This window comes from Scyliorhinus canicula, chromosome 15, assembly GCF_902713615.1.
Source record: "Scyliorhinus canicula chromosome 15, sScyCan1.1, whole genome shotgun sequence".
Taxonomy (NCBI): Eukaryota; Metazoa; Chordata; class Chondrichthyes; order Carcharhiniformes; family Scyliorhinidae; genus Scyliorhinus; species Scyliorhinus canicula.
Window position 1 is genome coordinate 66723446 of NC_052160.1, and position 144179 is coordinate 66867624.

The 144179-nt window shown below is 48.2% G+C and overlaps 2 protein-coding genes and 1 long non-coding RNA gene across 4 annotated transcripts; 1 reads left to right on the top strand and 2 right to left on the bottom strand.

Moving 5' to 3' along the window:
- Window positions 1-17135: 17135 nt before the first annotated feature.
- On the bottom strand, window positions 17136-26111 carry LOC119978818 (gastrin/cholecystokinin type B receptor-like). Its single transcript, XM_038820701.1, has one exon. It carries the CDS (start codon window positions 25194-25196, stop codon window positions 23847-23849), a length of 1350 nt encoding a protein of 449 aa, XP_038676629.1. The 5' UTR covers window positions 25197-26111; the 3' UTR covers window positions 17136-23846.
- A 1405-nt stretch (window positions 26112-27516) lies between these two features.
- LOC119978623 lies at window positions 27517-53303 on the top strand. Of its 2 annotated transcripts, XR_005463511.1 has the most exons (4): window positions 27517-27774; window positions 30316-30519; window positions 44115-44204; window positions 53176-53284. It is a non-coding gene; the product is annotated as an uncharacterized LOC119978623 (long non-coding RNA). The 2 variants fall into 2 exon arrangements; XR_005463510.1 differs by lacking the exon at window positions 44115-44204 and having other exon boundaries at window positions 53176-53303.
- A 3112-nt stretch (window positions 53304-56415) lies between these two features.
- Window positions 56416-92326, bottom strand: grifin (galectin-related inter-fiber protein). Its single transcript, XM_038820403.1, has 4 exons — window positions 92168-92326; window positions 82474-82553; window positions 62120-62282; window positions 56416-56988 (listed from the first exon to the last, which is right to left on the bottom strand). The coding sequence occupies exons 1-4, from the start codon at window positions 92189-92191 to the stop codon at window positions 56824-56826; spliced, it is 432 nt and encodes a 143-aa protein (XP_038676331.1). The 5' UTR covers window positions 92192-92326; the 3' UTR covers window positions 56416-56823.
- Between the last annotated feature and the right edge of the window lie 51853 nt (window positions 92327-144179).

The following is a 144179-nucleotide window of genomic DNA, read 5'->3' on the forward strand; positions in this document are numbered from 1 at the left end:
AATTGCATTGAGAAGGTTGGCCAATCAACTTTTATTCCCAAACTGGATTTACTTAAAGGTTACTTAAAGGTTATCCGAAAGGGAGAGGGAGATTTCAACTTTTGTGACTCCAGATGGTATATATCAATTCAAAGCTATGCCATTTGGCATGAAAAACGCCCCAGCCACATTTCAACGTTTAACAAACATAGTTGTTTCAGGATTACCCAATTGTGCGGTATACATCGACGATCCAGTATTCTTTAGTCAGACATGGAAAGAACATTTAAAGCATCTGATGGAGTTATTCAATCGGCTTCTGGAGGCAGGTTTGGTGGTAAACCGAGCCAAAAGTGAATTTGGAAAAGCCCAATTCACTTTCCTTGGCCATACAATCGGACGGGGTCGAATGGTCCCATGGGATGTGAAAACAAAAATTATTGGGGGATTTTCCAATACACTCGACACAAAGGGAAATAATGTGATTTCTTGGCATGAGTGGATTTTACTGGAAATTTGTGCTGAATTTTAGCAGTGTGGTCGCTCCACTGACGGACTCGCTAAAGAAGCGTAACAAATTCCAGTGTACAGCGGAGTGTGAACATGCATTTGACTGCCTGAATGCCGTGTTAACCAATGCTCCTGGGTTGGAGAATTACAAGCAGCTCTGTGATCGGATTGAACTAAATTATCTGACCTTAAAGAGAAATGCCGAGGCGTAGAGAAATGGGTGGATCGTGCAGAGACCTTCTTGTCCAAAGAGACTGTCAATCAAGAGGGATTCCAGTTGCAGGAAGGAGAACTAAAATGGACTATGTTATTATAAACGTTTGCATGATTTGTTTGTTAAACAAACGTATATTTACTGTCAATGTTGTTTAAAGAAAAGTGTAAAGGTGAAAAATGAGACCATCTTAAAGGTGATGGTTTATTTATTTTTCTTGCGGGGAGGTGTCATGGGAATGTCACTTTCAAAAATGTTTGTCTTCTCAAGTGGCTGCAGTGATGTCATTGTGTGGGTGGAGCTTGGCTCTGCTCTGCTTTTTACGTTCCCTTTGAGCTGGAAGCTATTTTTGGCTCTGAGGTTTTGTTTCATTTTTCAGTTGGGGAGCTGCATTCAAACCAAGGAGTTGTTCTCTCTCTCACTCTGCCTATTAAAGAATGTCTCCAGATCACTTGATGGCTTCAAAGTAATACCTGTTTCTGAAAGGAATGCAAACCTACAATCTTTGTTAAAAAGGGTTTTTGACTGATGGATGTTGCTAGGAAAGTTATTATGGGTTACCTGTAGACTATTGCATCTGTGGGGAGTATCAGTGTTGGTAGTTGATAAGATGTTTACTGTGTGTTTATAAAATGTTAACTGGATTCATAGAATAAACATTGTTTATGTTTAAACATACTTTAGATCTCTGTTGCATCACACCTGTAAAGTTGGCCCTTGTGCTCCCCATAACCAAACTCTATGAATAATTGTGGGTCATGTGCACTCCATGATATACTTTGGTGTTCTCTAAACCCTGGTCCATAATAATTTCATGTCGATGTAAATGCGCAATGCGATTGTCTCCTCCCCCGCCATTTCCTCAACATGGCAACGTCATTTGTATTCATTACCACATCATTATCAGACCCCTATGCCTGAATCATCTCCCCATCAGACATCGGTGTGACGACAGAATGGCATAAAACCCGACTGGTCTCCCAAGGTGTGCACGTGGCGAGCAGACTCCTGGGGGAGCTCAGGTGAATGCATTGCTCAGGAGGCTGAGAGATATACCCAGGGGGTGGTGCCAGGCACGTCAAGGAGTTACTAAGTTGCTGGTGGGGCGGGCGAATCAGAGGGAACCCTGCTGTGTCATGGAACCTGCCCCTTGATGTTCTTTTTTCCAAGTCCTGCAGTATATGCCATTGCTGTCGGCGGCTTAATCGCTACATTTCCTGCCCACTATTGGCCTTTGCCGATTTCTGGGAAAATTATAAAATCATGCCCATTGTTTTACTACATGCCTCTGGCAACGTATATATGCATATGTTGCCGGGCCCTGCAGAGTTGGTGGCACGGCCTGGTGAACTCCGCACAGACCCACAAACAAAATAGCTGCAGGCATGACTCCTCAGAGAAATGAGGGGTGGTCCAACCATGTTCAACTCTAAGCAGATGGTGAGCCAAGCAACAAAGACTCCAACTCATGCATCATATGTTTGGGATGAAAAGTCGTAATTTCCAGAGGCAGTGAAGTCGAACGTTCAGACATTGGAGGAGTCTCTCCATAAGATCAGTGGCTCCCCATTCTTGGCATGTGAACGTATGGTTTCCTCCACAGAGAAAATGGCAAAGCTCATGGAGAGATATATGGGGTTGGATTCTTCATCAGCCAACGCCGTAATCGGGAAAGACGATTGGGCGGAGAATCGGTCGGGAGGCCAAAATTGTGGCTGGCGCCAGGCGGCCACCAAAATGCCATGCCCCGGTGCCTCAATAGCGGTGTTAATGAGATCCACTTTGCACATACAGTAAACACTGTTGGCATTTCATTAGCAGTCCTGACCCTGTATTCTCTGGGGCCTTTGCGATGCTCCGCCTCCACCCGGAGGAATTACCGGCGAGTCTTACTTGTGGATTTAAAAATGAGGAACTAGGCGTCATGGCCGATGAGGGAGAGAGAGGAGGCAGGACATGCAGGGGCGTGACCATGGGCTGCTGGTCCTGCCGTTGGCGGTATGGTTGTGGGGTGGGGGAAGAGTATGGCAGGCCTGGGGGGAGGGAGGGGTGAGAGCAGTGTGGGATGATGGGAGATGACCGGGCGATGGGCCACGGGCTCGGGATGATGCCTCACGGACCAGGGCATCCAGGTCCGGACCGCCATTGCTGTGGCCTGCAAGGCAGCCATCTTGCTTCGCACTCCACTGACCGCCCTCCAAAGCCTGTGGTTGCACAGGATGACACCGGCCGCATGGGTGCCTTCACCCCACTACCTCCGCAAACCACCCCCACCAAGGTGACAGTCGCCCTGAACCTTTACGCCATGGGTCCTTCCAGGTAGCTGTCTGGGACCTCACAGACCTCTGTGCACAGGTGCATCCGCTTTGTCACAGAGGTCCTATATGCCTGGGCAGCACAATATATTGAATTCAATGTGGACTGAACCCACCAGAATGCCCGGGCAGCAGGGTTCACCATAACTGACAAGATGGCCCAGGTCCAGGGGGTCGGCGACGAGATACATGTTGCCCTACGAGTACCTGCAGATGACAGGCCGCTCTACACAAACCAAAAGGAGTTCCACTCAATGAACGTGTAGCTTGTGTGTGACCATCAGCTGCACATCATGCAAGTCTGCGCCTATACCCGGGCAGTGTGCACGATGCCTTCATCCTGGCACACTCAGTGTTTCCTGGCATATTGAAGGCGCACCCCCGGCTGATGAGTTGGCTCCTGGGTGACAGGGGTTATCCGGTATGGTCGTAGCTGACGACGCCTATCAGGAGGCCACAGACGGACGCGGAGACGCCTTACAATGATGCCCATGCTTTGAGCAGGGGCATGAATCAAGCACTGCTTCGGCATCCTGAAGATGCGGTTCAGGTGTCTGGACCCCTCTGGAGGGGCCCTCCAGTGTAACGATAGGATGGTCTCCCACATTATGGTGGCCTGCTGCATCCTCCATGCCATTGCACAGCAGAGGGGCGACGTTCTGCAGGACTCGTCCGATGAAGAAGATGCGGGGGAGGGAGAGGCTGGGCAGGACATGGGGCCCAGGCAGGCACAGGTGACCGCACAAAGTGTGTGCCAGGGCAGATCTGTATGGAATGCGCTAATCGCCTCCAGGTTCGCCAACTAGGGGACCTGGCCAACGGCACGGACAGCCCGTTCCACCCCCACAACCCCTCCGCCAACCACCCCTTACCGTGAACACCCTCCCTATGCCACCCCCACCCCCCACCCCCGAAATCCCCTCCATGATTCCTACCTGCCTCACTATCGTGTGTGGGCCGTGGATTGGCAGGAACAGCGGGCCTGGCCCATTGGGATGGAGGATGATGACAACCCGTTCTGCAACGAGCTCTGGGGCTCCACATCCTTTGACAATGTCTAACTCTTGCCCACTGTAGCACTTTCTCCCATCCACCTGGGTGATCCCTGCATGCGAGCTGGCCATTCCATCATACGGTTCCATTGATTCCCTTGGGGAGGTGGAGGTGGGGATGGTGATGATGGTGGTGGGGGGGGGGGGGGTAGGCGGGGGTGTATGGAGCGGAGAGGGATGGGACTGGGGCACCAGAGCGGTGAGAGCTGGCTGAACTGGGGTCCCTGGCCCCAAGCCCACTCCCAACGTCAGACCAACGGCCCCCTCACACTCCCTCTGCAGCCAGCCTAGCCCCATCCTCCCCTCACACCCTTCTGACAAAGCACCAAGGCAGGTTGAAACGTTGTGTTGATTGTGCAACGGTGGACACATATGCACAGGTTTGTGCTTATTTTTCTCGTGCTAATTCAAACATGACAAGATTTACTAACTTCAATTTCACGACTTTCCAGGTCGAGATTTGAGCTCACAGCCTCCACTATGGTCATTGCTATACTATCCAATTCCATTTTCTGTTTGCTAAATTATTAAGTACTGCTCTAAAATTAAGTCATTACCAGCTCATCACACCTTTATTGATGCAGTCTTTCGAATTTTAAATGGTGCAATTGTTCTCCGTATGAGGGCTCTCCACTGCATCGATCTTCGTCAAAAAGTATTGGGGATATTTTGACATAACAACAATTTGCTCCATATTGTTTGATCATTTTTACCATTCCTGAAGTACCCAAAGATAAACGATTTCTAAATTTGTGAGGCATGTCGACATAGGTCTCAAATGGACAGTTAGCAAACATCTCTTAACAGTGGCAGATAGATTTGGATGCAAACTCAAGATTGACAGCGTCTGACTTATTGGGTTGGCAGCACTATAATTCCATAGCTCTCCCACTTGGAGATGTTTTTTGTGAAACGCTTTATTTCAACAACTTGCTGAGCTAGTTCTGAAGTGTTGTGAATCTGTTGGGCACACTAATTCAGACTATTATTTAGCACTGGACATCTACTTAAGTATCAATCTCAGTTGCAAAGGCATATATAGCAGGGACTGGCACAGGCAGAATGCTTTCCAATAAGCTGGAATGGACAATATATCATTATTATCCAGGCAATCCTTTATTTACAGGTAAAATACCAGCATATGAATAAAAGAGAAATCTCAGAGAGGAACAGATTATGGGACAAGGGAGAACCATCTCCAATGCATGAGTAGTGAATATAAAGATGACGGGCGGGATACTCCGGTCGACAATGCCAAAATGGCGTTCGCCGATCGACCGGAGAATCAACGTTCGCGCCAGAACCGGGGTGGCGCCGCTTTCGCGATGCTCCGCCCCCTTCAAAGCAGTGTATTCCCGCACGCCGTATCGACAGCCTCAGGACGTTGCCTGAGGCCCACCCCGACCCGCTGAGTTCCCAATGGCATGGGTCTCTCATTTGTTGGGAACTCGGCCTGGTGGCTGCAGACTTAGTCCAGTGCCGCCACAGTCGGGGGAGAGCCGATTTGCGGGCAGGGGGGACACTGGCAGGGGCTGGAGGCACAGTTGGGGGGTAGTCCAGGGGCACTTTGGCTGCAGGCCGCCACCATACGCATGCGCGGTCACGGACTCGGCAATTCTCTGGCTGTATCGGCAACTAGAGCCGGGTGCTCTACGCTAGCCCCCCCCCCCCCCCCCCCCCCCCCACCATCGGTGGCCGTTTTGCACCAAATTTTCGTTTGTAAAAAGCCACCATTTGTAAAAGGCTGGTGTCAGGACACAGCCTGAGAATTGGAGAATCCAGCCCCATTGTCAACGTACATTAACGTTACATGGTCTTTGCATCTTAAAACGGAAACAAACTTATCGTAAAAATGCACTTTCTCACACCATATTCATGAAGGCCCTGCCTTCTCAACATTTCCCCTTGCCTAAAGTGTGGTGATCCTCAGGTTAAACCACCATCTCAAAGGGGAAAGCAGCCTATGGTCATCTGGGCTATGGTGACTTTACCTTACCGAATGAACACAAATGGTATTTATTAATAAGAATTATTTGGCAGCCTCATGCCTGTAGCTAGCTCCCAACATATCTCTTGCCTAAGAGGACTCCACCCCCTGGGGTGAATTTCCACTCTGAGCCCCAATTGGTCCTGCAAGCCAGATGACCCTTACTCTGCTGTGCTGCCCTTAAAGTGACAATCACCACGTCCCTCCCTCTTTAACTCCTTTATACAATCTTTAGTAACTAAGTTACTCAATCCTAAAGACTAACTAAACATTATATACATGAGTTAGATGCTTATACAGTGAGCCTTTGAGGGTTCTTCCTGTTTCTTGTAGAGTAGCGTAATTCTGTTGTGCGAGATGCTTCCACATGACCGACACTAACAGGAACTGCAAAACGGATACCTCTTCTGGCACAGGAAGCTCATTACTACTTGCTACTTTTTGTAAGGAACCCTCTTGTGAATCCTCGTCAGACTCTTGTTTCCCATTTAATTCCTGTTCTTTCGACTGTTATCCTTCTTGCACCTGGGCATTGTGGGCATCACGGTAGCATAGTGGCTAGTACTGTGGCTTCACAGCACCAGGGTCCCAGATTCGATTCCCCGCTTGGTCACTGTCTGTGTGGAGTCTGCACGTTCTCCCCGTGTCTGCGTGGGTTTCCTCCGGGTGCTCCGGTTTCCTCCCATGGTCTAAAGACATGCAGGGTAGGTGGATTGGTCATGATAAATTGCCCCTAGAGACCAAAAAGGTTAGGAGGGGTTATTGGGTTATGGGGATAGGGTGTAAGTGAGGGCTTATGTGGGTCGGGCAGACACGATGGGCCGAATAACCTCCTTCTGCACTATATGTTCTATGTTGTTGGGGCCTACCCCTTTAATTAAAAAAAAACAAAAGCAGGGGCGGCATGTGGCGCAGTGATTAGCACTGCTGCCTACGGCGCTGAGGACCCAGGTTCAAATCCCATCAATGGGTCACTGTCCGTGTGGAGTTTGCACATTCTCCTTGTGTCTGTGTGTTTCGCCCCACAATCTAAAGATGTGCAAAGATTGGCCACACCAAATTGTCCGTTAATTGGAAAAAAAATAATTGGGTGCTCTAAATTTAAAAAAAACAATAGTAGGATGTGTTATGACATCAGCAATTACCCATTTTGACTGGCTTGGACAGCAGTCAATCAGTTCTCCCAGAATTCCAGGATAACCCCTGTTGTCAATTGTGATTGGTGGAACCATTCAGAAGCTGGCTCTCAGGTTTCAGTTTTGTTTTTGAGGACAAGGCTGAGGAAGGCTTTAAGTTCTCTCTCCCCCCATTGGAAACCCCCGTTGGAGGCTCTGTTTCCTCTTCAGCTGAGCTGATAGCCATTCTCTGCGTGACTGTTTGTCCAAGTTCATTTTCAGTTGGATCAGGAACTGGAGAATACAAGCTCTGACCTTTCTGATCTTAAAGGTCTCTGTCTGAAGGGACAGGTTTAAAACACTCTCTCTATGCAGCCAGGTGTGTGAAAGTTTTACTTCTGATTAAAAGGCTGGGGTTTTTTTTCTCAACAGTTGGCTTGTGTTTAAAGACCTTTCTCTCTGCAGTCAGTTCAAAATGTGGTCGGTTCCAGTCCAGCGCCACCTATAGGAAGAGGGGCTGTTTAAAAATCTGTTTGAAATCCTCAGGTGAAGGTTTCTAATCTTATCTTGGTGAGTCTGAAGGCCAGTCTGCTGGAGGCAATACCCCTGAAAGTGACTCCCAGAGAGAATTCTACATCCTGCATGTTCTAATTTAAGTCAAACATTTAAGTCAAACATCATTTTCATTTTTCAGAAGATCCAAACCAACTATAAGGACTGTCACCTCAGTGGCAAAGGTTCATCCCAGTACATTTTAAACTTCTGCTATTTTTAACCTTCCCTTCATGCTCAACCTGTGTCTTTCTTATGTATGTCTGGGTGGAGGGTGGGATGGGGTTTGGGGAATAGTTAGACTAGTATACCATTGTTCTATTATTTCTATTGCATGTTTATCTCTTCTCTTATTATAAATAAACAGTTTTTAAAAGTGTTTTACTTACAAATCTGGTGCCGGTAAGTTATTAGAGCAGTCAAGGGTCAAATAGCTCAGGAAAATATATGAATTATTGGTTAATTCACACTTATGTTGGGTCTCCGGGGTCTGTGGGGCTGGAATTGACCACGCACTCACGCAATTCCCATGGGTAGACATGTCATGCTGCAGGTGAGAGTTACTGCCTAGCGTTCCAACCAGACCATGAGGCTTGGACATCTTGCCTGAACACCAATGCTTCAACACCACAGAGGCAGAAGCCGACATCCAAACATCCAAGCACTGGGCCTCAGCACTGGGGCCATTCCTGCAACCAGAAGGTGGATGTGTGCACTGGAAAGGGAACCAGTGCCCAGTCCAGGTAACATTACCAGCGGGAGTCTGGGGTACAGGGTCTGGAGTCCAGTGCCAGTGGCTGGGGACTCATGTGCAGGGCATGTGGGATGACACCCTGAGGGATGGCAACGGATAGATCATAGAACATTACAGCGCAGTATGGGCCCTTCGGCCCTCGATGTTGCGCCGACCCATGACCCGTAAGGGGGTTGGAGGTGGGAGCCATGGGGGGCCTGGTGGAGGGGAAGGAGTGAATTGACGGACAAAGCCTCATCCAAATAGGCTTCCCTTGTCCTCCAGTCACGCCAGGCACTTGCTGATGCCTGTCGTCCTCTGACCCCCCTCCCCACACCCCCCTCTGCTCCCACAGGTCCTTCCTGGTGTTGTCCTGCAGACCCTCCAGTCTGGCCCCTCCTCATCCTCTTCCTCAGTTGGAGACGCATGTCCCTCCTCCTCCACCTCCAGCACATTGCCCCGCTGCTGTACCAGATTGTGGAGGGCACAGCAAGCCACCACAAAGTGTGAGACCCTCTGGTGGGTGTACTGCAGTGCACCACCAGGGTGGTCTAGGCATCGGAACCGCATTTTCAGCAGCCCGATGCAGCGCTCAGTGACAGCACAAGTGGCAATGGGTCTCCACCTCAGTCTCCGGTCTCCGTACTGGCGCATCGGCCATAGGCCTCAGCAGGTACCTCTTATCCCCCAAGAGCCAACCCTTCATCCAGCAGTGGTCCTTGAAGACACTGGGATCTCTGAACATCCCATGATGTAGCTGTCATGCACACTCCCTGGGAAGCATGCACACCCATGCATGATCCGGAGGTAGGGGTCGCACACGAGTTGAACATTCAGGGATTGGAACCTCTTCCTGTTAATGAAGGGTGCACGCAGGGCGCCACACATGCTATTACCCCCGGACCTGGAGCATCCCGGCAATTGCGGAGATGACGTTTAACCTGCGGTGACGTGCCAGTTACATGCAGCATTCACCACACCAGCAACAAAAGCATCAGCAATCTGTGAAAGGATTTCTTCAACGGCATCAGCAGATGGTCCATTTGGAACAATATCATGTACAGGTCGCGCAGCGTCTTCTTGCCTCAAACCGGATTGCTTTCTGGACTCGTATGTCCCTTGGAGCCCAGTGTTCCAGGAACCAGGTATCTGAGAAAGAATTTTCCTTCTTTCCGGCTACAAAAAAGGAAGGAAACAGCAACAGCAGCCTCCAGGCATTTTCAGCCACCAGCGGAAGCAAGCAGCAAAGACACCCTGCAGAAGCGAAGTCCTCTCACAACTGACAATGCCAATTTCTTATTAGCAAAAGCCTTCAGCTGTGCATCCAGAGGCTGCTCACAGTCAGAGGGAGTTGAAAAGATCTTCCCCAAGCTTTTTCTCTTCCTTTAAGATGCTCCTTAAACCCTGCAGTCATTCAACTGCTGGAGTGGCTGAAGGAGCAGTAACCTCAGGAAGATCAACAGTGGGGAGGTTCCACCGATGTATCCATGGCAGAGTTGGTGGTTGAAGTCAGCATGAGATGCGTTGTTTGTTGGGCGCCAAGGTTGTGATGTCACATTAAGAAAATCGCTGCGACTGCATGATGTGAAGGCACAGACCCAGTCTCCACCCAGTGAAGTAAGAAGTTCATTGACCTCTCAAAAGTGGCCGGGATAAGTGAAGACAATGTTAACCATTACACAATGCTGGTCAATTTAATGGCCTCTTACCTTGAAAGGACAGGGCCGTGTGATCAATCACTGCATTAATATCATATTTAGCATTTCAGGCAGCATCTAAGGATGCCGCAGTTACGACTAACGTTTAAATTTACCTGTTTTAACGTTCCTGACTGGTCAGCAGGCTTCACCCAAGGTTCACAAACTGATTTATCAGATTTGTTTCACATAGCTTCCCACCTCTACAGAATTGGCAACCTCAGGGAAAATTGTTCTCGGAAAAGTCACTTAAATCGCAAACCCAACATCACTTTAAGTGGACTCCTCGTCACAACCTGCCACACTTCTCACCGGAGGGAAATTGGCAGGATTGGGAAGTATAACATTGCGGTCCCACACGCCTTCCGTTTGGGTCCTCCTGACACGGGTTTGCTCAGCATCAGGGGGTGAACATTCAGACATAATTGCTTGAACCACGGATCACGGGACAGAAAGATGGCAAAATCCCAATCATGGGACATTAGTTCCTAAAGTGAATATATGGCAAAAGGTTAAAAATTTCATTCTGAAAAATAGTTGTTGATGATCCTTAAACTTCAAAACATAATTCTTGCAGTTTTTTTGCCATTTTATACGTACCGTTTTATGACATTCTCTGACTGGGAATAGTTGGTTAAAGTTGACTGTTAGGAAAGTGCTCATAAACCCTCACGGAAAACCATTCATTCAGGCCGGAGTTGCTATTTAAAGGCACAATCACTGACCGGCAGGCTAACTGATTGGATTGGAAGATTGAGAATTTTAACCTTTAAAATGTTAAGTTAATTTTTTTTCATTGAGTGTAAGGGCCTGAAATTTGGGTTGTACCCAAATTTGAAATATATTCTCTGCATATGAGACTCGGCCGTAGTCGCACTAAGTCAAGAAATTTACTGTCGTGAATATTTGGATTTCTGGCTGAATTTTTTTAAAAATCTGTGAAATATTTTCCAGTTAACTAGAGGCCAGTTTTCTTTTTTAACTTCAGAATACACAGTGGGAAGCAGGAGTCAGACCTTTTTTTTTTATAAATTTAGATTACCCAATTATTTTTTCCAATTAAGGGGCAATTTAGCGTGGCCAATCCACCTACTCTGCACATTTTTGGGTTGTGGGGGGGCGAAACCCACACAGACACGGGAGAATGTGCAAACTCCACACGGACAGTGACCCAGAGCCGGGATCGAACCTGGGACCTCAGTGCCGTGAGGCGGTTGTGCTAACCACTAGGCCACCGTGCTGCCCTCAGGAGTCAGACCTAAACGGCCAAATGCGCTTTTAATCTAGAATAGAGAACAAGGCTCCCCAATGATCTGGTGGGTAAATGCACCATGTAATAGTATGATTCTGTAAAAACCAGAAGGACCCAGGTTTCCAATGTTCCCTCGTTTTATTTTTTAGAAGCATCCATGAGTTATGTCTTCATCTCACAGAAACGGAAAAACAACAGTTGCTGAGTCAATGATAAGCTGAGGGGTATTTTGCTGAAATGCTGAGCTAGGTTTCTAATGGTATAAAGCTTAAAAACCCCACAAATTACAAAAAGGGACTCTTGCATTTTACTTGTAAGCCAAACGGATAAATAATTAATTCAATTAAATTTAAGAAGGTTAGTGTAAGAAGGTGGGCTTATCAATAAAGAGCTTTATTTGTAAATGTTGTACCTTTCAAGGTAAGGGGCGTTACAATTGGAAAATGGAACATTTTTTCACTTCAGGCATCCGATGTCATCATTACATGAATAAAATGTTTTCATAGAATTTCATAGAATTTACAGTGCATAAGGAGGCCATTCAGCCCATCGAGTCTGCACCGGCTCTTGGAAAGAGCACCCTACCCAAGGTCAACAACTCCACCCTATCCCCATAACCCAGTAACCCCACCCAACACTAAGGGCAATTTTGGACACTAAGGGCAATTTATCATGGCTAATCCGCGTAACCTGCGCATCTTTGGACTGTGGGAGGAAACCGGAGCACCCGGAGGAAACCCACGCACACACGGGGTGGATGTGCAGACTCCACACAGACAGTGACCCAAGCCGGAATCGAACCTGGGACCCTGGAGCTGTGAAGCGATTGTGCTATCCACAATGCTACCCTGCTGCCCTTTTGATTGAATAGTGTTTGTCAGGTGACTAAGGAATATTAATTAAACGCTCATGATATCTGGCTAGTGTGCGCAACTGTAAAAATAATGTTGCAAGATCCTTGTGGTTCAGCATTTATTAATGACAGTGTTCCCACCACCTTCTATGAGTAACTTCTAGAACATGCTATCATCAATCTCCGAGATTGTCTCTCCTTCATATTTACTGATGGATCAAGATTCTGTCTCCTGAGCCTGTTCCACCATTCTGTTATATCATAGCCAATCTGTACTCCATTTCCCATCTTTCTTACCTGACAAAAATCCATTAATCTCAGTCTTGAAAGTTTATATTAACCCAGCATCCACAACCGTCTGGGGAAAGAGTTACAGATTTCCACTACCCTTCATATAAAGCGATACTTTGTAATTTCACTCCAAAATGAACTAGCTCTAAATATAGGATTATGTTCCACTTTATTCTGAATTCCACTCGAGGAAGTAATTCCTCTTTACCTATCCATGTCCATTGATCATTTAAAGGACCTTGATCCGATCAATCATAACCTTCTAAACTCGAGGGAATGCAATATGAGTTTGTTGGTGCTTGTAATTTAACTGTCTGATCCCAGGGTGAATCGGCACTGTAGCTCATCTAAGGTCAATATAACCTTCCTCCGATGCAGGTCAGAATTCTCCGGCCATTGGGATTCTCTGTTTCCACTGGAGGCGCACATGCGCCCGTGAGTTTCCCAGCAGTGTGGCATAGCTTCAATAGGAAATCCCATTGACAAACGATGGGAAGAAAGAATCCCACCGCCTGCGGGCGGTGTGCGCTGAGAAACCCGTAGCTGGGGCCCCTGTTTTAAACTTATTTATTGCTGGTAGCCACTGAAGAATCATAGGCTGAGCAGGCCTGGATCCTTCCATAAGGATGGATGGCACGGTAGCACAGTAGTTAGCACTGTTACTTCACAGGGCCAGGTCCCAGGTTTGATTCACAACTTGGGACACTGTCTTTAAAGATGTGCAGGTTAGGTAGTTTGGCCTTAGGTAAATTGCCGTTAATGTCCAAAAAGGTTAGGTTGGGTTACTGGGTTACGAGGATAGGGTGGAGGTGTGGGCTTAGGTAGGGTGCTCTTTCCAAGGGCCGGTGCAGATTCGATGGGCTGAATGGTCTCCTTCTGCACTGTAAATTCTTTGTAATTTTTTGTGATATGTTTTGTAAGGAAGTCCATTAGTCATTATGTGACTAATTTTCAGAAACTAAGGAAGGTAACATTTTAATAGACAGCCGACTGCATACCAACAAAAGACCTTGGCCAGAATGCTCTGACCTGGCCGAGGACTGGGATTTTCCAGTCCCACTGCAGTGAATGGAGTTTTGGCTGAAGGCCAAATTCTCCGTTCTCACTGGCAGTGGTGGCAGGGTGGACGAGATTTGGAAAACCCTGTCCCAAATGATTTAAGACCATTGTGCAGAATGAAGAGGCGCAAGTGTTATAGTTACCGCACCCCTACCCCCATCTCACACCCATACCGCATTCCAATACCCAGTACTGGGACCTACCTTGCGGGTTTTGTGCATGAAGGTGCCTAGCATTCCACTGAGGCCTGGGGACACAGTTTCAGTCGAGTCTCTTGGATCAGACATGCTCTAGTCACCCGAAAATTGTCACAGCCCAAATCTACCCCTTCATCACTGTAGCAAACAAATGGATTCTGTAAGATTACAAAATTCGCTGATCTAAGTCGGAAGCAATTTTATTTGATATAATTAAGATATCAACATGTGTTCTTTGTAAGATTTCTCTAAGAATAAGGGAGCTGTGAAGAATATAAAATAAGTTTATGGCTGGAATTCTCCGACTGTTGGGATTCTCTTTTCCCGCTGACCGTGCAGCCCAGCAGGTTTTCCAACGGCATAGGGTAGCTTCAATTGGAAACCCCATTGAAAAACGGCGGGAAGATAGAATCCCACTGCCAGTGAACAGCAACTGCCGATAAATATGTGGCTGGGGGACGAGAGAATGCTGCCCTATGTGGCTGTGACAATGCTGTCTTCCACTGTAGAACCAGAAGGTAATGGACAATCCTTAAGAGACATTGTCTGCTTTTTCAAATGGACGTAAATATTCCCCTGGCACCTCTATAGAAAATAAGCAGGACATTCTCCCGGTATTCCGGGTGACATTCATCTCTCAACCAACAGCACTAAAACAGATTATCAGGGCAGTCATCTCATTGCTGTTTTGTGAGACTTTGCTGACACAGGTAATTGAAACTGTACTTCAAAAAATAATTCATCAACTGTCAAGTACTTTGGCAAGTCCTGAGTACATGAAAACGACTATATAAATACAGCTCCTCACACTCAATAAACATATGGCAACTGGGGTGAATGCACTATGAGGTCATCCTGGCTGCACTCATTAAAACATTTGCCTGGTAAATCTGTGGTAATTACCAACATTTGCAAATGCAAGATAATTAGATTTAGTGCATTTAGAAATGCAATTGGCAATGGCAGGCAGCCATTGTGTTTCAAGCATTGTTTTAAGCTGCGTTGTCATTAAACCTTTTCCTGAAATATTTAAGACACATGGATTTGAGGCAGATATTGACCTGAAAGCGATCTTGACCACATATAAATGCTGTGCCCACAGCAGCAGGTCAGAAGCTGGGAATTCAAGGAGAGTAACTGATTTCCTGATCCCCCAAAGCCTGCCCACCATCTACAAGGCGAAGGTCAGGAAAGTAATCCTGATAATGTTAATAATCTTCACTTGTCTGAATGAGCACCAGCTGCATTAAAACTGAACAAACTCAACACCATCCGGACAAAAACAAAACTGCCCCGCTTCTTCAGCATTCCATCCACCACCTTAAACATTCACTTCCTCCACCATTGGCACACCGTGTATACCATCTACAAGACGTCCTGCGGCAACACACCAAGTCTCCTTTGCCAACACCTTCCAAACCCGCGACTACGATAGCAAACACAAGAGAACACCAATACCTGTAGATTTTCCTCGAAACCACAGAACCTGCTCTCCAACCCCCCCCCCCCCCCCCCCACCACCAATACCCCCGCCTGCCGACTTGGAACAATGGCCGGAATTCTCCATCCATTCACACCGTCAGGATTCTCCGGTCCGGCTGCAATGAACGGAGTTTTGGTTGAGCGCCAAATTCTCCATTCTCGCTGACAGTGGTGGTAGGGCAACACAGATCGGAAGATCAGAAGATCCCGGCTTCTGTCATCATTCCTTCCACTGTCGCTGTGTAAAGAAACCTGAGAATCCCTTCACGAACATCATATAGACTAGGCAGGATTTGGACTAATGGGGAGGGACAATAAATGCTGGCCTTGCCAGCAACTTCCATATCGCCACAAAAGAGGAAAGACGAGTTGAGCTTCCAACTATTGACCAATACCAATTCATGAGGCTCAGGAGTCTTTTCACTATAGCCAACATGCTGTCATGGATGATTTCTGGTTGGGCACAACTGTTGTGGAAATGATGGAAGTATTGCTGATGCTACAATAATAATTACCAAGTTCATGGTCAGCAAATTCTTCTAACAGATCACTGTTTCATATCCCGAATCTGTCCTTCCCCTGTTCACACTCTGATGTTGTCAGATAGTTGCTGACAAAATAAACGTTCCACTCACAAGAACTGCTGCAGCTTTCATAATATGGCGAAAACCTCTTTATGTCCCAGCACTATTTTACCCAGCTTCAATTATGACCTATAATCCAAATCAATATTTAATGTGCTGAATTATTGATTGCTCACCAGAGTCAACTCCACCACATAGTAATTGGTTAAATTCATTTGCCAATGTGAGCTTGGCTGAGGGAGCAATCCCTGTTCTTGAACTGGTAGGTTTGAGCTACACCCAATATTCACCCCTAGCCTTATTTACACGTGCCTGGCAAGCTGCAGTCTCCTGTTAAATGGTCTTACACATCTCGCCGCTGTTTCAGGCTCAGGATCGAGGCTCTGTCCTTTTCTACCTTTACCAATGTGGCGACTGGGGGGTCTGGTGTGGAATGATATGTTTTCTGTGACATTTAGCAAGATGGACTTAAATGCTGCCTGATCAGAAAATACTGGATAGCAAATGCCGGGTGAATTTTCAGAGCACTTAAACAGCCTCAAACTGTCTACCTTTCCTCAAACATCTGGCTTGCGTATGTGTAACTGGTGCATTGTACTGAAAGAGCTGCGCTAAAGTGTATCTTTGAAGTCTTTTCTAGCTGCTGTTCTTCTCTCCTCATCTCACCTGAAGGCACCCTGGAATAAAGAACAAAGAAAAGTACAGTATAGATATAGGCCCTTCGGCCCTACAAGCCTGCGCTGACCATGCTGCCCATCTAATCTAAAACATCACTCATAAGGCTTTAATTTGCGTGTGAGTTCGACAGATTTTCTAATAGAGACACAACAGCCAAGTGTGACCAATTCCAGGAGACCACACACGCACACACACACTGACAATGGGTATCACTGAATGACAATCACAAGCTACAAGTTTGCTTGATTTTCCCTCTGTAACTTGAGTACCTGTGGCATCTCTACTGTCGCTCTGGCTGAACTATCATATTCAGTAAACAGCAGGGCCTAACCCTGAGGCTTTCCTGGTTTCTATATCCCAGATATGTGATGGATGGATTTGCTGAACCACTTTAATTTCCATCAAAATGCTTATTCAATTATTAGAAGTTATAACATTTTATGACGATATTCTTTTCCAAAAGCTCAGAATACTACATATCGTTCTTTAAGCCCAAAGGTTTAAAAATGACATATAAATAAAAATTTGGACATACAAAGTATTGTGTTTTATATTATATTAATAAAAGGAAATATTGGATTCATGTTAAACACAGAAATAATTTAAACTTTATTTCCACATGACTTACAGACATTGAATGGTACATTGCAATAAACCTTTCTGAAATTGACAGGTTCCATCTGTACAAATCTTCAAATTCAAAATGTAGAACATCACCCAGGTAGTTATGATATTGGCTTAGCATTCTGCGAATATTGAACAAAGTCTTACGGAAACAATGATATTATTTGTGAAGCCATAACAAGTGCTATACATATTCCAGAATTTCTTGCCTATGAGCCTATGAGCTGTGCAAGAAATTACACTGTCCATCAATATCGACACACACAAGATTTTGAGAGAGTGAGAGAAAGTAGTGTTATGACTCTGTAATGGAAACCATTCATTTTACTGTCTTCCTGGACACAACTATACTTCAATTATTTATTATTTCATATCCAACATGCGATCATTTTGGATGGTAAGATACAGATGTAGAGAAACAGTGTTCACTGTATGTTTATTAACACTGATTCCTAAATCTGCAATGTTAATAAATCAATATTCAAGACGATATGTACATGGCACCGTGCATTGGATGAACAAGACTCGAGAATAATCATTAATGTTGCAAACAATACTTGTGGTATAAAAGCATACATATCATTACTGTCCTTTCACTCAACAGTGAGATGTTTGTAGCTTAAAGCATCAAAGGTGCCCATGAGTTATACTATTTTTACCCATAAGAACAGTGGATTACGATGTGGAACAGACTCAATAGGCCAAATGGCCTACTTCTGCTCCTATATCTTATGCGCTTAATTGCCATCATTGGAAGCACCTTCCTACATGACAGATCTTGTTGAAGCGTAGAACACGAGACAAGGCATATTAATGCATGCAGTGCCTGTGCTGCTAATATTGCAGTCACAGATACAGCCCAATATAAAACTGTGACACGTTTATTCTAGAAATGCAAAGTAGCATTATTATCCATTAATATTGATACCTCTGATAATACAATTTGCCACATGTGGATAAATAACAGGGTCAAGTATAATAAAATGATATGTATGGTAAATTCTGGTACTGATTTAGATTGTTGCTAACTATCCATTGTTTCCATTCTAGTACTTTACCTTGTAAATATTTGCAATTTAAAAAAAAATCTAGTTTTGGTAATTACTTTATTATATTTCAGGTTGGTAGCTGCAGGCTACTGCACCCCTCACTAATCTAAGTAAAAGAAATGCCAGTCATTTGTGACACCTACACTCAGTTGTACAACCATCTACTATGGATAGACAATCGAAATAGCTGAATCTGTTTTCACCAAAATGGCAGGCAGAGTCTTATCCCATTTCAGAATAATCATGAGATGGGACTATTGCTGGATCTCACACCCATGGTTGAATCCTGCCTGTCAGAACATTCCAGAAATGGCCAATTAAGAACATAAGAACTAGGAGTAGGAATAGGCCATCTGGCCCCTCGAGCCTGCTCCGCCATTCAATGAGATCATGGTTGATCTTTTGTGGACTCAGCTCCACTTTCCTGCCTGAACACCATAACCCTTAATCCCTTTATTCTTCAAAAAAACTATCTATCTTTATCTGCCATCTCCGGTGGCAGTATCCAATGAAAGACAGCTTGCAGGTTTCTGAGTCTTCAGGCCCAATCAGAGAGCCTGAAGCCATGGAGGGATGGGAATCTCACCATCAGAGGTGGGCGTTATAACTGGAGGAGGGGAATACAAGGGCATCTCCATCTTGTGCTACCTCCTGAAAGGTCTCAATTTTAAACAAATATTCTGCGGCCACTGCTACCTGGTGACACTTCTGGATAGAAAGTCCATCTACTGAAGGGCTTGTGGCCACAGTAGTTGCCCTCTGATCTCTGCTAATTCAATTCAAGATTAGGGGACAAAAACAAACAGGCTTTGAGGGTCCTGCCTGGCCTGCCTCTGGCAAGCCGCCTCCAAGTATCTGCCGTCCTTTGACTCAGTTATTGGTGGGGGAGCCAACCATTACCAGGAAGATTGTCCCAATTTTAGAATTTCCTCCCAGATCCACCTTCAAGGTGCCTTTACAGGATTGGGAAAATGCTGCTCTTCATGTTCATTTGCCTCATATAGTGTCGCCTCATTCCTTTCCAAAGATGTGCGGGTTAGGTGGATTGGCCATGCTAAAAATTGCCCCTTCGTTGTCCAAAGATGTGTAGGTTAGGTGGGATTTTGGGGTTGTGGGGATAGAGCTGAGGAGTGGGCCTAGGTAGGGTGCTCTTTCAGAAGGCCAGCGCAGATTTGAAAGGCCGATTAGCCTCCCTCTGCACTGCATGGATTCTATAGGGATTATATACACCTAATGTATTTTACCAACCAATTATGTAAGTCCACTTTACAAATGATCAAAATCACAACCACCTGCAGTTTCTATGAACTTACTTTTACATAATTTGAGGAATATTTAAGGGCTAAATTGCTGTAACATATTGTTGTTAATTTGCTTAAGCAGTTTCTGTGCAAATTCAAAATCTGCAACTAAATTAGTGCCCAAAACTATGGTATTTATAATCTTGAGGAAATCACAATCACCCATGATTAAACATTTCAGATTTGACATTAAGTTGGTCACTGATTATATCGAAGGATGTGTGGATATAAAAATATTCAGTGGGTCTTTAAGTGCTGAATTGTTGCCAATATGTTGAAATACAATTCCAGTTTTTTTTGTTTGTGGTTAACTGAACTGAGACACTGGGGAAAGAAATTTCAGCCAACTGCTCCAGATTGGAGAGGGTTACGGCGTTTCATTGTGCTTGTCTTCATTTGACTATTTCAGACCTGAACAAAGATTGCAAAAAAACAGCTGGAACTTATTTCCCTGTGGTAAATTTCTTTTCTTATGCAGAAATGAACAAAATGCACTTATTTCTATTTTAAAGTTAGAGTACCCAATTCTTTTTTTTTCAATTAAGGGGCAATTTTGAGTGGCCAATTCACCTAACCTGCAGATCTTTGGGTTGTGGGGGTGAGACCACGCAGACATGGGGAAAATGTGCAAACTCCACACGGTCAGTGACCCAGGGCCGGGATCAAACCTGGGTCCTCAGTGCCGTGAGGCAGCTGTGCTAACCACTGCGCCACCGTGTTTCCCCCATTTATTTCCATTTTAGACGTGGTGAGGCATCCATGGCTTAGCAACAACTGAAACAAACTTCCAGGGGGCAAAATGTATTTAGCATATTTGTTGTCAACGATGGAATGGAGTTGTTCTATGGAGCTTGAATCTATATTGGCTAGAATTCTCCAGCCATTGGGATCCTCTGTTTACGCTGGCAGCGCACCCACGGGTTTCCCGGTGGCGTGGGATGACTTCAATGGAAAATTCCATTGACAAGCAGCGGGAGTATAGAATCCCACTGCCAGCGAACGGCGTGCCGCTGAGAGACACAGAGGGCCTGGAAAATCCAACCCTTAGTTTCAAGTTGGTTAAGCCACACAATGTGCTAGTGTCACATAATCAGTTATATAATGCAATTAATAAAACACTGCTATTTGTGTAATAGGATTCAATTGGAAAATAAAATGATGTCTCGAACTTGAGTCTATCATGCAATCATAGAATCCCTGCACTGCAGAAGGAGGCCACTTGGCCCATCGAGTCTGCACTGATCCTCTGAAAGGCACCCTATTTAGGATCAGGCTCCCACGCTATCCCTGTTACCCAGTAACCCCACCTAACCCTTTGGACACTGACGGGTAATTGATCATAGCCAATCCACATGCACATCTTTGGACAGTGTCCATGATGAAAATCAAATGAACTGATGAGTTCATGGGATCTGTACTTAATAACTGCTGGGGATGGAGAGATCATTTGCACAACATTGCATTTATTAATTGAAAGCTAACCCTAACAGCTACAACTGAAATTATGTTCATACTTTCCAGGTAGGTTGCTTTTGTTGATGATGAAGTTTTCAAAATAGAGTCACCTTGTTCTAGCATCTTCTCTCCTGGATGGCTGTAAAGAGAATGAGTGTCTATTGTACAGAAACAGAAAAAAACCCAATTTCTTTAAGCGATTGCTTAAAAATTGCACTAGATTGTCACAACTTCTGGAGGTCGCATTTACCATTCGGAACATCAGTTATGATTTCGATTCACCTTCTGCAATCTTGTGTCAACTCTGAACATATCAACACAGGAGAACAAGCCAACAACAGCTTGTCTGAGAACTGTCTGCCTTTATCACACACATGATTTTAAGATTGAGTGTTGACCATAAAGTAATAAGCCAAAAATGCCCTCAAGGGGAGCTCAGCACAAATTAAGTTTATGACAGAGCAGAACTGCCATTTATTAACATGATTGTTCTTGTTTATTATACTTATTCACAAATTGCTGATAGCTTTGATGGATTTGCCTTCATTTGCAATTGTTGATAGGAATTTCTAGTTGCCATTGCAGCCATGCAGCTTTATCTGGGTACTGTGGCATTGGAAACATTTGCATGAAATGCTATCAATCAATCAATCTTTAAATTTCCATAGGGATAGTAAATGTGCATCAAAATCAGGTGGCTGAACCTCTTGTCTAACAAAGGCACCCTAGAGTTCCTGTTAGGTCAAGACACAGACATAGGACCAATAAAAATGTTAGGGTGGGTTGGTAATGGTTGCGAATCCATTTTGTATTTCAGATTTTCTTTTCAAAACTAGAGTACGGATCGAGATAACAAATATAGTTAGTTCCGTCAATGACTAGCATTTCCAAACTAGTTTCACATGGACAAAAAAAGCCTCTCTTTGTGTAACTGTTGCACACTTGTGTATCATCTCTCTCCATCCTGTATGTACAATTTTCTCCATCTGGTGTATGTCTCTCCATCTTTCTGCAGCATTTAACTACTTTTCTTCCCTTACTCTCTTTCTTCCATCCAAATAGCTCTGAAATTTTGTTTTGCGTGCTTCTTTACACCTGTTATCTCAGATTATTTCTCAGTCTTTCTATAAGTCTACCCGCTGTGTCTCATTATTTTGTGCATCTCCCTTCTCACTGTGTGTGCTTGTGATATAATATGTGTCTTGTTGTGTATCTGCCTTTTTCAAAAAGACCTAATATTATATCTGTCATAATTTCAGTTGTGGCTGCTAGGCTTAGCTCAGCTGAAGTGTGATATGACTCACTTATCCCAATTTTAGGGACAAATAAGAATAAGCTTTATTACTGTCACAAGTAGACTTACACTAACACTGCAATGAAGTTACTGTGAAACAGTACAAGGGCAAAGAAGCGAAACATAGAATTATCTGACCAGAGTACAAATTTTCACCTTCACCCCATGGAGAGTTATTTTGCACAGTGGATTGACTACCCATTGTAGAATCCACCCAAGAGAATGGAACAAATGCTTCTACAAGAGACAGGTAATTTGTTCTGTCAGATTATCACTGAGGAGTTGAAGACAAAACCTTACTCCTATCTTTGTTCCCTTTAAAGATGTTTCCACTAATGGCTTATTGGTAGAGGCACAATTCAAGGAGATGTATGGACCCAATGATCACTGGGACAGTTGGGCATAACATACAGCAGTGCTTCAAGATTAGAGATAGAAAAGTTCATCCAAGCTCCACTATACAGTGCCGATAGTCGAACTTTAATGAACATTGAAGGAAATCAGGCTTTGGATCAGCTATGAGCCCCATTCATCCCCAGGTCAACATCATTCAGTGTTAGATTCACTCATGGAGATGGGTCACCCAGACAAGGTGCTAAATTGAGTCTGGCACCCATAGATCCAAACCCCATATCAATCTTCAGGAGTGGAGAGCACAAATTAAATAAGTTATTTATTATAAAATGAAAATGGCTACTTTCTAGAGGACATTTAGTGATTTGAGAGCAACTGAAATTAATAATGTGCTCTAAATGAAAGCTGACAGACCAGTATACTAGACATGATAAGCAAAATATCATAAAGCATTTACTGTAAAATAATAAACATGAGCATTTTTGACGTAGATAAAATAGATGTGTATCACCAGGATGGTCATGATATCTGAATTCAACTGCATGTTAATATTGATTCTACTTGCTATGTTGTTGAGGTCTCAATATGAAGTATTCTTACTAAATACAGTATATGTTTTTGCAATACCAATTGAAGAAGGCTGCACGATGCTAGATTCAGTTCCGTACTGAGTTTTTTGATCACAGCTGGTACAGTTACAAGGGAGCAACAATTGATTCCAGTGTCCAAGGGTTCTAGAAGAACAATTAGGTAATGTTCCCATCCTGGTGACTGTGCAGCGTCCTAAGCTGGCAAGCATGTGTGTCAGACAAAAACAATATTAGGCTTGAATGTGGACTTCCCCATGGTTGAATAACATACCTACATAATTTTCTAGACTAACAAGTGGTCACTTGAGAGGAGAACTCAAAGGTGTTCCAGTATTTATGCAAACATGGTCTGGCAGGTCAGTAAGAAATTTACACAAAATGATATGCACAGGTAAGAAATTTACACCATTCATTATGGAAGGTCTCGGGTTGTCCAAGTTATGAATGATAGATTTACACATGTCACAATCTTTGGCTTTATATAACTCTTATTAGTTACATAGAGAGTACTAACAAAGCCATTTATTCTCACCCAGGTTGGTTTCAGGGGTATTGTTACACTGGGAATGATAGTGGTGAATTAATTAGTGACAAAGTGTTAACTCAATAGAAACAGCATTCTACAAGTTCTATGTGGCCTCTTTGTTGTTCCTGGTGTTGTCTTCATCAGTTACAGCAGTAGGTTTTGGGACAGGGTGGCATGTACTCAAGGATGTCTCACAAATCCCAGAAGGTGAACAACAATCCTTAAATTTTTCCTCCTTTGACTCAATGAAATTGAATTCTTTTGTGGAATTCTGACAAGATTCTCTGTAGGAAAGAAGTTTGGGTAGGGATGACCTTGTGGAGCCTTCAGACATGGAATAGTTAAAGAGAGAGACAAGGGTTCTTCTATATTTGTTCTTTATTTCCTTGGCTGATCTGTACAGGTCTCCAACAAAGCAATAGCAAATTGGGTTGAGGGAAGAATTGGTGAGACCAAGCCACTGAGCAAATGGTCTAAAGTGCATGATCCACTCTGAAGATGTATCATCATCCCTTGAGGCATCTTCAGTATTGAAATCTAGCCAGATGTCCACCACGTAGACGGGTAACCACGAAAGGGCGAACAGAATCACCAGAGCCACCACCATTTTGGCAATCTTCTTGCGAATTTTCAGCCTTGAAGATGGAAGGGATTGACTCCTGGAGTCACACTCTTTGAAGTGACTGGATGTGCTCCAAAGTTTGTGCCAAGTGAGAAAGCAAATCACTAGATTAAATGACACAGGCAAACCATAGAGAGAGCAGAAGAGGAGAAAATTGTAGGCCTGTTTCAACCTGACTTGGGACCAGACTTCACTGCAGAAGGGAACCCCGAATGTAGGGTCAATCACTTCCAATTTGTTCATGAAAATAAGAGGCAGACAGATACCAGATGACAATAACCACACGACGAAGATGGTCCAAAATATTTTTCTCCAGGTGAAGAATGATCTGGCATTCAAAGGGTTGTGGACATTATAATACCTGTTAACACTTATAACGGTGATACTGAGGACACTGGCCGAGACAGACACAGCTTGGGTGAATGGAGCTGCTCTGCACATGAAGTCACCATAAATCCAAGCTTTGTAGATTTGGTAACCCAGGGTTGTGGGCATGCACACACAGACCACCATCAGATCACAGACAGCAAGGTTGATCAGCAAACTGCGAGTGGCACTCACCCCAGTCATCCTGTTATTCCGTTTGCTGGTCAGTACTTTGATTGACATAATGTTCCCAACGAAGCCAACAGCGAAAGATATGCTGTACATGACCGTCAGGGCGATGGTGGACGGCTCTCGGATGGTCAACAGGATATTCTCCAGGTTGCCCAGGTCTTCATGCAAGAAAGCGTCCGGGAGGTAGAGGGAAAGATTGTTCTTCATTAAATGTTCGGCCAAGGGGAAGTTGGAGGAGGGAAGACCCAGCGATGAATTCATCTTCTTCAGCATGATTCCCAGGTAAACTCCACTCGCACTCAAGTCCACAGCATGGTCACATCACAGGTGATTGGAGATATCTTCCAGCATTGAAACGTCTGCCTACTCGGACGCTCTTTGAAACCTCATTTCCCGCTGACTGTGCGGATGCAAACTCCCTCTGATCCTGCCCGGCAGAGCAGAGCTGAGCAAGTGCTGAAAGAACAGCGCCCCAGTCTCAATCCTCAGGACAACTTGAACCTTCTTCACTAGCTCCCAATCAGCACACTGCAGCCTCCCCCGGCTGCAAAGTTGACAGTGCTTTCTTCATTTGAGTCACACCAGGAGGAGCCCAACATTCATGTCAGTTCTGTATCCTCAGTGTTCTAACACACTTGGTGCCTTCGTCTTTAACACTGTTCACTGAGAGATTACAAGACGTGAGTGTTTGTCTCCTGTTTCGCTCTTCTCCATACCCAGCTTCCCATGAATATCATTCCCTCCAACAATATGAAATCCAGCCCCTCGCCACTTAGCTGCACTAAATTAACACTACACTGTCTGAAGCTCGTCTTTTCATCACTTCTGTTCCACCTTTTCACCGCATGTTTATCATTTTCCCTTTTTCTGCCTTTATTTCATGTCTCGCTCTCTCTCTTGCCTTATCCAATGCAGTCTCTACCTTTCCAGTTGTTTGCCCCTCTTCCTATTCGCTCCAGTCTACTTCTGACTCGCGTCTATTTCTTTCCGCGACTCTTCTATCTGATTTGCCTTTCCGTCTCTCCTTCCTAATCCGATCTATGTTCTCTCCCCTTTATCCATTCCTCATCTCGGCAATAGAAGGGTGATTAAAATCTTGGGAGGAACCGATTCTTGCTCCGAACAAAGTCAAAGGATTCAGCCTCGATTCCCGTTTGCAGAGAGAGATAGAGAGAGATAGTGAGATAGAGACAGAGAGAGAGAGAGACAGAGAGACAGAGAGAGAGGCAGAGAGAGAGATAAAGAGAGGCAGAGAGGCAGAGAGAGATATAGAGACAGAGAGAGAGATAGAGAAACAGAGAGAGACAGAGATAGAGAGATAGAGAGACAGACAGAGAGAGAGAGACAATGAGAGAGATAGAGAGAGACAGAGAGAGATAGAGACGGAGAGAGAGAGATAGAGAGAGAGACAGAGAGAGACAAAGAGATAGAGAGAGACAGAGAGGCAGAGAGAGAGAGAGAGAGACAGAGAGACAGAGAGAGAGAGAGAAAGATAGAGGGAGAAACAGAGCGAGAGAGAGAAAGGGAGACAGAGACAGAGAGATAGAGAGAGAGAGACAGCGAGAGACAGAGAGACAGTGAGACAGAGAGAGATAGAGACAGAGAGATAGAGAGAGAGAGACAGAGAGACAGTGAGACAGAGAGAGATAGACAGAGAGATAGAGAGACAGAGAGAGAGAGAGAGACAGAGAGAGACAGAGAGATAGTGAGAGACAGAGAGGCAGTGAGACAGAGAGATAGAGACAGAGAGAGAGAGAGAGAGAGACAGAGACAGAGAGAGACAGAGAGAGAGACAGAGAGAGAGACAGAGAGAGACAAAGAGATAGAGAGAGACAGAGAGGCAGAGATAGAGAGAGATAGAGAGAGAGACAGAGCGAGAGAGAGAGCAAGGGAGACAGAGAGACAGAGATAGAGAGAGACACAGGGTGACAGAGAGACAGAGATAGAGAGACACACAGGGAGAAACAGAGAGGGGGAGACAGAGAGACGGAGACCGGGAGACAGAGAAAAAGAGAGGCAGAGAGACAGAGACAGAGAGAGAAAGACACAGGGAGGCAGAGAGAAAGAGAAACAGGGAGACAGAGAGAGAGAGACAGAGACACACACAGAGATAAACAGGGAGACACAGAGAGAGAGAAACAGGAAGACAGAGAGAGAAAGACACAGGGAGGCAGAGAGAAAGAGAAACAGGGAGACAGAGAGAGAGAGACAGACACACACAGAGATAAACAGGGAGACACAGAGAGAGAGAAACAGGAAGACAGAGAGAGAGAGACACAGAGAGAGAAACAGGGAGAAGAGAGAAAAACAGGGAGACAGAGAGAGAGACAGAGAGAGAGAGAAACAGGGAGACAGAGAGAGAGAGAGAAACAGGAAGACAGAGAGACAGAGAGAGAGAGAAACAGGGAGACAGAGAGAGAAACAGGGAGACAGAGAGAGAGAGAAACAGGGAGACAGAGAGAGAGAGAGTGTAACAGGGAGACAGAGAGAGAGTGTAACAGGGAGACAGAGAGAGAGAGAGAAACAGGGAGACAGAGAGAGAAACAGGGAGACAGAGAGAGAGAGAGAGAAACAGGGAGACAGAGAGAGAGAGACAGAGAGAGAGAGGGGGAAACAGGGAGCCAGAGAGAAACAGGGAGACAGAGAGACAAGGAGGTGACTCCTTCAGCCTTAAGTCATTTGTCACGGCCCTTTCAGGACCAACTGCCGCTAATCCGCATCAAAAGTCACCACAGCCACCCTGCAGCAACAGAATCTGGAAGTAGCAATCGTGAAATCCGAAACTTTTCCCCCAGGAGGAATCCTGACTGCTGGGAGCTGTCTCTGACCGCAGCCAGCGATTTAGTGGGAGGTAGGGGTGTGTGTGTGTGTGTGTGTGTGCGGTGGCGGGGGAGGATATAAATTAATCTTCGAACTCAACTGCTGTCCTGCACACTTCCTCTCCAGTGGTGCACACTCCGCCAGCCAGAGTTATTGGACCTGGAGAATGGTGAAGGAACAGCGATGGCTCGTCCCTGTTTAATCATGTATTCCAAACACCACCCAAAGGTAAAGTGTCAGCGGCGTCTCAGTGGGTTTGCTGCACCCCTGTCCGTGTTAGAACCCCCTGCAGCTGAAATCCCACTCCGAAGACTGGAGCCCAGATTTCTGACACTGTTTGGAAACTGCATCATCAGAGGCTGGCATTGGAAAGTGTTCCAGCTTGTCCTGACCAAAACCTAGCTACCCCTTTGCCAACATCACTAAAATTGATCTTCTGGTAATTGATTGCATTGTTGGTTGTGGGAGCTCGCTGTGTTGGAAATTGCTTTCTTACATTAGAACCGTGAATGCAATTCCAAAGCATCTCATTGATTGTAAATCCCTTTGGGAGGTAGGTGAGGCCCTGTCGTGCGTTTTTTAAATGCAAAAAAGATTTATTACTTCACAAACTGGGGGGAGTTTTAAAAATAAATGTTTTTCAGCATCATAGACAGCGGCTGCTGGGATGAGAATTGGTGAAATCCATTAGCGTCGCCACAGATACTGCCTGACCTGCTGAGTATTCCCAACACTTTCTCTTTTCCCAATCAATGCCTATTGATTGGAATGAATGGAAGTCGCCACAGTCCCTGAGGACAATAGGGAGAGCTGTTTGGTGGTGATTTAACCTGAGGGTCACCACACCTCATGTTAAGGGCAAGGTTGAGAAGGCGGTGCTTTCATGAATAACCTCAACCGGTATGTAAATTGAACCCATGCTTTTGGCATCGCTCCCCATCACAAATCAGCCATCCAGCCCACTAAGCTAAACCAACCTCCACAGTAACAGTGACCAATGCGTTACATCTGGCTAGTCAGAGGCTGTATCACAATTAGCTACCAACATGGCCAGTCCCTTTAAGACAGCTCCTGACACAACCTGACAGAGTCCATCTCTGGTAGCTCTGGGGCAGCACGGTAGCATTGTGGATAGCACAATTGCTTCACAGCTCCAGGGTCCCAGGTTCGATTCCGGCTTGGGTAACTGTCTGTGTGGAGTCTGCACATCCTCCCCGTGTGTGCGTGGGTTTCCTCCGGGTACTCCGGTTTCCTCCCACAGTCCAAAGATGTGCAGGTTAGGTGGATTGGCCATGCTAAATTGCCCTTAGTGTTGGGTGGGGTTACTGGGTTATGGGGATGGGGTGGAGGTGTTGATTGGGTAGGGTGCTCTTTCCAAGAGCCAGTGCAGACCTGATGGGCCGAATGGCCTCCTTCTGCACTGTAAATTCTATGATAATCTGATGATAGCTGTTAAGTCCAGATCAATACATTCTTTTAAAATTTCAGGCTCAGAACGCAAAATGGACTGCCTTCCTGTCGGGTTTAAGGTGGCTTTAATGCATAACAAAGTGTGACATGGAGGGTACGAGTCCCACAGCCTGGTGGATGATAAGAAATGTTTTTATGTCCATCGCTGACTGCTCAGACATCCCAGGTGAACTGTGCAGTGAGAAACAACTGTAATGTGAACCTAACATGAGAGACCTTCTGCTTAATGAGCACAAAGTGAATAACCTTTAAAATCAGGTTGAAAAGAGGCAGTGATATCAATGGAAGTGAAAATTGGCTAGCATGTGAAGGAGTTGACTTAACTGCTTTTGCCTCCCACTTGATAGTGAAAATGTTAATTCACCACCATGTATTTGCTAATTCACATTTGAAACAGTGATAAGAGATGTCCATAGGGGCTGGTTTAGCTCACAAGGCTAAATCGCTGACTTTTAAAGTAGACCAAGCAGGCCAGCAGCACGGTTTGATTCCTGTACCAGCCTCCCCGGACAGGCGCCGGAATGTGGCGACTAGGGGCTTTTCACAGTAACTTCATTGAAGCCTACTCGTGACTATAAGCCATTTTCATTTTCATTTCATTTTTTCATAGATCGATCTCTGTTTCTATAGAAAAAGTCTCTCGTGGTTTTTCTATAAATCGTCTGCTTGAAGTAAATGCTCCATAAATGTTATCCTGAAAACCATTGATGTTAACTCGGAAATATAAACAAAGGAATAGACTGTCACCCCCGAGCTGACTTTGGGCAGCTGGCCAGGGGAATGTGCCAACCAGCTGTCTGACAGAATGCCCAGTCTATTCAGAGGGTATAGTCTCTAGAGCGAGGCATTAGAACATTAGAACAGTACAGCACAGAACAGGCCCTTCGGCCCTTGATGTTGTGCCGAGCAATGATCACCCTGCTCAAACCCACGTATCCACCCTATACCCGTAACCCAACAAGTTGGAGCTGTGAAGCATTTATGCTAACCACCATGCTACCGTGCTGCCCATTTTGGAGGCAACATTTGACCATCCCAGGGCATCAATTGAATACACAAAAACAGAGCATTGAATAATAATAATAACCTTTTCTTGTCACAGGCGTCCAACTTGAAATCACAACTATTGACTGGAGTAGGATAAACTGAGGCTTATGTCTGGCTTTAACCTAAAGACTAAAGACTGAACTCCCAAAGAAGAGAAGAAGGCTGTGAGGAGATTTGATGGAGGTATCGACAATCACGAGGACTACAGGGCAGATGGGGAGAAACTGTTCCCACTCATGAAAGGATCAAGAATGAGCAGGTACTGATTTAAACTAATTGGTAAAAGAGGCAAAAACAATAGGAGAGAAATAAAATTGCATTGTGAGGGGTTAGGGTTTGGAATGTGCTGCCTGAGAGTGGTGTGGAGGCAGGTTCAATTGAAGTATTCAGAAGGGAATTAGATTGTTATCTGAAAAGGAAGAATTTGCAGGATTACAGTCAAAAGGCGGGAGACTAATACTTGGGAAATTACTCATTCAGAGAGCTGGTGCAGACATGATGGAACGAATGGCCTCCTGCCTGGGATTCTGTGAAAAGCCTGTCACAGCTCAATGGTGCTGCTTGCCTATACATACATGGTAAGAAGTCTTACAACACCAGGTTAAAGTCTAACAGGTTTCTTTGGAATCACTAGCTTTTGGAGCGTAGCTCCTTCATCAGGTGAGTGAAGAGGTAGGTGGCACAAACACGGCATATAAAGACAAAGCCGATGATGCAAGATAATATTTTAAATATGCGTTTTTGCAGGTAATTAAGTCTTAAGCATGTCCTCTTCGCTACATTGGTGGGTGAAATTACAAATCAAATGACTCAACTTCTTTTAAATTCTGACAAGCAACCATAGCTCAGTCAATAGCACTTTTACTCCTGAATCACAGCGCTGAGGGTTCAAGTCCCACTTGCAGAGAATTCAAACACAAAAATCAAGGTTGATACTCTTCCGATGCAATATTGAACTGGGGTCCTATTTGCTAGGGGCTGGTTTAGCCCAGTGGGCTAAACTTATAACCAAGTTCCGCACACATGACTGCGGCCTCAACCGGGACCTGGGATTCATGTCGCATTACATTCATCCCCCACCATCTGGCCTGGGTTTGCAAAATCCTACCAACTGTCCTGGCTTGAGACAATTCACACCTCTTTAACCTGGGGTTACCCTTATTTCTGGATCTGTAACAACTTAATTACCTGCTAATGCTCACATTCTAAGCATTGTCTGGCATCTTTGAATTTGTCTATATATATATGTTTCTGGAACAAACCTCTTCATTCACCTGAGGAAGGAGTAGGGCTCCAAAAGCTTGTGTTTGAAACAAACCTGTTGGACTTTAACCTGGTGTTGTAAGTCTTCTTACTGTGCTCACCCCAGTCCAATGCCGGTATCTCCACATCACAACAATCCGGAGCCAGCTATTACTGCCAAAATAAAGCAAGCCCATCGGTCGAGCAGGTTATTTTTGTAAACCACAGTATTTTTCCTTCTTGGTCTTACAAAATCGCCGAATTGCGGGTAGCTTGAGAATGGCGAGGTTGGGAAGCTGGGTTCAAGAATTCGAAAGCTATAGAATTGGAGGTGGATGGCTGGGTACGTTCTTTCTGTCCGTGATTTAGAAATGTTTGATCATTATTGTGAAATTCTGTGAATAGAAGAGATGAATCATAACCTGCTCCGTTCACCCTGCCTCTGCAAAATGCTTGCAGCCAAATTCGAACATGCAAATTAGGAGCAGGAGTAGGCCACTCAGCCCCTCGGGCCTGCTCCACCAATCAATACTATCATGGCTGATCTGTTTGTAACCTCGGCTTCGCATTCCCGTCTACCCCCGAATACCTTTCATACCTTACCCCCCTCACCCCCCCCCCAACCCCCCCCCCCCCCCCCCCACACACACACCCCCCCTTAACTATCAGGAATCTATGCACCTCTGCCTTAAAAATATTCAAATACTCTGCTTCCACTGCTTTTTGAGGAAGAGAGTTCCAAAGACTATCAGCCCCCTGAGAGAAAAAGATTCTCCTCATCTGTCTTAACTGGGTGACCCCTTATTTTTAAGCAGTGACTCCCTAGTTCTAGATTCTCCCACAAGAAGAAATACCCTTTCCACGTCCACCATGTCAGCACACAAAATTAGAAAGTTCTGGAAAAACCTAACAGATCAGAAAGCATCTGCAGAGTGAGAACAATTTTCTGTCTCCCCATACGCTGCCAAGGTTTTCCAGAATTTCCTGTTTTGTATTTCAGATTTCCAGCCAAAGCAGTATTTTGCTTTTATTGCAACATAATGCGCTGCATTCTTTGAGAACATGATGCAAACAAAAACAAATAACATCTGAGAGATAACAGGGGCAGCACGGTAGCATGGTGGTTAGCATAAATGCTTCACAGCTCCAGGGTCCCAGGTTCGATTCCCGGCTGGGTCACTGTCTGTGTGGAGTCTGCACGTCCTCCCCGTGTGTGCGTGGGTTTCCTCCGGGTACTCCGGTTTCCTCCCATAGTCCAAAGATGTGCAGGTTAGGTGGATTGGCCATGCTAAATTGCCCGTAGTGTCCGAAAAGGTGAGGGGGGGGGGTTGTTGGGTTACGAGTATAGGGTGGATACGTGGGTTTGAGTAGGGTGATCATTGCTCGGCACAACATCGAGGGCCGAAGGGCCTGTTCTGTGCTGTACTGTTCTATGTTCTATGTTCTAGTGTGGGTTTTTTAACAAGGTTTCTTTTTCTCAGCATTTTTACAATCATACTTGGAATAAAACTTCTGAGTTGATGATATGGTTTGAAATGACAGTCCTTTTGTGTGTCTGCGCGTGCTGGGACCAGAGGGATGCTGATGTGGTGCTTTCATTCTCAGCTCAGACACTGCGGCTGGAGTTGATCAAGTGTGGGCTTGGAGCACAGTTAATGACTATCTGTTTGAAGAGCAATAACATGAGACTGAACAATGGGGGGAAACCAAACCGCTGCAGTCATGAGCAAAGGACATTTTGGCAAGATTAAAATCATGGAAAATAAAGGAGAAGAGGAAAACATAATCCTTTAGGATCGTAGGAAGAAACAGTTTTTAAAATCCAAATGCTTTTGAAACTGGAAGGCAAAGAAAGACATGTAGAAGACTGTGAGAAAAAGCATTCTCCTTATGTCTGTCTTAAATAGTCCAAATGCTTGCAAATTGGTTGATGGAAATGGAAGAAAGAATGTAAAGCGCGATTCAGCGACTCCGTTACGCCCCACGCGGATCTGTGCGCACCCCAAATCGGGGGCAAGGTTCTCCAGTTTGGAGACCAAGTCCCCACGCCGGCGTGAAAATGGTGGTCTGTTAGGCCAGGGAAAATGGCACCAAAAGGTCACCGATTCCCCATTTTGATGGGGGCTAGAAGGGAGCCGGCGGAGAGTTCGCAGCTTTAGCTGCCAATACGGGCCCCCAGCACATCCAGTTCAGTGGCCACGCATGTGCACGGCGGCAGCCTGCAGCGGCCGCGCCGTGCTGTATGGCAGACTCAGGCCGTGGACCTGGACCGCCAAAGTAGTGCCCCCTCCGACCTCTCGCCCCGGGCCACCTGCCCACATTGCCCCCAGCCTCCAATGAAACCTCCCCCGCCCGCCGATCGGCCGTCCCCTGACTGTGGCAGCGTTGGACTGAGTCTGTAGCCACCATGCGAGGATCCCCGATGGTGTGAGCAGACGTAACCCACGCCGTTGAAAATTCGACCGGTCTGCAATGGAGCATCACGGGGTGGGCCTCAGGCAATGGCCTGAGGCGGTGATTTTCAGCGAGCGGAGAATAGAAAAACAGGCACCGCTCCTGATTTTGGCGCTAAAACGGATTCTCCACTGTCACCAAACGCAATTTCGGCGCCGGGGAGCGGAGAATGCAGTCCTGGGCTCTGAGACCTCGAGCGAGTCACCCGATCAAACCGCCCACCACGATCTGGATCTTGCCCCTCCTGGGAACCACTGTAGCCATTGAGAAACACCCCACTAAACGCTCTCTACAGCAGACTTTAACTTGACTCCGCTGAAGCGTGTCCGTAAATTAACGAGAATCACAGGTTTTGGGGAGAGCAGAGTAAGCAATCTATTGGATCATAACCAAGTCCTGTCCCATGGTTGGGAAGCTGTAATGCAGATATTATGTATGAGAAGTCTGCATCATTCAGTATTGAATTATTTATACCTCATGTCAGTTATGTCATACATTGTTTCAGTAAATTTTCTTATATGCAACGATAGGTAGCCCCTGTTATAGTTAAGCTGGAATGGGACTGCAGAAAAGATCAGAAAGCACACCTTGGTCCTTGGATTAAATCAAAACACCAGGAAAGAACTTGTAGTAATAATGCTGACGGATTGTATCTGCGCCCTGAAATAAAAAATGATTGTATTTGCCACACATTTGGTTTCCTACTGGGGGGGAGAGGTATAACATTTTGGGAACCATGCATATTGTAAGGTAAATTCACCGATATTGTACTCCCAACAGAGAGCGATAGCCACAGGGACATCAGTCAGAGCTTGAGTGTTGCAGTCCGTTTCAGAAACCATGCTGTCTTGGAATATAGCTGCGAGGTAGATCACGGGGTTACACAGACACATCAGAATTGAAGACCGTTGCTGTATTTCGCAGTTTTAATATAATTTTTTAAAAATCCATTCATGGATGTGGGCACTGCTGGCTGGGCCAGTACTTTTTACCCAACCCTATGGGCATTTAAGAATCAACCACATTGCCGTGGATCTGGCGTCACATGTAGGCCGGACCAGATGTGTTTTTACAACACTCGACAATGGTTCTCCTTAGACTTTTAATTCCAGATTTTTTTTTTATTGCAGCGGTTTTGATCCGGTACTAGCCGTACGGGAGATCCGTGACGCATGCAGAAAATCGGGGAATATGATTCTCTCTGGAGAGATTGCGTTTCCCGATTTTCCACGCCCCTTGCCAGAGACAGAAGGGTGTGAACTTCATTTGAATAGAGTTTAATACATTTAAATATTATCACTGGGTCCCTCACCATAAAATTTCCCCCTCACTGAATAATCATACCTTGCCGATGCCACATCATGTTGGTCAGGTTTCCAACAGGTTTGGTCAAACTAGAGTCTGTCATGGGGATCCCTCCGGAGACAGAGTTTAGCCCCCAGGGTGGAGGGGCTTTTGCCCATGGAGCGCCAAGGGGAGTCCCTAGTGGGAGCCCCATTCGGGGGGGGGGGGCTTCATTTAATAATAAGAATGATCTTTATTAGTGTCACAGGTAGGCTTACATTAACACTGCAATGATGTTACTGTGAAAATCCCCTGGTCGCTACATTCCGGCGCCTGTTCGGGTACACAGAGGGAGATTTCAGAATGTCCAATTCACCTAACAGTGCAGACTCCGCACAGACAGTGACCCAAGCTAGGAATCGGACCCGGGGCCCTGGTGCTGTGAAGCAACAGTGCTCACCACTGTGCTACCTTGCTGGCCTACGTGTGGTGCGGAAGGTGAGGATCAGACACCGAGTGGGGATGGGGTGCAGTCAATACTTCCGTGGTGGTGGGGATGGCGGCAATGATTGTCAGGGCGGGGATTGGAACCTGGGGCCTGGTAAGTTGCGGTTCTAATTGGGACGCCCTTCAAAGAAGGAGCTGTTTTTGACTCTAATTATACGCTGGCTCTAGCAGGCCCTGCCCTACCAGAGTGATGGGAGAGACCCCTCCTTTGATGGCCTAAATTACACCCACTCATTTTTCTTTCTTTGAAGAGACCCACGACCTGGAGAGAAAATTGGCATGTGCAACTGGAGGGCTACCGTTTTCAGTCTGAGCCTGACCCTTTGCCAAATTCTGGTAGAATTCAAATTTCACCATCTGCTGTGGTGGGATTCGAGCCTGGGACCCTAGAGCATACCCTGGGTCTCTGGATTATGAGTCCAGTGACAATACCACTACGCCACTGCCTCCCCACATGATGGGTTTTATATTTTCACTTTACAATAATTTAGTGAGATGCTTACCAAACTGTGTGCCTTCTTCTATCCAACAGAAAATCAATGCAAGTGTTCCATTGATTTTCATTCCCACCTCTATCCCTGAGCTCAGATGTTTAGTTTTTAAAATTTGCAATTTTCCCATTATATTTATCGTGAGACTTCATTAACTCAGATGGCTCTCGCAAAGCAGTTTGAAGTCTTTGAAGCCGAGTTTATCTTTTTGCTTCACTTTTCTCCCTGCTAATTTTTCCCATCCACTCCTCTCTGAAAACGCTGGGGTGGAAATTTGCCTTGGGTGGTAAAACAAATAGAACAGTAACTCAGTTTGTGCTTCGGCCAGTTTTCAATTTTCTTTACAGTCAATTAAAAGAGACTCACATTTGTCTTTCCTGATTTGTACTGACGCCCAATATGAATTTATACCCCGTTGTTTCTTTGTAAGGTTCCTCAGGCAGCAATTCCCCTCTGCACCCTGCTGAAGGATTCATGCCTGAGTATTAACGGTGGGTGGATTCTTCCCACAAATGCACAGAATGTTGACTCAGGCGAGGAAACCGGTGTGAAACTCTCAGGCAGCACAGTCAGCTTTTCTCGCCGTATTGAACAACATCAATTTTAAAAGAGGAAGCGAGGTGGGTGGGCTGCGGGGCAGGGAAGGTCTCAAACTGATATCTCACTGGTGCAAATATCCAGGGCGGGATTCTCTCACCCCGGGACTGGGCCGGAGAATCGCCGGGATCGGCGCGAATCGCGCCACGCCATCCCGACGCTGGTCCGGAGAGCGGAGAACCGGCGCCATTCGCGTTGATGCGGTCGGCGCGGCGCCGGTCGGGGGCCGCTCTACGGGGCCCCACCGGCAATTCTCGGTCTGGGATGGGCCGAGTGGCCATGCTAAAAAAAACGAGTCCCGCTGGCGCCGTTCACACCAGCGGGACTTTCGACGTGGATGCATCTGCGGGTGGCCTGATGGGGGGGTCTAACCCCGGGGGGGGGGGGGGGGGGGGGGGGGGGGGTGGCCTGGCCCGCAATCGGGGCCTACTGACCGGCGGGCTGGCCTCTCGGACTGGGGGCCTCTTTTGTTCCACGCCGGCCCCTGTAGTCCTATGCCATGTTGCATCGGGGCCGGTGTGGGGAAGGGGGCACATGCGTGGTAATCGCGCCAGTCCCACTGCGCATGTGCGTGTTGGCTTCTTGTACAGGTCACACCTGCCCCAGAAGAGATCCCAGTGGTCCAGAAATCTGAAACCCTCCCTCCTACACCATGTGTTTAGCTGCATTATCCTCCTATTTCTAGCCTCTCTGGCACGTGGCACAGGGAGTAATCTTGAGATTGCAACCCTAGAGGTCCTGCTTTTTAGCTTTTTGCCTAACTCCCTGAACGCCTCCTGCAGGATCTCATCCATCTTCTTACCTATGTCATCAGTACCATGACAGCAGCGGATAACCCCTGTGCATAATGTGCATCTTGTAGTCGCACACCAGCTGCACTTCATCGAGTGGAACCTCATTTGGTTTGTGAAGTCCGCCCCCTCATGCTTCGGTGCTCGTGGGGGGGTTGGGGGGGGGGGGGGGGTTGGGGGTGGGCATGTGTCCCATTGATCACCCCTTGAACCTGGGGCACCCTGACGATGACGGCGAACCCCACAGCTGGGTTTCCTGCTCGGCTCGGTCCACATTGAAATTGATATATTGTGCCGAGCAGGCATACAGACCTCTGTGATGGCGCAGATGCACCTGTGCAGCGAGGTCTGTGAGATCACAGACAGGTCCACACTCGGCGCCTGGAAGGACTCCGTGGCGGAAATGTTCAGGACGACTGTCACCTTGACAGCCACCAGGAGCGGGTGTCCTCCCCCATACCCTCCCAGTTCCAGCTGCGTCATAATCCAGCAGATATGCTGCATGGACCTCCTTCTCAGCTGCCATTTTCAATGGCATGCCAGGTCCGACTGGTACCTAAATGAGAGGTGTTGCCGGTACACATGAGGCCTCATGCAGCGCCTCTTTTGCACCTCCTCCTTGGCCTGTTGGGTGGCCGGCTCTCCATCCTCACTAGCTGGCTCCTGTTCCTCTGGAGCACGCTCCGCTGCTGCAGGGTCCTCCTAGAGCAGCTCCTGCTTGTACAGCCTCAGTGCTGCGGCTGGGAGGATGGCAACCATTCCTGGCTGGGTTCCAAAATCCACTGTCTGTTAAAGGAAGGCATGTTAGCATGGTGCATACCCCCGTGCCCAACCGGACTACATGGTGGCCCCGGCCTGCACTGCAGCTCCTGCCCCATATGTCCCCTTCTCCCCCCCCCCCCCCCCATCTTCCCCCATCCCCACATCCGCCCCCATCCCCACACCCATCACTGGCACTCAGCCCTTGCACCGCACCCCTGGCCCTGTGGGTGCCCGGCACCGTGGGGGCCTCTGGCTCTGGCACCTATCCCTGTTGCAGGGGTACTAATGGCTGGCGCTACAAATGTGCCATCCAGCATCCTCCTGTAGGGGCTACCTTGGGTATTTACTTGGGTGCATCAAGTGATGCACCGCCAGCAGGTGGCGCTCGACTAGGGGGTGGGGAGGGTTGGTGGGATGGAGGTGGTGTGGAGGGAGTGGTTGGGGTTGGGGGTGTGTACCCATATTACGGGCCATGGTGCGTGGTCAGTGGGGTGCGCAGCAAAAAAAAAACCCCTACACCATGGCCTAACCCCTGGTCACCCCTCGCTACCGGTCCCTCCCCCCGGCCCTGGCAGACGCCCCCACCCCAGCCAGCGCTGCTAGCGACAGGACTGGCAGTCCACAGTCACACCTCTTGGAACATGGTCTATCTCCGCTCTCCCACTCAGCAGCCACTGCACCTGGTTCCTTCTGGTGGAGGCGAAGCATCGCGGGGGCCCTGGAGAAATGCAGGACGGGCCCGTTACTGATATGCCAATGGCATTTACTGTACATGCAGTGTAGGATGCTTTCACACTGCTGGTGAGGCACTGGAGCATGGCATTCCGTTCGGTGCCCGGAGCCGGCCTCGATTTTTGTTTGACGCGCGATTCTCTACCCGATCGTGTTTCCTGAATCCAGTGTCGGCTGACGGAGAATCCCACCCACTATATTTGCTGAAGGTCATCAGTATTTGCTATTATCCAACATTAGAATCCTATGCCTCATCTACCTATATTTCTCAATATAAACTGAATTTCTTAATCACATTGACCTCTTTGAAATCAGTATTCATTAAAGTGTGCCTCTAAGTGTTGGATACTCTCTTCCCATTGATTAAGGTTTGTAGATGTTAACGATTGGGTTATTTTCAGTGGAAAATCCTTCTTCCGGTCCATTATCCCAAATCAAACATCCACCAAAAACTGAAGCATGCTACTTCAACAGGTACTGACACCCAATATGAATTTTTACCCCATTGTTTCTGTGTAAGATTTCCCAGGCACCAGCTCCCCCCCTGCGTCCTGCAGAAGTTAATCTGGCCTGAGCATTAACTGTGTCCTTTATCCACTCAATAGCAACTGAGCATTGGACAGCTATGTCCCCCAACCCAGACCACTGAAGACACTTGAAGCACCATGACCTGGTGACTCAGTACGAGCTACAAATGTCCGAATGTCGCTAACGCTGACCGTCTCCATGTTGTGTTAATCACAGAGAGTCAAAGGGAGCAGCGTTTAGGAAGGCTTGGGGATGGGTTTGCAAGGGAACCATCCCCAATCTGACATGGAAATGGTTCGGAGGAGTAAGCAATTGTTTTTTGATTGTTATCCTAAAATCTACATTCTCCACCAAAGATCTCTTGCGAATTGCCCATGTACTTTCAGAATGTTAAGATATATTACCTGAACCATATTGTAACCATTTGCACAAAACCCTTTCATATTCAAAGAAGGCCAGCAAATGTGTTCACAAGAAAAGTGATTCAAAAGCTTCTGATAAGATTGGACTTCACTTAACGTATTCTCATAAAATGCGTTTGAATTTCTCTCAATATTTTTCCCATCACAGAATGTCAGGCTTAACAAGCCTGTAATTCCCCTGATCATTGCTTCTGTAATTTGAAAGCTTTGAACAGAATTAGCCTGCTTCCTAATGTGCTGATCACAAGCCCTGGTTTCATTGAGCTTTGTAACAGTTTTGGCACGGTTCACTCACTTCTCCCGTAATTTCTTCAAGCGTCCTTGGATCCATTCCATCTGGACCTGTTGCCTTTATGAATATTCAGATACACCAGCTCCATAATGATCATTTCAGTGCTAACCTTTAATTTCATGGGGAACATGAATACATCTCCTGCTGCTCCAATTATAGGAATCAGTCAATTTCTGCAACGAAAACTGTTATCAAATCATCTTTTCATCTTTCTGTCGTCCTGCTTGCTTCCCCATTATTATACTTTCCCAGTGATCATTTATTTCTGCGATCCTTTTGTTAGCTGCTGTCCCCCCGTGCTCCACCCAATTCCTGAGTCTATTTCTTCATTCTTACTTACTTTTTAACCCTAACCCGTTAGGGACACTAACATGCTCCTTCGTAAATGTAGCTATGCATTACTTATTCACCTACTACAGTTTTAGAAATATTATCTGTGAGATGATATTATCTGTGAAATTCATAGGATCCCTACAGTGCAGAAGGAGGCCATTCGGACCATCGAATATGCTTCGATCCACTCCACCCTATACCGTAATCCCGTAACCTAACATGCACACCTTGGACACCACGGGCAATTTAGCATGGCCAATCCACCTAACCTGCACATCTTTGGACTGTGGGAGGAAACTGGAGCAGATGGAGGAAATCCACGCAGACACGGAGAGAATGTGCAAACTCTGCAAAGCCAGTGACCCAAGGCCGGAATTGAACCCGGGTCCCTGGTGCTGTGAGGCAGCAGTGCTAACCATACATGAGTGATATTATGCATTGGTTCATTGTCATTTTGCCTCTTGTAACTGAACCAAATAATCTATTCCAGCTCTGCTAATGTTCACTCTACATCCTTTCAATTTTCTCTGATTTGTATTTAGTGGATTTTGCTTTCAAGTGTTGTTCAGACTTCCTACTTGGAATTTTGTATCACAAACCAGGGCTTGTGATCAGCACATTAGGAAGCAGGCTAATCTTGTTTAAATATCATTTAAAATACTAAATTGTTCTTTTTCCCTTTTCCCAGTTAACCATTTAAGACAAGCTTTTGTAATCGTTTTTCTATTTCTAACCCCCAGACTGATTGTCTCAATTTGGGGAGGCGATGGTGTAGTGGAACAGTCACTGGACGAGTAATCCAGAGACCAAAGGCAATGCTCTGGGGACCCGGGTTCAAATCCCACCACGGCAAATGGCGAAATTTGAATTCAGTAAAAATCTGGAATAAAAAGCTAATGCTGACATGAAACCATTGTCGATTGTCGTAAAAACCCATCTGGTTCGCTAATGTCCTTCAGGAAAGGAAATCTGCCATGCTTACATGGTCTGGCCTACATGTGACTCTAGAATTTTCATAGAATTTACAGTGCAGAAGGAGGCCATTCGGCCCATAGAGTCTGCACTGGCCCTTAGAAAGAGCAACCCACTCAAGCCCACGTATCTACCCTATCCCCGCAACCCAGCAACCCCCACTTAGCCTTTTTGGACACTAAGGGCAATTTATCATGGCCAATCCACCTAACCCACACATCTTTGGACTGTGGGAGGAAACCGGAGCACCCTGAGGAAACCCACGCACACACGGGGAGAACGTGCAGACTGCACAGACAGTGGCCTAGCTGGGAATTGAACCTGGGACCCTGGAGCTGTGAAGAAATTGTGCTAACCACTGTGCTACTGTGCTGCCTCTTTGTGATGTGGTTGATTCTTAACTGACCCCAATGAAATAGCTTAGCAAGCCACTCAGTTCAAGGGCAATTAGGGAAGGGCAACAAATGCTGCCTCAGCCAGCGATGCCCCCATCCAAGAGTGAATAAAAAAAATTGTACTCTCTTCAATTTATCCTTTTGTGTGAGGTTTTTTGAAAGATTCCCATCCTCGTTCTACAGCACAGTAGCACAGTGGTTGCACGGTTGCTTCACAGCACCAGGGTCCCAGGTTTGATTCCCGGCTTGGGTCACTGTTTGTGCGGAGCCTGCACGTTCTTCCCGTGTCTGCGTGGGTTTCCTCCGGGCACTCCGGTTTCCTCCCACAATCCAAAGATGTATAGGTTAGGTGGATTGGCCATGCTAAATTGCCCTTAGTGTCCAAAAAAAGGTTAAGTGGTGTTGCTGGTTTAAGTGGGATGCTCTTTCCAAGGGCCAGTGCTGGCTCGATGGGCCAAATGACCTCCTTCTGACCTGTAAATTCTATGTTTTATGTTCTAATTCAGGATAAATTCCCAATAATTTGGTCTTTTCCTAATTATTACTATTCAAAAAGCCCCTTTTCCCTTCTTGCTCTGAAGGCTTCCAATATTTCTTTCCCATGTTATCACAAATTTTGTGTATTTACATTACAGCAGTAATCACATTCCAAAAGTTAATAATTAGCTGTAAAGCACCTTGCGTATCCCGTGATTGTGAAAGGTGCTGTGTAAATGCGAGGGTTTCTATTTGTTGTACCTACAATTAAATGGTTCTACTTATGCAAAACCAAGTCAACACTATTGAATACTTTCACAGCTTGCCTTTACGTCATCATTGCTTTTCCCCACCTTCCCTTCGCACTTCTAAACATTTCAGATCTGGTTAGTGAGAGACTGCAGGTCTAGCCCCAGTTTCAATGAGGATTTCACAATTTCTCAACAGTTGCAAGGTTAAATATAAAAATGCAATCTGATGCCTGAAAATACCACTCTATAAGAACATAAGAACTAGGAGCAGGAGTAGGCTATCTGGCCCCTTGAGCCTGCTCCGCCATTCAATGAGATCATGGCTGATCTATAGATGAAAGATGGACACATTAACTGAAGCACGATGCATTGGAATGCAGCATTGTACATCGCTGACGTTTGCTGGCTCTAGGGATCTTCGGGTCCCGCCAACGATGACCCCCACTGTGGTGCATTTCCCAGTGGCGGAAAGTGCAGGGCATGCAACCCCTTGACATTCTCGGGACTGGAAAATCTCACCACCAGTCAATGGTGGGCCACATCTGACGCAGGGAAATACGCTGCTCTGGGACAGAACTCTCTGGGGGCGATTTTCAGGCCGCGTCATACAGACCAACAGTGTGGGTGGAAAATCCGGAGAGACTCGGGAAACGGGATTCTCCCAGGAGAGACCCCTCTTACCAATTTCCTCTTCCCCTCGTCTGCGACTTCACGAGGATCATGCCCATTAAGGTCGGGAACTTGATGTAAATGGATTTTAATCAATTTAAGTATTATTAATGGGCTGTTTGCCATATTAACCCCCCCCCGCCGTATTAAATATTCATACCACATTGGTTTGCAAGAGGTTTGGCAAAATAAGAAACAGTCAAGGGGATCCCTTCTGACACAGGTTTGCATTGCCAGGTGCCAACCTGGCAGTACCAACCTTCACCAGGGGTAGTGCCAAGGGGCAGTGCTGGGGTGGGCTCTCGTGGGAGCCCCATTGTTGGGGGGGGGGGGGAAGTCCCATTCATACATGGTGGGGTACACCTCCACGGAGGTGACGGTGGCGGTGGAATGCCGGTGATGATTGTTGTGGGGTGGATGGGGGTGGTGGGAGGGTGGGGGCGGAGGGAGCCCCCGATACCTCTGTCGTGGAGGCTGGGTAGCGTTAGGTTGATGTTTTGATTGGGGCGCACTTTAAAGATAGCGCCCCGATCTCTGTGGAGCCGGTTGCCAGCTCTATCAGCCCCCCCCCCCCCCCCCCCCCCCCCCACACACACACACACACACAGCCAGAGTGATGGTGTAAAACCCGGTCACTAATTTTGTTTTTTTAAAGAGATTCAAGATCTGCTGAGAAAACTGGCCTGTGCAGCTGGAGATCTACACACTGGTTTTCAGTCTGAGCCTGACACATTGCCAAATTCTGGTAAGATTTTGCTTACAGTAACAAGGGGCTGAATTCCATCAGCATCTTCTGGAAAAGCCATGGAGTAAATTAAGGAAATAAAGCCTTTAAATGAAAATACAAACCTGTTGATGAAGGTTACATTTCCTTGAACAGGGGTTTGGCAGATTATTGTCATATTAAGTCAATATCAGCAGCCTAGTTACATTTAAGCAGTCATTTCTATTCTGTGAATGGGCAGTGTTTGACTTGCAGCCTTTGCATATCTTCGGTGTTACGATATGACTTTTAACAGCATGTTCGACTTTTCAGTGCAATTAAACTGCAGACTTGTTAAAGTTTATCAGCAAATATCATGGTCATCTGCAAATTTTAACATGAACCTTTAAGTCAACCCGTAATGACTATGTTTGAATCGACTAACACTGAAAGAAAACACAAATTCTTAATTTAGAGGTAAAAAGGTGGAAGTGAACCACCGCTCCTATTTTTACACACCCTGCTCAGCAAGAATGGGGAGAGGTTAGGGCAGATGCCCAATTTAAATCTCACACAAATTTTTGTTGCACTGACTTAGGCTGTAGTCATTATTCACATAAACTACTTATGTAATCTTGAAATTGAACCTTAAGCACATCATTATCTTTGCATTATTAATTGGGCTGCACAGTGGCGCAGTGGCTAGCACTGCCGCCTCACGGCACTGAGGACCCGGTTCAATCCCAGCCCCGGGTCACTATCCGTGTGGAGTTTGCTAACTTGTCCCTTAATTGGAAAAAATAATTGGGTATTCTAAATTTATTTTAAAAATAATAAATGAGTGAAATGATCCCATTTTCCCTTCTCAGCCGCGGCCCAGTTGGCAGTGCTCTTGGGTTGGATTCTCCGATTTTGAGGCTAAGTGCCAATGGCGGCGTGGGAACTGTGGCATTTTCGATGACAAAATCAAGGGACTGGTGAGGGGCTAGCAGCTGCGCCGGGTAAAACTCCCGGCTCCTATGACAAAAACGGCTGGAGAATGGCCGGGTTGGTGGCTGCGCATGAGCAAGGCGATGACCTGCGGTGGTCACGCCACAAAACATGGCACCTGCTGTGCGCGGACCCAACTGTCAAATACTGCCCCCCCTGGCCATCCCCTGGCCAACCCCCACCCATCCCCCAAGTCCTCGCAGCAGTCCCTCCGGCCGCAGCACGGCTGCCAACCGACTGGGGCGGTGCATTGGGTGAGGGCCTTCCGAATACGCGCCAACACCGTTCCAACGATGCGATGATGGCATTTTGGAGGGTGCAGAGAATAGAAAACTGGCGTCAAACCAGCGCCGCCTTCGATTTGGGCGTCAGAAGGGATTCTCCGCCTGATCACCGATTACGATATCGGCATCGGGTAACGGAGAATCTCAGCCCCTTGTCTGAGTACAAGGTTGTGAGCTCAAATCCCAATTCTGTGCAATGCTGAGAGGGGATGGGGGTGGCTTCATGACTGGAGATTCATCTTTCGGTCAAAACTAAAGCCCCATCGACCCTCTCAGGTAGATGTGAAAGATGCCGTGACACTATTCTGAGATAGTGCAGGGGTATTATCTCCAGTGTCCTGGCCAACGTTGATCTATCAATTAACATCACAAAAACATTCTGGGTGGAATCTTGCACTCTGTGCACCGAATGCTGGCTGGGGCAGCAATACCGGTGTGTAGCTCTCCAACTGCACAGCCGAGTTTTCTCTCCAGATCTGTGGGCTTGGGTTCCGCTGTTACTCTGGCGGGGTGGTGCCTGACAAAGCAGGCAGCCCAGGGTTCACAGAAATTGGGGTGCCCTTTAAAAAGGGTGCCCCGATCTCGAATACAGATCAATACTACCCCCCCCCTCCCGCCCAACAAGCACTGGAGAAACCTGGCCCACACATAAAGGAAAGCCCCCTAATGGGCTCCACAGAGGACCCCTCCCTGGCACCGCAAGTGAGAATCCTGCTTTCCAACTGTCAAGATAATTTGGGTCCATGTTGCCATTTCCACTCACAGTCAACGTGGGCTCAACATCACTCCCATTATTTAGTCATGATTACTATGTTGTTTGTAGGTGGTTGCTATATTTTTCAAGTTTCAATAATGAAGGCACAATGAAAGTACGTCATTGGGGCGCAGTGGTTAGCACTGGGACTACGGCGTTGAGGACCCGGGTTTGAATCCTGGCCCTGGGTCACTGTCCGTGTGGAGTTTTCACATTCTCCCTGTGTCTGCGTGGGTTTCACCCCCACAACCCAAAGATGTGCAGGTTAGGTGGATTGGCCCTCTAAATTGCCCGTAAATGGAAAAAAAAATAATTGCGTACTCTAAACGTATTTTAAAAAAATGAAAGTACGTCTTTGGCAGTAAAGCATTTTCCGGTATTCAGTGTTCAAGAAAGTCAGCATATAAATGCATATGTTTACTTTTACATGGTTAGGCTGGTGAATTTGCAGCCATTAGGTTAAAAAATAATGTGCTAACTTCCTTTAATTGTATAATGTATCTGGCAATTTTTATATGTTCAAAAACCCCTGTTCTAACCTAACTCATGCAATGGAGAGAGATCATATACCTTTGTTTGCACATTGTCCAGTTTCACTCTCCATTGAAGTCAATTCATTATAAACAGTATGATGTATAAAGCAGGCGGATCAAAATGTGCACTAGATAAAAGCCTGTGACACGGTAACAGATGTTCAATAACATTTCACAGGAACAGGTTGCATTGATATCACAAGCCTAATGAACCCTGACAATGCAAGAATAGTATGATGTAGAACCTTCCTACAGTGCAGAAGAAGGCCATTCGGCCCATCGAGTCTGCAACGATCATCCGAAAAAGCACCCTTCCAAGACCCACTCCCCTGCCCTAAGACCGTAACCCCACCTAACCTGCACATCTTTGGACTGTGGGAGGAAACCGGAGCACCCGGAGGAAACCCACACAGACACGGGGAGAAAGTGCAAACTCCATCGCAGTCACCCAAAGCTGGAATTCAACCCGGGTCCCTGGCGCTGTGAGACAGCAGTGCTAAACACTGTGCCACCATGTCTATAACAATTTAAAACATGACATTTACAACTTAAAAATCTATACATTTAGAGCACATTACAATTCTTACATAAATAAGCCACTCCATTGGAATTATAATGGAAGCATTTCCTTTAGAATTTTCAATGTTAAAATATTCACTCTCCAGCTATTCCCAGTAGCTTTCTCATTATGTCAGTTTTAGTGTTAATTGTGACTGATGTGCGATTGCTCGCTCTGTAACACAACCATTTAATACCATAATAACCCTGAAAAAAATGTTTTCTGAAAGAGAATGAACTCACCATTTCTTTTTCCAGTGACTGAAACATCTACTCCCGACATGTGTCTGAGTTAATATTTTACACAAATATTAAACCCAGGGGTTCCAGCTGGGTCCCAGCCTGATGTGAGCCTCTGGTACAGGGTTATCCAGAGCTGATAGAGATGTTAGAGTGAGGCGTGACATTCAGAGGGAGATGTCACTGAACTCCAGCAAGTCCATAGCTGATTAGAGGAGTGCCAGAGGCTACGGGCACAGGAGATGTTGCCGGAAATGCGTGGTACCGAGGCCAACACTGTTAGGGTGGCAACCACAGTCAAGGTGTCCAAGGCGTGGCACAGTCGGTGCCGACCATGGCTGAGGGTCTAGGCAGAATGTCCGACTCGCTGGGGGATGTCACCCAGTATCAGGCTGGCCTTGATGAGGTGCTGCGGGAGATGTCCCGATCTCAGATGGGCATGGCCGAGATGCTGCATACCTTCTCCCAGTCGCAGGTGGGCATTACCGAAGCGCTGCAGAGCATGGCCCTGAGGAGCTGAGGAGCATCACCGAGTGCGTCGGCCTCTTGGCGCAGACATTAGGAAGCCACGGGGGCTGGCACAGCCAGATGATGCAGGGGCAGCTGGGGCCCTATGGGCACTGAGCAGGAGGAAAGGGCGCTGGGTGCCAACCCGGACCTGTCCCGTGGAGTGGGGAGGTGGCCACCAGCTCCCCGAAGATCCACCCCTCTGATGAGGCCGCATCTCAAAGTCAGCACATGGGCAGGGTTCCGACAAGTGAGCCGGGGCCCTCTGGCCCCAGAGCCCTGGGAGGACGCCTGCCAGAGGCATCGAAGGCCACAGGATGTGTTAAGCAGCTGGCTACCTCCACCTTGAATGTGCATCCTGGGCCATACCTAGATATAGCGATAGAGGAAAGGAAGGTTAAGCATGTTGAGGATCCAGTGAGGGCACCATGACAGGTGGAGGATAAGGTGGGAGGGGGGGGGAGGTAGGCAGGGGGTGGGGGGTGTGTGGGTGGTGGGGAGAGTGGGGAGGTACCAGCGGGAACGTGGGTCATTATTGGAGACCTGTGACGCATTAAAACCCTTGACCGCAAGCAGTATGACGCTACTGTCACTTTCTTCCGCAATGCGGCCCGACCTCCGAACCCTTGGTCTACCTCTTCAAGCATCCCCCCCCCCCCCCCCCACTTCTTCGTAGCACTCACCCACCCTCTGGCCGTGGACATTTCTCTGGAGCTGTGTCCTTACCCCTAAGTGTTTGGAAGCTGGCTGTTGTGTGCGTCTGGTGCCTTCTGCAGTGTTCAAGCACAGTATCTTGAATCTTTTTCGCATCCTCTGCAATGCCTCTATATCCTTGTTATAACTTGGCAAATGGAAAGATTGCAGTATTCTAAATGTGATCTAACCTAAGGGATCAGTGCTAGGACCATTGCTGTTTGTAGTATATATAAATGATTTGGAGGAAAATGTAACTGGTCTGATTAGCAAGTTTGCAGATGACACAAAGGTAGGTGGAATTGCAGATAGAGATGAGGACTGTCAGAAGATATAGATCGTTGGAGTCTTGGGCAGGGAGATGGTGGACGGAATTTAATTCAGACAAATGTGAGATAATGCATTTTGGAATGTCTAATACAGGTGGGAAATATACAGTAATTGGATCTAGGTGTACAGCTCCACAGGTCACTGGAAGTAGCAACACAGGTGGAGAAGGTAGTCAAGAAGGCATATGGCATGCTTGCCTTCTTTGGCCGGGGCATTGAGTATAAAAAATTGGCAAGTCATGCTGCAGCTGTATAGAACCTTAGTTCGGCCACACTTGGAATATAGTGTCCAATTCTGGTTGCCACACTACCAGAAGGATGTGGCGGGGTACAGACGAGGTTTACCAGGATCTTGCCTGGTATGGAGGGCATCAGCTATGAGGAGACATTGGATAGACTCGGTTTGTTCTCACTGGTTGACGGGCGACCTGAGAGAAGTCTACAAAATTATGAAGGGCATGGACAGAGTGGATAGTGGGAAGCTTTTTCCCAGGGTGGAAAAGTCAATTACTAGGGGACATAGGCTTACGGTGCAAGGGGCAAAGTTTCAAGAAGATGTACAAGGGAGATTTTTTACCCAGAGGGTGGTGGGTGCCTGGAACTCGCTGCCGGAGGGGGTGGTGGAAGCAGGGACAATAGTGACGTTTAAGGGGCATGTTGACAAATACATGAATAGGATGGGAACAGAGGGATACGGACCCCGGAAGTGCAGAAGGTTTATAGATTAGACGGGCAGCATGGTCGGTGTAGGCTTGGAGAGCCGAAGGGCCTGTTGCTGTCCTGTACTGTCCTTTATTCTTAACCAAGGTTCAATGCAGGTTTGACATAACTTCCCCGCGTCTCAGTTCTGAGAAATGCAATTCATATTTAACTAGTTTGAAATCTTTTGATTAGGTAACAGGAAGGGTCAATGAAAGTAATGTGCTGGATATGGACAAAAGGCAATTTGATAAATTCACATAACTGGCAGACGGTCAAGTGGTGGGTGGCATATAATGCAGAGAAGTGTGAAGTGATAGATTTTGCTAGGGAGAATGAGGAGAGGAAATACAAAATGAAGGGTATAATTCTATAGGAATAACTAGACCTGGGAGCTATTATCTGCATAACTTATTGAAGGTGGCAGGGCAGTTTTAAAAAGTGACTAAATAGACATACAGGATCTCAGGCTGCATAAATAGAGACATAAGGCACGATCTATCGGCCTCGTCGCACCCAACTCGGGACGCAACAAGGGCGGTAAATCTCACGAGAAGCCTCTTGCGAGATTTATGACACTCGTTCCGCCTCATGAGATGTAATGGGGTCTCACGAGAAGTCGTGATTTAGGTCCCACCATGTTTTCATATTCAAGTGAGTACTTAGTCTCACTTTAATATGTCTGTGCCGGGGTTACCCAAGGCTTAGGATTAAATGGCCTTGCCTCGGAGAACTCGATCAGGCACCGTTTAGTCCACAAATGTGGACTAGGCGTAATGAACTTGGGAGGGGATCTTCCAGGTGATTAAGGGCCCCGGGGGTCAGGCTCTTGGCAGGGTGGTACCCTGGCACCCCCTATGTCACCTAGGCACCCTGGCATTGCCACCCTTCCATGTTGCTCCATCCCTCTTAAGTGGAGGTTTGGCCGGCTATGGCTGCAGAGGGAGAGAGGAAGGCTAAAAAAAACTGAAAAACCAGAGAAAAGCTTGAGGCTTGCTTCATGGCCCGGGACAGTAGCAAACCTCAATCCCAACATCAGCGGGGTGCCAGAGTATCGGAAACAGGTTGTTGGGGGAGTGGGCCTAGGTAGGGTGCTCTTTCAGAGGGTCAGTGCAAACCTGACGGACCAAATGGCCTTCATCTGCACCGTAGGGATTCTATGGATCCTTCTGTGGAGTACAGAGGAACACTGTGAAATACTGTTGAAATGTGGGCCGGACTTTTCCAGCTGTTTCCTGGTGGCGGGATTCTGTGGTACCGCCGGCAGCGCTCCCTGGCCCGTGGGTTTCTCAGCGGCATGGAGTGGTTTCAAGGAGAAACCTCATTGACAGCGGCGGGAAGAGAGAATCCTGTTGCCAGGGAACAACGACTTGCCTCCCGTGACTGAGAGACACGTGGCTGGGGGCCGGAAAATCCTGCCCATGGTCCTCGAAAGTTCAGTTTGATATTCCTAAGTAGCAGTGAGGCAGAGCTTCAAAATTGTAAGTGTATGAACAACACTGAGCAACTTAACAAGGAGAAATTTACAAAGTACAACTTCTATAGAGAAAACAAAGAGGTGCATCACATACATAATTACTCTTAAGGCTAAAGTAGGATCTCTTAAAGAGGATTTTAACAGACCGTAATTGATATGTGTGTTATTTACTGAATCTGAGACATTACCTTCCGCAGAAACTGCGTCAACACGAGAACTAAAATCAATGAAATGAGAAATGAAAACATGTGATCAAGGGACTAAATGAACAAACCTATTCACAGCTGCCTGCCCTACAACTTTAATCCCTGGTAACTAACTAACTGTATAAAAACCTGCTCGATCCTTGTTGTGTTATAGATTACACAGCTGACATGCTGCATAGAGGTATGATGTATTTTTGAGCTTTTATTTCATCTGCCAACCCACATGCCTAAACTTGTGAAATTGGCTGATTGCTCCAATCGATAACTGGTGGAGAGAGCAGAGTTATATCGGGTGATTATACGGAGATCAATTAAAGATCACTGTAGAGGTTCGAAGGTTTGAAAGACTGCACGGTTGAACAAAGTAATGTGAATAATTAGAGAATAATTTGTTTCGATTGGAACTGTCTCAATCTTGAATGCTTAAATTGTGTGTATGCAAAACGCTTCGGAATGTTTGTACCAGTGGCACACGCTACCCTGCTTATAGAGCTACATTATTCTGGAAAGTATTTCTAACCCAGGTTATATTTTGGAGGTGAACAAGTGAGGACATTTCTTTTTTAAAATAAATTTAGAGTACCCAATTATTTTTTCCAATTAAGGGGCAATTTAGCGTGGCCAATCCACCTAACCTGCACATCTATGGGCTGTGGGGGTGAAACCCACGCAGACACGGGGAAAATGTGCAAACTCCACACGGACAGTGACCCAGAGCCGGGATTCAAACCCGGGTCCTCAGCGCCGTAGGCAACAATGCTAACCACTGCGCCGCCGTACTGCCCGTGAGGACATTTCTAATGTCTGAAATGTTAGATATCCCACCGCGGCTTTTCAAAACTGGGATCATTCAATTGAGCAAGATGATGAGCAAGTGATTGGCTTTTCTTGCGTGGTTCGGTGTGAAGGACATTGAGAGCTACTGTAGTAAGTAAAATGAGTTGTTGGTGCACTGTCTTGAACCTGGTATCAAATTCAGCAAAGACTGGTTCAATGGCAGCTACCTGCCTTTGCTAAATGGTCTGAAAATTGGACAACCTCAATCCAGTTCCAAGTGGTGAGAACCTATAAAAAGACCATGGGCGGGATTCTCCATCAGCGGAGCCCTCTGCTTCGTCGGCAGCGCACGCCGATTTCCCGACGGCGTGGGGTGGCCACAATGGGAAATCCCATTGGGAGGCTGCCTGAACGGAGGATCCACTGCCGACGGGGGCACTCCACACCAGAAAACGGATCTGGCGGGATGGAGAATCCCCCCCCATTATGTTTTGCTACTGGAAAAAGTGTCAGTGACATCTTAAATATTCCTTTCATGGAAAATTAAAAAAAAAAATAACCTGCAGGGAACGTTGTTTTTGTAAAGCAGAGTAATGTGCAGTACATGGAAACCATCTTGTAATAATTCCTTACTTGCATATAACCCATGTTGAACATGACCTGGGGTTGCCTGATACTAATAGTAGTTGCTGTCACTTTTATTCTAACTCCAATGAACACAAATTCTCTCTGTTCCCGTGGAATTTAAAAATTTGATTCAATCTCTATCTTTATCTTGGATGCTGCTAATTCTATTTTTAAACGTCCGCGCAGTATGAAACTTCATGCATTATAGACACAGTCAGTTGAGTGTCTCTGCCATTATCGGGAGATGTCAAATCTATGTGAAGGTATTGGTGCAATTTGAAAAGAAGTGTATTCATTTTCTCAGCACTAATCTCAATAATTTATTTATTGTTCTTTCAGTGGACGTCTATTTTAACATAGACCCTCTACAGTGCAGAAGGACGTCATTCGGCCCAGCAAGTCTTCACCGACCCTTCGAAAGAGCACCCCACCTAGGTCTGCGCCCCCACCCGATCCCCGTACCCCCCCCCCCCCCCCCCCCCCCACCTGACCTATACATCTTTGGACACTAAGGGGAAATTTAGCATGGCCAATCCACCTAACCTGTCCATCTTTGGACTGTGGGTGGAAACTTGAGCACCCAGAGGAAATCCATGCGGACACAAGGAGAACATGCAAACTCCATACAGTCACCCAAGGTCAGAATCGAACCTGGGTTCCTGGCACTGTGAGGCAGCAATGCAACATTGTAGGTGTACAGAAAATGAGGAATATGGCTTGCACGTTTTGTATTGTCACACAAAGGCAGATGAAATAAAAACTTAGTCCCAAAAATTATGACTATGGGCATCTGATTTTTAAAGGATATTTTCATCTTCATGTGCTGCTTTCAGAGTGTTCACAGAAAAATCTTGGTATATGTTGCAAAATGTGCTCATCACTTGTAGAAGGGTTGGATGGCTCGCTCATCCTTGGGCATATTGAGGCCTTTAAGTGGCAATTAACGGCCACTTACAGAGCTCATTTAAAAAAAAATTAATTTAGAGTATTCAATGATACTTTTCCCATTTAAGGGGCAATTTAGCATGGCTAATCCACCTACCCTGCCCATCATTTTGGGTTATGGGGGTGAAACACCACACGGACAGTGACCCGGGACCGGGATCGAACCTGGGTCCTTGGTGCTGTGAGTCAACAGTGCTAACCACTGTGCCACCGTGCCGCCTGGCTCACCATCCCCCTTGAAGGGCAACTAGGGATGAGCAATAAATGCTGCCCTTACCGGCGACACCCACATCCCGTAAAATGATTTTTTAAAAAAACACAAAGAAGTTGAAGCAATTCCCCTCATTGCCTTGGCTCGAATCCAATGTTGGGTCTTGTTACGGCCGGCCTATGAATACTCCCTCAAGCACCACCTGGAAAATGTATTGTCAACGTGGGGGCCCTGAGTCGTCTCCTGCTGTCCACGGGCTTAGCCCCTTTGCCAGCTCTGGAGGTAGCCGCTATGGCTTTAAACTTTTTCAATACCTTGCCAGTAATAATAATAATAATGATAATAATAATCTTTACCGTCACAAGTAGGCTTACGTTAACACTGCAATGAAGTTACTGTGAAAAGCCCCCAGTTGCCACAACCCGGCACCTGTTCGAGTACACAGAGGGAGAATTCAGAATGTCCAAATCACCTAACAAGCACGTCTTTCGGGACTTGTGGGAGGAAACCAGAGCACCCAGAGGAAACCCACGCAGACACGGGGAGAACGTGCAGACTGCGAAATCTGATCTGCGAAACAGATCAGAGATTGGAGCCTGAAGGATCCCATATTGTCGAACGTTGTGCTGTATGATCCTCAGTGGTGGAATCTGAGGACAGTCCATGGACGACATGAATTCCCTCCTCACAAAACAACAAGAACTAAGTGTTGAAGATGGTGTTATCCTGTGGGGATCCTGGGTAGTTGGTCCCCACTTAGGTCAGCCGGCCCAGTCTGATTGAGTTACACAACGGTCATCCCGGGATATTTCAAGATGAAGATGATCGCAAGGAGCTACATTTGGTGGCAAGGTCTCTGGATATCGAGGACTTGGTGAAGCAATGCTCCTTGTGCCAAGAGAACCAGAGGCTCCCACCTTCGGCCTCCTTACACCCATGGGAATGGCCAATAAGACCATGGTTACAGGTGCACGTAGACTTCGCTGGCCTGTTTTTGGTATCAATGTTCCTCATTGTGGATGACGCCCATTCTAAATGGCTGGAAGCACATTCCATGGCCTCTACAAGTTCACATACAATGATAGAAAAACTCCAGAAAAGGTTTTGTAACCACGGAATACCAGAGACTCTCGTATTGATAAAAGTACCCCCTTTACCAATGGAGGGTTCCACATGTTCTTGGAGTCCAACATCATCAAGCACATCCAGATGGTGCTGTACCACCCGTCGCCCAATGGCTTGACAGAGCGGGTGGTACAGACATTCAAAACTGGAATGAAGAAACAGCCAGCGGGTTCCATGGGCACAAATTTGGATCGTTTCCTGTTTGACTACCAAACCACGTCTCACACGATGGGAGTCACCCCGATGGAATTGTAGATGGGATGACGATTGCTCACATAGCTGAGTCTGCAGTTTCCCAATTTGGTGGGGTAGGTGGGGTCCAAACAGGAGAGTCAAAAGAGGAATTATGACACCAGGAGTCTACAAACAACATATAAAACAGGAAATGTCGTATCCATACAGAACTTGGGGGTGGCTCCAGTTGGATCCCTGGAGTCGTGTTGGGGAAGACAAGACCTGACTCCTATAAAGTCAAGGCCCAAGGAATGGTCATGAAAAAACACCTGGACCACCCGAGCAGTAGAGATCTCATCCAGTGGGAACTACATCCCCAACGCTAGTCACAACCACCTCCGGCATAGGGGTGCAGCACATGGTGGACCCTAGGGTTGTTCCCTCCGGCAGTGAAGACTCAAGATCTGAGATGGAGGCTGAGGAGATTGGTTTCCGTTCAGGGGCCAGTACCGAGGAGCCCCCCCCCCCCTCCCCCCCCCCCCCCCAGCCCTCCCCGGTAACCCTCACGCATTCGTCGGGGAAGCGGAGGTCCCAAGTCCACTTCACGTCCCTCTGATCTGGCTCCACCTGCCACAGACTCAAAGCCTAATGCCAAAAGACGGAAGGGGCTCCTTCGACGCAGGAGTGAAGGGGACAAAACGGATTTGAGGAGAGGGATGTAATAATCCTCAAGAAGACCACAGGGAAATTGCTGATTGATCTCCCCATGGACTTCGTGAAATATGAGTCCCTGTGTTGAGCGGGCAGAGGCCCGTCCAATTAGGGATCACCAGCGGGGCCATAAATATCGACCCCCCCCCAGACCCGGACCGACAGTTTGTTTTGTTTTATACATCATGGCTGCCATTTTACTTGTGTTGGAGAATAAACCATCTTTGCCTTTCGGCCTGTGCTTCCTGGAATGATTACAGATGCGCGTCTCCCAAAAATGAATAAAGCTTCTAGATGGATTACAATTGAATCCGAAATGTTCCTTTACTGAGACACACTTTGCTTTATACCACAAGCATAAGATACTGTTAATAATTGAGTTTAAGTAATAATGAACAAAAGTTTCCAACTGCTTTTGAGAAAGATATTGATGTTTTATTAATCATGTGCAACAATCAATGTGTAATCAAGTTCATAAACTGGTTAGTTATTCTAATAAGTATCTTCTGCGTTTTATGTTCTTTTGCTTCAAGCTAGAGCTGATTTTCTCTTAAAACCCCTTCATTTACCAATATTTGAGTTATGGTGGTAGTAACGGATTGTAAAGTTACGTTTAAGGACTCAACAATCCATGAACCTAAGGAGGTTTTTGACCTTTTGAAGCATGATCATCTGCAATCAATCTTGGTCAGGTCTTTCATTCACACTGACAATTCATAAGTAGGTTTTCTGTTTGGGAGCTCTGTACTGTCCAACATTCAAATCTCTGCAGCTCTCTAGTTTGCTGAGAGGACATCTGGCATCTTGGTGTTTCAGAACATTTAGAGAAAGGCTTTTTTGGCAAATTCTACAGAGCAAATGTTGACATCATGCAGCACCTGCAACTTGGTGATTGAGTTGAGTTCCTCCATGCGATGTTTGAACTGACAAATCGCAGTTCCGTCAAGCAAAACGTGGAAATATTCTTCATCAGAATATATATCAACCTGTCAGATGAACAGAATTAAACGGGTGAACTCGTGAAAGCCGAGGAAAGAATTTCAGTTCAAATTAATTCTGAAGTGTAACATTTACCAAGTTTATCTGATGGACAGAAGGCCGGATTTTAACCCAGCTGACTCTGACAGCCTGGGGCATTGTGTTAACTTCCCAATATGTTCATGCCCTCCACCATTTTTACTGACCTCAAAACATGCATGAGGGGGCTGTGCATGACGAGGGGATGTGGGCCTACTTTACATTCAAACGCCACAGCCACATGATGTCGTTGACGCTATGGCTCAAAGTTAACTCAAGAGGCCAAGGTAGGTTTTTTATTCAACTTTCCTGAGGGTTCTTGAAGTGGAACTAGAATGCCCTTTCAGGGTCTGCATTGAGTTCTTGGTCATCTCAGGCACAGTGCCTGCATCTGCTTTTGCGTGGGACACGGCTCTGCCAAATGCTAAACAAGGTCTGGCAATTAAATTGGCTCAGGATTCGTGTTTAACCCTCCATAGGTGTTTCCCGGCTGCTCAGAGTTAAAATTGGGCCTGGAAGAGGCAAGTATGGACCAGATGGGCCAAATGGCCTGTTTCTGTAATTCTCTGTAATTCTATATGTGCAATGATACAGAAAATATGAATGCTGGAAATCTGAAATATGTCAGAATTCTTGACTTCTGTTATTAATCTCCTATCGCAACACAACTAGCACCCTACCCCCATCCGGCACCCCCACTGATGCTGGCCAGTTCCACAGAGTGACTATTCTGGCTAACCATGCCAATTTGGACAAAGAGTTTCACCCTAGAGCTTTCACTTTCAGAGGCTAATGGGCCTGATATGCATTTATAGCAGTTCTTGTTTGTGGGAAATAGTAATATGTTTTATTTTAATGGAGTTGTGTTGTTGGGGTGACGTAAGGAATTTTGCAGTGCATCCAACTCAGTTCCAATTTGGCCTTTCAACTCTCCAAAACGTGGTAGTGCTTAAAAGAAAACCTTGCCCTGTCATTTCAGTTGTCGTTGAGGGTGTTGTTTCTGTAACTGTTGGATCACCCATGGCATTGCTCACAGTTGTCTGTAGCATGATTGTGATATTTAGCTACTTATCTGGCCTGCTTCTTTAAGCCAAGTGTTTTCAATAGACATTTCCAGGTAATTTAACCTATTTATAAATTGCTGAAAGAAGTCTTGTGGAGCAGCAGGTCGCATCTCTGCCTCTGGGTTCAATTCCCACCCCGGGACTTGATGGTTAAGGAAAGTGCGTTGATAATATGGCCAAACAAGCTGAGCATCAACCTGTAAATCCTTCCAACGCATGCCAGAGGCAGATGGTAAGGGTGGGGATATTCCTGGTCAACTATGTGATGGTAAAAAAATTGGAGCCTCTACCATCACTATCCATAGCTTCAGGCTACAACACAATTGTAAAAGTGCATGTTGCCACAGTACCGCAGGCTAGGGGAGCTGGATGGCTGGACGGCCAGAGTGGGTCAGATTGGTTCCATTACATGGGCTTCGATTTTCATTCTGGCTGGAGTAGGTTTGTGGGACCTTCCTCCTTGTCCCACCCTTGTTGGAGGTCGTGGCACCATGGGCCAATAGCTGATAGGGCTATTGTGCATATGTTAAAATTTAAGGCTCCTTGTCAATGATTGCCTTTTTTTAGTCATGTCTCTAAATCTGCCACAAACTCTACCACTTGAAGTGTGGTATTGACAATGTGATTGATATATGTTAGACACAAGATGGTAATGCAGGCATTAATTATCACTTTATTACAGTGTTAAAACATCTAAAGATTTTTGCAAACATTGACTTGTCTCAGTGTGAGTAGTCCTCTTGCTGAGTCAGAAGACTATGTGTCAAACCCACCTCCACAGCTCCTCTATTTTATTATTTTGTTTATCATTATAAATTTAGTGTACCCAATTCATTTTTTCCCCAATTATGGGGCAATGTAGTGTGGCCAATTCACCTACCTTGCACATCTCTCGGCTTACGTGAGTGAAACCCACACAGACACCGGGAGAATGTGCAAACTCCACACGGACAGTGACCCGGGGTCAGGATCGAACCCAGGTCCTCGGCGCCATGAGGCAGTAGTGCTAACCACTGTGCCACCGTGCTCCTCCCTCCACAGCTTATCCACAGTCGCAGATTAACCTGTGGAGATGTTTCCCGCTCCACAAACATAAGAACTAGGAGCAGGAGTAGGCCATCTGGCCCCTCGAGCCTGCTCCACCATTTAATGAGATTATGGCTGATCTTTTGTGGACTCAGTTCCACTTTCCGGCCCAAACACCATAACCCTTAATCCCTTTATTCTTCAAAAAACGATCTATCTTTATTTTAAAAACATTTAATGAAGGAGCCTCAACTGCTTCACTGGACAGGGAATTCCATAGATTCACCAACCCTTTGGGTGAAGAAGTTCCTCCTAAACTCAGTCCTAAATCTACTTCCCCTTATTTTGAGGCTATGCCCCCTAGTTCTCCTTTCACCCGCCAGTGGTAACAACAAGCCCGCATCTATCCTATCTATTCCCTTCATAATTTTATATGTTTCTGTAAGATCCCCCCTCATCCTTCTAAATTCCAACGAGTACAGTCCCAGTCTACTCAACCTTTCCTCGTAAGCCAACCCCTTCAGCTCTGGGGTTAACCGAGTGAATCTCCTCTGCACACCCTCCAGCGCCAGTACATCCTTTCTCAGGTAAGGAGACCAAAACTGAACACAATACTCCAGGTGTGGCCTCACTAACAGCTTATAAAATTGCAGCATAACCTTCCTAGTCTTAAACTTCATCCCTCTAGCAATGAAGGACAAAATTCAATTCACCTTCTTAATCACCTGTTGCACCTGTAAACCAACATTTTGCAACTCATGCACTAGCACACCCAGGTCTCTCTGCACAGCAGCATGCTTTAATATTTTAAACATGGCCCGGCAGCTGTGACCACGCTTTCTTTTAGCAATTTAAGAAATCTACAGTGGCTGTCTCTATCTTGGTTTCTCTTAACGTGGGCAGCACGGTAGCACAAGTGGATAGCACTGTGGCTTCACAGCGCCAGGGTCCCAGATTCGATTCCCCGCTGGGTCACTGTTTGTGCGGAGTCTGCACGTTCTCCCCGTGTCTGCATGGGTTTCCTCCGGGTGCTCCCGTTTCCTCCCACAGGCCAAAGGCATGCAGGTTAGGTAGATTGCCCATGATAAATTGCCCTTAGTGACTAAAAAGGTCAGGAGGGGTTATTGGGTTACGGGGATACGGTGGAAGTGAGGGCTTAAGTGGGTTGGTGCAGACTCAATGGGCCGAATGGCCTCCTTCTGCACTGTATGTTCTATGTTCAAATGTACCTGGTAGCGCCATCTCTCCAGGACACAGCCGTGAGCCATCCGATTGGCCCTTCTGCCTGCCATCCCTAATTGAATGGGGTTTCCTGAGGCTGGCTGTCAATTGGCTGCTTCTGTGGCGGTCAAACAGGTGGGTAGACCTCAGAATCCATCAGGATTGGGGTCCGTATAGGCCCCTGATGCCCAAGAATCTTCTTGGAGGAGGCTATTCCCCCATTAGATGCAAGATTAATTGTGGGAGATTTGGGACAGAGAGCACGAGAAAACATCCCCGCACAGATAGTTGTGAGGTTCTGAAAGACACTAATACAGCAGTGGTCAAAGGGAAGACCTGTAGCTGGGCCCTGAATTTCCTCTCATTCTTTAGCACACATTTCACTGTAACGGTAAATTAAATTAGCATTTAACACATTATCTAACTTGAACCTTGTTAATGTTCTGGATGTGAAGATGTGATGATTGACCTGCCCGAGACCCATGAGGTTTTTGTTTTCCATAGAAACACCTCACTAAGTGGCTGTATTCCTGAGAATTTCCCACTATTACACCACTACAACACCTTGGGAAAAAGAGACCAATGTACAACAGGTCCAGCTGCTTCCTCAGTTACCTGGCTCCGGCAGAAATTAATAGGTGGAGAGTTTTGTCCCCAAGCCTTACTTCGTGAGCTCTGCCTTCATAGATGTTCTTCCAATCTGACCCCACCTCTCCCGCCACTGTTATGAATATTAGTCTGATGCATACCTCCACCGGGTTACAGTCCCATCTCATTCCTTGTATTGTTTTGTCTCCCTGGGTGGGAGTACTTCTCTATCCCATGGATGAGGAGAAAGAACAATAGCATGTGGAGGCTACAAGAAAAGGACCATGTGGCAGAAGACTACGCGGTACATCATTAAAAAGCCTTCCCGAAGAGCTCTGTGTAATTGTTCAAGGCAGCCGTTGCATGTGTATGCAAACTTCTTTGTGCAGATTGTCAGCCTTGCTCCAATGCCAGATCAGCTCTGTCACTATGATCACTGCCGTTGATTTTGCATCGGTACCAAAATGACCCAGGAGTTGGTGCCCACTGTCTCTGCCCTTTTGCAGGCCCTCTCCAAGAAAAAAAATCATAGTCCTGTGGTGAGTCTTTGCAGCAGTGCTGACCTGTAACCACACTGAATTCAGCTTGGAGGAACCTCCTCTGAACACATTCTGAGTTCATGAGAGGTGCTACATAAATGCAAACCTTTCTTTTCTTTAACTCCCTCTGATGAAAGTTGGTGTCACTTTCTGATGCAACATTGTGCCCCATTGTGGAAATTGAGGTCTCACGCCAATATTTAAGAAGAGGTTTGTATTGGAAGGGAAGGGGAGTAAAGGATGATGGAAAGAGATCAGGCCCGGGAAATTAAGACTATTGGTTGCATTATCTCAACGTGGCCCGATTGGGGTGAATGGCCTATTTTCATGTTATGATTTCAGAGTAATTCTTCGAATACTCCAGTGGATCCAACACAGACAAGGATGAATGCTGAGACCTACACAGTGGGAGGGAGTGGAGTGTAGTCCCAGCGACTGTGGTTAATGCACCATTCCGATGAGCCAGAGAGAGCCACTGTGAATTGGGGAATGGAATCCAGCAATAACTGGATAATCTCGGTCTTTATAAGAACAGAATGTTTTGCCTCAGGCTTGGCTAATAACCGTGGCTTCCCATGAACGTGATGCTGCCAAACCTTACGCTGAAAATAAATGTTGTGTTATTTGCAAATTTTATCACTAAGAAAGCACTAGACCATTACCTGGAATGGTTCTTCCACCTCAAGTGGGCATGATGCAACCTGTTCCTCCTCACCCCATTTATTGGCCAGGTAGGAATTGCACACAAGCAGGGACTCGGTAAAGCGTGGGGCAAAATGGAATGCTATTTCTTCACTTCTGTCGCACAGAAAATTGATTTCAAACCTACCAGGAGAGAAAACACAGATATTATTTGATTCTGTACTTCCATTTCCATTTGACTAGCCTGGTTATTCCTTCATTAAGGACCAATCCCTTTTTCTTTACCAATTCTTAACTTGCGCTGCTCTCGTGTGGTCGTTGCCACTCTCGTGCATGTTCCATGGTCACTGATCATTATAATTAATGTTCTCAGGCTTAGCTACAAAAGTTGATGAGCTGTTTAACTCGGAGGGGGCATTGTCCGCAAACCTGACCTGCTACCCAATGACATAACGATTAGCAAAAGCAATATGGCTCAACACTTTCCCTCCCACAATTCAGGGGCACGAGAACCAATTGTTATATTCCCACCAATGCCTCAAACATCGCAAAATATGGATTGAATTTGGCATTGGCTGCATTGCCCAAATGGCTCAGTTGCTCACTGGGTAAATGGAACAAGCCGTCCAATAATCAAACATTTAAGATTTAAAGTATCATTGACAAATTGGAAAATATTCCAAATTAGTAAACGGAATGCCTTCCGATGGAATTGATGGTTGAAATAAAACATTGCCTCACCACATACAACAACCCACCGCTTATATGCCAGCTTGCCTGGATGAGTGCGACTCCAATAATACTCAAGAAGCAGTCTGCTTGCTTGGCATCAACTTCAACATTCAACATCAGCTCACAGTGGCAGCACTGTGAATCTGCTACACAAAGCAACTCGCTAACCTTCGACAACGCTTTTCCAACCCGTGACCTCTATAACGTAGATGCACAAAGGCAGACAATGCATGGGAATACCATCAATTTGCAAGTTCCCTTCCAAGCCACAAATCATCCTGTCACAGGTTTAAAATCCTGGAACTCCCTTCCTAATAACTCTTGCAGAGAAGCTTATGGGACAAGATGGTCTATTGGAGCGGGGATGAAGCTACCAGCACTGAGAGAGCATGGGCAGGGGTTGCTACCGAAGCTGTGAGAGTGTACACGGGAGAAGACGGCACTGCACATGATTTAAATTCCACGATTGGTTCCATTATGACTGCAAAGCCAACATCTACCCGATAGTGTAGGAAAACTGCACAGGTACGTCCTGTCCACAAACAAACAGGGCAAATTCAACCCAGGCAGTTACCGGCCCATCAGTCTGCTCTCGATCATCGGTAAAATGGTGGAAGGTGTTGTCGACAGTGCTATCAAGCAGTATTTACTCAGCAATAACCTCCTCACTGATGCTTAATTTAAGTTCTGCCAGGTCCACTCAGCTTCTGCCATCACTACACTTTTTGTCTAAACATGGACAAAAGAGCTGAACTCCAGAGGTGAAGTGAGAGTGATTGCCCTTGACATCAAGGCAGTTTTTCACCAAGTGTGGCATGAAGGGGCCTCAGCAAAACTGGAGTCAATGGGAATTAGGGGGAAAACTCTCCGCTGGTTGGAATCATACCTGGCCCAAAGGAAGATGGTTGTGGTGGTTGCCAGTCAATCAACGCAGATAAGGACATCACTGCAGGAGTTCCTCAGGGCCTAGGCCCAACCATCTCCTGTTGCTTCAGCAATGACCGTCCCTCCATCATAAGGTCAGAAGTGGGATGTTCACTGATGACTGCACAATATTCAGCACCATTCATGACTCCTCAGATCGTGAAGCAGTACATGTCCAGAAGCACCATGACCTGGACAACATTCAGATTTGGGCTGTCAAGTGGCAAGTAACATTCACGCCACACAAGTGCCAGGCAATGACCATTTCCAACAAGAGAGAATTCAACATTCTCTCCTTGAGATTCAATGGCATTACCATCACTGAATCCCCCACTATCAACATCCTGGGTTTCGGAGCACTGCTCCTTCCTCAGGTGAATGAAGAGGTATGAAGAGACATACCTTTTCATTCACCTGAGGAAGGAGCAGTGCTCCAAAACGAAATGAAAAATGAAATGAAAATAGCTTATTGTCATGAGTAGGGTTCAATGAAGTTACTGTGAAAAGCCCCTAGTCGCCACATTCCGGCGCCTGTCTGGGGAGGCTGGTACGGGAATCGAACTGTGCCGCTGGCCTGCTTTAAAAGCCAGTGATTTAGCCCAGTGAGCTAAACCAGCCCCTATAGTGTTAGTGTTTGAGCTAGTGTTTGAAACAAACCTGTTGGACTTTAACCTGGTGTTGTAAGACTTCTTACTGTGCTCACCCCAGTCCAACGCCGGCATCTCCACATCATAACATCCTGGGAGTTACCATCGACCAGAAACTGAACTGGACTAACCAAATAAGCACTGTGGCTACAAGAGCAGGGGCGAAATTCTCCGACCCCCCCCCCCGCAGGGTCGGAGTATCGCTCGGGGCCACCGACAATCCCGCCCCCGCCGTGGCAGAAATTCTCCGCCACCCGGGAATTGGCGGGAGCGGGAATCACGCCCCCCCCGATCGGCGTTACGTCCGCGCCAATCGGCGAAGCCCCTGCGGCGATTCTCCTGCCCGCGATGGGCCGAAGTCGCGCGGCTGGCAGGCCTCTCCCGCCGCCGTGGTTTGAACCACCTCTGGTGGCAGCGGGATCGGCGGCGCGAGCGGGCCCCCGGGATCCTGGTGGGGCGCGGGGCGATTGGACCCCGGGGGACGCCCCCACGTGGGCCAGGCCCGCGATCGGGTCCCCCCGATCGAAAGCCGTGCCAGTGCCGTGGGGGCAGTCTTTCTCTGTCGCCGCCGCCACGGCCTCCACCATGGCGGAGGCAGAAGAGAATCACCCAGCGCGCATGCGCCGGTGGTGACGTCATGGGCAGCTGCCGCTGATTTCACCACCGGCGCATGCGCGAACCGGCGAATTTCGGCCAGCCCCGGCTGGTACCGGTTTTGGCGCCAGTCGGCGTGGTGCCAACCGCCCCGCGTGGGCCTAGATGTGGAATTCTCCGCACCTTTGGGGAGGCCCGACGCCGGAGTGGTTGGCGCCACTCCCCTACGCCAGGACCCCCGCCCCTCCGGGTAGGGGAGAATGCCGTCCCAGGTCAGAGAGTGGGAAGTTTGCGGAGAATAGCCTACATCCTGACTCTCCAAAGCCTGCCAGTATCTATAAGTCAGGAGTGTGGTTTGATTACTCTCCCCTTGCCTGGATGAGTGCAGCTCCAGCAACACTGAAGATGCTCGACATCATCCAGAACAAAGCAGACCACTTGATTGGCATGCCTTCCCAAAACATCCACTCCCTCCACCACCGACGCACAGAGGCAGCAATGTGTACCATCTGTAAGATGCACTGCAGGAACTCAATAAGGTTCAATCAACAGCACCTCCCAAAACCTCTTCTATCTAGAAGGACAGTAAGAAGTTTTACCACACCAGGTTAAAGTCCAACAGGTTTGTTTCGAAATACTAGCTTTCGGAGCACTGCTCCTTCCTCAGGTGAATTCCTCAGATGAAAGAGCAGTGCTCCGAAAGCTAGTGATTTAAAACAAATCTGTTGGACTTTAACCTGGTGTCGTGAGACTTCTTACTGTGCTCACCCCAGTCCAACGCCGGCATCTCCACATCACATCTGGAAGGACAAGAGCAGCTTACATCACCACCTGCCAGGTCCCCTCCAAACCACACACCATCTTGACTTGTAAATATATCGCTGTTCCTTCACTGCCGATAGGTCAATATCCTTGAACTCCCCTACCCCCAACATGGACTGCAGTGGTTCAAGAGGGAAGCCCACCCCCACCTTCTCAAGGGTATTTATGATTGAGCAATAAAAATACCTTGCCAGCGATGCCCATATCCTGTGAAAGAATGAAAGAAAAGTCGGGAAAATCAGCCCGCCGGATGCATGCAGACCAGGACATGAAACAGCGGCCTCAATTCCAGGACAATTCCATAAAATAAGAGACGGTTGATCATCCTGGTAAACCTTAACCAGATAGACTACAGCGGTTCAAGAAGGTGGCTCACCAACACCTTCTCAAGGGCAATAGGGCTGAGCCAGCAATGTTCACATTCCTTGAACAAGGAAAAAGATGTCTTAAAAAAGAAATCGCTGGGCCAGTGTTTGGACAGATAGCCTGGACTAACCTTACAATACTGAGAGAGTGCTGCATTGTCAAAGGTGCCATCCCAATGATGAGATATTAACCTGCGATTCTATCCAACAATCTTCCGAATGCACGTTAAAGATTATGCAGTGCTATTTGGAGAAGAACTAGAAAGCCTCCCAGCATCCCAAAATTCTGACTGGATAAAATAGAAACAGAAAATGCTGGAAATACTCAGCAGGGCCTGGCAGTATCTGTAGCGAGAGAAACAGAGTTAATGTTCCAGGTCTGTGACTTTACATAGGGATGGTCATTCTTCACTTTACATTTGATTTACTTTTTGATTGCGTGACCGTCTCAATCAACACTTTCCTCTTGGGAGTCATGGGGTTGTGACCCTTCCTTGTTCCTGGTCATTTATGCGAAAGCTCAGGAGTCTGGCTGAAGTTACTCCAGGAAGTTGTGTTGATGATTTTGTGGAATGGATTCTGAACGTGCCTGGATTAAAACCGGCCAGCTGGATCACCCGTCCATTACAGAGGCAATCCAGTTTTCACTTCCCCAGAAACAGTTCAGAAAATCTACCCTGACAGCCAAATATTATTGATTTTTTTTAAGCTATTCTTTGATTTTGAGGATTTGAAAAATATGTATTTTGATTAACATTTTTACAAATAAAACAACAAATCCTCAGGATTAGTACAATTACCCTGTTCACGATGGCTCTGGTTTAGGGTGGCACAGTGGTTATCACTGCTGCCTCACAGCGCCAGGGGCCCGGGTTTGAATCTGACATGGGCTGACATATGGGGCGGGATTCCCTAAAAATGGGGCTATGTCCCCACGCCGGCGGGAAAACCGATGCCAACGACTCCGGCGTCAACGGCCCCCGAAAGTGAGGAATTCTCACCTTTCTAGGGGGCTAGGTTGCCGCCCGAATAGTCCCCGCAGCTCCAGCCAGCGGGGAACAGCCTGCGCGAGTCCGCGCATGCGCGGAACAGCCGGTGTGATCTCGCACATGCACAGAACGGCCGCATAATTCCGTGCATGCGCGGGGGTTCCCTTCTCCGTGCCGGCCCCCAGACAATATGGCAGAGCCCTACAGGGGCCCGGCGTGGAGTAAATTAGGCCCCCACGGAACCAGCCCGCCGGCCGATCGGTAGGCCCCGATTGCGGGCCAGGCCACCGAGCCCCCCCCCCCCCCCCCCCCGGGAGTCGGAACCCTCCCCAGGATGGCCCCCACCCACTTACCTACCTGGTCCTGCCGTGTGTGAGGTGAGTAATTCATGCTGGTGGGACTGGGCCAAACTCGTCGGCCACTCGGCCCACAGAATCGCTGGGGGGGGGTGGGGGCGCTGTCAAGGCCCCGACCGGCGCTGCCGGAATCCAGCCACGCCTGAGAAACGGCGCTGCAGAATGCGGGGTCAGAGAATCCTGGCCAGTTTGCACGTTTTCCACGTGTCTGTGTGGGTTTCCTCCGGGTGCTCTGGTTTCCTCCCACAGCTCAAAGATATACAGGTTAGGTGGCCATGATAATTTGTCCCTTACTGCCCAAAGATGTGTAGGTCAGGTTACAATGTTGCGGGGACAGGATGGGCATGCCGCCTAGGTAGGGTGCTTTTTTGGAAGGTCGGTGCAGACTTGATGGGCTAAATAGCCTCCTTCTGCACTGTAGGGATTCTATTATTCTATGATTCTACTGTATAAATGCGTCAACATACATGAATACAGAAAACAACAGGAGAACAATAATACTGTTTGTTCCACCCGATCATTAAACCCAGTGCCTTTGTTTATACCAGGAGGAGAGGGCAGCACAGTGCAGAGCGAGCATTATGCCACATATTTATACAGAGAGAAGCAGATATTCATACAGTTGGTTCAAATTGAAATCATTGAGGTGGGCGTCTCATCACACTAACAATGACCAAGGACAAAAAGATAGATAAAAAGAGCAGGGGATCTCGGGGTAACAAGATACCAGGACATAGCCACAAACACCCTTGGCCCTGTGGGGGCACACCCTCCTCCACAGGACAAGAAAAGGGAAAAGCTGCAGGTACAAAATCTAGCTCAGCCTCTCAAGACTCCCAGGCAAAAAAGAACATTCCAAGCAAAGGGGATTGACAGGACACCATCCACAGTACAAGATATGGCCCAGCACTGTACACCCTTGCATACAGAAGCCAGCAACCCAAGGATACCCACACCATGCCAAGACATGCTACACATCAGACCTCACTCCTTTCCAGCCAAACCAGAGACTCAGGCTCCGCCAAATCTGGAGGATTTACCCTATCCTCCGGAGTTTGAAAATTTTGGATCTCCTCTCATTTCCTTTCTGCTCCTCCTGGATACTTTGCTGGGATTTTGCTCCACATATGACAAACCCCTTTCATTTCTTACTAGGGTTAACGTTCAATCCATGTAAACAAAGAACAATACAGCACAGGAACAGACCCTTCGGCCCTCCAAGCCTGCACCGGTCAGGATACCAACCTTGGCCAAAATCCTCAGCACTTCCTGGTGTTGTATCCCCCTATCCCCATCCTCTCCATGTATTTGTTAAGGTGCCTTTTGAACATTGATGATGTGAACTTTGACAGGGAGTGTTAACTCGATGATTTGAGGTATTATAGCTGAACCTCTTACAATCCTGCACACACGTTCACTTATCAGCACCAGAAATGACAACTCTGGATGAACTTTCATTCTTTCATGGGATGGGGGCTTTGCTGGCCAGTCCAGCATTTGTCGCTCATCCCTAATTGCCTCTGAGAAGGTGGTGGTAAGCTGCCTTCTTGAACCATTGCATTCCATGTACTGTAAGTGCACCCACAGTGCTGTTAGGGAGCAAGTTCCTGGATTTTGACCCAGCGACAGTGAAGGAAAGACAATACTGTTCCAGGTCAGGATGATATGTGGCTTGTCCTTTTAGATGGTGTTGGTCATAGGTGCTGTCAAAGGAGCCTTGATGCGCTGCTGCAGGGCACCTTGCATACTGTTGCTGCTGTGCAACAATGATGGAAGGAGTGAATGTTTAACATGCTGGAGGGGGTGCCAATCAAACATGCTGCTCGCCCTGGATGGTGTAGAGCTTCTTGAGTGCTGTTGGCGCTGCACTCATCCAGGGAAATGGAGAGTATTACATTACACTCCTGACTTGTGCCTTTGAATGGTGGACAGGCTTTGGGGAGTCAGGAGGTGAGTTACTATTCACAAAATTCTCAGCCTTTGACCTGCTCTTGTAACCACAATATTTACATGTCCAGTTAGGGTTGCCAACTGCGATTAAACATATTCCGAGAAGTTTCATCACGTAATTTTCCCCCATGCTCCAGCCATTAGTCACCAACACACCCATCCTTGTGACGGAAGGCCTTCCAACACCAACTGGAAAGCAAGAAGACTAATTTCCCAAGTGGATGATTCTTGGCTGTCAACCAAACGGCCTTATTTCCCCATTTTCAGTATTTTCATATCTGTTAAGTGAAAATGTTCAAAGAAATTTGCAAAAAAAAATCGTTTTAAATGTCCCAATGATTTTTTCCCTCAGGGATGTACACGGCTGTGCGCTGGAGATTGATCTTCAGTTCCTGGAGACTCTGGACAATCCTGGAGTGTTGGCAACCCTAGGTCCAATTTTGTTTTTGGTCAATAGTAAACCCCTCCCCCCCTCCCGTGCCCCCACCAGAATGTGGGGATTCAATAATGGGAATGCCATTGAATATCAAGGGTTGATGTTTAGAATCTCTCTTGTTGGAGATAGCCATTGCCTGGAATTTGTCGGGCATGAATTCTCCCCTAAACTCTCCTCAGAAAAGGTTGAACAGGTTGGGCCTGTATCTATTGAAGTTTTGGAGATTGAGAGGTGATTTAACCATATAAGATTCTGAGGGTGACTTGACAGTGGATTCTGAAAGGATCCTTCCCCTTGTGGGAGAGTCCAGAACTAGGGGTCACAGTTTTAAATAAGCGGTCTCCCATTAAGACACAGATGAGATTTATTTTCCTCACAGAGGGTCGTAGAATCCCTATAGTGGAGAAGGAGGCTGTTAGGCCCATCAAGCCTGCACCGACCCTCTGAAAGAGCAACCCTGTAACCCCACCTAAACTCCAGATCCATGGATACGAAGGGGAAATTTTATCATGGCCAATCCACCTGACCTGCACATCTTTGGTCGTGAAACTTTGGAACTCTCTTCCCTGGAGTCCTTCTCTCACGGCCTTTACTGCCTCTGCTGTGTCTTCGGCTGCTTGAGTTGTTGTTGTCGCTTGTTCTTTCATTGTGGTGGTGTTGGCAGAGGTTTCCTGGGTTTAGCGGGCTATTTTGGGTTAGAAGTGCCTAATTTTGAGTTTTCAGGAGGAGAGCCACCTTTTGTGCATCTGCTCAGCAACCCCCTTTTCCCCAGAGGGAGGTGGAGGCAGTGTCAGTGAATATTTTTAAGGCAGAGGAAGATGTATTCTTGACACTAAGGGAGTCAATGTTATTGAGGAGGTAGGCGGAATGCGGAGTTGAGACCAGAATCAGATCAGCCATGATCTTATTGTATGGTGGAACAGGCTTGACGGGCTGAATGGCCTCCTCCTGCTCCCAATTAGTATCTTTGTATGTCATTAACATAATGGTGTGAATCTAAATCATCTTACCCTATGCTGCCTGTTGTATATTTTATATATTGCATCTTCCTCAGAGCAAAGCAGAGATGACACTAATTTCTAAGTGTGCAAAACTTTAATTGCAGAGTTTTATACAAAGCTTAAAATGTCTACTCGCATGCTTCTAGCAACTTCTAGTTTTTTCTGTGGTGTCTTTACTTGTCTCTGGATCTGCACCCACACTCAGCACAGCGAGCATAGATCACATAATCAAACACAGATCAATTGATCACTGCACTGCTCCAGCTAAGATCAGCTAATACACTAAATAAGTATGTTGAGCCAGGGGTAGTTACTCCTTTTTGAAGATATACCTGGGCCACGTGGTAGTACCAAACTTGGGTATTGTTAAAAACAAGAGACATCCTAGGGCAGCACGGAGGCGCAGTGGGTTAGCCCTGCAGCCTCACGGCGCCGAGGTCCCAGGTTCGATCCTGTCTCTGGGTCACTGTCCGTGAGGAGTTTGCACATTCTCCCCGTGTTTGCGTGGGTTTTGCCCCCACAACCCAAAGATGTGCAGGCTATGTGGATTGGCCACGCTAAATTGCCCCTTAATTGGAAAAAACGAATTGGGTACCCTAAATTTAAAAAAAGCAAGAGGGTAAATTTGTGATACTGCATGCAAATCAGAGAGAGACTCAGGAATATTGCTGTAAAAAAAGACATCCCGTTAAAGCTGTTGCCTTATACTCATCAGGACACGATCACAAGAATACCAAGTCTCAAAAGGATAACAATTTATACTGCACGAGAAGACAGTGCTGATTGGTTGGCAAGTGAACCAGGGGTTGGTCCAGGAGTTGCCATGGAGAATCAAAGCTAACAAAGAGAATTGGTATTCTTGCAAGTTCCTCCTGAGTGTAAGGCCTTTGACAGGATGTCTCTTTTTACAGCAATATTCCTGGACCTTTCCCAGCTTTGCATGCAGCATCACAACTTACCCTTAGGTTTCTGCCCGTGCTGTTCTGAAACCCGTCAGCAGCAAGTGTGGAAATCTCTGATTTCTCCCTCCTCCATGGTGAAGCACCTGAAATGCAGCGCAAATTGGCTGTCGTACTTTCCTCCATAACTGCAGTCACTACACTTTCATGTTTATTGGTTAGGGATTGATTTTTCCTTTTCAGCATCTCCCCATCTTCAGCATCACCCCTCTCTGCATCAATAGTGCCGAGGTGGAGATGGTTGACAGCTTCAAATTCCTTGCTGTGCACATCACCAACAATCTGTCCTGGTCCACCCACGTCGACACTATGGCCTAGAAAGCACAACAGCGCCTATATTTTCTCAGAAAACTATGGAAATTTGGCAAGTCCACATTGACTCTTACCAACTTTTACAGATGCCCCATAGAAAGCATTCTATCTGGTTGCATTACAGCCTGGTATGGCAACTGCTCAGCCCAAGAAATTACAGAGAATCGTGAACATAGCCCAGTCCATCACACAAACCCGCCTCCCAGCCATTGACTCTAACTACACCTCCTGCTGCCTTGGGAAGCAGGCAGCATAATCAAAGACTGCTCCAACCCAGATTCTTTGTGCTTCCAATCTCTTCCATTGGGCAGGACATACAAAAGTCAGAAAACATGCACTAACAGGTTCAAAAACAGCTTCTTCTTCGCTGTTACCAGACTCCTGAATGACCTTCTTATGGACTGAATTGATCTCTCCACACATTGGGCAGCACAGTGGTTAGCACAGTTGTTTCACAGCGCCAGGGACCCGGGTTTGATTTCCGGCTTGGGTGACTGTCTGTGTGGAGTCTGCACGTTCTCCCCGTGTCTGCGTGGGTTTCCTCTGGGTGCTCTGGCTTCCTCCCACAAGTCCCAAAAGGGGTGCTTGTTAGGTGAACTCGAAATTCTGCATTCTCCCTCAGTGTATCCGAACAGGCGCTGGAATGTGGCGACTAGGGGATTTTCACAGGAACTTCATTGCAGTATTCATGTAAGCCTACTTATGACACTAATAAAGATTACTTTATCTTCTCTACTAAGTAGTACTACACGCCGTATGCTTCACCTGATGTCTGTGTCTATGTATTTACATTGTGTATTTATGTATGTCCTACGTTTTTCGTGTATGGAACGATCTGTCTGGACTGTACATAGAACAATACTCATCACTGTACCTCGGTGATAGTAAACCCAAATCCAATCTTGGTGCAATGAAAGTTAAATTAAATAAATCCCCATCAGAAATGCCAACCCATGCTCCATTAGCACATGCACAACACAATTCTGCATCGCTGCAACATAAGTAAAATACTTCAGAGGCTGGAATATTGAAAGAAGAGAAAATGTTGGAAATACTCATTAGGTCAGGCAGAATGTATGGAGACAGAAACAGTGCTAATTGAAGGATTTTAAATCCATAAAAATAGGAGGGTTTGGGCCGGACGAGATGCCAAAAATCTGTATTCAAACACCAGCTGGCGTAATTTCAGTTTTAACAGAGGTGGGATAGGGCGAGATGGGATCTGCTCCCAGGTGGTGGGTTAACAGTTTAAATGAGTTATAATGAGTCTGTGTGAGGGTGGCGCAGTGGCGCAGTGGTTAGCTGCCTCACGGTGCCATGGATCCAGGTTCAACCCTGGCCCTGGGTCACTCTGCGCCTCTGCTTGGGTCTCACCCACACTAGCCAAGATGTACAGGGTAGGTGAATTGGTCACGCTGAATAGCTCCTTAATTGGAAAAAAAAATACGGTACTCGAAAATTATTTTAAAGAAATAACGAGTCTGTGTGTCTCACGTTACCCAAAACAGAATCCTGGTAGGCCTTGTTTCCTAGGCCTTGGGAAACCTCTGGATCCAATTCCTGCTTCCTGCAATGTGACCAACCAACAATCCATAACCCTTCCAATTTCCTCCACAAGGCCTCTGATCCTCTCACTAGCCTGGCTGGACCCTTCTGACCTTCCATGACCCTTGCCATCTTCACCTTGCCTGGCTCCATACATTGATCAACCCCTACTCCAGCCTCACCGATCTTCCTTGGCTCCGGATTCTGACCTTCCTACCCTCCTCCGTTCCAATCCTGATCTTCCTTGCTCCTTTCCAACGCCCACCCAAAGCCCGCCTTCGCCCCCTCCCCTTCCCCACCCACCTCTCCCTGAAGGCCTAATAGCTTAGGTGCCAGTCTCTTAGTCTGGCCGGCTGGCTGTGTCCATGATGCAGAGACAAAAAATGGTAATCAAATCTTACCGTTAAATTCAGCAACAACTGAGGGAAACTCACCCTATGGAACTTTCTCACCTACACCCAACTTCCTCCCCATCTCATCCAGCCCAATATTTCAGGCCAATGGCCTTTCATCAGATCCATACCACTGCTTTTGGTATTTTTCGTAACATGTTGGCCTATTATGAAAAGAGACATTCACATTTAAAACACATCGCAATTCCTGTACAGATCGTCATTGCATGCAAAAATATGCGCAGGATAAGAGAATGCTGGTGTTCAGAAAAATCATTATCCATAACATTTAAATGTGGGGCACTCAATCCCTCAGTGGCGAATTTATTGCATTGCCTGGTGCTGTATCTTACACTGCAGACACTTCCGTTCTAATGAAAGGTCATCGATCTGAAACATTCACGCTCTTTCTCTCTCTGCAGGCACTACCTGACCTGCTGAGTATTTCCAGCAATTTCTGTGTTTTTTTTTAAACACCTCAGCTTCGATCTGCTGCCTGAGCTGAGTTGGGCAATCTGAGCCAGGGTCTTATCTAATGGCACGTATTTGTAAGCTGTTAAACGACCCTGAATCATGGCCCTTTCTGCAGACCTCACTGGAGGTTGAAGAATAGCCGAAAGCTGTCAGCTTCCGGATGTGATATCAACGTGTGACTGCAGTTTTTAACTGAACTACAATCCATGCGTTTCAAATGTAATTCTTGTCCCTATACTCACACCCAGGCAGTGTTGCAATTCCATTTGCAAGACTCCCCTGTCATTTCAAATTGAATGAATTTGCCTAAATGTAAAGATTGTTGACTTTAAGCTCTTGCTGCAGTGTCAACCTTTATCATTCAACAACCACACTTTGACTAGATCAAGGGTATTTAATTTAATGTGTTTAATGGAGTGAGACAAATCTGAAGTTAGAAAAGCCAAAACGGAACGAGTTAACAATAGACAGAGAAAAGAAAGAAAATAAGATCAGACAGAGAGAAAGACATTAGTTCTAGAGGGAGACAATGAGAAAGAAACTGCTCCAGTGTTATAGCATAAATCACAGACTGCAGCCTTGACTTTGATGACAGGTGCCGCGATGTATTATAGAAGTGTTGATGCCAACTGTCTCCTGTAATACAATGTACCATGTTAGCAGGTTCTTTACATCAAGCTGTTGAAGAGCTAATGGCAGCTATTATAAATGTCAGTAAAGGAACTTGCTTTTATTTAGTGCCTTTTATGATCCAAGGTGCTTCACATGAACAATTCTTAAATTTGACACCCAGTCTGATGAGGAGATATTAAAGGCAGGAGGCAGATAGGTCCTTGTCATCTCCCCAAAGGAAGGGAGCATGAGGGAGAGAGAAAGAGGGGCAGAAGGGTTTAGGGAGGGTATTCCAGAGTTCAGAGCCTGCAGAATGCAGAGTTGCCAAGTGGTGAAGAGATAAAACTGGAGATGAGAACGAGGCCAGAATTGGAGAAGTGCAGAGTTCTTGGAAGATTTTAGGACTGCAAGAGATTATGGAGATAGGAAGGGCTGAAGCCATAGTGCATTTGAAAACAAGGATGAGCATTTTAAAATGGAGGTGTTGCTGGACCAGGAGCCTCTGTGTGACAGGACGCACAGGTGTAATGGATGAGCCAGTCGCGGTGCGAGCTAGGCTGTGGGCAGTGGGCAATAGAGGTTTGAATGAGCTCAGGTTTCTGGAGGTCAGTCAGGAGGGCATCGGAAGTGTCAAATCTGAAGATAGCAAAGGATAGGATGAGGATTCCTGCAGCAGATGAGCTGAGGTTGGAGAGTTGGCGATAATGGCTTTGCGGTGGACTGGATATGGGTGGGCAGTCACTATCAGAATCACAGGCAGCCAAGGTTGGAACAAATGAGTCAGCCTCAGCCTTTGATAATGGTCAGCGGTAGGGATGGAGTCAGTGGTCAAGGAACAGTGTTTGTGGCATAGACCAAAGACAATGGGGTGGATTGCACTTGGGAGTGGGCGTGAAATTTAAAGCCCGGAGGTTAACAGTGGGTAGGATTTTAAAGATGGTGAGAGAATCAGTGCAAAATCCGCAGCCGCTGACTCTCAAACTCCCACTGCCATTTAACACTCACTTCAGCATTGATTGGCAGTGGGCAGGTCTTCCATCCACCTTTGGAAGGCAGTACCACCCCATAGAGCTGTCAGCCAATCAGATTGGCTGACAGCTCACCAACCCAGCCAGGCACAGTGCTGTAGGCCCAGATGCGGCACTGCAGCACTCTGCCTGGGACTAGGTCCTGGGGTAGCAAGGTAGGGAATGCATGGGAGAGGGGGTGGCGAGTCAGGAGAGGGGTAAATGTGGCATCGGAGGTGGGAGGGTTAGTAGGCCAGGGGGCAGTGGGGGGAGGGGAGTGTGGGGGAGTGGAACCCAGAGCTCCAACATCACAGAGGGTGGGTGGGGGGAAGGTACCCTGACTTTGAGGGGGCCTCGAGAGCAAGGTGTCCAACCACCGCCCCTCCCCCCACAACTTTCTGGCCAAGGTGGAGAAAAGTATAAATGTCATTTTTTCACCCTACCCCCACCCAGTCCCACCAATCTAAAAATTGAGGCTGGATGAGATAAGGCCTTTAAGTGGCCATTAAGTGGTGAAAAGGCAGGTTCCCACTCAAGGCCCTGCCTGCCCCAAGCATGAAATTGCGTCTGGGATTGGACGTGATGCTTCTCGAGGGGAATCCTCTCCATTCAGTTGTATGCTCGGCCCAGCCTCAGAATATATCTGGGGCCGGGGGGGGGGGGGGGGGGGGGGGGGGGGGGGAGTGTAAAATTCTGCCCAGAGTGTTAAGATGCTGACTCCAGCTCATTGACTTTCATATTTAACATCAGGCTGTGTTGAATGATGCTCAATTTCAACACATTAATCGCTCATTTACAGTGGGGGTTTAACTGTGGATGCACACACCTCTCAGAACTTTGTACCAATATGTACTGAATACTTACAAATGCTTCCTTGCCTTGTTGTGTGTGGAGTGCTTTGTTCCCTGTACTGGTGCTGCGGAGAAGGCAGGAAATTGGGAATGAGAAACATATTGAATGGCGGAGCAGACTCGATGGGCCGAATGAGCTAATTCTGCTCCTATATCTTATGGTCTTATGGTGCTGGGAAGCGAGTGTCATGTGTTTGGAAGTTTGGAGTCTGATCTTCGCTGTGAATTAGTGATCTATTAGATTAGCATGGTGCCATATATGTATTGGACCACTGATGAGGACCAAGATGATCAGGAGCAGATCAGGGTGAACGGGACTGACTGGATTATCCAACAGGGAGCCAGCATGGACTAGATGAGTTGACTGGCTTCCTTCTGTGCTGTGCTGATTCAATGGTGAGGTGCGGCATGAAAGAGGCCACACACATAGCACAGGGTCCAGAGGTAGACGTTCAGCTTCCTCGACATGTTCCAATTTTAGTGTTTCAGGAGACTAGGTTCTCGTGTCAGTGGCAGGTCGATGATCTGTTGGAATGAGGCTTGCTGCTTCGCTGACCTGATGGCCACACTTTACCCCTGCTTGTCAGAGTCACCACTTTCAACGACTTGATCACTGGCTCCTCCCAGGGCTCAAGCGAGTGACATCAGCAGATTCGTGTAGTCAGCTGTTCCCAAATGCTTCAGACACGATTGCTTGGTTAGCGTGGAAGGCAATTGTGCCAACTTTGCCACTAATGATGACAGCCAGAGTGAGTGGGTGCTTGTGCTTTCAGCTCCAGCTGGCATGATCGATTGCACACACCTGGCAAATAAGGCACCTAGGATCATTGAGACGTGTTCATCAATAGCAAGGGTTTTCATTCTGTCAATGCGCAGCATATATGCAACCACAAAAGATGCTTATGCTAATGTGTGCAGGATTCCCCTGAGAAAATCACTTGATGCTTTTCATCCCGAAACAGGTTTCGTCCCTGATCTTTCCACTCCTTAATGCCGACGGTGCAGAGAAAAAGGGATACGCACTTAAAAGGCCAATGACCCCTGTGAGAGGTCCAAGTATGCGGCCTAGAAGTGATACAGTGAATGCTGTATGACAAACAGATGTTTGTTTGAGCTAGGCATGAGTACACTGAAGATGTCCTTCAGGTGCCTGGACAGATTTGGAAGTGCCCATCAGTATGCACCTGCCAGTTTAAAAAATAAATTCATTCATGGGATGTGGGCATCACTGGCTGGGCCTACATTTATTGCCCATCCCTAATTGCCCTTGAGCTGAGTTGCTCGCTTGGCTTTTTCAGTGTCTCCAGAATGATTTGCTCTGCTCTGCAACAAGGTTTGCACCTGCAGGGGGAACAAGGAACAGAGCCTTTTCAGACCATTACGAGGAGGGGAGAAGCAGAGCAACATGATGCTGCCAAGACACCAGCAGTGGCAAACATTGGTGCCTGAGTTCCCCTCATTATTGTGAGGTTTGCTTAGATTCCACCAGTCAACCTTCTGCAAATACCACTATCCTCCCCTTTGCCATGCCCCCCAACATAAAGCAGCTCTGCAACTAACCAGGTATCCCTTTCATAGATTCCCATTCCTCGTTGTCAATTCACATCTTACTCTTCATCACAAACCAAAAGGTCACTTACCAGTCAGCAACAGAGTGGGAACAGATAACCTTTGTGTGGCTGAACAGAAACTCAACAATCTAACACTGTGTAACATACCCCCATGTAAAACTACAAATCTTCCTCTCCAGAGCACTTCGACATATGCAATGCCTGTAGCTTTGGCAGAACGATACAGACAGGGTGCTCAGATCCCTGTTCTAACTGCTCAGATGCTCTTCGATGACATCCTCTGGGCTTTCAAACCCATGAGGGTCCTTCCAAGGACTGCCCTATCAGCACCCTGTGTGGGGGCAGATTCAGTCATCAGGGCACAAGGCTGCAAACGAGCTATTGACTGGGGTGGAGGCTAGTGGGTGAGAAGGAACATAGAACCATAGCAAATAGGAGCAGGAGTAGGCCATTCGGCCCTTCAATCCTGCTTCACCATTCATTGTGATCATGGCTGAACTTCCAACTCAGTAACATGTTCCTGCTTTCTCCCCATACCATGTGATCCCCTTCACTCCATGTGCTATATCTAACTCCTTCTTGAAAACATACAGGCTGGGATTCTCTGACTCACCGATTCTGTGGCGTCGATTTTTGGGCGACCGTGGGATTGCCGCCGCGCTTTCAACGGCCCCCTCGGCGATTCTCTGGGACTCGGCGGGTGGAGTGCCCGCTGAGTTCGGCCAAGTCCCACCAGCGTGGGTTACGTATGGTCCCACCCGACGAGACCTCGGAGTTCTGTCTGCAGGGGCCGTCCCGATGGGGAGGGGTGGGGGGGATCCGACCCGGCGGAGGCCTCCACGATGGCCTGGCCGGCAATCAAGGCGTTCCGATCGGGCTGAGGGCTAGGTCCATGGGGGCCTATGTTCCTCTGCACCGGGCCCCTGTATTGCCCAGGGCCTGTATAATTGCAGCAAGACATCCCTGCTCCTGTACTTGAATCTTCCCACTATGAAGGTCAACAGACCATCTGCCTTCTTCGCTGCCTGCTGGACCTGCATGCTTAGGGGAGTGCTCTGACCGAAACTCCCCACTCTAAGACCCTTTCAACATTATTTTGTGTCCCAGCCAGATGTCACTGTTCAAAGTGAGCTGCAGATGAATGGGATGATGAATGACCAAGACTGGAATATAATTCTTCCTCATTAAGGTGGAACTCTGAGGGAAGAATCTTTCTGGTCCCATGGAGATGGATTTGAAAATTGGGACTAAGAGTAAACTTAGAGATCGGGCTGGATGAATATTGGCGGCAGCTACTCACCTAGTAATAGCTGTATCCCAAAACCATCAATTGGGAGCCTAATGAAGGGGAATGGGGAGAATTCCATTGGGAATTTTGGGCAATGGAGCTGCCTCTCGCGGAGTGCTGAGCCTGTGGGGTGGCAGGTCAGGATGTCTTTGGAGCCAGAGTCTCTGTGCCCCGATGATGGCACCATGGGTAGTAAAAGCTACACCCGTAGTCCAAGCAGCGCCTACCAGCTCTCCCCAGTTCATTTTGAGATTTCCGGCACATTTCTTGCTCTCCCCTTTCTGCCTGAGCAGCCCTGACCCCTCCTGGTGAGGATCCCGGCCTTCCAATGGCGCAGGTCCTCTGATTGGGCCGGCAGTCCTGTGATCCCGCCCGCTGTCCTTGCTTGGATGGTGCAGGTGGCCAATTCGGAGGCGATCTTTTGGAAGATTATTCCGGAACGTGCACTGCAGACCCACAGCGCAGCTGGATTGGGAATGGGTCCCACTGAAGAAAATAAACAATTACCAGAACATTCCACTCACAGTTTGCAAGCCATTGGTGAGACCTTTCCGGCACACTTTTGATTGACATGTTTTATGCTTCCTGCAGGGGCCACTCTTTCCGTGGTGAGTACAACATGGCAAAGGCCTGTGACATCATGCTGCACATGCTTAACATGGACTCCTCCAATCTATCTGCATGGGGCAGCCTGAACACCTCCCAATATATGCTGTGGTTCCAGGAGTACCCTATCCCTCACAACTTCTATGCCCAGCAGAGAAGAGCCTTGAGTGTTGTGTGGCCCCCACATAGACTCTTTTCAGCTGCTCCTTTCTACATGATGTGCTCTTGCTCACATCTGATGTGAGTCCCCAGGTCAAAACCCAACTATCTGCCTTAGAATAGAATAGGATCCCTACAGTACAGAAGGCAGCCATTCAACCCATCGAATCTGCACCGACCCTTCCTATCTATGCCCACTCCCCGCCTTATCCTCGTAGCCCCACCTAACCTACAGTCCTTGGACCTGCAGGGGCAATTTAGCAAGGGCAATCAACCTAACCTGCACATCTTTGGACTGTGGGAGGAAACTGGAGCACCCGGAAGAAACCCACGTAGACACAGAAAGTGCAAACGCCACACAATCACCAAAGTCGGAACTCTGGCACTGTGAGGCAGCAGTGCTAACCATTGTGTCACCGTGCCACCTTGTTAGTCCTAGTCAAGTGTGAGTATCTGAGTTACTGCATGGTCTGAATGATGGTGCACCCTCAGAAGGTCTCCACTCCTCTCGCTCCTCATCCTAACTGCACCACCTCCTGCCTCCCACTTTAATGCCCTGTGAGAAATAAAAGACATGAATGAGGATGGTCAAGGTAAGAATGTTTTAAGTGATCATTGTGCACATGATCATATTAGATTTACTGCTGTTATCAACATGAGTGTACACTATGTGGCTATGTGGATATTGAATTTTGTCACCGGGTATTTGGAAGACCCCCATTTTTCTCCATCTCCCAGAACTGGGGCAGCACGGCGGCACAGTGGTCAGCACCCGGGTTCAATTCTGACCTTGGATTGACTGTCTGTGTGGAGTTTGTACGTTCTCCCTGTGTCTGCATGGGTTTCCTTCAGGTACTCTGCTTTCCTCTCACAGTCCTAAGATGCACGGGGTAGGTGGATGTGCAGGTTAGGTTATGGGGTTGCGGGGGTAGGGCGGGGTGGGCATGGGTGGAGTGCTTATTCGAAGAGTCGGTGCAGACTCGATGGGCCAAATGGCCTCCTTCTGCACTGTAGGAATTCTATGATTTCTACGCACAGTGCTTCATGCTCTCCAGCTGATGGTTGCAAGATGGCTGAAAGACCATCCTTGTTTCTCTCCTTTGTGTCAAAGGGCGAAGAAGAGAATGAGAAAATATATTGAGATGAAGGGAAGAGGGAAGGTGAAGAGGTGAGAAAAAGAATGCGAAGCGTATACCTCAGGAAAATGGGACCAGGAGCACTCATTAACGTTCCCTTGTAGTCATTGATGCTCCTACGTCTCTTTGGGTCACAGTTGGGTGTACAATCATCCTGATTAGAGGGTGAACAGACTTCAGCACTGCAGTGCAGGTAAACCTGTCCAGAGATAGGCTGCTCCAACTTTCCATCCAAGAAAACAAAGGTCTGCACTTCAAACCGTTTGTGATGTGTTGGGAACTACAGGCCAGAAAACACACCCACTAGGTGTAGAAGAGTCTGGTAGTCATCACCCTCATAGGGACACCCATCCACCAGGAGACTCCATTGCAAGTAATTTGAGCTTTGGAGGAGCAGAGTCTGGTCTCCCTCTGCCCTCACCTCATATCCACACATGCACCCTTCCAGAAGCGGCTGCTGAATGGAGGTTCTGAGTGGAACACCAGCTCATCTTCAGAAATATCTCTAATTTCTGCGGATGTGTGAGCGGAAGGGGTCTGTTGTGTAATAATATGGATTGGTTTCACTTCCCTTGATGGCAACGTGGGGTTATGTCAGCAATGAAAATGTATCATGATGGTGGCAGACCGCACACTTTTCAATTACCTTTTGGCTTCTGAGGTTGGTTCACCCTTCAGAGTCACATTCCAACCAGGACACAGGCCCTCAGGACACATAGCTTCAAACTGCCCACAAACAGAAAGGTTAACAGCATTTTATTTTAAAAATCCACTTCTCTTTAAATAAGCAATTATGCACATTTCATTTTCTCCCCAGCTAATTCATTTTCCCAGGAAACCTTTCCAGGAAGTTGTTGGGTCCAGCTGCCCTCACGCCCTTGGCCCTCTGCCTCATAAATTCTTACCCGCTAGACTGTCACTGGGAGGTCGCCACCATTTTGCTGGCGGGGGTCTCCTCATGTAGTGTGGCAGGTAGGACAATCACCATGGGCAAAATGATGACAGCGCCATTAAACTGTTCCTAAGTGAGCCTTTAATGATGGAGATTGGCTTTCCACCTCCTTTGAATGGGTAGCCTCTCCACATCTGGTTCTGCCGTTGGCTAAAATTCCCGACGGCAGGAAGCACTGGGTAGCTGATCCGACACGGTTCTCTGTGATTTTATCAGAGCCTCCCACCTTCCCGCACTTCTCCTGGTAACTAAGAGTTAATGCAGAAAATATTGATTCAAGTATTATCTATGTCTGTATGCTAACAGCATCAATAGTCTTTTTCCATCCTAATTTTCAAATATGTTCCTTTGTTTCAATACCATTTTGCACTATTGGATAATGTTGGAAAATTACAACCTGAGAGCTTGGAAGACATCTAATATATTAAGGAGTGTATAATAACAGACTGTGAATGAGTAATTATATGATTGTCTTTCAACAAATGTGAATAATAAAAAACAATCAATTAAAGTAACATTGAAGAGAGGGGTGGCACGGTGGCACAGTGGTTAGCACTGCTGCCTCACAGCGCTGAGGTCCCAGGTTCGATCCCGGCCCCGGGTCACTGTCCGTGTGCAGTTTGCAGGTTCCCCCTGTGTCTGCATGGGTCTCACCCCCACAACCCAAAGATGTGCAAGATAAGTGGATTGGCCAGGCTAAACTTGCCCCTTAATTGTAAAAGAAAATGAATTGGGTACTTTAAATTTAACATCGAAGAGTATAGTGCCTAGATAGTTCCACAGCTTGAAGATAGTTGTAATGTGTTAAGCTATTCAGTTCATTTCTCTAAATTTGTGCATTAGTAGAAGCAAAAATATATCTGATGGCAATGAATATATTAAATTCTGATTTGACACAGGCTAAATATTTTCAAATCTGCATTAAATGAGATGTGTGCAGGAAAACTTCGAAAAGCATAGATTTGAAGCATAATTGGAAGTACTCAGGTCAGTGTCTGAGCTAATATTTGAATATATTCAGCCCCTGAGTGAGCTCCAACTTCACTGATGCGAAACCAAAGTTCCTGGCTCAAACCTTATACAGATGCCTGAGGGAAGTTTCGCTTTCATTTCCATTCGAGCAGACAAAGATGTGTGGACTTCTGCGCTACTCATTCCATTTTAGAGGAGAAAGACTGATTTAGCTTCTGCCTCACAGTAATGGGAGCTTCAACATCCAGATATTTCTTTACATCCCGGAAGCCAAATGAAATTTTCCAACAATGTGATGTGTAAGCAGTTGTAATTCAGCGTGAAAATTCAAACTGCTTCGGGGGGTGAGAATGAAAACACAAGCCCTCTTGGATTGCAGAAATTGCATGCTTTTATTAATTTATTTCTGGGATGTGGGTGCTGTTTGCAAATCCAGCATTAATTGCCCTTGAGAAGATGGTGGTGAGCTTCCTTCTTGAGACACTGCAGTCGATGTGGCGTAAACACACTCATAGTGCTATTAGGGAGGGAGCGCCAGGATTTTGGCCCAGCCTATCTCACCCAGTGTCCTTTGGTGGTTTACCCATTAGAAGTGTGTATGTATGTGTATGTGAGTGTATGTTTCTGTGTGTGTATGTGTGTGCGTGCATGGACGTGTCTGCATGTGCTTGTCTGTGTATGTACATGTGTGTATGTGTATATGTGTGCATGCATGTGTGTGTTTGTGTGTGTCTAAGTTGTAGAAATCCTTCCTGATGATTCTCTTAATTCCCCTTTCTTTATTTTTGCCGTTATCATTTTTGATCCATGGATGCTTAATGAACATGCATATTTAAGTCAAGCAGCAGAGAGAATGAGGAATTCACAAAGTTGCAACATAGTATATGGTGCTAGATTTGGACAGCAAGACCCAGATTTTTCAGCACGCGAGAGATGGGATGGGGCTCGGTTCGATTGATTGTCTGGTGACCCGTGAATTGACCAAAAAGGCGCTATTCTGCCTGGAAACAGGTGGTGATTGGATCCTGCCTGAGTGGATTGATTTTCAGAGACCGAAAGAGCTCAATTTGAATCCTGGACACTCAGGCTAATGTCCTTCCCTCATTCTCTCTCTGCCTCTCCAGAAATGTTGTGAGTTGCTTTATATCTGAAACTCCAGAGACCTGGATGCCTCAACAGTGAAAACTATTACAGGCTACAAACAGAGACCTGGATCAGAAAGCTTACTTTGAAAGAAGGTCTGCTTAAAGACTGCCATCTGAAACAAAGACTCTTTTTATCCTTTTACTTATTATTTTAATTACTCTCTTCCCCTCTGTGTTTGTCTGTCTTGTGTGTGTGTGTGTGTGTGTGTGTATGTGAGTGTGTGTGTGTGTATAGATGGGGGGGGCAAGTTAAAGTGGGGGTTTAGGAATTAGATAATGGTTAACCAGTTGGTATTTGCTGCAGATTTCATTATAGTTCTTGTTATAAATAAAAAGGTGTATACATTTACAAACCCGGTGACTGAAATTATTGGGGAGCCAAGGGCCAAAGACTTTGGGTATTTGTCAAGTGGGGCTGGAATTGACCATGCCTGGCCCATGGTGTCATAAAATATGTGTATGCATGCGTATTTTATGGTCATTGAATGCGCACAGGCTTTGGATTGGCTGTGATGTTCCTTTGATTTAATTATCTATCAATGCACATTGAGAATGTTCACGTATAAAGGATTGTGACTTAGAAAAGTATTATAGTCTGCCTCAGGTAGAACCATATCCCAGCATAGACTCAATTGTCACTATAGAAGAGGGGAGTTACTGGAAAAGCATAATGTAAGCATGAATTTGCAGTGCTGTCACTGATTTCAGCAAATTAAAAACAACAAAAGGCATCAAAACTGTAATTAAAGAAAATAGTTAAAATTAATAGACCCAGAAAGAACAACAGTGGATTTGCCAGCTTCCTATAGGTGAAATTGAGCTTCTTGATAAACAGTATGGATTGGACTCCATCAAAAATAGCTCATTTGTGATAGTAAATAGTCCATATTGTTTCCCCAAACAACAATCACGTAGAATTCATACATGCCTGCCAAAATTTCAAGATGATTAAGGATGCCCTTATTTAAGAAGTGTAAACACACTCACACAGGCACTCTCCCACAGCCACAGGTCTTACCCAGTTCACAAAGCTCTGTGCATTGTGATGATCCTATTCTCTCTGAGAAATCCAGCCCTGGAATTTGTCAAGTTGGCATTCTACTTCATACTGTAACAAGATCTCTGATGGACACTCTTGGCCTCATAACAAGACTCAATTGGGCATAATCTTCAATTATAACCCGCAGGTTGCCCCTTAGTGTCCAAAGATGTGTAGATTAGGTGAGGTTACTGGGATACAGTGGGGGTGTGGGCCAAGGTAAGGTGCAGACCAGATGGGTCGAATAGCCTCCTTCGGCGGGGGCGGGGGCGGGGGGGGGCCGGGGCCGGGGGAGGCGGGGCCGGGGTAGGCGGGGCCGGGGGGGGCCGAGAGAGGGGGGACGGGGCCGAGAGGGGGGGCGGGGCCGAGGGGGGGGGGTGGACCCCGGGGGGGGGGGGGGGGGGGCGGACCGGTGGGGGGGGCGGACCCGAGGGGGGCGGACCCGAGGGGGGGCGGAGGGGCGGACCCGAGGGGGGCGGGGGGGCGGACCCGAGGGGGGCAGGGGGACGGACCCGAGGGGGGGGGGCGGACCCGAGGGGGGGGCGGACCGAGGGGGGCCGCCCTGGGGGAAGGCGTCCACCGCGCATGCGCTGGTTGGCACTGGCCCAACTGCGCATGCGGGGGACCCGAGTCTCTGGCGCCCCCTAGCACATGGCGCCCCGGGCGACTGCCCGAGTTGCCGGTGCCTTGAGCCGGCCCTGCTTTGGAGTCAAAAGGGCCGAGTTTGGCCCACTCCACAGACTTCAACATAAATAGGTTGGCCTTGTCCATGCAGCAGTGAGGGAGCCCTGCATTGCTGGGAGCATTCGCTTTTGGACAGGACATTAAATGGTGGCCCTGTCTTCTCTCTCAGCTGGACACAAAGGATTCCACAAAGAAGAGAAGACCAAATTTTTAATCTCTCAATAAATGTCACAAAAAAATCAGATAATCTTTGATAATTGAGGTAATGCACCTGATGACCAGGTGATGTCCCGGAGGACTGGAGAATAGCCAGGTTGTTCCTTTGTTTAAGAAGGGTAGCAAGGATAATCCAGGGAACTACAGGCCAGTGAGCCTTACGTCAGTGGTAGGGAAATGACTGGAGAGAATTCTTCGAGACAGAATCTACTCCCATTTGGAAGCAAGTGAACGTATTAACAAGAGGCAGCACGGTTTTGTGAAGGGGAGGTCGTGTCTCACTAACTTGATAGAGTTTTTCGAGGCGGTCACAAAAATGATTGATGCAGGTCAGCGCCGGCCCTAGGGTTGCTGGCGCCCCGGGCAAGCTGAACTTCGGCGCCCTTGTGGGGGGGGGGGGGGGGGGGGGGGGGGGGCCGAGAGGGGGGCGGAGGGACCCGAGGGGAGGGGGGCGGAGCGGACCCGAGGGGGGGGGGCGGAGCGGACCCGAGGGGGGGGGGGGCGGAGCGGACCCGGGGGGGGGGGGGGGCGGAGCGGACCCGAGGGGGGGGGGGCGGAGCGGACCCGAGTCTCTGGCGCCCCCTAGCACATGGCGCCCCGGGCGACTGCCCGAGTTGCCGGTGCCTTGAGCCGGCCCTGATGCAGGTAGAGCAGTGGATGTTGGCTGTGTGGACTTCAGTAAGGCCTTTGACAAGGTCTCTCATGGCAGACTGGTACAAAAGGTGAAGTCACACAGGATCAGCAGTAAGCTGGCAAGGTGGATACAGAACTGGCTCAGTCATAGAAGGCAGAGAGTAGCAATGGAAGGGTGCTTTTCTAATTGGAGGGCTGTGACTAGTGGTGTTCCGCAGGGATCAGTGCTGGGACCTTTGCTGTTCGTAGTAAATATAAATGATTTGGAGGGAAATGTAACTGGTCTGATTAGTAAGTTTGCGGATGACACAAAGGTTGGTGAAATTGCGGATAGCGATGAGGACTGTCAGAGGATACAGCAGGATTTAGATCCTCTGGAGAGTTGGGCAAAGAGACGGCAGATGGAGTTTAATCCGGACAAATGTGAGGTAATGCATTTTGGAAGGTCTAATACAGGTAGGGAATATACAGTGAATCATAGAATCATAGAATTAACAGTGCAGAAGAAGGCCATTATGGTAGAACCCTCAAGAGTGTTGACAGTCAGAGGGATCTAGGTGTACAGGTCCACAGGCCACTGAAAGGGGCAACACAGGTGGAGAAGGTAGTCAAGAAGGCATACGACATGCTTGCCTTCATTGGCCGGGGCAGTGAGTATAAAAATTGGCAAGTCATGTTGCAGCTGTATAGAAACTTAGTTAGGCCACACTTGGAGTATAGTGTTCAATTCTGGTCACCACACTACCAGAAGGATGTGGAGGCTTTAGACAGGGCGCAGAAGAGATTTACCAGGATGTTGCCTGGTATGGAGGGCATTAGCTAAGAGGAGAAGTTCAATAAACTTGGTTTGTTCTCACTGGAACGACGGAGGTTGAGGGGCAACCTGATAGAGGTCTACAAAACTTATGAGGGGCATAGACAGGGTGTATCGTCAGAGATTCTTTTCCAGGGTAGAGGGGCCAATTACTAGGGGGCATAGGTTTAAGGTGCGAGGGGCAAGGTTTAGAGGAGATGTACGAGGCAAGTTTTTTACCCAGAGGGTATTGGGTGCCTGGAACTCGCTGCCGGAGGAGGTGGTGGAAGCAGGGACGATAGTGACATTTAAGGGGCATCTTGACAAATACATGAATAGGATGGGAATAGAGGGATCCGGACCCCAGAAGTATAGAAGATTTTAGTTTAGACAGGAGCATGGTCGGCGCAGGCTTGGAGGGCTGAATGGCCTGTTCCTGTGCTGTACTTTTCTTTGTTCTTTGATATTTGTGAGGGTTTTGCTGCATGCAAATTGACTGCCATATTTCCTTCATGTCAAGGTGACTACATTTCAAGTATTTACTTAACTGGCTGCAAAACATTTTGGTCCTGAGGTCAAAGGTCCAAATAAGTACAAGTTATTTTCTTTCTATCGAAGACGCTAACCTTTGTTATAAAAATCATGTCCATATACATTTGGAAATTATCAGGCATCCCCATTCATTGGGCAGAATTGTATGACCCTCTCGCCCAGAGCCAGAACCATAAAATGTGGCGAGCCGTTTTAAACTCCATTGGCTCCAGCAGGAAAATTCCAGCCATTGAATCATAGCATCAGAAAATTGTTACAGCACAGGAGGCCATTCGGCCCATCATATCCATGTCGGCTCTCTGCAAGAGCAACTCAGCTAGTCTTACTTCCCCACCATTTTCCTACACAACCTGCAAATCTTTTCTCTACAGATTATAATCAAACTCCCTTTCGAAAGCCTTGAAAGAATCTGCCTGTACCACACACTCAGGCAGTGCATTCCGGATTCGACTGATTTAAACAATACATTCCCTCATCTCGCCTTTAGTTCTTTTGTCAATCACCTTAAATTGTGGTCCTCTGTTTCCCGACCCTTTAGTCAAAGAGGACAGTTTTTCACGATTTCCGCTATCCAGATCCCTCATGATTTTGAACTCCTCGATCGATTCTCCTCTCAAACTGCTCTTCTCTAATGAGAACAGGCCCAGATTCTCCCATCTCCTTTTTATTTGTTTGGGATGAGGCCATCGGGACCAGCATTTGTTGCCCATTCCTAATTGCCTGTGAATTGAATGACTTGCTGGGCCATTTCAGTGGGGGCAGTTAAGAGTCAACCGCATTGCTGTGTGGCTCTGGAGTCACATTTAAGCCAGACCGGGTAAGGATGGCAGATTTCCTTCTCTGACCAGGTGGGTTTCTACAACAATCGGTAAATGGTTCCATGGTCATCATCAGAGTTTTAATTCCAGATTTTTTTTTAATTGAATGGTGGGATTCATACACAGGTCCCCAGAACATTACCCTGGATCTCTGGATTACAAGTCCACCATACCGCCACGCCACCGCCTCCCCATCTATCTACGTATCTGAAATCTCTCATCCCCAGAAGCTTTCTTGTAAATCTTTTCTGCATCCTCTCCAACGTCACAACATTCCTAAAGTGTGATGCCCAGAACTGAACACAATACTCCAGTTCAGGCTGAACCAGTGCTCCACAACAGTTCATCATAAGCTCCTTGTTTTCACACTGTGCCTATTTATAAAAGATCCCGTATGGTTTATTCATTGCTTGCTCAATCTGTCCTGCCACCGCCAGTGATTTGTGCAGACGTACTCTAGATCCCTCTGTTGCTGCATCCCATTTAGAAACAGTCTTCTTCCCAAAATGTATCACTGCTCACATCTCTGCATTGAATTTCATCTGTCACACATAAATGCCCATACCCACCAACTTGTCTACGGCCTCTTGAAAGCCCAACCATATCCTCCTCACAGTCAGTTCACAATGTTTCCATGTTTTGTGCCATCTGCTCTCGGGCTCAGCCCTAGTTTTATATTCGTCAGTCACAAGTTTTCAGAAGAAACTTTCCTCCAATAGACAGGACTCACCAAATACTTCCAAAGATGAATGGTATGCAGCAACAACAAATCCTACACTAGGGAATTGAGGATAGGGCTCTGGGTGGAAATGACTGACCTGTGGTGTCATAGGACCATACGAAATAAGAGCAGTAGTAGGCCAATTGGTCCAGGTGCCTGCCCCATCATTCAATAAGATCATGACTGGTTTGTTTGTGTTTCAAATTCCACATTCCCTCCCAGCGCGCTAGCCTTTAACCCCCTCGCCTATTAAGAATCTATTTACCTCCGTCTTATAAATATTCAGTGGCCCTGCCACCACTGCCTTCGGAGGCAGAGAGTTCAAAAGTCGCCCAATCCTCTGAGAGAAAAGATTGCATAGAATCATAGAATTTACAGTGCAGAAGGAGGCCATTCGGCCCATCGAGTCTGCACCGGCCCTTACAACGAGCACCCTATTGAAGCCCACATATCTACCCTATCCCCGTAACCCAGTAACCCCCACTTAACATTTTTTGGACACTAACGGCAATTTAGCATGGCCAATCCACGTAATCCGCATATCTTTGGACTGTGGGAGGAAATCGGAGCACCCGGAGGAAACCCACATAGACACCGAGAACGTGCAGACTCCGCACAGACAGTGACCTAGCCGGGAATCGAACCTGGAACCCTGGAGCTGTGAAGCAACTGTGCTAACCACAATGCTACTGTGCTGCCCCTCATTTGTCCTAATCTCTAACCAAAAAGGGCAACACCTAATTTTAAAGCCATGGCCCCTAGTCCGGGACTCTCAAGAGGAAACATCCTTTGCACATCCACCTTGTCCAGACTATTCAGGGTCTTATATACTTCAATCAAGTCACCTCTCACTTTTCTACCCTCTAGCGGAAACACGCCCAGTCTGTCCAAACTTTCCTTATTAGACGATCTGCTCATTCCAGTGATCAATCTAGTAAACCTCCTCTGAACCACCTTCAGCATTTACATTCTTCCTCAAATAAGGAGACCAAAACTGCACACAATATTTGAGATTTGGTCCCGTATAAATGAAGTTTAGTATCCTTACTTTTATGTTCAATTCCTTTAGTAATAAAGGATAGAATTCCATTTTCCTTCTTAATCCCTCTGCACTTTGGAATTCTGCAATCGTTCTCCAATTAAGTAATACTCTGTTTTTCTATTCTTGCTGCCAAAGCAAACAACTTCACACTTTCCCACATTACTCTCCATCTGCCAGATTTTTGACCACTCACTCAACCTATCCATATCTGTCTGCAACCTCCTTACGTCCTCTTCACAACATACTTTCCTACCTGTCTTGGCATCCTTAAATCCAGCAGAATTTTCCTTAAGATCCTGGGGCTGCATGCATGCATGTACAGCTGTTACTTAAAGCTGTTCTTTACATGTTAATACTGCATACAGATGCAACCCGAGCATTATTATTCAACTGTAATTAATGTTGAATTTAAATTTGAAAACTCTCACTAGAAAAAGGCAACAATTAAACTATTTAGGTTCCTGTTCAATTCTGAGAAACGTTCCCATTTTCAGACAGGTATTTTTTTCCCCTCCTGACATTTTGATTTATTTTTCTTCCATTTATTCTCCGACTTTTCTGGGATTGAAGCATCGACTTCCACTCTCTGATTTTGGCAGGAGGACTTAATCAAAGCACAGTGTAACGGAGATCAAGGAGTTTAATTGCGGAATACATCTCACATTGCCCTTTTCACAGTGTACGAACAAAGATAATGCTGAGGACAAGGTGCACTTTTAAATCAATAAGTAGTTCAATTGTGCAGCTGGAGATGTTTAAAACTTCGTACTCACCCTTAAAGCCATCGTGTCTGCCATGATGTAGCTGTGCACTGAGGATCTTGGACGCACATCAGCTGGGAAGCAGATATAAAGAAGGATTGGGACCACGTGGGAGTGGATTACTGACCAGACAAAGATTGGGACCACGTTGGACTGGATTACTGACCAGACAAAGCAGGAGGGAGGGGGGTCAGGGTGGGTAGGGATATGTGCCAAACACAGGAAAGCTCTTTTAAGCCTGTGGCTGTGAATTCAGTCAGCACAACCTCATGAATGGAGAAGAGATAGGACTTTCTGCGCTGAAGACCAACATTTCAATACCCCACCCCCGTGCCTCCTTGGCCTTATATTTCCATTGAGTGCCTCATGGATACTCGACGGGTCTTCGAAAAATGTTCACAAAGTAAAACTAAGTGCATGAGCTCCCTGATGCCTGCTTCGTATTCCAGCACAAAGTCTGCTAACTCCAAAAAGTGAAATGAATGTTCAAAACTAGCTTTACAGCTCGCCCACAGTGGAGCAGTTGCCTTGGGAACCCGGGTTTAGCTTGCAATCTTGTCTTTGACGTTCTCGATTGCACTCGAAGTTTCTCAACGCCCCGACACAACCAGTTGGCCCACGATATGCATCACGGCTTGTAACAGTATACAAAGCCGCCTGTGTAATTTAACAACAGCAGAATGTCAATCTGCACTTTGCAGCCTCCGGGGCTGAGAACCACACGCATAAAATTAGGCAGAAAATGCTCATCTGCATTATGCATACAATGAACACATTACACAAATGGATGTCATTTGATTACATGACTCAATCTTTATTCATCTGCCATCTCTCTATCTCCTAGTTCTAGCTCTGTAGCTAATTTTTGTTAAATTTAGACCTGCTTCCTTTGTTAATTTACAAACTTAAACGTGTGTGGAGGAGGTAGTTTCTTATATTATAGCAACTGGCCACTTTGAACGTAAGACAACTATTAAGATCAGTGAAACCTGCCAGTGCCATGACTTCACCCCAAACAGTGATGCAAAATGTTCCGTACCTCCCTGAGGTCAGCCTGACTATATCAGGAGGGACTGGAACATGTCATCAGATATTTGGGTGTGTGGGCAGCATGGTGGCACAGTGGTTAGCACGATGGCTTCACAGCGCCAAGGTCCCAGGTTCAATTCCTGGCTTGGATCACTGTCTGTGCGGAGTCTGCACGTTCTCCCTGTGTCTGCGTGAGTTTCCTCCGGGTGCTCCGGTTTCTTCCCACAAATCCTGAAAGACGTGCTATTAGGTAATTTGGACATTCTGAATTCTCCCTCTGCGTAATCGAATAGGCGCCGGAATGTGGCGACTAGGGGCTTTCCACAGTAACTTCATTGCAGTGTTAATGTAAGCCTACTTGTGACAATGAAGATTATTATTATTGGCTTTGGCTCTCTGCCAGATTCAAATATCTTTAGCACACTCACTTCATGGGAGGTCTGTCCACTCAGTTGGCTGGATGGCTGGTTTGTGATACAGAGTGACGCCAACAGCGCAGGTTCAATTCCTGTACCAGCTGAAGTTAATCATGAACCTTTTCAACCCTGTCTTTAGCCCGAGGTGTGGTGACTCTCAGATTAAATCACCACCAGTCAGCTCTCTCTGAAAAGGGGAGAGCCGCCTATGGCCCCTGGGACAGTTGTGACTCATTTTCTTTCCATACAACCACGAGGTTCCATCACAAATCAAGGCACCTGGACTGATTAGAATCATAGAATCCCTACAGTGCAGAAGGAGGCCATTCAGCCCATCGAATCTGAAAGAACATCCCACCTAGGCCCACTGCCCTGCTTTATCCATGTAACTCAACTTAACCTTTGTCACTAAGGGGCAAAACATTATCATGGCCAATCCACCTAACCTGCACATCTTTTGTAAGAAAAACAGAGCACCCGGAGGAAACTCACACAGGCACGGGAAGAACAAGCAAACTCCACACAGTCACCCAAGGCTGGAAATGAACAGGGGTTCTTGGCGCTGTGAGACAGCAGTGCTAACCAGTGTGCCACTCCAGCTGTCCGCTGTTTTACTTGAGAAAGGTATTGTTGACATTTTGAGACTTGCAATAATCAAAAGATATCCCTTTCCTGCATGCAACCTCCAATTATCACAATGTCGCAGGCACCACCTTGTGCTGGCACACGGTTCCACAAATATCAGCTGCCTACCCAAATGACTGAAGTTGATGCCTGGCTGGGCAATGACCTGTGGCTCAGTCGATATAATTCGTACCTCTCTGTCAGAATGTTGTGAATTCAAGCCCTTCTCCAGAAACCATCACTGAGATCTAGACTGACATTCACAGTCGAGTACTGAAGGAGTCCTGCACAATCAGAGGTGCCGTGTTTTGGATGAAAAGGTCTGCCCTCTTAGGTGGGTAAGAAAGATACCAGGGCACTATTTTAAAGAAGAATGGGAGAGATAGCTCTGGCCAATCAACATTGCAAAAAAAAAATTCATTGGGAGGAATTTAGTGACTTCCCCCATGGTGAATTTCATGGTGGAGGGGCATTAATTGAGTAGGAGGGTGGTGGTGAGTACTTCCTGCCTCTATCCTGATTAACCCTGTGTCACAAAAGCTCACGGTAGCCTTACCGCTCTGCTGCCAATTGAAGGCCTTCAGTGGGAAATTAAGGGCCTCAACCCCTTGGTATTTACCCCGCAGGAGACTCTCCATGTGGGACGCTCGAAAAGCAAGGTTGGTTTCGGGTGGGAGGTGGGGAGGTGCTGAGAGCCACCCCTTGCACTTTCTGCAAACGTACTTCTCCTGGACCCTATTAACATTGACCTGCCATCATTCACCTGTGGCCAGGGGTCGCCTTGGTGTTCCTAGGACTCGGATGGATACATTACCAGTAGCAGGCACCCCCTCCCCAGCACACCGCTGAGCATTGAAGGTATGTAGGCCTCTAATTGACCAGAAACTCTTGGGAGGTGGAACCTCCGACCATGGGATCCTTGATCCTGGGGATTGCCCTCTGTTGCCCAATGCCTGATGGGCATTTAAAGCAGTGGGCCTACTCGAAAAGAGGCTACCAAGGGCTCTTATTGACTCACCAGCGGGCAGGCGAGATCCTGGTCACCTATATTAAAAACCACTATCTGTTCCCTATCAACTGTGGGAGCTTGCTGTTCACAAATTGGCGGTTGCATTTCCTACATCATAACAATGACTACAGGTACGATTTAACCGCCTCATTGCACACGACCTGACCATTGAATCTCACAAGAGGCCTCTCGCGAGATTTGCGACGCTCAAACCATCTCGTGAGATTCAACGGAGTTGCTTGGCGTGGCCCAGATCAACGTATTTAAATCAGCCATTCAGTTCATTTAAATATGCGTCCCTGGATTCTCCTGGGATCCAGGGTTCAGCAGCTGAGCCTGGGAGACCTCGCAGGGTGCTGCCTAGTACTGGTGCATGCAAACATGGCCCAGTCATAATGGCACCTGTGGGGGTATCCCAATTCATTGGAGATCTCCGGGCGGTCGGGCAGGAGGCAGATTGGCACCCTGGCACTCCCGCTGGCACCTGGTCACCCTGTAACTGCCACCACCTTGTAAGGCTGGCTGGGACACTGGTAAATAGCGGGGTCTTTCTGGGTGCTGCTGGTGCCGAGAAACATTCCGCTAAACACGCCCAAAACCAGACATAGACGTTTTGGCTAAATCGGACCGTACATGTCACAATTATTGGCTGTAAAAAGTGCTTTGAAACAGTCTGAAGGCATGAAAGGTGCTAGACAAATGCATGTTTTTCTTTCCTTTTTCCCAACAGATGATGGCTATTGAGCTTGTCAAGCCTGTAACCTGCCTGACCTGCAACCGCACACGGGGACATGTTTGCAGCACTCAGTAGAATAATGATCAGGAACACAAGCCTGGAGCCACAGAGGTCAACTGTTACACCTACTGCTGTCAACTCCATTGAGATTAGTTAACTCAGCATAGCTAAGGGAATTAAACCTGCACAGCTCAATTTGGCATTGGATAGTGCAATGCCGGCTGAACCATGAAAGACGCTTGTCATCTTTTTAAACCAGTGTCTTCCTGTACGTATTAACCATGATTGATCGCTCTATGAGGCACTTCAAGCACAGTCTAGGTGTGGGTCCTATAAGGCCCCTGTGCCTGAATTTAATCAACACTACAATCGCGCTGTGTGAGCTTTATTTTTTTGCCTGACACATTGTTGTTGAATTTGTCCCTTGGAGATATTTTATTGTCCTAATGTCTGTTCACATTTTCCACTCTGTAGATTTGGCTTTGCTGAACACTACACACGACTGGGTCACTATAATGCCATCGCTTGAATGTCAAATTCTTATTGAAGCTTAACATTTTTAACAGTTGACAACTTCCAAATTCCCCGACTCAACAGTATTTTCTGATTGTTTTCGTTCTTCCAAAATATGTTGCCAAAAGCCATGCAGGATCATAGTGTGCTGATACCCTCGATAGTCTGTTTATATAAGTACCAGCCCAGCACGGTCAAGTTTTATCACAGTATGAACACCTGTTCAAGGGCTCGCTGTGAAATTTTACACGGCTACATGGTGATAGTAGCTGGACTCTGTGCATTTAAGTTGTGCAGTTGAAGTAGTTGTCGGGACAACCAGGAGGATTAAAGCTCCATCTTGTGTGTGCATCAGATCTTGTCATACTTAGAATCACAGATTCTTAATACACAGAGGGAGACTATTCAGCCCAATGTATGCCTGCTTCATCTCATTGAAAGAGTTATCCATATAGTCCCACTCTCTTTTCATCTTATAGCCACCCCGGCCCACAGAGTCGGGTCTGAATTCCCCTTGGGATAGGATCCACCATGTCCCTCACCGGGATTAGGGAACATGCATACCTGGTCCTGCGGCCTGCTCTGGACCGCACCCCACCCTACAGAAAGTCAAGTCTATCAATCAGATTGATTTCTGGGTAAGAGACCTGTCAACAACTGAGAACTCCTTGGAAACATCATGGGGGGGAGCCACCCAGAATTCCAATTCCCATGTGATAGAGGAGACCACTCCCCCCCCCCCCCCCCCCCCAGCTCCCCCAGCTGCTGCAGGAAACCACTCTGAGCCCCTGCCCTGACTCCCCCCCCCCCCCCCCCCCCCCCACCCCCCCACCCCACTCCCACCCCAGCTCTGTTCTGCTCCTCGCACATCAAATTCCCCACTGGGCTCATTTAAGAGCTTCTGAAATTCAGAAAAATCCATAACATGAGCGAGATTCTTTGGCCTCCCTGTGACGTGATTCCTGGTGGCCTGCCGTTGGCCAGCAGTGGAATCTTCTGGTCCCGCCATTGTCAATGGGGTTTCCCAGGAAATCATGGCAAAGGCGGGCAATCGACCGGTCTGGACGATCCCGTCGGCGTGACATTTATACGTATTACTTCAGTGCCTTTCTTGTTTTTAAATCTCTAAATGGTACCAGAGCTTCATTTAGGAAATAGGGCTTATCATGCAGGGAGAGGGCTGTTTTCCACTCTCATTTTCTCTTTCTGACCTTCCCAGAATGTTTTGCTGCAATGCAGTGTCTGTCACCTCAGCTGGGACCAAGACAGCACATTCATTGAAAGTGAACAAGGCTGAAAGACAATTTAAGCTGGGGTTTGGATTCATGGCCCTTCTGTTGACAGTGTTGATGAACATAACACAACTCCTAACTTCACTGCATTATCAGGCCTTTTTATTCAGAATAAATGATGACAGATATCCATTCAACTAACTGCTTAACCTTAAACTAACTTAGAAGATGATGACATGTGTTTAAATTGAACCAGTAATTAGAATATCTGCCCCTCATTGCATATAGAAAATCCAAATGATAGTGCAGTTTTGTGCCGGCATGATCTGCTGCTACAGATTGCACTCCTTGGAAAAATGTTTTGATAGCAAAATCATAAATACTTCCTGTGAATGTGTAACAGGCTGTAGATTAAATGATGTATAAACTGGGTTTCCGCTGCGGTGTTGGTGGCGCTGAACGAGAGGTCCCAGAGAAACCTACACCACCTAAAAGTGTTCTCATAATTTTTAGGAGTGGGAATCCGAAGGCTGGAGTGCTTCGAGAAAGCATCATGCAAAAGAAATGACTTGAGATATTTGCGAATTCTGGCGGCTGATTCAGGTGGGAACTTGTGGATATGATGCATTAAGCAACACTGACACCAAAGAGTGGTGAGAGCCCACAGAACTAATTTCAATCCCTTTGCCATTTGTTGGAGCTTAGAAATGTAGTTTGTGTTTCCACCCATAGTTGATTTCCTTCTTTCTGAAGTGTAACCAAGTCACAGTGGGTTTTTCCCCATCTTATTTTATTATGTTAGAATTGCTGCCAAATATTTTCTCTCCATAGTTTGAAGAATACTTTATGCTCTTAATTGTAAATAACTGTATTAGTGATTACAGTTGGGCGGCACGGTGGAGCAGTGGTTAGCACTGCTACCTCACAGCGCCGAGGACCCGGGTTCGATCCGGGCCTGTGTGGAGTTTGCACATTCGTCCTTTGTCTACGTGGGTCTCGTCCCCACATCCCAAAGATGTGCAGGCTAGGTGGATTGGCACGCTATTTGCCCCTTAATTGGAAAAAAGAGAATTGGGCACTTTAAATTTATTTTTTAAAAATTAATGATTACTGCCTGTTTATTTGATTTTAAAAATGATGATTCAAAAGTGAGTGCTATAATTTGGCATAAGACTTTCTGGCCCACCCTCCCGGTGTGTTTTCCGGCAGCTGAGAAGGTCGACCTTTGGCTGATGGTGGGATATTCCGGTCCTGCTGATTGCATTGTTCACCAGCTGCATCGCCAGGGAACCTGCCTATGGGACGTTGGGGGGGTGGGGGGGGGGGGGGGGGGGGGGGTGGGGGGGCGTGGGGGTCGCCATTTGTGGGGCCGGAAGATCCCGCTTATGCGAAGGTCCACAAAATTCAGGCCTTCATTTATTATTATTGGCTATCCCTCGCTAGTGAGGGCGAATGTCTTCCATGAGTCCAAAGATAGCTAATGAGGCCAATTTGGGATCTGAAGATTTTATGGCACGGAGGGTATTTGTTGTCATGTGAGGTGTCTGGCCATAGTCTATCAGTTTGGGCTTTGGAGTGTTCTTTTCGCCATTCTTTCTATTCCTCTTCATTTTGTTGTCACTGTATCTCCAAATGTAGGGATCCTCCCTACAGGCTCTGCCCATCTGATCCAGCTATCCTAGGAAGGAAAAATTCTGACAATAGTACTTTCCCTTCGTGAACCACCCATCGATAAATGTGCTATATGCTGCTTGTATTCAATAAATGATGACACGGAGATTAATATAATCCCAGGTTCCTCTGCAACTGTATTTGTTGTCAACAATTCCACAACTGCTGGGGGCCCTGGTAACGGCACCGTGGCCACTCCCTCCCACGAGGTATACCACGAGTCCGGTGGTGGCAGCTACCCTCAAGATTTGGGGGCAGTGGAGGCGACATAGGGGAGAAGTGGGGGGCTCGATGGAGGCTCCGTTAGGGGGGAACCATAGGTTCGTCCCGGGGAACATGGATGGGGGATTTCGGGGATGGTATAGAGCGGGCATTAGACAGCTGAGGGACCTGTTTATCGACGGAAGGTTTGCGAGCCTGGGGGAGTTGGAGGAGAAATTTGGGCTCCCGCCGGGAAACATGTTTAGATATCTGCAGGTAAAGGCATTTGCTAGACGGCAGGTGGAGGGATTCCCTGCGCTCCCCGCGAGGGGGGTGAGTGACAGGGTGCTCTCGGGGGTCTGGGTCGGGGAGGGGAAGATATCCGATATCTACAAGCTTATGTAGGAGGTGGAAGAGGCGTCAGTAGAGGAGCTGAAAACGAAGTGGGAGGGGGAACTGGGGGAACAGATCGAAGACGTGACATAGGCTGATGCCCTGGAGAGGGTAAATTCTTCCTCCTCGTCATGTGCGCGGCTTAGCCTCATCCAATTCAAGGTGCTGCACCGGGCCCACATGACTGGGACGAGGATGAGTAGGTTCTTTGGGGGTGAAGATAGGTGTGTCAGGTGCTCGGGGAGTCCAGCGAACCATGTCCATATGTTCTGGGCATGCCCGGCATTGGTGGAGTTCTGGAAGGGGGTGGCGAGGACGGTGTCAAGGGTGGTGGGATCCAGGGTCAAGCCAGGATGGGGACTCGCGATCTTTGGGGTTGGGGTAGAGCCGGGAGTGCAGGAGGCGAAAGAGGCCGGTGTGCTGGCCTTTGCATCCCTAGTAGCCCGGCGAAGGATTTTTCTACAGTGGAAGGATGCGAGGCCCCCAAGCGTGGAGACCTGGATCAATGACATGGCGGGTTTCATTAAGCTTGAGAAGGTTAAATTCGCCCTGAGAGGATCGGTGCAAGGGTTCTTTAAACGGTGGCAACCTTTCCTCGACTTTCTGGCTCAACGATAGGGTACGGGGACAGTAGCAGCAGCAACCCGGGGGGGGGGGGGGGGGGGGGGGTGATACATGTGATGTTACGGTATGGGGGGAATTGTGGATGTTATGGGGCTGTTAGTTGCATATTACTGCTTGTTGCTATACTTGTTGTTATATTTTTATATTTTCTGTAAAAAATTCCAATAAAAATTATTTTTAAAAAAACAATTCCACAACTGCACTTGCACATGGATCTTAAATGGTCCATGAAAGTGGTTCTCCAGGTATTGGTGTCATTGCTTCATTTCTTCATGTTGGCTTTCAGCACATCCCTAGTGCTTATTCTGTCTTCCTCTGGTGTGTCTGCCCCAGTGGAGCTGGGAAAAGATTACCTGCTCTCGGGCCCTGATATCTGACTATATGCCCAATCCGGTGAAGCTGATGATGGGGTGATTAGTGCTTCGATACTTGTGGCGCCTGCTTGTGAGAGGGTACTGATGTTGGTGTGTCTGTCCTTCCACTTAATACAATAAACAATTCCAGGAGTAAAGAATAAATATTAACCCTTTGGGTCAGGCTGCACTGTACAGGTGGATAGCATAAAAAGTACAACCTCTGGATTTATAACGTTTAAAATCCATGAAGACGAACATTTGTAGACCCACTGACAATGAAAACAGTTCCAGAAGAACCTGAGATTGTATTGATTTCTGTATCCTCGTGTATTTAACACAAGCTCTCTGCAGTACATTTATTGATGGAGCGTTCATGAAGAAGAAGAAGAAAAAGAAGGTGGCATGATATGCAGACACTCACATAATGATATACAGACAAGCAGCTAATGGACACAGAGAACAGGACATGACCAATAAGGAGGCAGGATGCTCAGGGGTGGGATCTGACTATAAAAGACACAAAGCACTCACATGCCGCTTCTTTCCACTGATAAACATCTAGAGAGTCAGTCAAGGGTGTTGTTACAATCTCACACCTCCACCACATGGCTAAGAGCTAGTCTGCTTCAGTCAGACAGAGTAACTACACTTAAGTTAGCAGAGAGTCGAACTCACAGAGAACTGTGCTAACTGTGCTATTAGTTTAATAAACCTGATTAAACTAACTTCAAGGTCTGGAGCATCTACCTGATCTAAGCTGCATCCAGTTGCAGCCAGTGTTAGACTAGTGTACCTAACACAACATGATACCAGGAGACTACTAAGTTAAGGTGGCTTACCTCAGTCCATTCCGTGACGACCAGCAAATGTATCCCGGCACCATGGAGAAGATTCAAGCTCCTCACCAGCTCAGGACCTCCGGCAATCTCAGTGCCAACTGGCGGATATTCAAGCAAAGGTTTCTGCTGTACATCGCAGCCTCAGACCTTGAGGGTGCGTCTGATGCAAGAAAGATCGTGCTTCTTCTCTCAACACCGGGTGATCAAGCCATCGACCTCTTCAACTTATTTAAATTCACTGAAGGCCAGGACAAGACAAAGTTTCAGACCAACCTGGACAAGTTTGATAGTCACTGTGAAGTGGACACCAATGAAATCTTCGAGCGCTACATATTCAAGGTAAAGATGAATCTTTCAATGTCTTCTTAACTACCTTCCGCCTGTTAGCGCTGTCCTGCAACTTTGGTGATATTGCTGACTCCATGATCAGAGACCAAATCGTGTTTGGAGTTCACTCTGATCCTCTGAGAGAGCAGCTCTTAAAAATCAAGCACATGACCCTGCTAGTCGCGATTGAAACATGTACAGTGCATGAGCACACACAAAATCGGTATTCCCAATACAAATCGGCTGAAAATTAGAAACTTGCCTCCCACGAGGCAGTGAGTGTGCAGGCCAGCTCCCGGATGCAGTGCCTCAGCATTGAAGACAGCGGCCATCTCGCGCGCTTTTCCCGGAGCCCCACGCATGCGCGATGTGAACGGGATAACGAGGCGGCCGACACCCACACTTGCGCAGGTGCAGACGTCGACGTCATGACGTGCCCGAACTGTGGCAATGCCCACTTAAAGGGACACTCCCCTGCAAGAGACAGGCAATGTTTAAACTGCGGAAAGCCTGGACACTATGCAGCCTTGTGCAGGTCTGCACCACCAGTCAGAGGCCAGCGCTCCCAATTCCGACGACGGCACATCCAGAATGCGCAACGACGATTACAGGATTCTGATCCTGGCAGTACAACGGATCCAGAGGACAAGTGCCTGGAGTCCGCCTACTGAGTGGGCATCATTACCACACGTGAATATGCCACATCCTCGCTGTGGATTCGGAGGACGAATGGCGTGCGGTGATGCAGGTCAACCGCTGCTCCATCCAGTTCAAGCTGGACACAGGTGCCTCTCCCAACCTCCTCTCACAGGCAGACTTCAAACGCATCAAGAACCCCCCCCCCCAAGGTCCTTCTGGCAGCCTGCCAGCTCCTGGACTATAACGATAATGGCATCACGGCACTGGGGTCCTGCTATCTACTCATCTCCAACCGGAGTACCCATGCATCGCTAAGGTTTGAAATTGTCAAGCTGGACAGGGCATCCCTACTGGGCGCACATGCCTGTAAAAAGCTAAACCTGGTGCAGCGGGTTTATTCAATGACAACCTCCAATGTGGATCTTCAAGCTGGCATTGACGACTTCCTCGCTCAGTATCCAGATGTGTTTGACGGGATGGGCACTTTGCCACATCGGTACAAGATCCTACTGCGACCTGATGCCAACCCAGTGGTCCATGCACCAGGCCGGGTCCTGGCTCCGCTGAACGAGCGTCTGAAGGAACAGCTCAAGGAGCTGCAGCAGCAGGGGATCATTTCCAGGGTAACCGCACCGACTGACTGGGTCAGCTCGATGGTAGTGGTTAAAAAACCCTCTGGAGACCTGCGCATCTGCATTGATCCCAAGGCTCTCAACCAGAATATAATGTGTGAACACTACCCCATCCTGAAGCGGGAGGAACTCACCAGTGAGATGGTACATGCAAGGTTTTTCACAAAGTTAGATGCATCACATGGATTCTGGCAAATCCAGCTGGATGAGTCCAGCAGAAGGCTCTGCACCTCCAACACAACATTTGGCAGGTACTGCTATAACCGTATGCCGTTTGGCATCGCCTCGGCATTGGAGATATTTCATTGCATCATGGAGCAGATGATGGAAGGCATTGAAGGGGTTCATGTCTACGTGGACGACGTCATCATATGGTCACGACTCCTGAGGAGCATGTTTCCCGTCTCTAGCAGGTATTCCGCCGTGTCCGTGCCAATGGCCTGAAGCTGAACAGGGCCAAATGTTGCTTTGGCATGTCGACACTCAAGTTCCTAGGAGACCAGATCTCTCAGCAGGGCGTGTGCCCCGATACAGACGAGGTCAAGGCCATCACAGCCAGGAAGGTCCCGGAAGACAAGAAGGCGGTATTGCGCTTCCTGGGCATGGTCAATTTTCTGGTCAAGTTCATCCCAAATATGGCCTCACACACCACGGCCCTACGAAACCTAGTGGAGAAATCCACTGACTTCGAGTGGACAGCGGCCCATCAGGCAGAGTGGTTGGAGCTGAAAGCCAAGCTCACCACTGCACCCATATTGGCATTTTTGACCCAGACAGGGAAACGGAAATATTGACAGATGCAGGCCAGGATGGCATCGGTGCGGTCCTGCTGCAACGCGACATCCTGGCACCGGTTGCCTACGCATCAAGGGCAATGACGCCCACCGAACAAAGCTATGCACAAATCGAGAAGGAATGCCTGGGCCTTCTCACTGGTATTCTCAAGTTTCACGACTACGTCTACGACCTGTCGACGTTCACAGTCAAGACGGGTCACAGGCCCCTAGTCCACATTATGCACAAGGACCTTAATGACATGACGCCTCGGTTGCAGTGCATTCTCCTCAACCTCAGAAGGTATGACTTTGACCTGGTCTACACGCCTGGCAAGGAGCTCATCATTGCCGGATCACTGTCCTGCTCCATCACCGTGCCTAGTGAACCACTGAACGTCATCTGGCAAATTGAGTCACAGGTTCAGTCACAGGTACAGCTGTATGCTAGCACCCTCCCGGCATCTGATGACAAGGTGATTCGTATCCGTGAGGAGACAGCCAAAGACCCCCTCTTGCAGCATGTTATGCAACACCTAGCCAATGGCTGGCCAAAAGGGCAGTGCCCTCAATTTTTCAGTGTAAAGGACGACCTGACGGTGGTTGATGGTCTCGTCCTCAAACTGGACCGGATTGTAATTCCACACAGTCTCCAGAGCTTGGTGCTCCATCAAATCCATGAGGGCCACCTGGGTGTGGAAAAGTGCAGATGCAGAGCCAGGCAGGCGATCTACTGGCCCGGGATCAGCCAGGACATCGCGAACATGGCCCTTAACTGTGCGACCTGTCACGCTTCCAGCCAGCGCAGACTAAGGAGACACTTCAGCAGCATGAAATCGAAATCTCTCCATGGTCCAAGGTTGGCATCAACCTCTTTCATGCAAATGGTCATGATTATGTGTTAATCATTGATTAATTTTCCAATTTCCTTGAAGTCGTGAAGCTCTCAGACCTCACATCTCGGACCGTCATCAAGGCCTGTAAGGAGACGTTCTCCAGGCATGGTATCCCACTCACTGTCATGAGTGACAATGGCTCGTGCTTCAGCAGCCATGAATGGTCTCTGTTTGCCCAGTTGTATCAGTTCAAACACGTCATTTCCAGCCCACACTATCCGCAGTCAAATGGAAAAGTTGAGAAAGGGATGCACACAGCGAAGCAGCTCATCTGCAAGGCCGCGGATTCTGCGTCTGACATGCACCTTGCGCTGCTTGCGTACAGGGCGACCCCACTGTCCACTGGCATGTCGCCGGCTCAACTCCTGATGAACAGGGACCTGCGAACGACACCTCCAGCCATACACTTGCCCAACCTGGATCACCTCCCGGTGCTGCAGAAGGTGCAGCAATTCCGAGACCGGCAAAAACAGGGCTATGATGCTCATGCCACCAATGTGCCCGTGTTATCCCCATCAAACACTGTTTGGGTCAAGATCTCTGATGGAGGCTGGTCGGCTCCAGCTGTTGTTGTTCGACAGGCTGTCCCCTGCTCGTATGTTGCACGTATGGCTGATGGTTCTGTTGTGCGACGAAACAGACGGGCACTGCGCAAAGTTGCCTGCCCGCAACCACATTCTTCTCCATTTCCTTCTGTTGTTTTGCCACGTCCTGATACCTCGACTCACGAGGCCACCAGTCAGGCTTCAATCCCGCCCATCAAAGCGCTGTTGTCCCCACCACCATCTCTCCGGCGGCCGACCAGGATCAGACGCAAGCCACAGAGACTGGACTTATGAACATTTGTTCTGTTTGCTATGTTCTGTGTTCTCGCATTAGACAGCTGTTTTCACATGTACATATGTTCACATCCACTGTATGTTAATATTGGCCTATTCTTGTAAATATGTTCACATATGTCATCCAAACATAAAAAAAGGGGGAGATGTCATGATATGCAGACACACACACACATAATGATATACAGACAAGCAGCTAATGGACACAGAGAACAGGACATGACCAATAAGGAGGCAGGACAATCAGGGGTGGGATCTGACTACAAAAGACATGAGGCACTTACACTCCGCCTCTTTCCACTGATGAACATCTAGAGAGTCAGTCAAGGGTGTTGTTACAATCTCACATCTCCACCACATGGCTAAAAGCTAATCTGGTTCAGTCAGACAGAGTAACCACACTTAAGTTAGCAGAGAGTCGAACTCACAGAGAACTGTGCTCACTGCTATTAGTTCAATAAACCTGATTGAACTAACTTCAAGGTCTGGAGTATCTTTCTGATCTAAGCTGCATCCAGTTGCAGCCAGTGTTATACCAGTGTATCTAACACGACAGAAGGCACCTCTGCCTGGGGAAAGCAGGCAGCATAATCAAAGACCCCTCCCACCCGGCTTACTCACTCTTCCAACTTCTTCCATCGGGCAGGAGACACAGAAATCTGAGAACACGCATGAAAAGACTCAAAAACAGCTTCTTCCCCGCTGTTACCGGACTCCTAAATGACCCTCTTATGGACTGACCTCATTAACATTACACCCTGTATGCTTCATCCGATGCCGGTGCTTATGTAGTTACATTGTAGTACATGTAGTACATACCGGGCAGCACGGTAGCCTTGTGGATAGCACAATTGCTTCATAGCTCCAGGGTCCCAGGTTCGATTCCGGCTTGGATCACTGTCTGTGTGGAGTCTGCACATCCTCCCTGTGTGTACGTGGGTTTCCTCCGGGTGCTCCGGTTTCCTCCCACAGTCCAAAGATGTGCAGGTTAGGTGGATTGGCCATGATAAATTGCCCTTAGTGTCCAAAATTGCCCTTAGTGTTGGGTGGGGTTACTGGGTTATGGGGATAAGGTGGAGGTGTTGACCTTGGGTAGGGTGCTCTTTCCAAGGGCCGGTGCAGACTCGATGGGCCGAATGGCCTCCTTCTGCACTGCAAATTCTATGATATTGTATACCTTGTGTTGCCCTATTATGAATTTTCTTTTATTCTCTTTTCTTCCCATGTACTTAATGATCTGTTGAGCTGCTCGCAGAAAAATACTTTTCATTGTACCTCGGTACACGTGACAATAAACAAATCCAATCCAATCCAATCCAACTATAGTCTGCCTTTTCCCTTCTCAGGACATTTATTGGGCCATATTTCAGTTTGTAGACATATGCTTCTTATTCATCTCAGTGAGGGGCCGATGATAGAAAGTAGATCAGTCTTTCAAATGATCTTCTGTGTTATATCATTTAGTTCATTATCGGGGTCAAAGATGGCAAAGTCAGACTAGTTCTACTCATTGCTGTGTGGATGGGATATATTCTGCCTTTGCATATGTGCATGTGCATGTTTATGTTTGTGCGTGTGTGTTTTGAGTGAATGTACACAATCTTGGCCGGAGTTTATATATGTCAGCATCAAAGAGAAAGCCATTTAGATCAACTACTGGAAGACAGACAAAAATTGGCTTCATTAATTTCTCAGAATGGTTTTAATGTAAGATGCTGTGAGCACAGATAGAACTATTATCTGAAATGGTTCTCTGATCTATGTGACGGGAATTGTATCACATTTTCCACCTCGAATATGAATTCTTATTTTGGCCCCAAGGCTTCATTAGAAAATCTTCCCTTAGTATTCAGTGGGTAGTCTGTATTAATTCAGCATAGTCCAATGATAAAGGATGAATTGTTAGCCTCAAAGAATGCTGCAGACAAATCAATACGTGCGGATGATCAGTTCACAGGAGGTTATGGTTTTTGGAAGTTGCTTTTTGTAATGAACACAACTGAAGAGTGTTGAGAATGTAACTCAAATCTTTCTTTGTTTTTAGATATTACACAATGTGCCTTGATACCAGGACACATTTATACATTGGGATTTTAACTCAGTAATTGAAATGCAAGCACGCTAACCATTATGCCACCTGGAGAAATTGCCAAGTGGACCACATAGCAACTCCCATAAGTGTAAACGTTACAGCAAAATGGGTGGGATTCTCCATCCAGTGAGTGGTTACGGGTGTGTGGGATGGGGTTGGTGCCAGGGGCCTACTCACCCTGGCCGGCCTGAGGAATTCATGCAGCTTCTTGATGTACGAGGCAAGTTTTTTACGCAGAGGGTAGTGGTGCCTGGAACTCGCTGCCGGAGGAGGTGGTGGAAGCAGGGACGATAGTGATGTTTAAGGGGCATCTTGACAAATACATGAATAGAATGGGAATAGAGGGATACGTTCCCTGAAAGTGTAGAAGATTTTAGTTTAGACGGGCTGCATGGTCAGCGCAGGCTTGGAGGGCCGAAGGGCCTGTTCCTGTGCTGTACTTTTCTTTGTTCTTTGTTATTTGTTCTTGATCGGCAATGCTGGACGATCCTGGGGGTGGCGCCCACGGCGCTCATGGCTTCTGCCACCAGGGCCGAGGTACGGCGGCAGGTGGCTGCCTCCTTCACACCCCGGGGAACAGGGTGGCCCGCCGGTGGTCCTCCATGGCATCCAGCAGGGTCTCCAACTCGGGGTCCGCAAGCCGGGGTGCCGCTCTCCATGCTGCCATCCTGTTGGCTGGGTGAGTGCGTGTGGAGTGTGGTGTGCTAATATGTGGCTGCAGCTTGTCAGCCTCTTGAGTGGCAATCCCGACCTCAGCGAATCGGACACCATTTTTCATTGGAATCAATCGTGTTCCACATGGCGCCGATGGAAGCCCATTAAAGGATCCTGAATTGCTCCAGGACTGGCGCCAATTTAGTTGTTGTAGAAGTCCATTGATCCAGTCCTGGTGCCAACACTTTGGGTGGGATTCTCCATTGCCTGGCGCTGATATCGTAATCGGCATTCGGGCGGAAAATCCCTTTAGATGGGGAAGTCGGGGGCGGCGCCTGTTTTCAAATGCTCTGCCCCCTCCAAAACGGCGTCATCGGGGAGTACGCCGCACGCCTTTGGGACCACCTCAGGGTGTCACCTGAAGGCCCTCCCCTAATGCTCCGCCCCCCCAATGGGCAACTTCCCGACGGCTTGGGACACGTGTGCTCTGAGTTGCACGGCGCGACCGTTGCAGGTCATCGTCGTGTGCATGCGTGGCCATGGACTTGACCATTGTCCGGCCGTTTTTGTCGCGGGAGCCGGGCGTTTTACCCGGTAACGCTGCTCGCCCTGCACCGGTCCTGGAATTGGTGAGGGTTTGGCACCGATTTTGGCGTCGTAAAACGCCACTGTATCCACATTGGCGTTGGCACTTTGCAGCAAAATCGGAGAATCCAGCCCTTAGTTTCTGAAATGGAGAACCCTGCCCTATATCTTTTGAATTTTTGAATGTATGAAGTACAGAGATGTGTGTAAAGTACAGTACTGCAGATGCTGGAACAAAGAATGCTGGATACTTTCAGCAGGTCTGACAGTCTCTGTGGAGAGGAACAAAGTTAATGGGCAGAAATTTCTGAGGTAATTTTCGACAAGAAAATCAGTGCGATTCCCGATTACCCTGCCGGAGTGATCCGGACGGTAATTTTCAGGCACTTTGAAGAAATTATTTTTCCCCATGTGAAAAACGGCGGGCAGGATTGTCTCAGCCCACGATGGGCCGGAGAATCGGCGGGCCGGGCGCGAATCGCGTGACGCCGGTCCGCCGTTTCTCCGGAGTGCGGAGAATCAGCGCCATTGGCACCGGCACAGTTGGCGCGGCTCCGGTCGGGGGCCACTCTGAGTGGCCCTCCCCGCGATTCTCCGCCCGGGATAGGCCGAGTGGGCGCAAAAAAAATCCAAGTCTCGCTGGCGCCGTCCTTCCGGGGGCGGCCTGGGGCGGGGTGGGGGGAGGGGGGGGAAGGCGGGGGTCCGTCCCGCTATGGCCTGGCCCGCGATCGGGGCCTACCAATTGGAGGGACGGCTCTCGGGCTGGGGGCCTCTTCTGTTCCGCGCCGGCTCCTTTAACCCTGTGCCATGTTGCATCGGGGCCGGCGCAGAGAAGGGAGCCACTGTGCATGCTCGCATTCGCGCTGGTCGCAGCGTGCATGTGTAGACCCGCGGCGCCCAATTGACGCCGGTATCGGCAGCTGGAGCGGCGTGGGTCACTCCAGTGCTGTGCTGGCCTACTGAGGGGCTTGGAATCGCTGCTCCTGAGGCCTGAGAGGCCGGCCCACCGATCGGTAGGCCTCGATCGCGGGCCAGACCACAGCGGAGGCGCCCCCCTGGGGTCGGACCCCTCTCCCTCCCCACCAGGCCCCCCCCAGAAGGATGTACACCGAGGTCCCGCCGGGTAAGGCCACACGTGGACGGTGCCGGCGGAGAATCGCCAGGGGGGCCGCTCAATGCCATGCCAGTGCCAATGGCGCCGATTCTCTGCTCTCTGGAGAATGGAGGCGGCCCTCAGACATTTGCTGGAGGCCGTGGAGGAGAGGCAGGTAACAATATATCCTCTGTCTGGCAGGTGACGACTGCCGCCTGGGAGACGGTGGCAGTGCTGGTCAGTGGCAGAAGCTTGACCAAGAGGATTGTGTGCAATGTAGGAAATAGGTGAACTACCTACTCCGATCAGCCAGGGTAAGCATTCCTTGTCTCCTCTCAGCATTCCATCCTCGGAATGTCACATCAAACACACATGCTGCCACCTCACAGTGCCCCAGGACCGACCTCCCACCCGCATCCTTCCAGTCCCCCGGAGTTCCTCACCAGAATCCTTCCCTGCTTGGGCTCAATGGCCATACCAGGTGTCATCGAATTCTGACCCACCAGGCAGCCAGCTCACATTATCCCCATTTGTGTTCCTGCAGGATTAACTCGGCCACAACTGCTCTGAGTGAGAGTAAACAGGCAGTGGGATGCCCGAGCTTAGGAACCTGACACTGTACGTGGAGAGAGCCATGCAGCTCACAGGGGAGGAGCAGGAGCAGGTCTGTGCTGAGAGCAAGGTGGGCCTGCAAGAGAACAATGAGGAGTCACTGAACTATTATCTAGATGACCAATCTCAAGTGAGTTCTGTGTAGTCCAAACCCTTGACCAGGCCATGCACTAAACCCTTGCCTTGCAGGAACATCAACTGAAGAATCTGACCCATCTACCAGCAGAGCCCACTGCCCACCCTCAACACCACCTCAGAGGATGGGGAAGGAAACTGCAGGGGATGGGTACAATCGAAATGTGGAGCTTTTTCAAGGAACAGCTTCTGCGTGTCCTTAATAAGTATGTACCTGTCAGGCAGGGAGGAAGTTGTCGAGCAAGGGAACCGTGGTTTACTAAGGAAGTTGAAGCACTTGTCAAGAGGAAGAAGAAGGCTTATGTTAGGATGAGACATGAAGGCTCAGTTAGGGCACTTGAGAGTTACAAGTTAGCCAGGAAGGACGTAAAGGGAGAGTTAAGAAGAGCGAGGAGAGGACACGAAAAGTCGTTGGCGGATAGGATCAAGGAAAACCCTAAGGCTTTCTATAGGTATATCAGGAACAAAAGAATGACTAGAGTATGATTAGGGCCAATCAAGGATAGTAGTGGAAAGTTGTGTGTGGAATCAGAGGAGATAGGGGAAGTGTTAAATGGATGTTTTTCGTCAGTGTTTACACTGGAGAAAGACAATGTTGTCGAGGAGAATACTCAGGTTCAGTCGACCAGGCTAGATGGAATTGAGGTTCACAAGGGGGAGGTGTTAGCAATTTTGGAAAATGTAAAAATAGATAAGTCCCCTGGGCCAGATGGGATTTATCCTAGGATTCTCTGGGAAGCCAGGGAGGAGATTGCAGAGCCTTTGTCCTTGATCTTTATGTCGTCTTTGTCGACAGGAATAGTGCCGGAAGACTAGAGGATAGCAAATGTTGGCCCCTTGTTCAAGAAGGGGAGTAGAGACAACCCTGGTAATTATAGACCTGTGAGCCTTACTTCGGTTGTGGGTAAAATGTTGGAAAAGGTTATAAGAGATAGGGTTTATAATCATCTTGAAAAGAACAAGTTGATTAGCGATAGTCAACACGGTTTTGTGAAGGGTAAGTCATGCCTCACAAACCTTATTGAGTTTTTTGAGAAGGTGACCAAACAGGTGGATGAGGGTAAAGCGGTTGATGTGGTGTATATGGATTTCAGTAAGGCGTTTGATAAGGTTCCCCATGATAGGCTATTGCAGAAAATAAGGAAGTATGGGATTGAAGGTGATTTAGCGGTTTGGATCAGTAATTGGCTAGCTGAAAGAAGATAGAGGGTGGTGGTTGATGGCAAATGTTCATCCTGGAGTTCAGTTACTAATGGTGTACCGCAAGGATCTGTTTTGGGGCCACTGCTGTTTGTCATTTTTATAAATGACCTGGAAGAGGGTGTAGAGGATGGGTTAGTAAATTTGCAGATGACACGAAGGTCGGTGGAGTTGTGGATAGTGCTGAAGGATGTTATAGGATACAGAGGGACATAGATAAGCTGCAGAGCTGTGCTGAGAGGTGGCAGATGGAGTTCAATGCAGAAAAGTGTGAGGTGGTTCACTTTGGAAGGAGTAACAGGAATGCAGAGTACTAGGCTAATGGCAAGATTCTTGGTAGTGTAGATGAACAGAGAGATCTCGGCATCCAGGTACATAAATCCCTGAAAGTTGCCACCCAGGTTAATAGGGCTGTTAAGAAGGCATATGGTGTGCTAACCTTTATCAGTAGGGGGATTGAGTTTCGGAACCACAAGGTCATGCTGCAGCTGTACATAACTCTGGTGCGGCCACTCCTGGAGTACTGCATGCAGTTCTGGTCACCACATTATAGGAAGGATGTGGAAGCTTTGGAAAGGGTTCAGAGGAGATTTACTAGGATGTTGCCTGGTATGGAGGGAAGGTCTTACGAGGAAAGGCTCAGGGACTTGTGGTTGTTTTCGTTAGAGAGGAGAAGGCTGAGAGGTGACTTAATAGAGACATATAAGATAGTCAGAGGGTTAGATAGGGTGGACAGTGAGAGTCTCTTTCCTCGGATGGTGATGACCAAAACGAGGGGACATAGCTTTAAATTGAAGGGTGGTAGATATAGGACAGATGTCAGAGGCAGTTTCTTTACTCAGAGAGTAGTAGGGGTGTGGAATGCCCTGCCTGCAACAGTAGTAGACTCACCAACTTTAAGGGCATTTAAGTGGTCACTGGATAGACATATGGATGAAAATGGAATAGTGTAGGTCAGAAAGGCTTCAGATGGTTTCACAGGTCGGCGCAACATCGAGGGCCGAAGGGCCCGTACTGCGCTGTAATGTTCTATGTTCTAGGAGATCTCAGAGGAGGACACGGATGAAGCATCACAGCTACCGCCCGCACCATCCATCGGTGGGCAAACTTAGCAGGCAGGCTTTTAGGTCACTGTTGGTGAGCACCACACAACTTCTGATGCACATCAGGTGGAGGCAGGAGCATCCTAGAGATTGGACAGTCAGGGGTCTATTGGATCACAGGACTCACCTGTACCCCAGCCAGGTGCCGTGCCACTGGGCACATTCATCTTTTAGCCGCTGGGGATGCAAAGGCAGAGCCAGGAATGCCAGGAAGTTTTGTCAGTGAACTTCCTGCGACTGCAGTCCCAAAGCCTCTGTCATATGAGATGTTGAAGGTGATGTGTGACACCCAGGCCAACAGTACATGGGTCACATTCTCTCCAGGTCTGGGTGGGTGTCACCTCCACCTCCCAAAGATATGCAGGTTAGGTGGATTGGCCATGCTAAATTGCCCCTTAATTGAAAAAAAATAAATAATTGGGTACTCTAAATTTATTTTTAAAATACACTACAAGGGTGGAGTCCACAGTTGAAAACTTGGGCCAAGAGGTCAGATGGGAGAACGCCAAAGCGTGGCTCAGTCCCTGAGAACCATGACTGAAAGGTTCAACTGCATTGTGCAAACAATGGAGGGCATCCAGGACTGGCATCGCCACATGATGTTGAGGCATCTGGAGCTCACTCCTGCTGTCCCTCCATCCTATGGAGTAATCCAGGAGCCCAGGAGCACCCAGATGGAAGAGAATTCGTTGGAGCACAGCCTGGGGCCTTCCATTCAGGAAACCTTAGGAGTGACCAGCCAATCTGAATCACCCCTTCCTCAGACCAGCACATTTCAGGTGCAGTGGGCAGAACAAGGTGACTTCGCAACAAATATACCTTATCCCTATTTCTTCATGGAATCACTCCTGGAGCAGGATATCCTTTCCTCATAGTCTTAAATTAAACTAAAATATTGGGATTTCTGTCCAGTATCCTAGCCACTGTTGAGGTCTGGTCTGGGATCGCAATAAGTTCCTCCCAGGGACGGATTTACAGTTAGTGGGGCCCCGCGCTCACCTTCACTTCTGGCCCCTCCCCACACTTCGTCCCTAAGAACGCAAAGGCGGAAGCCACAAAATTACACAAATTGATCACTGCTTTAGGGTCCCAGGTTCGATTCCGGCTTGGGTCACTGTCTGTGCAGAGTCTGCACGTTCTCCCCGTGTCTGTGTCAGTTTCCTCCAGGTCCTCTGGTTTCCTCCCACAGTCCAAAGATGTGCAGGTTGTGAGGATTGGCCATGCTAAATTGCTCATGGTGTCCAAAAAGTTTAGATGGGGTTACTGGGTTACTTAAGTAGGGTGCACTTTCCAAGGGCCGGTGCAGACTCGATGGGCCAAACAGCCTCTTTCCGCACTGTAAATTCTATGATTTTGTGATTCTTGTCAGAATGGCGGTGAAAATGGTTGGTAATGCAATATGAGTTTGAGTTGAGCAAACGTGGAACTTTCTGAAGAGCAACAAGATGGAAAAATCAGCCAATTACATCACTGTAGTACAGGCCAGTGCAGGACAGGATGAGTCAGTCCAGTGTAGGAGCAAATACTCCAATCAACAAGATGCATATGCTGCCATTCAGTATATTCCAGAGCTTCATTCAGTTTCAAAAATAAATGTTAACTTTCTTACCTCCTCTCACAGAACCAAAGAAGTTATTGCTGTAAATTCACATGATTCGTGTTCCCAGGAAGATCACGCTCGGAAATCTCACCAGCCTAAATCCCGTTTTCGGCCTCTCACAAGATTGAGGGGCCATTACAGGATTTTGGCTAGTGGCTAAGAGGCCCGTCAGATGCCACACAACGTTTCAGACCTAAATGATCTTTCTAAAGAGGATTGGAGTCAATTGGCAAGCAGCTGTATCAATACCTGTCGAGAAATGAACAAAACGTAGTTCAAGCACAGTTTAAATCCCAGGGCTAGTTCATATTTCAGGGTGGGATTTTATGGCTCTCCCTGCTGGCAGCATCTTCCAGTCCCGCGTAAGATGGCCCCCCCTCCCCCTCCCGCCCCCGGCAGGTTTTCTGCCAGTGGGATGGGCCAGCCACGGAAAATGAGATCAATATTGGCAAGACCAATTGGAGAGCCAATGGAGAGCTGCCTCCACCACCAGAAAACACACCCCGAGGGGGCTGGAAATTCCTGCCTTAATTAGTGTTTCTGAAAATTGGTGATCAACAAAATGGTGGGGGGTATTGTTAATTTGAATGCTTGTACATCGAGCAGGGTTGATGAGCTGAATGCTACACGTTTCTCATTAGTTGTGGTACGGACACGATGGAAATCATTTGGTTTAGCTCACTCGGCTAAAGCGCTGGCTTTTAAAGCAGACCAAGCAGGCCAGCAGCATGGTTCGATTCCCGTACCAGCCTCCCCGGACAGGCGCCGGAATGTGGCGACTAGGGGCTTTTCACAGTAACTTCATTGACAATAAGCGATTTTCATTTCATTTTCATTTTCCTGCTGCTGCTGAAAAACTCACCCATGTCTTTGTTACCTCTACATTGCGCTGTTCATGGTAACCCCACAGCTTGCTGTGATGACTGGAAGAATTTAAGAATATTGGGTTCTCGGCTTCCTTAAGGGGCACTGAATAATCAGCACGTGAAGGGGTGGTTGTTTATTTTTTGCTTGGGGGGGGTTGGAAAGTTGGAAAAGGGAGGTAGGTGCCGAGGTGGCAACAAGCTGCATGGAGTGTGTTGGTTTGGGGGGGGGGGGGGGGGGGGGGGGGGGGGGGTTGAGCTTTGTTACCTGTCGTTTTTTGTATTTTTGTGTTTATGCACACATTTAAAACGCCTTCAATAAGATGCTTTTCAGTCTGCGTGGGTTTCGCCCCCACAACCCAAAAATGTGCAGGGTAGGTGGATTGGCCACACTAAATTGCCCCTTAATAGAAAAAATAATTGGGTAATCTAAATTTTAAAAAAAATAAAAAAAATTAAAAAAAATGAGATGCTTTTCAGAAAAAGAACATTGGGTTCTAAGTATTGGGCAATTTAAGGTTCAAAAAGCCTGGGATTAGAGTGTGTTTGACTGCAGTGGTCATGTTTTTTAAACACAAATTCTGTATTGCAGGGTCTGGGTGCTTTTAGCAGCCAGAGGGTAAAATTGACAACAGAATGTGTTTTTCAGTCTGGGCCAATGGACTGTTGTTTCTGAGAAAGTCCCCGGTGAGTTAATGTGCTTTGCAGCCTGCAGAGACATTTGTTTTTCCGCTTGAGGAGATGAGGTTGTTGGTGGATGGAGCCAAGAAATGCAGAGACACATTTTGAAAAATTCTAGAGGGGCAGTTTTGTGGTGAAAATTTAGGGAGAGGAGCTGAATTCTGATCTGCCTTATGCCGAGTCCACAATTCATCCACAGTAAAATAGATTGAGAGCTGTATATTTCTATTCTTGTTGTTTATTGGGAAATTGAGCAGTAGTGCTCAAAGGATAATTAGAAGCTGTTCTTTTTGGGTGTGAAGTTAAAAAGGTTAATATTGTATCCATAATAAAGTTTTGTTTTAAAAATAATCAAGCCTATTTCTTCATGCAATCACTCCTAGAGCAAATCATTCTTTCTGCACAATCTTACAAATAAAATAAAATGTTGGGGTTTTGATCCAGTATCATAGCCACTGTTGAGGTCTGGCCAGGGATCGTACTATTGCACCATGCATTAATTTAAACTTTTCCAAAGCAACATTGCTCGAATCTGAATTGGCATCAAGTTCTGCTCACATCATCCTTGAGCCCCCTGACCTACATTGACTTTTTTTTCCCGAAATGTCACAGATTTTCCAGCATTTTCTCTTTAGGTTTCAGATTCCAGCATCCGCAGTAATTTGCTTTTATCCTCCAAGATATCTGCGCTCTTGCACTCTGCTGTCCCAATTTCCACCCCTCCACCAGTAGTACTTTTCACTGTGCCTCGGTCCATGTGACAATAAATCTAATTCTAAATCTAGCGGCCGTGCCTTCAGTTACCTGGGGCCTAAGCTTTTGAATTGCCTCCCTAGACTGTCCAGCTTGCTCTCCTCCTGTTAAGTGTTCCTTAAGAGCATGCTCTTTGGCAAAGCTAGTGCTCAACTGTTCTCATATCTCAATGTGGCTCAGGGTCAAATTATATTGGCAATCAGTCCTGTGAAGCATGACTGACCACTGAAAACAAGTGATGACGAGTTGGTTGGCTGCTTTACATCTCGATTGATGGTTCTTTCCCTTGAAGTTGGCGGAAATAAAAGTGGAGAGATATGCAAATGAGCTGTCAACATGTTATCACCCACTTTGCATTATCACATAGTCAAGATCGACACCAGTCAGGCTGTGCTTGTTAAAGAGCGCTTGGTTCCTTCTGCAAGCTGTCATGTTGTTATGATGAAATAAAGGCATCAAATCGCTCATAAGGGATGATGTAAACACGTTTTGCATTGGTTTTTTTTAGATGACGCATTTATTTATGGAGTCTGGGAACATTTATCCAAAGGTAGAAGTCTTGAAGACATCAGCAGCAGAGCTGTGGGTGTATGCTCTGCTCTGAGAAAAAAGGTGAAACTAAGACTGGATCATGTGACACACTTCCCTTCTAATGATGTCATGCTGCTATCCCTTACAATACAAGTGAAGCAGTGAAAATTGCAATATTTGCACTGAATATCCAAAAGACGAACATTTTTATTGGCATCATCTTGTTGAATGACAGAGCAGGCTCGAGGGGCCGAATGGCCACTTCTGTACTATTTTGTATGCTTTGTATTTACAGGGGTAAGATAGGAACTGCAGGTGTTGTGGTCCAGTTCTGCAGTTATCACACTCCCCTCTTCCCCAATTGCCTTGATAAAGTGGTGGGGGTGGGGCTTTCCCTTTTGAACAACTGCAGTCCTTATGGTTAAAAATGCTGAATGGTTTGAATCTAAATAAATTGCTTGTTCAGGCACTTCAAAGGGGCAGTTAAGAGTTAACAATGTTGGTGTGGGCAGAAATCACCTGTAGGACAGGCAGGATGATAGATTATTGATTTATTGATGTCTTTAGGTATTGACTGAGTGCATCACTAAAGAATTGAATTATTCAAAATGTCACCACTGTGAAAAGATAGTCATTATTTAAGATAATGAATCAACTATTACATAGATACATAAAAGACAGGAGCAGGAGGAGGCTTTTTGGCCCTTCGAGCCTGCTCCGCTATTTATCACGATCATGGCTGATTATCCAACAATAGCCTAATCCTACTTTCTCCCCATTGCCTTTGATCTCATTCTCCCCAAGTGCTATATCTAGCCACCTTTTGAATATATTCAATGTTTTCGCATCAACTACTTCCTGTGGTAATGAATTCCACAGGTTCACCACCCTTTGGGAGAAGAAATGCCTCCTCAACTCTGTCCTAAATGGCTTACCCTGAATCCTCAGACTGTGACCCCTTGTCTGGGCACACCACCATTGGGAACATCTTCCCTGTCTAGTCCTGTTAGAATTTTCTAAGTCACTATGTGATCCCCTCTCGTTCTTCTGAACTCCAGCGAGAACAATCCTAACCTAGTCAATCTCTCCTCATATGACAGTCCCGCCATCCCTGGAATCAGTCTGGTAAACCTTCGCTGCACTCCCTCGAGAGCAAGAACATCCTTCCTCAGAAAAGGAGACCAAAACTGCACACAATATTCTGGGTGTGGCCTCACCAAGGCTCTGTATAATTGCAGCAATACATCCCTGCTCCTGTACTTGAAACCTCTCACAATGAAGGCCAACATACCATTAGCCTTCTTTACTGCCTGCTGCACCTGCATGCTTACCTTCAGCGACTGGTGCACAAGGACACCCAGGTTCCGCTGCACTCCCCTCACACAATTTACAACCATTCAGGTAGTAATCTGCCTTCCTAATTTTGCTTTCAAAGTGAATAGCCTCACACTTATCCAAATTATACTGCATCTTTAGGGTCATGAGCTTTAGGGTCATAGGAATCCAGAAATTGTTTCAACGAATGTTACATATAATGAAAAGACCATTATATTTCAGTGCATCAGAGCAATAAGAATGTATCAAATAATTAATTACAGCAAGATTAGTGGCTAGCAGTGGTGTGAGAAGCCTATTCTCATAAGGCGACGCACGTACAAAGAACAAAGAACAATACAGCACAGGAACAGGCCCTTCGGTCTTCCAAGCCTGCGCTGATCACGTACCCTATCTAGATCAACCGCCTGTATCCTTCTATACCCCGTCTGTTCATGTGTCTATCGAGATAAGTCTTAAAGGTCACAGACAATGAATTATTCCTGCGGATATCAGTCAATCTTAAGTAATGGCCAATGTTTAATTAATAAAGTTTCCTCTAAGTAACAGAAATCTATTTGAAAAAACCAGGAGGTCTCAGCTGAGAATTAGAAACCAATGAGAGTAAATGAGGCACTGGTCCATAGATAAGGATTCCCGTAAAAGTAAGATTTTGTGGTCAAGGACGCGTTCCTGAGTTCCTGCCTTTCCAAATTCTTGAATTACCCCATTTGTTTTTTTAACGTGATTTCTTTATGATTAATGATTTCCGTTGCCATATATTTGCCCAACTCATTTATTGTTTGATATTTTGTTTCCAAGTTTTGATTCAGTTCCTATGCAAATGTATTAAAGTGAATAATTAACAATAAAGCTGATTTTTGGACACCTCCAATCAATCGGACAATCAACTCTATTGAAGATAAAATATGAGATCCTACACGGGGTAAGGACAGTTGATTAGAAGTATCTAATGTGAAGGTGGATAAACATTTGATAGATTGAAGAATAGAGAACTACAGGGAAATGGCACAGAAAATGAGGCTGGCATAGATCAGCCATGATCGTATTGAATGTTGGGCAGGCTTGAGGGCCTGGTGGCCTACTCCTAATAATAAGAATCTTTATTATTGTCATAAGTAGACTTACATTAACACTGCAATGAAGTTTCTGTGAAAATCCCCTAGTTGCCACATTCCGGGTTGCTTGTTCAGGTACACTGAGGGAGAATTCAGAATTTCCAATTCGCCTAACAAGCACATCTTTCAGGACTAGTGGGAGGAAACTGGATGGCCTGGAGGAAACCCACGCAGCCACTGGGAGAACGTGCAGACTCCGCACAGACAGTGACCCACGCCGGGAATCGAACCCGGGACTCTGGCTATGTGAAGCAACAGTGCTAACCACTGTGCTACCGTACTGCCCATTTCTTGTGTTCCTGAGTTGTGTTGGTTCCCTAAAGCACATGAGTGAACCAATTGAATTTTCATAACAATATGCAAAGTTTCACGGTTATTTATACTGATACCGGTATTATAGTTCCAGATTTAGTTTTAAAACTGAATTCAAATTCTCAAACTTCCATGGTCTGCTTTGAACTCATATCATGCTCTCTGGATAATAGATTAGGGCCTGTGAACTAATAATAATAATGATCTTTATTAGTGACATAAGTAAACTTACATTAAGACTGCAATGAAGTTACTGTGAAAATCTACTAGTCTGGTAATGTTTTAGGCTGTTCATGACCAGTGACTGAATAAAGCAAACCTGTGCAAAATGAAAAAAGGATTGAACTATCATTTTTGTCACAATTACATTTAGGATTATATATGGCATTTTAATAGCAGCAATTCCCTTTTAATAATAAACTGTAAAGAGTTTATTTTCTGGCTTCTAGATTTAGCTATTTTCCGTGCCGTTGTACAACTTTCCTTTCCTCCCCATCCCTCTGGAATTTGCCAGTTCCGATAAAAGGATAATAATACAAATGCCACAAGTAATTGACATTTATGTCAATCCCGTGAATAACAAGGTCACACAGGATCGGCTGGAGAAGGAGGGAAAACTATAAAGCATTTTATTTTTAAAAAATATCCTTGCGATCTGTTGGAATGTAAAATTAATTATAAAAAGTAATAACTTATAAATATAAGAAAATAAAATAAACATGATGATATTTCCAAAATCACCGTACCCACTCTCATACATGGAGAAAAGTATAGGCCGAGCAAAGAGGTTACAGGTCAGTCTTTAGTTTGAAAATAACTGTTTGCAACCTTGCTCTATCCCCTCTGTCAAAACGCACAACATTCTGGTGGTTCTGCAAATTGGAAATTGCAAGCAGCTGCACAGATGGCCCTGGAGAGTTGCACATGTTTTTAAAGGTTTACTTTTATATTCAAAAAGGAATGTGTCATTTTTAGTGGGAAATTGCAATGAGGAACTGCGTTCACATATTGGAAAGGTTTGCAGCAGTTGCCGTCCAAGTCAGCTGGGTCCCAAACTCGAGATGGCTTTTCTGCCTGCTCCGTGGTCCCAAAATAAAATGGAATCAAACAAAACCGTCGGAAAGACCGCCTGCTTCATCTGACCTGTTCCACATAGTTTTGATGCTTAAAGTATCAAGGCAAGAGAGAGGCTTTCCCTTGGTGTAATGTAGGCTCCTGGGTGAGGTGAATGAGAGCCAAGGATACGGAATGAAAGAATGTGGAAAATCTGTCTCTGGTGCAGATTGACCGCAGTGACCGTGGCTTATACAGTTTGCTTCCTTCCGCTTGTATGATGTTATCTCCAGTCCAGAAATCAGCCCCAGCTCCCTCATGAAGGTGAGCAACACTCATTGCACCAGTGGGTAAGCTGTCCTCACAGATCTAATTCTCTCAGGGAGGGCTACTTCCTCCCTTCCATAATTATGACATCCTGGTCCTCCCCACCCGATCTAATTTCGATAATTTGTCAGTGTGCACACAATTCTTTCATTACTTTGTCGACCTCAATCACATCACATCGCCCCTGAGTCTATGCTTTTCGAAAATGTACAGACCCAGCTCATTCAGTCAGTTTCCAGAGGTACGGGGCCAAATTCTCCGTTGGCCGACGCCAAAATCGTGAAATGCGGTTGGGTGGAGAATAGGTTCTGATGCCAAAATCGTGGCGGGCGCTGATTTGACGCCAAATCTTGACTCTGGCATCGGAAGCTATTCTCTGCCCAATTGCATTTTGCGATTTCGCCATCGGCAAGCGGAGAATCCCGCCCTCAGTTTCAGAAACAGAGAATCCCACCCATGATTTTTAAACTGGGAATTATTCTCAAGAGCCCTTTTCTGACCCTTTTCCAAAATCTCAACATCACCCACCATGAGCGGAGTGTCAAACTGGACATAGTATTCTGACCAAAGATTGACCCATGGTCCTTCACAGGGGCAAAGTGGTTTTATTCAATGTTAGACCTGTGAATACACGCCTGTATCCAATTTTCCTTAGTTATACAGCTTTGAGGCTTTGGTAGTTTATGAACTATGATATCAAGCTCCTTTCCTTTCAACACGTGCTTCACTCTGTTCATTACAAGGTGTAACTTTGCTGAACATTGGTCCTGCTTATGTACATGATGGAACCATCAATTCACTAGACACGTGTTTCCGATATGAATATAGGCTTTAATCTACTTACTACAGACCAGCCTGTTACCCATTGATGAACTCTCAGTGAACTGCAGGCTGACTCTGGACAAGGGTATTTATACAGAAGCACTAGGGGGTGGAGTTGTGGGCGGAGCCAAGGGTGGAGCCCTGTACAAGCTCCTGAGCATTCCCAGAGCTACTCCCCCTAGTGGTTGGATAACGCTACTGCGCTTACAAAGGTATAGTGTGAATTACCATGTTACATTCACCACAGTTCATAACACCACACTGCTTCACATTAAATGCCATTTGCCAATGGCCTGCCTGCATTGAGATATGCTTACAGTTTGTCAGTCTCCTCCACTGACTTCACATCTCCTGAAAACTTGGTAGCATCTGCAAACTTGCGGATCATTTCCCCAGCATCTAGGCCACAGATGATGATAATAAAGTGAAAGGCCTTCATACTGGCCCTGTAAGATGATCACTGATAACCAGTCTTCTCACAGATTCAAAGCCATTGATAACATTGTTATGCCTGTTAGCATGATCTCCTGTAGTAGCGTCCTCACCATCTTCACAGGATTAAATCTTGTGGGGTAGCCTGTTCTACACTACCAAATGTTTCATTCAAAGACAGACTTTCTGGAGCTATGAGAAAGGCTTTGCAATTAAACGGGTTTGGGGTTATAGTAAAACAGAAGTCAGACTGCCTACAGGAAACAGCTATATAATGCCAATTGGTAAAGTTTAAAATATTTCCGTAGAATGCCTTCAACTTTACATAATTCACCAAATCCAACACAGTCATCAACTCTTCATTGTTATAAACATGAGCAACTGGCGACACGGTGGCACCATGGTTAGCACTGCTGCCTCACAGTGCCAGGGACCCGAGTTCAATTCAGGTCTTGGATAACTGTGGGCAGTTTGCACGTTCTCCCCTTGTCTACGTGGGTATCCTTTGGGTGCACCGGTTTCTTCCCATAGTCCAAAGATGTGCAGGTTAGGTGGATTGGTCATACTAAATTGCCCTTAGTGTCCAGGGACATGCAGGTTAAGTGTGGTTACCGGGTTGCAGGGATAAGGTGGGAGTCTAAATAGGGTGCTCTTTCAGAGGGCCATGCAGAATCGATGGGCTGAATGGTCTCCTTCTGCACTGTAGGGATTCTATTGTATTCTTTGAAATATCCAGTGGAGGGCAGGTGAGTAATGTTAAGGCCATGTGAGGGGAGACAAAGAAACCTCCCCTGTCCTAACACTCCAAGGCTCCCATAACAGGACCTTTTGTGAATTTAAAGAGGTGAAGGAATTTTACTCAATGGCCTGGATTTTCTGCTCCCCACTCAAGTCGTGTGGGTTTGGTGCGCAAGTGGAAGACATTGCAAAAAGGCTTAGACTGGTATTCCGGCAGCATGAATGCAGGACACGATTGTCCCCTCCGCCCAGCAGTGGCAGGAGGCATGCCCAGCTGTTGAATGTCAGGAACATCATTATAATGCATTTGCATATCAGTATCAGGCCCATACGCCAAAATCGTGCCCTGATGTCGAATAAAGCATTGTTGGTGGCCAGACTGGGGAACGGTGCGATGTACGATTGGTTTCAAAAGGCGTGCACGTGTCGAGTGGAGCTCTGAGGGGGCTGGGAGGATGAGTGCACTCAAGCTGGCATAGAGCTCGTGAAGCAGCACCATGTGTTGGGGGATGGGTGGAGGGATGGGGGGGTAGGGGGAAGGGGACGAAGGGAATCGAGGAGTTACAGGCAAGTCCGAAGAGCAGTGTATTCAACGTTGCCTTCTGGTGTGGAGCCGCGGTGTTCTTTGAAGAGCTGAAGGGAGCAAAGGGAAGCCTGGGGTATGGTTTTCAGTGTGGGTGGGAGTCAGCATGGACTAAATGTTTCATGCAAGCACTGGAGGGAAGTGAGCTGGGGGGCTGCTTCTGTAGGCTGGATGTAGACAAGAGCTAATTGCAGCTATGACTGTTTAATTTGAGTTCAGCTGGAGTCAGACTGGTCACACAATTGTGCCCACTAAATCAGCACTTACCTGTATGTATGCCACCAATTTATGCTCAGCAGTTAAGCCTTGGCATACGGACTGACCCATGTCCGATACTGTTTCACCCATTGCCTCGACCGCAGACGCCACCCGTGCGGTATCGGCCTGGGTGGCTGCTATGAGCAGCACCACTCCCTGCTCCTGGACGCGGTTTGACTCCTCTAACTGCGTCTGTAGCTGCTGGAAGACAGCCCTCATCCCGTCATTGTGTCCCTGGGTTTCAAAATGCATCGGCTGTCCAGGTGGGTCGAGTAAATCCAGGAACCCGGGAAACGTCTGGGCGCCAGCTGGATGCTGGGACTGGGCTGCCCTCCGACCGTCCAGCCCCTCGGCTGCTCCGACCTCCACCTGCTGTACCTGCTCAGCTGTGTGGTGCACACCAGACCGTGACCCAGGAGCCTCATCACTTAATTGCCCAACCGAGGTGAGTGTCTCTGGGATGGTGGATGGTGTGGGAGACAGCAGTGCCGCAAGCTCTAGGTCCTCGTCCGTCAGAAATTCAGGAGTGTCTTGTTCCCAGTCATGTCCCAGCGCAGGGCGCACGTGGACCATGTACGGTTCAGCGCCAGGTGAGTCCGTTGACTGCGTCGCCGTCCTCTGTGCGTCTGGGTCCACTGACCCCGTCCTGTCCTGTCTCACGGCCTGACCTTCGGGCAACGCACAGCCATGAAAGTCGTCACTGTCCATCCTCTGTACGTCCTGCTCGAGAGTCCCGGATTTGGAGGATGGCACTCCAGGCCGTCCTCCTGCCACCCTCTGGCGTGCGGCCCTGGGTGCGGTGGTCGTCATGGATGGTTGCCTGTGTGTGGCACCAGACGGCCCTGGACATTGCAGCCACACCATGGCATCTCTCCAGGGGGTTGCAGCACTCATGTGGGTCTGTGACAACTTTGTTAACCAGCCTCCACTCACTCTCGCCCCCCCCCTCCCCCTCGTGCTCGGAGGGGGAGGGGGGGTGTGATGAGGGACATGGGGGTGGGGGGAGGGTTGTGACCCGGGGGCACCCTTGTGGCACTTACCCTGGCAGCCCTGGTGAGGTTGTGGAGCTTCTTGCGGCACTGCTCCCCAGACCGAGGTGTCTGCCCCACAGCACTGACTGCCATGCCCACCTCACGCCAGGACCGTCGCACGACGCTGGAAGGGTGGCGATGCCCTCATCTTGTGCAGAGGATGCCCCTGCGCTGCTCCACCTCATCGAGGAGGGTCTCTAGGTCCGTATCACGGAACCTCGGGGCGGCCCTCCGTGGCTCCGACATTTCCCTCCCTCCTTTGTTTCCATGGATCGCGCCCTTTTACGATGCGGAGCGGCGCCATTCGGGCGTCGTGTGCTGACGACGTGCTTTCGACGTCACGCCCCCCGTGTTCCTCGCGGCCCCGATGCTAGCCCATTCCCGGGGCCAGAATCGATCGGGGCCATTTCCCGCCGTCGTTGAACTCGACCGTCTCAGGAGGGGAGTCCCAGCAGCCAATGGTCCGGTTAATGACTGTTTGACTGGCCACCTGAGCCTGTCCCAGGTGTCCCATCTCTGGTGGTGTGGGCTGCACATGACCTGTTCCCATATAAAGCAGCAATAGATACTCTCGGTGACGGAAAGTCTGGCCCGATCTGGGCTACGAACAACAGACTTCCTGAGGTTTGACTGCAGTATGATTTTAAAATGACCACAGGGTGACATAAACAGATTCAGTAATAATTTTGAAAAGAGAATTCGATAAATAGTTTAATTGGAAAAAATTGCAGGGCAGTGGGGAAAGAGCAGGGAGGTGAGGCAAATTGATAAATCTTATGCAGAGCCAATACAAGCGTAATGGATCAAATTTGCTGCTGTATCTATGATTCTATGACTATAAATGTTAATGGCATTTGTACAGCAGATTATCTCACACGAGTGTAAATACTCATGCATAATGCTTCTACCCTGAGAGCAATGTAAAGCTAATAGCATATTTTCACTACATCGTCAGTGGGGCTCCATTGGTGTGAAGCTGAAGCATGCCACTCACCCCATGGAGTTCTTCATTGGAAAAGACTCTAGTGCACATGTGGGACATCGAGGCTGAACCGAGGGTCTTTTGCTGGTAATAACTCACTTTTGAAGGCCAGGGGCAGGATTCTCCCCTACCCTGCGGGCCGTACCGGCGCCGAGGAGTGGTATGAACCACTCCGGCATCGGGCCGTCCAGCAGGTCCGGAATCCTCCGTACCTTCCGGCGCAGGCGGGGTTGGCGCCTCGCCAGCCAGCGTGGAAGGGCATGGCACCGCGCCAATAGGCGCCGAAGGTCCTCCGCCGGCCGGCACGAGTTGGTGCATGCGCGGGAGCATTCCCCCTTCCCCCCGTTCCACCTTCCTCCCTCCACCGCCCCCCCCCCCCCCCCCCACCCACCCAGCCCCCCGCTCTGTCTTACCATGCATGCTATATTGTGTATTCACCAAATGTCGATCCACCCGTCTCTGCGAATGCTGACCGCCCCCAGGATGTGCCGGGGCGCCCACAAGACAGGCACCGACCCGGACCATCAGGCATACAATGCACCCACCCAGTGCCGGGGCGCCCACAAGCCAGGGATAAACCGCGACCACCAGGTGTACGCCGCCCCCATTTAGTGCCAATGCAGCGACGCCGTAGGGCCACATACAGCGGCGGGGAGGGCAGCCACACCAACAGGCCCCCGTCCCAATCGACCCAGGACACCCACACACAGGACACACTCACCCAGGACACCCACACCCAGGACACACTCACCCAGGACACCCACACCCAAGACACACTCACCCAGGACACCGACACACAGAATACACTCACCCAGGACACCCACACCCAGGACACACCCACCCAGAACATTGACACACAGGATACACCCACCCAGGACACCGACACACAGGACACACTTACCCAGGGCACCCACACACAGGACACACCCACCCAGGACACCGACACACAGGACACACCCACCCAGGACACCCACACACAGGACACACTCACCCAGGACACCGACACACAGGACACACCCACCCAGGACACCGACACACAGGACACACCCACCCAGGACACACCCACCCAGGACACCCACACACAGGACACACCCACCCAGGACATTGACACACAGAACACACCCACCCAGGACACTGACACACAGGACACACCCACCCAGGACACCCACACACAGGACACACCCACCCAGGACACCCATACACAGGACACACTCACCCAGGACACCCACACACAGGACACACTCACCCAGGGCTCTCACACACAGGACACACCCACCCAGGACACCCATACACAGGACACATCCACCCAGGACATGCACACACATGACACACCCACCCAGGACATCCAAAGACAGGGTACGGACGGACAGGAAACACTACCCCAGGAGACCCCGGACTTCGGGTCACATGAGGAGCACGACACAACGCCACTGCTTTCTCCTACACCCTCCACCATCGCAGAGACACTCACCTCGGTTGGGCACCTTATCGATGAGGCTTCTGGGATGCTCACTGGTGCGCATCACACAGCCGTTCCGGTATAGCAGGTGGGAGGTAGGAGCAGCCGAGGGACCAGTCAGAGGGCAGCCCAGCCCCTGCAACCAGCTGCCGCCCAGACGGGTCCTGGGTTCCTGGAGTTACCGCACCCACCTATAGACCCGATGCAGTCACGGACCCAGGGATGATCGAAGGGGTGACGGCCGGCTTGCAGCGGCTGCAGACGCAGGTGAAGGTGTCCGCCCGTGTGCAGGAGCACGGAGTGGTGCCGGTCATGCGTGCCACTCAGGTCGAAACCCCACGGGTGGCGCACGCGGTGGAGGCAATGGGTACAATGGTGTCAGACATGGGGAGCAGTATGCAAGTCCTGGGGCTCTCCGTGCAGGCGGCGTCTGTGGCCCAGGACATGGCTGCCCTCTCACAGGCAGCCATGAGCCAGAGCCAGCTGCAGATGGCAGAGGCGCTCCACGCTGTGGCCCAGTCCCAGCAGGCAATGGCCCAGTCCCAGCAGGCAATGGCCCGGTCCCAGCAAGCCATGGTCCAGTCTCAGTAGGTCATAGCCCAGTCTCAGCAGGCAATGGCCCAGTCCCAGCAGGCCATGGTCCAGTCTCAGCAGGTCATGGCCCAGTCTCAGCAGGCCATGGCCCAGTCTCAGCAGGCCATGGCGCAGTCCCAGCAAGCCATGGCCCGGTCCCAGCAAGCCATGGTCCAGTCTCAGCAGGTCATGGCCTAGTCTCAGCAGGCCATGGCTCAGTCCCAGCAGGCCTTGGTCCAGTCTCAGCAGGTCATGGCCCAGTCTCAGCAGGCCATGGCCCAGTCTCAGCAGGCCATGGCGCAGTCCCAGCAGGCCATAGCACAGTCCCAGCAGGCCATGGCTCAGTCTCAGCAGGTCATGGTCTAGTCTCAGCAGGCAGTGGCCCAGTCCCAGCAGGCCATGGCTCAGTCCCAGCAGGCCATGGCCCAGTCCCAGCAGGCCATGGCTCAGTCTCAGCAGGTCATGGCACAGTCCCAGCAGGCCATGGCACAGTCCCAGCAGGCAATGGCCCAGTCCCAGCAGGCCATGGCTCAGTCCCAGCAGGCTATGCCTCAGTCTCAGCAGGCCATGGCACAGTCCCAGCAGGCCATGGCTCAGTCCCAGCAGGCCATGGCCCAGTCCCAGCAGGCCATGGCTCAGTCTCAGCAGGTCATGGCACAGTCCCAGCAGGCCATCACTGAGGGCATCGGCGCCATTGCCCAGGTGCTGGCCGGTGTCGCCCAGACAAAGAAAGGGAGGGCCAACTCCCTGAGCTCCATGGCTGCAATTTTGCTGAATCTTGTTGATACTAGGACGGGCTGCCAGAATTGGCAGCGCCAGGTGCCGGGGTGCCTCGGGTTCTGGATCCGTTCCCATCTCTGACCCATGGTGAGCCCCGGGGGCCATCGGCCAGCCTGAGGGAGGAGGAGGTACTGGGGAGGTCCCCCTGCAGGGGAGGTCCCGGAACACCTCGACAGTTGGGACTCCGTCCCCCCTTCCCTCCCAGGTGTGGCGTGGACAACGGGCAGAACAGGTTGGCACCATGCTATCCTGGTCGCCCAAGGCGCAGCCTGGCCCCTCCAGGTCGGGCCACCCCAGGAATAGCATGCCAAAGGGAACCCTAGTCACAGGACAGGAATCACAGCAGTCTGCGTCCAGTTCGGCTGCACGGGGAACCACCAAGACATAGTCATAGGGCCCCGTAAGGCCAAAAAATCAGATGAAAATGATGCGGTGGTGGGTGATGGGGTGGTGCCGTACTGTGCAGTCCGTGCCCATGCTCAGTGGATTCACCCCCCCCCCCCCAGTCTGTGCACCGTGCGGCTATAAACCCCTCCCGTGCCTGCTGGCCCAGCCGGTATCGGTGGGCAGCCTCCCGTCCCTGTCCAGCCTATATGTCCCGTACATTGCCCCCTCCCCCCCCCCCCCCCCCCACCACATCCTTCTCATCTGGGGAGGCCTGCCCTTCGTCATGTTGCTCCCCCTCCTCCCACTCCTCTGCCTGCAGCACATCGTCCCTCTGCTGGGCTATGCTGTGCAGGACGCAGCAGACCACAACGATGCGGCCGACCCTATCTGACGGGTACTGGAGGGCCCCTTGAAGCACATCTTCAGCAGCCCAAAGCGCCTCTCGACCACACCCCTGGCCGCTGCATGGGCATCGTTATAGCGGGTCTCCGCGTCGGTCAGTGGCCTCTGTATCGGCGTCATCACCCACGACCGCAACGGGTAACCCTTGTCACCCAGCAAGCAGACCCTCAACCGGGGGGGCGGGGGGGTGTTCCTCGAACATGACGGGGTGAACGATTGTGCCAATATGAACGAGTCATGCACACTGCCCGGGTACCGGGCACAGACGTGCAGGATCTTCATGTGGTGGTCACAGACCACCTGAATGTTCATGGAGTAGTACCCCTTCCTGTTCATGAACACTGCCCTGTTATCCACTGGTGGCCCCATGGTGACGTGCACCCCATCGATCGGCCCCTGGATCATGGGGATCCTGGCTACGGCAGCGAAGCCCGCTGCCCGGGCATTCTGGTGCGCGCGGTCCACAGGGAACTGGATGTACCGGTCCACGATGTTCTACAGGGTGTCAGTCACTGCACGGATGCTCCTGTGCACCAATGTCTGGGAGATGCCGGACAGGTCCCCACTCGGCGACTGGAAGGACCCCGTGGCATAGATGTTCAGGGCCACCGTTACCTTGATATCCACTCCAGTCCCACGCGGTGCCAGGTGTGCCATCAGGTGGCAGATGTGGGTGACAGTTTCCCAGCTCATCTGTAGTCTCCTCCGGCATGCCCTGTCCGTGAGGTCCTGGCACGATGAGTTCTGACCTCATCGGGCTCTTCCATCGCTGTGGCACCACCACCACCTCCTCCTCCGCCTCCTCCTCCTCATCGTCCTGTCGGGCGGGCAGCCCTCCAGGCTGGTCGGCTGCCACCTGCCCCTCTGCGGCATGATGCTCTGCGGCAGCCTCTGCCACCTCCCTGGCATACCCTGCTCCAGCTCCCATAGGGCAACATGTAGAAGGGTGACTCCCGCCATGGCGGCCAACATCGCTGGGTGATGCCCAAACATAACGGTCTGCGGGGGGTGGGGGTAGACGACATGTCATCATTGTACATCGCCCCCTCCGCAGCAAGGTGCCCTGGGCTACATGGTCGCCACTATTGCCAGCTGGCACCTAGCCAGGCAAATACACTCCACCCCCAATCCCAGCACTCCCCTCCTCGACACCCCCGATCCCCTCCCTGGCACTCCCCTCCTCGACACCCCGATCCCCTCCCCGGCACTCCCCTCCCCGGCAACCCCCGATCCCCTCCCCTGCACCCCCTCCTCGGCACTCCCCTTCCTGGTACTACCTGATCCCCTCCTCGACACCACCGATCCCCTCCCCGGCACTCCCCTCCCCGGCAACCCCCGATCCCCTCCCCTGCACCCCCGTCCTCGGCACTCCCCTTCCTGGTATTCCCTGATCCCCTCCCCGGCACCCCCGATCCCCTTCCCGGTACTCCCGGTTCCCTCCCCACTACGCCCCCCCCCCCACCCCCCCCCCACACCCCCGGCACCTACCCCGACAGTGCCACGCACCCCCCAGCCCTGGGGGGATCCGTCACCAGCATCCGCACCTCCCGCCTCCCCCAGCCACCGCCGTGCCGTCTCTTCTGTGACGGCCCCTCCCCACGCCGACCCCTACCTCCTCGCTCGCCGGCGTCAGCCAGCACGACTGGGTGACGCCGTTTAAAACCTACTTTGATTTACGCCGGCGTGATCTGGCACGGAGATTTGCAGCAGTCCCGGGGACCATCACGTTTCGCCGATTCTCGCCATTCTGCGAGGCGCGCGCCGCTATTCCTGTTGGGGGCTTTTTCACGGGACGGAGAATACGGCAGCCAGCGTCGGAGCGTTGGGGAGGGATTCACGCTGCCCCGGGTTGGAGAAATCCGCCCATTATCTTCCTCTTTCGTGTCTTCCACTTCTGAATACCATTGTCCCTTGCTTCAACTGGAACTTTGTAGGTGTACATTCTCACTTTAACTGCTGCTGGTCAGATTTTGCAAATGGAAGTCAGCTTGTAGGACTGGGTTCCTTGCACACGTAGAGAGCTGAGAGACAAATGAAGGGCCAGGCCTCAGGTTACTAAGTTTGACACAGCTTGCTCTCCACTTAATGTTGCATAACTCTGGTTATAGAACCATAGAATCATAGAATTTACAGTACAGAAGGAGGCCATTTGGCCCATCGAGTCTGCACTGGTCCTTAGGAAGAGCACCCTATCCCCGTAACCCAGCAACCCCTCCTAACCATTTGGCCACTAAGGGCAATTTAGCATGGCCAATCCAACTAACTTGCACATCTTTGGACTGTGGGAGGAAACCGGAGCACCCAGAGGAAACCCACGCACACACAGGGAGAAAGTGCAGACTCCGCAGCGACAGTGACCAATGCCAGGAATTGAACCTGGGACCCGGAGCTGAGAAGCAACAATGCTAGCCACTAGGCTACCGTGCTGCCCACAATTATTAAAGGACCGCAACATGGGGAGCTTGGGTGACTAACATGATGAAGGAACGATGCGTTTTGACACCATTTGTGATGGTGCATTATAGTGCACAGCAAGCATGAGAAAAAGGTTTTAATGAGGGGACTTAGGAAAGGCAAATGCCCCTTAAAGTATCCGTTAATAATCATCACCCCTGGTGCCCTACAGTATGCCCGATGCAAAAAAAATATTGATTTACACCAGAGATTTAGTTGAATGTTGACAGAATTAAATTGAATTGTTCCTAACTGAATCCAATCTCACATTTACCTTTGGCAGACGAGAACATGTCGAATATTATCAAATTACAGTGTGTGCTAAAGACATTTATCAGTGCTACAGGGAAGAAAATGAGAAAGAAATCAAATCAATTAATTTGAAAGCAGCATAAGAAAGCAGAATTCACTTCATATTATCATCAACGCACACCAAAGTTCAGAATCTGTCAAGTCAAATTAATTAATTAACTTGATGTATATATATTGGTTTACAATGCATCACATGCAAAATGTAAACAGGCTTCCATTCCGTGTCAGTTTGTTTTAATTATATTTCCCACTCCTGACAAAGAACTAACCTTTAAATACCTGTTTTCAATGTAAAAAGCAAACTTTATAAAACATATTCAAACTTAAATCTGTTGTGTGATAGAAATCTTGCTGATTAAGTTGCTCGGTTTTCTGATTTAAGTTCTTTGATTTTGCCTTGTGAAGGATTTGCAGGTGAACACACCTCCCTCTGCTGGATAAACCACACTACTGTCTTTGGGGGATTTATCCTTAAACTGCCCGTTCTATAAACACCATTTAAGGGTCATTTACATTTGCAAGCTCGTTAACTTTCAACACAATGGCCTGGATATCCTCCAATTTACTGTCTGTTTTGGGTTGATAAACAAGATTACAACGAGTTCTTGGAATTACTCTGTGAATAGAACAACAGTGGAGTCTGAGTTGCCTTATTTAAACAGGGACAACGGCTTGTGGCTTATCCCTCGGACTCATTTAAATGGAAATAGGAATGATAGGATATGTCGGAGGTGGATATCATACAGAAGGGGCCATTTTGGGTGCCTGTGTAGAATCTTGTAGAATCATAGAATCCCTACAGTGCAGAAGGAAGCAATTTGGCCCATCGAGTCTGCATCGACCATCCAAAAGAGCAACTTAACTAGGGCTAGGGCTATCCAGGGCCAATCCCCCATACTATCCCCCAAACCCCACCTATCAATTTATCATGGCCAATCCACCTAACCTACACATCTTTGGACTGTGGGAGAAAACCAAGCATCCAGAGGAAACCCACACAGACAAGGGGAGAACATGCAAACTCCACACAGTCACCCAAGGCCGGAATTGAATCCGGGTCCCTGACGCAGTGAGGCGGCAGTGGTAAGCACTGCATCACCATGACATCTCTTCAGCATTTTGAAGTTTCAGTCAGTACAGTTACTTTTCTTTATCTCAAAATCCACTTTTGCATCAGGAGCTCGATTTCTCAGTACAACTGCCTCAATTAAATGTTTTTAAGGTAAAGTTTTTTCGATAGTTTTTTGAAGAATAAAGGGATTAAGGGTTATGGTGTTCGGGCCATGATCTCGTTGAATGGTGGAGCAGGCTCGAGGGGTCAGATGGCCTACTCCTGCTCCTAGTTCTTATGTTCTTATTATCATACCATGAAAAAGAGGATGAGGATATATAGAATCCCTCCAATGCAGAAGGGTTAGAGTTAGAGGCCATTCAGCCATTCGAGTCTACACCGACATTCTGAAAGAGCATCCCACTAGGCTCACTCCCCCGCCCTATCCCCATAACCTCTCCTAACCTTTTGGACACTAAGGGTCATTTAACATGGCCAATCCACCTAACCTGCACATTTTTGAACTGTATGTAAGAGGATAGATTGGAGGTATTTTGAGTTAGGCCTCACATAAGGTGCCTCTTTCTTATGTACTTACACCCACTCACCTTTGTCGATACAGACTAAGAAGGCCTCACTTAGACTTTCTTGACCACACCATATGTCAAATGCTAGCTGAAGACCTACAACCTGCTCCCACCTAGGAGAACAGTGTTGAGTGCACCTAACAAGTGTACTGCTGCCTGGAATCATTGAAGGGGATTTTTACCCCTGACCTCTGGGGTGGCAATAGCGGAGGGTGTGGAAAATCGAATGGGAGACCCAAAGAGGCTTTTACGCTGGTAGGATTTCCCAGCTCGATTGTCCCCACAAATCGCGCCAGGCCCCCCCAACGTGCATCTGGTGAGCAGAAACTGCCTGGGGTATATACAGCCCCCGGGAGGAGTGGTTTGTGCCAAGGCAGAATCTTGGCACTACACAGATGCCGATTTAACCTAAGTTGCTGGCAAGCCCTGCCCCACCAGCACAGCATCATGGGACCCACCCATTCCATTTTTTGTGTCAAAGTGTTTGCAAAGTTGGCAAGGCAGGCCACGGGCTGCCGTCCATTTCTCCTGCCCTAAGACAACACTTTGGTAGATAATCGGAAAATTCGGCCCACTCTCTTTGGATTATTCCAGGCAGCAACACACCATCTTTGCCACTTTTACTTGACTGTGGTCAGTGATGCTGTAATCAAAAGGGCCATGCAACTGATATCCTTATGTGCGACAACAAAGACAGAGACATTGGGCTGGACTCTCCATCGGCAGGATCCTCCGTTTCGCCGGCAACGTACTTACGCCCGTGGATTTCCCGACAGTGCGGGGATGCCCACAATGGGAAACCCCATTGGCCGGCTGTCGGGATGGAGAATCCCACCCGTTGAGTTCAGAACACACCATAATTTCCTTGGAAAATGCATGGACTTACGTGATAGAGTGACATCTCATGAAGTATCTTTATTCGTGACTTCATTAATACAATCATTATATGGAATTCCTACAAGGTTTGGTATCAATACTACTCTCAGATAGAGAACTCATTGTGGTTCATCAGCTGTGTCCTCTAGACACCCATGATAGTCCCATACAGGACGAGATGCGGCACCTAAAAACCAGTGGGCTGGATTCTCCATTTCAGTGGCTAAGTGCTAGCCGAAACAGAGAATCTGCGGGCGTTTTAGGATGCCAAAATTGGCGGCGAACCATCACCGATTCTGGGGAGGGGCTAGCAGCGACGCCAGGTAAAACTTCCGGCTCCCACACCGAAAATAGCTGAATACCGGGGGCCCTGGCCACGCATGCGCAGGGCAATGACCTGCAGTGGTCGTGCCGTACAACATGGCGCCAGTCATGCGCAGACCCGACCTGCCATCCACGACCCACAAGCCACCCCCTGACTACCACCCACCAGTGCCCCCAACCCTCGTGGAAGCACCCGCAAGCCAGAGGCACGGATCACGGCTGAGCGTGGCGGCGCTGGACACATACTGCAATCACCACGCCGGGTTCCTGTCCGCTCAGACCACTCATCAAACTCACAGTCCGGAACCCATCGGGGGAGGGCCTGCCGATGATGCGCCAACGGCGTTGCAATGGCGTGTGGCACGAGACGTGATTATCCCACTTCTGAGGGGGCGGAGCATGGCTGACCGGTGTCAAACCGGCACAGGCCCGATTTGGGCATCCGAATGGATTCTCCGTCCGATCGCCGATTATGAGAATCCGGCCCAGTATCATTATATGATTGATTAAGGAAGACAAATATGAGGTTAGTATATAAGAATCTACTCCTTGTAGTTAGTGCGTAAGTGTAGGTAATTTGGACATTCTGAATTCTCCCTCTGTGTACCCTGAACAGGTGTTGGACTGTGGTGACTAGGGGCTTTTCACAGTAACTTCATTGCAATGTTAATGTAAGCCTACTTGTGGCAATAATAAAGATGATTATATATGACATTGGGCGCAATCTACTGGCCACATAACATTGGAATTGGAGCCAAACGTGGTCAGTAGATCCCAGGAGAAACCTCCCCCGGGATTCCCGATGTCCGTTATGCCTCGCGAGAGATGTCACGATCTTACCCAGTTTCGCAGGGCTAAGTGGGTTTAGGAGCCCACTTAGCTGTGCTGCCGCCGGATCAAATGGCCACCTGGTATCTACCGGCCTCGCTGAGGAGACCACAGCCGGGCGCCGTTCAGTACTGCTCCCCACAAATGGGGACCAGGCGGAATGATACCTGGTGAGGTCTCGCAGGTGATCGGAGGCCCCCAGGTGGTCGGCCTTCAGGTAGGGTGACACCCTGGAACTGCCTGGCACCCTGGCAGTGCCACTTGGGCACCCTGGTGGTGCCACCTGTGTGCCAGCCTGGCATTGTCATGCTGGAACAGGCACTGCCAGGGTGCCAGGCTGTTGGTGCCAGGATGGCATTTTGCCCATGCCGGGGATTGGGCCCGAGGATGCCCTGCCTATATGAGGTCGGGTGTGGGGTGTTCAAGGACCCCCCAACAGGTGAACTGGGGCACTGGAGGACCCGGAGGTTGTGTCGGGGGTTCGAGGGACTGGTGTTCCATTTAAAAATGGCTTCCCAATCTCTTAGTTCCGGAAATAGCGCTGAGTGCGACCTCGACGGGACGTCCCCCGCCGAGCACGAGAAACCCAGACTACATTAGATAGTGGGGTTGTTTCTGACGCTACAAGCACTGGGAGCGACTCCAGTAATCCCACCCAAAATGGACTCTATTATTTTTAGTCAGATCGCCCCCCCCCCCCCCGCATATGATTCTCTATCCATGAATGACTGCATCTGTCCTCGCTGGCCTTTACTTACTTATCTCTCTTAGATATTTACTGCAGAGAATCCTATTCCCCTTTCTCAGATTGGCACTGACAACAATTACAATTCCACACTCTCGTCATCCCGCACTTACCTGCTAGTCCCTGCCCCACTCTATACCTAGAGATTGACTCAATCCTATTTAACCTTTCACTATTCCTGAAACTCAAATTCTGCATAATGCCAGCTATATTATGCAGTTTACCAACTGTTACAAATTCTCCACCTCAGGCCCCTTGTCGCCCTACAAACCTCTTACTTTGCTAAAACTAACATTGTCATCTTGACACACAGGATGACCAGTAAGCACACAGAACACAGCAGCCAATCACCAGACAGGACACGACCACTATAACGCCAGAGGGCACCAGTTTTCCCGCTCTCTCGGGACCCAGCCTCTGAGAGAGTCAGAGCTCGTGAGCTGGCCAGTGCAAACACCATGTGGTAGCTAGTAAGTCTGGTCAGGCTAGTGTCAGGTCTCCATTCAAGTCAGCATAGTGTCAACCTGCCAGCCCAACACATCATGGTAGCAGGTAGTGATGCTGAAAATTGACAGACCTACCTGAGTGAATCAGCGTTGACCAGTAAACAGCCATCCGGTGACATGGAAAACGTCCGCCCTCCTCCGCAGCTCCGCATCACCGGCAACCTCGGTGCAAATTGGAAGATCTTCAAACAGAAGTTCCAACTTTATCTCGAAGCCACCGACCTCGAGGCCGCATCGGATGCCAGGAAGTTCGCGGAGACCACGCCATCCACATCTACAATTCTCTTACATTCGCTGAAGGCGAAGACAAGACGAAATTTAATACAGTCCTGCTGAAGTTCAACAGCCACTACGACATTGAGGTGAATGAGAGCTTTGAACGGTACGTTTTCCAGCAGAGGCTTCAGGGTAAGGATGAACCTTTTCAGTCCTTTTTGACCCATCTCCGCATCCTCGCGCAGTCATGTAACTATGACTCGACAACTGATTCCATGATCCGGGATCAGATCGTTTTCGGGGTCCACTCCGATTCCCTTCACCAGCAGCTCCTGAAAGTCAAGCAGCTCACCCTCACCATCGCCATCGAAACGTGCGTTGTCCACGAACATGCTAACAATCGGTATTCCCATATCAGGGCGGCAGAAACGGCAAAGCTAGCCTCCCACAAGGCGGAACGGGTGCAGGCCATCGCACAAATGAGGGTCTAAGTGTCGACGAAAGTGGCCATTTCGCGCGTTTTTCCTGGGCCCCTGCGCACGCCGAGGGGACGGCGAGGCAGAAGATCAGCCTGCGCAGGTGCATACGTCATTCGATCGCACTGCACATGCGCGTTGGCGCATGGAACGCGCTGACGTTGGCATCATGACGTGTCCGAATTGTGGCTCCGCCCATTTAAAGCGGCAATGTCCGGCAAAATCACGACGGTGTCTACAGTGTGGCAAGCTTGGCCACTACGCAGCCCTTTACAGATCTGCGCCCCTGCCCAGCGTCCGGCCATCCCAGCCACAGGGCAGAAGCGTCCGTTCAATACAGCAGGGCATGCCAGACTCCGACCCCGTCAGCCCAACAGATCCTGAGGCTGAGTGCCTCAAATCCCCATACCGGGTGGGCATCATTACGAAGCACGCGCTGCCTCTCTCAAAGATAGTGAAGCACCTCCCAATCCTCAGCGTGGATCCCGATGACAAGTGGTGTGCTGTCCTCACAGTCAGCAAGGCTCGCATCCTGTTCAAACTGGACACCGGCGCATCGGCGAACCTCATCTCGAAATCCAACCTTGACACCATCCGCGTCAGACCAAGCATTCTTCCACCGGCCTGCCAGCTCCTTGTCTACAATGGCAATGCCATAGCTGCCAGTGGCTCATGCCAACTCGGAGTTTCCAATAAATCATTTAAAGCGACACTGCGATTTGAGATTGTAGGACCTGACAGAGCATTGCTGCTCGGTGCTCGGGCCTGCAAACTCCTGAACCTGGTTCAGCGAGTCCACACCGTGTCATCCTCACAGGCGATGGCCTCATCTGATGAAAACTTCCAGGCTCATCTTGATGACATCATCACGCAATACCACAGCGTGTTCATCGGAATGGGCACACTCCCATACCAATACAAATTCCTGCTCAAACCAAACGCCACCCCTGTGGTTCACGCACCGCGTTGGGCGCCAGCACCCCTCAAGGATCGCCTCAGGCAGGACCTCCAGGACCAGGGCATCATATCAACGGTCACAGAGCCCACCGACTGGGTCAGCTCCATGGTTTGCGTCAAGAAGCCGTCAGGGGAGCTTCGAATCTGTATCAACCCCAAAGATTTAAATCGCACCATCATGAGGGAACATTACCCGATACCAAAACGAGAAGAGTTGACCAGCGAGATGGCTCATGCTAAATTCTTTACAAAGCTGGATGCCTCCAAGGGGTTCTGGCAAATACAGCTGGATGCATCCAGTCGCAAGCTCTGCACGTTCAACACCCCGTTCGGTCGCTACTGCTACAACCGGATGCTTTTTGGCATCATCTCTGCCTCAGAGGTATTTCACTGCATCATGGAACAGATGATGGAGGGTATCGAGGGGGTGCACGTGTATGTTGACAATGTCATAATCTGGTCCACAACTCCTCAAGAACACATCAATCACCTCAAGCAGGTATTCCATAGAATCTACGAGCATGGCCTCCGACTCAACTGGGCCAAGTGCTCGTTCGGTCAATCAGAAATCAAATTCCTTGGTGACCACATCTCGCAGCAAGGCGTGCAGCCAGATTCTGACAAGATTTCGGCGATCAATGCCATGAAGACCCCAGAGGACAAGAAGGTGGTCCTCCACTTTCTAGGGATGGTCAACTTCTTCAGGAGGTTCATTCCCAACATGGCGTCCCATACCACAGCCCTCCGCCATCTCGTCAGAAAGTCAACGGAATTCCAGTGGCTGCCCGCTCATGAGAAAGAATGGCGTGAGCTGAGGGCAAAACTCACCACAGCCCCGGTTCTGGCGTTCTTCGATCCTACCAATGAGACCAAAATATCCACTGACGCGAGTCAGGACGGTATTGGGGTGGTACTCCTCCAAAGGGATGACTCCTCCTCCTGGGCCCCAGTTGCGTATGCCTCCAGAGCCATGACGCCCACTGAGCAATGGTACGCTCAAATTGAGAAGGAATGCCTGGGCCTCCTAACCTGGGCCTCCCAAAATTCACGGTTGAGACTGACCACAGGCCATTAGTCCACATCATACAGAAGGACTTAAACGACATGACATCCCGGTTACAACGAATCCTTCTCAAGCTACGCCGGTACGATTTTGAACTTGTCTACACGCCAGGCAAAGAACTCATTGGTGCAGATGCCCTTTCCAGGTCTATCACCACATCGTGTGAGCAAACTGACTTTGTCTGCCAAATCGATGCGCAGGTGCAATTGTGTGCCTCCAATCTTCCGGCCTCTGATAAGAGGGTCGTTTAAATTCGTGAGGAGACGGCCAAGGATCCTCTGCTACAGTGTGTGATGCAGCACCTTACCAATGGCTGGCAGAGGGACAGTGTCCCCAGTTTTACAATGTCAAGGACGACCTGACGGTGGTGGACGGCATCCTTATGAAGCTCGACAGGATCGTGATTCCACAGAGCATGCGAGCTATGGTGCTCGGCCAAATCCATGAGGGTCACCTGGGGGTCAAGAAATGTCGACGCAGAGCTCGGGAGGCAGTCTACTGGCCGGGTATCAGCCAGGACGTTGCTAACACGGTCCTCAACTGCCCTACATGTCAAAAATTTCAGCCAGCTCAACCCAAAGAAACTCTGCAGCAACATGAGATAGTGACCTCCCCATTGTCCAAAGTTGGTGTCGACCTTTTCCACGCCAAGGGGCATGACTATGTCCTTCTGGTCGACTACTTCTCCAATTACCCCGAAGTGGTGAAACTCTCCGACCTCACATCGAAGGCGGTGATTAAAGCATGCAAAGAAACGTTCGCCAGGCATGGGATACTGCTCACGGTGATGAGTTGCAACGGTCCTTGTTTTTACAGCCAGGAGTGGCCTGAGTTTATCCGGCTATACAGCTTTCGTCACGTCACCTCCAGCCCCCACTACCCGCAGTCAAATGGGAAGGCCGAGAAAGGGGTCCATATCGTCAAGAGATTACTATGCAAGGCTGCAGACTCAGGCTCCGACTTCAACCTGGCGATGCTGGCATACTGAGCAACCCCGCTGTCCACTGGGTTGTCTCCAGCGCAGATGCTCATGAATCGCACTCTGCGAACCACGGTTCCAGCCATCCATGTTCCAGACCTTGACCACCTCACGGTCACACAAAAGATGCAGCAGTCTCGAACCCAACAGAAATTAGCATACAACGCTCATGCCATGGATCTCCCCGAGCTGGTCCCAAATAATCGTGTTCGTGTACAGCTGCCTGACGGCGGCTGGTCCGCCACAGCTGTGATGGTCGAACAAGTGATCGTTCCTCGTCCGCATGGATGATGGCTCCTTCCTACGACGCAATAGATGGGCGCTGCGCAGAGATCCACGCCCGCCACTTAACCGCAATGCCCCGCCTCCCACAATGCTTTCTCCGGACGTGCTCTACTACGAGGCCACCGGTCTACCAGCAATCCTGCCGACCTTTGCGACCACCGCATTGGCGGCAGTCCCGCCTATCCAAGTGCAGGCGGCCCCTGATCCACCCTTGAGGCGGTCAACCAGAATTCGTCGCCCGCCGCAAAGACTAAACTTATAGATTGAACTTTTGCACAGTTTTGTTACCTCATCGTTTTGACCTCTGTAAATATTGTTTCTACCGTTTCATCTGCCCTATATCTGCACTAGCGACACCTTCCTATGTATATAAGTTCATTTTAGCACATTCTGTATATAGTCATGCACATATACACGTCCACACGTGTTTATTATCTGAACACAAACAATGTAAAAAAAAAAGGGGAAGATGTCATAATATACATCTATGTATATAATGGAGTGCAGACAGACAGTGATTGACACACAGGATGATCAGTAAGCACACAGAACAGAGCAGCCAATCACCAGACAGGATACGACCATTATAAAGCCAGAGGGCACCAGGTTTCCCGCTCTCTCAGGACCCAACCTCTGAGACAGTCAGAGCTCGTGAGCTAGACAGTGCAAACACCACCTAGTAAGTTTGGTCAGGCTAGTGTCAGGTCTCCATTCAAGTCAGCATAGTGTCAACCCACAGTTGAACATGTATAATAGTTTAGATGTTAAATAAAATCGTGTTGCATCTCTTCAAGTTTTGGAAGTCTGCCTCTCGCTACACTGCATCAAGTGCAGTCCACATCAACCCAGCCAGACCAACACATCAGAAGGTGTCTTCATAACACGGCCAAACAGGTTGAGTGACAACCTGAAAATCCTTCCAAGCTCACTAATGGCTGGTGTAGGAGCAGGAGATGGGTGGCACGGTTGCACAGTGGTTAGCCCTGTTGCTTCACAGTGCCAGCGTCCCCTGTTCGATTTTCACTTGGGTCACTGTCTGTGCGGAGGCTGCATATTCTCCCCGTGTGTGCGTGGGTTTCCCCCGGGTGCTCCGGTTTCCTCCCACAGTGCAAAGATATGCAGGTTAGGTGGATTGGAAATTCTAAATTGCCCTTAGGTGTCCAAAAAATGTTAGGTGGGGTTACTGGGTTATGGGGATAGGGTGGAGGTGTGACGCCTTAGGTGGGGTGCTCTTTCCAAGGGCCGGCAGACTCAATGGGCCGAATGGCCTCCTTTAAAAAAATATTATATAGTAATATTTATTGTCACAAGTAGGCTTACATTAACACTGCAATAAAGTCATTGTGAAAAGCCCCTAGTCGTCACATTCCGGCGCCTGTACGGGTACACAGAGAGAGAATTCAGAATGCCCAAATTACCTAATAGCACGTCCTTCGGGAATTGTGGAAGGAAACCGGAGTACCCGGGGAGAACGTGCAGACTCTGCACAGACAGTGACCCAAGCCGGGAATCGAACCTGGGACCCTGGCGCTGTTAATCCATAGTGCAAACCACTTTTCTACCCTGCTGCATTGTAAATTCAATGATTCTATGATTCTAAGACAGACTCCTGGTCAGCCACACTTGATGTGAAGTGGCTCCCTCAAACTGTGAGCCTCTGGAGACAGACTGGAGACCTGTTAGGGAATAACTAGCTATGGAAACAGGCAAAGGTCTGCCTTGGTACACCTTTGGGTACGGGAAGGGAATTGGAATTGAGACCAGATGTGCCTCGTCCTAACTCTTAAACAATTGGAACCACATATTCTCAGACACACAGGAGACTACGTTAATGTTGAATTTGTGCTGCAATAGAATGCATGCTTTAAGCTGACCGTGAAATACACCTGTCCCCAATTGGAAAAGGATGAGGAAACCATTGCAAGAGTATGTCTGGGAGGAACTGGGAGAGTCTGTTAACCCAGTCTAGCCGGGATTTCAGCTGGTGATGACCACGCTGGGGATGCAGAGGACCCTGTAACCCTCAGGTGTTGAGAGATAAGCCTTGGCACTTCCTCCGGTACCCTGGAAGTGCCCCTTCACTGCCTGGGACACTGTCAGGTGACACTGAGAAAGAGCAGTG

Bases quoted from the DNA above. Each gene is read 5' to 3' on its own strand.
- LOC119978818 (XM_038820701.1), bottom strand. From the start codon at position 25,196: ATGCTGAAGAAGATGAATTCATCGCTGGGTCTTCCCTCCTCCAACTTC.
- grifin (XM_038820403.1), bottom strand. From the start codon at position 92,191: ATGGCAGACACGATGGCTTTAAGG. The intron at 82,554-92,167 runs GTGAGTACGAAG...GTTTGTGGGCAG, and splicing joins CAGACACGATGGCTTTAAGG to TTTGAAGCTATGTGTCCTGA. The intron at 56,989-62,119 runs GTAATGGTCTAG...TTCATCTGACAG, and splicing joins AGGTGGAAGAACCATTCCAG to GTTGATATATATTCTGATGA.